Genomic DNA, 121,896 nt, shown 5'->3' with positions numbered 1-121,896 from the left:
ACAAACTTTGCAGCTATAAATATCTTTAATATCATCCAATACTGTGTTCAATTTTCCCTCGTGTAGCAATTATTCTTAAATTATAATACCGTGACTCCAAAATGGGTCACTTGAGAATACTTAGTTCTTAACCTGTTTTTTTTTTTTTGCCTTTTCTAGGGCCGCTTCTTGCAGCATATGGAGGTTCCCAGGCTAGGGGTCTAATCGGAGCTGTAGCCACCAGCCTACGCCAGAGCCACGGCAACACTGGATCCGAGCTGCATCTGTGACTCACACCACAGCTCACGGCAACGCCGGATCCTTACGAGGCCAGGGATCGAACCCGCAACCTCATGGTTCCTAGTCGGATTCGTTAACCACTGCGCCATGACAGGAACTGCTTAAGCTGTTTTTCTTTATTTGGAAAGCTGGAGTGTAATTTTACACAATCAAAAAGTTGTTTTTTAAATGTTACAGTCACACTAAGTCTCCCTGTGACCTTCTTTTCCCAGAGGCATTCACTACTCATTTCCCTGTCTTTTGTTCTAGAAACATTGTACTCTTTTAAAATATAAACCTGCCTAATATCTGTCTTCCAGCTAGCTCTGACTTTCAAATTGGAAAAAACTTTCTAGCTTTCATGGTGTGAATTCTTCTGCTCCTTTCTATCTTTTTAATGATATATTGCTCCCTATGTATTCTTAGAAAATATTACTATGAACTATGTTAAATAGCTGGCTTATGGAAATAACAAATCATTAATTAAAAAAACCTTCAACTCAGGCATACTGGCTTAGCTACCCAGTGGTATGTTCAACCGATGTCCTATATAAAGAATTTTCTTTTGGTCTTGTAGCAAACTCGAATATAAGCCCTAAATAATAAAGAAATAACCATTTAATTAGTAAGAAAAAAGATCTTGAGCTTTTTAAGACTCTTACCTAATCTTTTCCTAGTGATCAGTTCCTACAAATAACACACAGTTGCATATATTTTAGTTTAAATCTTATTTTTTATTCTCTTGTGGAATGCTATGTTTAATGTTACAGTATGGTTGTCAGAGCTACTGAAATGTGACATATGTCCATGTCTAAATGCTGCAGAACAGTATAACTTTAAACAAAAAAGTTATTTTACAGCTGAGGTCTGATGGTTTTTAAACCGATGCCTATGTGTATGGCCAGCCACAAACCTGGGGGATGTTTATTACCTGTACATGTATATACAAATATATTCCATACATATATATGCACACAGGCATGTATTAATTTATGTGTGAAATTTATAAAATTATGTACATACACATACATGCATATCTATATACATATACCCACCCTCACTAATGAACTCGCTTTTCTACTCCTAATCAGCTCCATGCCCAATTATTGCTGCCCAGTATAACTACATGATTTTTAGTGCCAATGCCAAGCACCCTTTTGGATGCAGGACAGGTACCTCTGTGCATATAGATATGTGTATTTATGTATGTTTGTGTATATAAAGGAATTGTGTCTCCCTTTTATGCTTCAGTCATGCATTACTAGAGTAAACAGTCTTTTCACCATAGGTTTTGAAATTCTAAACAGTGTAAAATCTACTTCTGGAAAACTGTATATGTTCATAGTTACAAAAAATATATTATATATATATATGATTGAAACCTATTGAGTACATATGTTCTCTGAATCTGGCTATATCCTAGCCCTTAGATAAATTAAAAAAACACCCTGTTAATAGGATGTTATGATAGGCTTAAATAGAACATTACCTGTATTTAGAATAGTTGATATATTTTAAAAGTTGACAAAATGTTGTTAAAGATTTGAAAAACACTATGCCTCTGCATTAAATATATAAAGGATTCCACCGACGGCCTGGTTTAATTCATTGTCTAAGATTTTCATGTTCCAAGAGTGACCAATATTGTAGTCATTATTCTCAAAATTATGGCTCATTAAGGCTTTTATACAAAAAAAAGCCCTAATTTTAATCATTTATGAAAACAAGTTCTATTTAAAAGAAAAAAATTGTACATGAACACTAAAGTACTCATGGATATTATCCTTTACAAAGTAACTGTATAAAGCTAGGAGGCCTGTTCTCAGCAAGAACACCTCATGGTAGCACATGTAAACCTGGTTTGCTTCCTCTGCTCTGCAGCTGTTCAGCATGTAAAATTTAAACCATTTCACATTAACATTTAAATTTAATACAGTGCAAATGTTTGAGAATAACTTGTTCCCCCCAGTGAAACAAGAACCAGCGTTATGCTGGATATTCTTCAGATCTATTTACACATTGAGCTAAAAGTTCACCATAAACTTTGAAATTTGCTGAATATCAGCAAAAATGTTACTGAACTAGCAGCAATTGCATTTACAATATTTGATCGTTATTTGAGAGAATGCATAAAATTTTCCAGGCTGTACTCTGAATCGTATTGCTCTTGATCCCAAAGGTCACTCAGATTTTCAAGAATTGATTTCATACTCGCTTTTCCAGAAGTAGAAGTGTCAGCTTTTTCTGCTTTGCCATCCTAAAGAAAAATTGGCAGGAAGATAAAATGTAAGATTAATTTCAGAAATCATATTTTCCTGTAAAATATTACACTTGTTACTAACATTGCACTTTTCAACAGAGTTCAAGTGATGGGGAAGTTTACAATCTCCATAAGATAGCCTATTCTATTTTCCCACAGCCCTAATAATGTATCATTTTATGCTTTTAATTTGAGAAGAATTACTGTCTTTGTCATTCTTCTCCCTTGTATATATACATGTGTATATGTTATGTACATATTAAAATATATAGTTAAGGAGTTCCCATCATGGCTCAGTGGTAACAAACCGACTAGCATCCATGAGAACATGGGTTCGATCCCTGGTCTTGCTCAGCGGGTTAAGAATCTGATGCTGCCGTGAGCTGTAGTGTAGATCACAGACGCATCTCAGATCCTGCGTTGCTGTGGCTGTGGCATAGGCTGGCAGCTGCAGCTCCAATTCAACCCCTAGCCTGGGAACTTCCATATGCCTTGGGTGTGGCCCTAAAAAAAAAAAAGTATGTATGTGTGTGTGTGTGTGTGTGTGTGTGTATATATATGTATATATATAATCAAATTATCAGCTTTTTCCCAAAACCATTTGAGAACAAGTTGTAGATAGATATTATGCCCCTTTATCCAAGGAACAAGGACATTCTCTTATATAACTAAAGTACAAAGATCAAAGTAAGGAAACAATATTTTAATATTAAAATGTTCTAATATATAGTCCATAATCAAATTTTGCCCTAAAGATCATGTACGGCAATAGTTCTTGCTTCCATGGAGCACCCCTTCCATCTGGTTTTGCTCACTGAAAGTCACCCATAAGAATATTTTTTTCAAACAGGATAAAATACATTTGAAGCAACCCCTGATTCTTTGAGTCTTTTTTCCAGGTTACTCAGATCTTGTTCTTTCAACCTTACCTTACATGAATGAAGACCCTTTCCCCATTCTGGTCATCTTTTGGGAGACTACTAATTCGTTCCTGTTTAAAATGTAGCACTCAAAACCAGACATAATATTCTAAATGAGACTTAACACACACAGGGTAGAGTGGAACTACTTTCTCTCAAATTTGGACACCGTAATTCTGTTATTACAGCCAGCTTGATGCCATTATATAAGGCCATTTATACTGAGTGTGCAGCTGATTTTCTGAACCTACGTAGGACATTAACTCCAACCCTATTAATTTTACATTATCAGACTGACCAGTATTTCCAGCTGGTACATCCTTTGATTATGGATTGTCATCTTGATGTTAATATGATGATGTTCCATCCTCCACAAAAGCAAAAACAGCTACTATTTATTATCTTTACAACCATGTAGTACTATAGATAACTGTTATCCTGCCAAGGCTGAAGATGCTCAGAGAAGTTAATTTGTCTAAGGTGACCAGTTAATAGGGAGTAGGGCAAGAAACACAGACCCAAGTCTAGCTGATTCCAGACATAACTGTCTTTTAAAAATGGGGACTAAGGAAAGAAAAGTTGGGGGAAGACACTGAAGACATCAATCAGAAAGTCAAAACTTCAAACACCCCCAGTATCCTGGAAAGTCAAAACTTCAAATATCCCCTAGTATCCTGCAGAGTTTTATCACAAATTCCTCAAAAGGCTGTCAAGCTGATAATAAAGTGAATGCCTTTTCTACTCCTTTTAATACTTTCACCAAGGAGTCCCAGGAGTCTATGAACACATTAAAGATAGGACAAATTGTGTAAGTTCTTTACCTTATCAAGAGTAAACAGATCAAGGAGTTGATCTGTCCCCATACTCTGCAAACTTGAATTCTCTTGGCTAATAACAGTATTCGCTATGTTCATCTTGAATTTCTGCAACCCCATTATTTTCTCTTCCAGCGTTCCTCTGGTTATCAGTCGATACACATTAACCACACGTTTCTGAATGAGGAAAAGAAGTTAACCAACTGTAGCACAAATGAATAAGCTTTGAGGTTTATCAAGTCAGAGGGCTTGCGTACTTTACTGCTAAGTACTTAACTACTACTGAATGAGGGTTGGGTTTCTTTATTTATCTGGGCCCATATGCTTAAATTGTTTGCAGACAATCACAGAATATTAGGAATAGGCAGTGTCCCAGGTTTTCTTAGCCTAAGCACCTCATTTAATACATGAGGAAGTGGTGCCACAGAATTAAGTGACTTGCCTAAGGTCATAACACTTATTGACAGAAAAGCAGGAACTTAAACCAAAGCTTCATGTGTTCTGAGGAGAGTGTTTTTTCCAGTGCACAAGGTAACACCTGTGAATGGGACGTTTTACCTGCCCAATGCGATGGGCCCGGTCCATGGCTTGCAGATCACGCATGGGATTCCAGTCATGCTCCACAAATACCACTGTGTCAGCGCCTGTTAAGTTAAGCCCCAGGCCACCAACATGTGTTGTAAGTAAGAGAACATCTATGGATGGATCATTATTAAACCTAAAAACATAGATATTAAAAAATAAAATTAGTACATTTCTTTCTAAAGTTCCAGTAACAGAAACTTAACTGTTTTATCAAAATTAAAGAGCACAAATGAGAACAGAGCTTTATAAATCCATGATATAGATAATTCTGTGACTACCTGAGTTGAGACTATCTTTTTTTAAAATACTAAGGAGTAGTAGAAAGAAGGTATTCTAGAACATGTCATAAATTTTATACATAGCAGTTAAGTCCACTTGGGTTATATTTTAAGGTATCAGAAAAAGAGTAAGTTGTAAAAATGGAACTGACACTAATTATAATGAAGACAACTCAACTATGAACCTTTAACTATGAGCACAGAAGAGTGTGGAAAAAGGCTAGATCAGTCAAGAAAGGTAGATCAGGGTGTTGAGGATTGCTCAAATTGTACTAGCCCTAGAAGATATTGACAAAGGACATCTAGTAGCTTCTAGGAAAAAGAAAAACTAACATTGCTAAGCTACTGTTTAGTACATTCTCACCAAGCAATGGGACTTGTATTTTACATGCTTTATGATACTTTTACAATAGCTCTATAAGGATATTATCATTATCCTTATTTGAGAGAGACTCAGGCTGTGTGGATGAAAAACAGGCCCAAGAGAACACTGCCTTGTTTAGTCAGGTGTCAAATGAGCGTCCAAGGCCCCTTCATGGGTCTCTAACTGTACTGAGTAAAAATCTTAGAGATCTTGCTAAAAATGCTCACGCTTGAGTTCCCACTGTTGCACAGTGGGTTAAGAATCTGACAGCAGTGGCCTGGGTTGCTGTGGAAGCATGGTTTGATCCCTGGCCTGATGCAGTGGTTAAAGGATGTGGCACTGCCACAGCTGTGACGTGGATTCAATCCCTGGCCTGGGAATTTACATATGCTGCAGGTACAGCCATTAAAAAAAAAAAAAAATTTTTTTTTTAAAGTTGCTCACTCTTAAAGTCAGCAAGTTTGGGGAAGAATAGGAATCTGCATTTAAAAACTGGAAGCCTTGGAGTTCCCATTGTGACTCAGCAGGTTAAGAACCCGACATAGTGTCCATGAGGATGCAGGTTCAACCCCTGGCCTTGCTCAGTGGGTTTGGGACCTGGTGTTGCTGCAGGCTGGGGTGTAGGTATAACAGATGTGGCTCAGATCCAATGTTGCCATGGCTGTGGTATAGGCCAGCAGCTGCAGCTCTGATTTGACCTGTAGCCCAGAAACTTCCATATGCTGCAGGTTTGGCCCTTAAAGAAAAAAAAAAAGAAAGAACATACTCCAAACCCCTGAGGTTTCTAAAGCAGAGCATGCAGACTATACATAAGAAACACTGCACTCAGCTAATCTGCTTCCAAGCTAGGCCAGCTTGCAGCTTCCTTTCAGCAGAGACATAGGGATCAGAATAAAGATCTTAGTTTAGCCATTTGTTTGCTTTCTCCCTCCCACTCAAGCCCCCAAAAATAGGTGAGGGGGGAAGTACTCTGTTTTTGTCGATGGCCGTAATTTTTTCATACCCTTACAAGTGCTTTCCAAACACAATCACACTTTCCCCCCTAACTAAACTTATCAGTTTATACTGCAGTTCTAGATTTAAAAAAAAGTAAACACTAAGTTGGGTTGAAATATACAAAATAAAACATATTACAGATATTTAGCCTGAGAGAATACTGCACAAGGCAAACTTCTATGTAAGTAATGATAACACTTTGACTATAATTTGATCTATGAGTTTTAGAAGCCACTTACCGTGAAACAATGGAATGCCTCTGACCAGGAGGTATGCTACCGTCTAATCTCAAGTAAGTGACAGAGGGTAAGTGAGGTTTGAGAAGATCATGTTCTACTATGTCAAGCATGCTTTTTAGCTGACAGAAGATCAGTATCCTGTGCTGGGCTACAATTGACTCTGTGCCACTCTCAGAAGTGCTGCCATTTCCCAAACCACAGTCCAACAGCAACTTGAAAACAAAAACAAGTATTACATGGGTGTTCAATAAAAGTAGGCAACCAATCTCACCAAAATAAGTGTATCTGTTTGTGGTGAGAAAAGGTGTACTTACCTGTGACCTGGAAAGCAGATTAGCACTCTGGGCTGCAGTGTGTCACCCTGCAGCACTTGGAACTAGTTTTGAGGTGCTCAGGCTTAGAATTTCCTGGTCACCTTTTCAGGAGAGTTTCTAACAAGCATTTCTTCCCTTTCTTTAGTTCCTTGAGGCTCATGAGAACCTCAATGAGTGTTTATTGAAAATGGTAACAGTGAAGACACCCAAGCAAAATGGTTCATGAAGGGTTAAGAAAGATTAAAATGTGAAGAAACATAAAGAAGCACCTGAATTTGGCAGAAATCAAAGTCACAAAAATGAAAGAGAACCAAAAGCATCTAGGTAGATTTCCTGGATTCCTGAGCTTACTGCTTTATCTGTAGACATAATCTTTAACAGCAAGAATCACACTGCTATGAATCTTGTTTTGCATTTCCTGATACTTAAGTGATTCAGTGCTTGGCTACATAATCTTTAACAGCAAGAATCACACTGCTATGAATCTTGTTTTGCATTTCCTGATACTTAAGTGATTCAGTGCTTGGCACATAGAAGCTACAATAAATAAATGAACTAAATCCGAGACAATCACGTTTAGATCAGTTTGAAAAACTAACTTACCAAAGTAGTCATCTCCTTCCCTGAGATCTTAGATCCTGAATTCTGTTCAAAATGTAAGACCTTAGGCAGGGTGCTTTCTCCTTTCTATTCATGAAACTTCCTTAGAAAACCAAAAGCTCAGATGGCAAAGATAATAAAAGGCCATCCAAAGCAAACTCCAAATTCAATGTAAATCTCTCTAGGTATTCTACAGAAAAAAAATTAATATAGCAAGCCTGAACTGCTTTTCTTAGAAAGTCCTGCTTGCAAGGTCAGCCCTTGGCTGAAAGAAGTCTGGAACTTGGATTTGGGGATTTTTCCCATCATTCCCTAATTGGTAAGGGTGGCTTACTGTGCTTAAACTGTTATGTAAACAATTTATGCTGCTTTCTTTCTGGGAGTCTAGAATTTTGGTATGAATTAGGTAGAGTGAATCTATGTAATCAGATCCAATAAAAACTTTGGGCACTGAACCTCTGAGGAACTTCCCTAGAAGATAATACTTCCTATATGTTCTTATCCTTTGATACTGGGGAACTAACTATTCTTTCTTTATTACTAACAGCCCTTAAATTTAACATTTTTATTAGCTTGTGGTAGGTTTTTTTCCTTCTCCTAGATAGAATAGGCAAATGATATACTACATGGAACTTCTCCAAATGGAATAAAGAAATCTGATAAATATAATTAGCCCTATCCCTTGCCCCTAAATCTGTAGTAAGATTACTATCCAAGATAAATTTCTTAAAAAAAAAAAAAAATTCCCCTCTAGAGTATTTTAGGTGAGTATGACTGTGTGGTATCCATGATGAGATATCCAGTATAAAGAATGTGCTATCATTGGTGGAACATGCTATAGGACATCTATCAAACAGGAGAATGAGGATTTATCACAATGTCTGTGTCATGCAGATTTAATCATCTCAGTCCCTTAGGTAGCAGTATCACAAAACTCACAGATAACCAGTCATACTAAGCACATCCAACTAAGACTTCTCTCTGAGTCCACGCTCACCAGTCTTCCTAATATAATCTTCCAGTGTAGCTGATTGTATAAACAAATCATCTGACATATGGATTCTTGTCCGGCAGCAGAACTGGCTTTCTGATTTTTCCCAATAATCGCATAACTTGAATCTGCCCTGAGAGACTGATGGACAACAAACATCCTGACAAAATCTAGTTCATGGCCTTCAAAAGTTGATTACCAGACTCCAGGGCATGTTTACCAAGGCCACCTTATATGCCCATCTGAGAGGCCAGGTTCCTCTCTAGACAACAATTTAATCTTGCCCTAACTTCATCTTAGGCTAAATTACCCCAGATTTTTCAAGCTATTCCTCATATTAAATGGTTTCTTTTGATCTTATAGTGCCCAAAACTATAAATGATACTCAAAAAATTTGGTCTGACTGGTATAAAATACAATGAAACTATGATGCTCTCATTTTGGCCATAACACTATTAATCCCACCCAAAATCATATTAGCTTTATTCACTGGCAACTATACAATTTACACAGTAGGGTTAATAGTGAACTTGCCATCACATCAAACAACGTTACCTTTTATGAAATGTCTGCCCAGTCTGACAGAATTTCTATTTACCTAAGTGTTTTATTTTAAAATTGACTGTTTATCTCCATTAAATTTCACCTAGAATTTCAGTGCATCATTCCAGCCTCCTGATGTTTAAAAAATCTGGTTCTGGTAGTATTAGGTACTATTACATGCTAACAAATATTTTTCTGTATTTCTAGGGCTAGATTTTTAAAAAATAAGACTTCTCCCTTACTTCAGAGAATACACTTATTTTACATGAGAGAGAGAACCTTTATTCTGAGTGGATGAAAAGAATTAAGAAAATGGAAAGGAAGGATTCTAAGAAAAGCCTTCCAAGAGTTTGGCCAGAAACAATCTGGGCCTAAATTGCAGAGTTCCTAAGCATCTTAATTTCAGATACTTCAGGGTAATAAGCACGCGAGGAGCTCCCATTGTGGCACAGTGGATTAAAAATCGGACTGTACTGGCTTGAGTCACCGTTCAGGCACAGGTTCGATCCCCGGCCTGGTGCAGTGGGTTAAAGGATCTGGCATTGCCACATCTGTGGCAAAGACTAGCTGCCGCTCAGATTCAATCCCTGTCACAGGAACTTCCATATGCCAAGGGTGCAGCTATTAAGAAAAAGAAAAAAAAAAGAAAAGAATACCCTAAAATGAGAGATCAATTTAAGTAATAATAGCTGGGGGAAAAGATGTATAAAAAGAAAAACTAAAAATAATTTAAAACCTGTAGAATAATTAAAATGTCGATAAAATTTGATTTTTATTTGAAAATAGATCTAATTAGCTGATTTTTTGACAAAGTATATCTTACAGCTTTATGTAATCTATCACTATGTTAAGAAAATCATGAATATTTTACATATCAAGCTTGGTCAAACAAGAAAACTGTGTCATCTATAAGTTATCTAAAGGTAATAGACATTTTTCAATTTTATGTTAAAAGACCATTCTTTTACAATTAGTGATATAAAAAATATACACCTGGATGTCATAAATATCATATATTTCATTATATAACATTTTCTATACTAGTCCGTATGAAATCTAAAATCTTCATTAGTTATTCTCATTAAATTTAAGGCAGAATGACTACAGAAAGCTAAAATAACTAAAGTCCAGATTTTTAATGAGATTGTAATTTTTAAGGCTAGTCAGGACCAAATGGTATTAGCATTAACATTTACATTAACTTGAAACTAACCTGAAATTGGTTCCTTTAATTTAAACTTTTCATATTTTAGAATTTTCTTTTTCTTTTTTTGCTTTTTAGGGACGCACCCACAGCATATGGAGGTTCCCGGGCTAGGGGTCAAATCAGAGCTACAGCCGCCGGCCTGCACCGCAGCCACAGCAACATAGGTTCCGAGTCGCGTCTGCAACCTACACCACAGCTCATGGCAACACTGGATCCTTAACCCACTGAGCAAGGCCAGGGATCAAACCCACAACCTTATGGTTCCTAGTCGGATTCGTTTCCACTGTGTCATGACGGGAACGCCATATTTTAGAATTTTAAAAAATTCCATTTTTAAAAGATCTACCAAAAATGACACAAACAAAATGGTAGAGTAGGCAGTTCCCAGAAAAATAAACTCAATGGCCCACACTGACATACATTACAATGAAACCAGTGAAAGACAGGGACAGAGAAGTGTTGAAAAGGGATCCTCAATGAGATCAACACCTATTTTTCTCATCAGAAACCATGGAGAATACTACCAAGAAAGTGAAAAGATAATCTACAGGAGAAAGTATTTACAAATCATTTATCTGGAGTTCCCGTCATGGTTCAGCAGAAATGAATCTGACTAGTATCCATGAAGATGCAGGTTTGATCCCTGGCCTTACTCAGTGGTTTAAGGACATGGCGTTGCTGTGGCTGTGGTGTAGGCCAGCAGCTACTACTCCGATTCGATCCCTAGCCTGGGAACCTCCATGTGCTGGGGGTACGGCCCTAAAAAGCACAAAAAAACTAAAAACAAATCATTTATCTGATAAAGGTTTAATATAAATTCTAGAATGTAAATTCCTAAAACTCAACCAAAAGGCAAACAATTCAATGAAAAAACAAAGGACTTAAATAGGCATTTCTCCAAAGAAGATATAAAATTGTCCTAATAAGCACATGAAGAAACAATATCATTAGCCATCAGGGATAGCAAATCAAATCAATGATGAGATACCACTTCACACCTACTGTAATGACTATAATTTTAAAAAGGAAAATATGTGGTGAAGATACTGAAATAATGGAACCCTGGCACAGAGGTGGTAGGAACAGAAATGGTGCAGCCACTGTGGAAAACAGTTCGGCAGTTCTTAAAAACGTTAAATGCAGAACTGCTATATGATTTAGCAGTTCCACTCCCAAGTCTATGTCTAAAATAACTGAAAAGAGGGACTCAAGCAAATCCTTATAAGCTAATGTTCACTGGAGCATTATTCGTAATAGGCAAAAGATGGAAACAACCATCAACACATGAATGGATAAACAAAATGTGGTGGTGGTGATAAAATAACAATAATAGAGGAATGCTATTTGGCCATAAAAATGAATGAAGTGCGGACACATGCTGTAACACGAATGAGCCTTGAAAATAAGTGAAATAAGCCAAACATAAAAGGACAAATAATATATGATTCCACTTACATGAAATATTTAGAATAGGCAAATTCATATAGGCAAAAAGGAGATTAGAGGTTCCCAGGGGTTATGGAAAAGAGAGTGGGAAGTTATTGCTTAACTTGTACAGAGTTTCTTCTTCTTCTTCTTCTTTTTTTTTTTTTCTGGCATATGGAGGTTCCCAGGCTAGGCGTCGAAATGGAGCTACAGCTGCCAGCCTACGCCACAGCCACAGCAATGCCAGATCTGAGCCAGGTCTGTGACCTATACCACAGCTCATGACAACACCAGATCCTCAAACCCCCAAGCAAGGCCAGGGATGGAACCTGCAACCTCATGGTTCCTAGTCGGATTGTTTCTGCTGTGCCACAAAGGGAACTCCCAGAGTTTCTATTTGGATGATGGAAAAATCTTGGAAATAAATAGTGGTGATGGTTATATAGCACTGTGAATGTAATTAATGCCACAGAATTCTAACTTCGGTTAAATGGCATATATTATATGTATTTTACTTTTTTTTTTTCCTGGCCATGCCCCATGGCATGTGGAAGTTCCCAGGCCAAAGGACTGAACCTGTGCCACAGCAGTGACAACACCAGATCCTTATGCCTGCTGACCCGCCCAGGAATTCCTACCTCAATTTTTAAAAAGGTCTATCAAAAATTTACAAACCAAACTTAAAAATAAAAGAAACAGTAAATACATCAGTAATCTTGTAAAAAAGCAAATTTAACTAGTGCTACTGATCAGGAGTGTGCAACACACATCTAACACTTGTAAGTCCAACTTACTTGTTTCAAAGCCGAGAGTTTAGGGGCATGTTGAATATCATGGAGAGAAGAATTCTGAACTGCAAGTTTCTCAGTGGTACTCTTGAATTCTGGATGTTGAGGTGTTAAAACTAATGCTGGATGGTTGCACAGTTTTCGTAAGTACTGCAGCGCCTTTAAGGAGGAAAAAGCATACAGAAGTCTCTTTCACATGCCACAAATGTTTGTATCTCAGTATCTTTTCCTATGCTATCCCATCTATCTAGAATGCCCTTCTTCCTCTTCTCACTACTCCTACTCATTCTTTCTTTCTTTCTTTTTTTTTTTTTTTGCCTTTTCTAGGGCCTTTCCTGCAGCATATGGAGATTCCCAGGCAGGGGGTCTAATTGGAGCTGTAGCCACTGGCCTACGCCAGAGCTACAGCAACTTGGGATCCGAGCCGCGTCTGCAACCTACACCACAGCTCACGGCAACACCGGATCCTTAACCCACTGAGCAAAGCCAGGGATCGAACCCGCAACTTCAAGGTTCCTAGTCAGATTGGTTAACCACTGAGCCATGATGGGAACTCCCTACTCATTCTTCAGGAATCAGTTCAAATATCTCATCTGTGATGTCTTCATCTGTGCTTCTTGGGCAAATTGTATTTATTTTTAAGAAGCATTTATAACTCATATAAATTTTACTGTTTCTGTCTGTCTCCTCCAGTAGACAATGAGCTTCTCATGACAGAAAAACTGTCTTATTTATTAGTTCCTATAGCTAACTCTTTCCCACTCAAAGTGCCCAATAATGCTGATACCTGCTTCTGGAACTAGACATCATTTCCTAGAGGGTTTCTCAAACTTCGGTGGATTTAAAAGCTTGAGGACCTTATACATCTGTAAATCTCTTCCCCTCTACAGTATTTTGATTCCCCTTCTCGTCTGTCATTTACTTGGCTTATGATTTGGGTCTCACCCTTGGCACAAGATTTATATTAGTAAGCTCTACCCTGATGCATGATGGTAGAAACTGTGCAGTGGTATAAGCCTTTATCATCACCTTTTCCCACTTCTATCATTTAAAATGCTACAATATTTAATTTACTGATGACAAGGGGATTTGAAAGGTATTCTGTGATAAAATATTTCAAAAGGGAAGAGAAAAAATTGAGTCAACACTTTCCTTTTTTTTTCAAGCACATTCATCCTCTGTCTCAGGACTTCTGTATTTTATGTATCCTTTGCCTGGAATCACCCCACCCTCCACCCCCACATATCTGTATGCCTCAATCTTCCTTCAGATCTTTGCTCAAATGTCACCTTCTCAGTAATATCCCTGATCACTCTATTAAAAACCACAAACTACCCTGACTCCTATACTGTATATGCCCATACTTGCCTTTCTTTTCTTTTACTTGATATGTATTTTACTTACTTATTCATTTTTCACCTCTACAAGGGAAGGGGCCTGTTTTGTCCACTGCTTTAGTTAACTCCTAAGCTTAGAAAAATTACTGCCTTGTGGTCGGTGTTCAAATATTTTTTGAGTAGAAAACAAGATTTTCTATTTTAAAACACTTCTTTTCAGGCAATATACAAACATACTGCATTTTTCCTTTTTTTTTTTTTTTTGACTTTTTTGTTCTTTTAGGGCCGCACCCGTGGCAAATGGAGGTTCCTGGGCAAGGAGTCGATTCAGAGCTGTAGCCATCGGCCTACACCACAGCCACAGCAACGTGCGATCTGAGCTGCGTCTCTGACCTACATCACAACTCGAGGCAACGCCAGATCCTTAACCTACTGAGCGAGGCCAGGGATCCTCATGGATGCTAGTTGGGTTTATTAACCACTGAGCCACGACGGGAACTCCTGCATTTTTTATTTTTAATTTCAATATTAAATTACTATCAATTATTAATTATAACTATGAAAATAAATTATTTTTACCTGTTTTCAAGAATGTATACACAATATTGAAAAAAAATTAAACCCACATTTCAGTGTTCCATGTAAAAATTTTGGCAATGAAGAACATTCTTTGACATTTAAAAAGTAGACTGTAATCTATACCTGGAATACATGGCCTGTAGCTTTAAGCTTTGGTTTTTCAGTTTCTTCAGAAAGTGCAGCTGAAGAAACTGTTTCATCGACATCACACTTGGCACGAGACTTAGCAAAATCCTCATAGAGCTGAACCTGTAAAATTCCCAAAGAAAGCAGTAGGTATATTTGCTTTCAATTGTTCAAAACATAACTAGCCAATAACAGCAATAATTTAAATCAGACCTCATCAAAGAAAATAAATTATGCTACCAATATTTCTGATTAAAATACTGTACTGATTATAGATAATCCACTGCATCTTGATAAATTCCTTTTAAATCATATTTAGAAAAAAGTGGAACACATTGTTTGCCTGCTAAAAGACGAATACCACCACTGGTATTGTCATCACAGGTTTTTTTTTTAATGTGGCACCTTTTCTTTATTGGACTTACTTTAAAAAGTCAGCATCTCATTACCTCTAAAACTTTTCTTTTAAGAAATATTAATCCAAATTTTACAAATGAGAGATGGAGGCTCAGAGACCTAAGTAGGTAATATAAATAATCATAGAGCTCTCAGCATCCAGATTAGTGTCTTGTTCTCTAGAATCAAAGTGTATATAGATAAATACTAAAAGGTTAACTATACACTGGAGAGGAAAGAAGCTAGGTTTCCAGGTATTATCTGTATATCTTTTATTCATTAGATCATACTAAATCAAATGAATACTGAAACAGACTGATGCTTGCTAACCTAGAACATGAAGTTAACATTCAGACAGAAAATTCTGCTTATAGGCTATATCTAAGAGACAGTTTTCCCTTACAAAAATACTACATAAGAAAAGGCATATGATATATTTCTTTGATAATGATCTCCATGTACACAATGAGAACTGTGCAGAAGCCAAAAATTTATTTTAAAAATTTACTGGCAATACAATACTTTAAAAAGGATGAGGGCCCACTTCCCAAGATTTGAAACTCAGCCCTGAGATATGTTAGCTATATAACCTTAAGCAAATTACTTAACTTCTCTGGGCTTCACTTTCTTTATGTGCAAAAACGTGAACTGACAATATCTAAAATACTGCTGTGAGGATATAACGTTATAAGCAGATTTCTGGCCCCTATAACACATTGGCTTATTTCATAATTTTAACTAACTTTTTCAATTAAGTAGATATATAACAAACCAACTATGATAGTGGATTTTGTTTTAATGCTGTATCCAAAATGCACATACCCAAATGTATATCTATATAACCAAACAAATTCATTTAGGTTTTATCTACACCTGCATGAAAAAGAATATTCCTCAAGTCTAGGGGAGTAGAAGCTAGATTTGTGTGATAAAACCAAAGGTTTCAAAGCATTCTACTAATAAATATACCACCAACAATCATAATCACCAGATTCCTAACCTGGAGAGGACTAAGAGTACAGTAATAGTCTTGAATGATTTTGGGTGGTAGATCCTGCAAAACATCTTCTTTCATTCTTCTCAAAAGAAATGGCAGGACTTGGCGGTGCAGTGCATCCATCGCAAGAACACCTGTTAATAATAACAGAAAAGATTTTATTCTTTTACAATTATCACCAATTTTATTATTCTTATTCTCTTATTCATTTCTCTTAATAATAAGATTAAATGGCTTCCAAAAAGTTAGGAATAAATTATATTTACTTCCACAGAGTATCTGTATCTCTTTTTCATACCTGCTTCTTGTTCTCGACTGGAACTTCGAGCATCCCTACTTGCTAATATAGGTTTACCGTATCGAGCAGCAAACTGACGTTCAGTCCCCAAAAATCCTGGCATAAGGAAATCAAATAATGACCACAGCTCCAAAACGTTGTTCTGAAAATAAAGAACACCAGTTACCTTGTGTATTGGGATTATTTCCTTACACTTAAAAATGGAACATTAATAAAAGCCCATTGTGATGACACAGATGGGAGATTATCGCCACATTTCTAGGTATGAGTGTGTGTGTGTGCATGTGTATGTGTGTGTCTGTATTTTTGCTATATCAAACTCTCACCACAGTAGTGACGTGAGCCACAGCAGTGACAATGCCAGATCCTTAACCTGCTGAGCCACCAGGCAACTCCAGGAATGTATATTTTAATGTGTAAAATTTAGAGAAAATACTCTATCCTATTTGGGGGAAACTTTTAAGTTTCTTACACCAGAATAAGCCTTAGTCCATATTTAAATCCTACTGGTGGCATCGATCAAGTAACAAATAGAAAAGCAGAAAGATGAATATATTTCTGACTCTTTTAACTCTGAGACTCAGATTAACAGCACAATTTAAGGAATTTGGTCAACATCATCATGAAAACCTAGAAGAGTCTGGTCACAAGTCACATCTACTCAAAGAATTTATGGGTCATGAATAGGCACAGGTTCTTTCCAATTCTTCTTGTTGGAGTTTCATGAAGTAAATCAACACCTTACCATTTTGGATGCTTTCCCAGTATGTATGGATCCTAAGGCACCATCCCATCTGCTTACCCCTTCCAGAAGCCCTCCTTACCCTGCTCAAGCTCCAGCCCATCATGCTAAGCGATGCTCCTATATCAGAACCCTTCTAATCTTACTTAGGCTCTGCCCCATGACTCATGGCTTTTTGAAACCCACCTTATAGCTTCAGAGCTAAACTGTTCAGGTGAGGGAGTAGGGAAGAACAAGTCTTTAAACAAACAAAAAAACCAAAACAAGTTCTTATGTTGTGAAAGCTACTGTTTAAAAATACTGTGATGTTTCCATATTTCCATATGAGCAAAAAGAAATCTTGATAAATCAAACCTAAAGAATGATTTTTCCCCCCTTTTAAATGGACTTTTTCTTACTGCCATTCAGTTTTCAAATGTTTGTAAGTGTGTTACCTCTTGTGGTTATTAAAATCCATTCACTTCATAATAGTAATACTAAAGTAATCAGTCCATTACCAAGAATAAATTTAAAAGTAACAAATACATAAAGAACCATTATTATTTTAGAGTCAGAAGGAATCTCAGAGGTCACCAGGTGTTTACTCTCCCACCAACTGGAGAATGATGGAAGGTGTCTTCCCATCAGTTAGCTATCTTGTCCAAGCTAGGTGTGAACATTTGCAACAATTCCTCTAGACATAAGAGAACCTCTCAGAAGTATCTAAAGACACTTCCATACTCAGGTATCTTCTTCCTTTTCCAAGGTAAACTTCTACAACCTCTTTTCTTCAACTGCTTCCTAAGCTCAAGTATTCATACCTCTATTATATCATGATTCACCTCTGAACCATCTCTAACTTTTCAATGTTAAATCAGATTTTGATATTACGTTATTGAAGGAGAATGGCCAGCATGGAAGAGAGTAACTAATGTCTCCCATACTCTGCATACAAGACTACGTCTTTATTATTATTATTATTTGTCTTTTTGTCCTTTTAGGGCTGCACCTTCGGCATACGGAGGTTCCCAGGCTAGGGGGTTGAAATGGAGCTACAGCTGCCAGCCTACACCACAGCCACAACAATGTCAGATTTGAGCCGAGACTGTGACCTGCACCACAGCTCACGGCAACACCAGATCCTTAACCCACTGAGCGAGGCCAGGGATCGAACCTGCAACCTCATGGTTCCTAATCAGATTCGTTTCCGCTGTGCCATGACAGGAACTACTTCTTCTTCTCTTTTTAATGATCACACAGGCTAGGGGTTGAATCAGAGCTGCAGCTGCTAACCTACACCACAGCCACAGCAATGCCAGATCTGAGCTGAGTCTATGACCTACACAACAGCTCACAGAAACATAGGATCCTTAACCTGCTGAGCGAGGCCAGGGATGGGACCCACATCCTCATGGATACTAGTCAAGTTCATTACTGCTACGCCACAATGGAAACTCCAAGAATTCTATTTACACAGTCTAAAATTACATTTTAAATATAAGTTTTGAAACCTGGTTTGCTCAGAAACTGCTACATACCAAATAAACCATTATAAAAGCGAGGTAATTACTAGAAATTATCATTCCTAGAAACTAAAAAACCTCTTCAATTCACTGTCAAATGCAAAGCTTTCTCTCCACATGGCACATATTTTTTTAAAAAGTAAATAATTACCTGGATTGGTGTTCCAGAAAGAATAATTCTATAATTAGCAGTCAGTTGTTTTACTGCTTTTGACAATTTTGTTTTTCCATTTTTAATGACATGGCCTTCATCAAGAATACAGTAGTTAAATTTAATATTTCTAAGGAAGAATAAATTTTAAAAAGTTAGCATTTTTTAGTATATGTCAGAAACAATATGAAGAGTCTTTGAGGCAGGAAAATAATAAGTCTCTTTGAATTTGATACTAAGTTTTTTTTGGCCACCCTCAGAGCATGCAGAAGTTCCTGGCCAGGAATTGAACCCAAGCCACAGCAACGACCATGCCAAGCCATTAACCTCTAGGCCACCAAGGAACTCCTAAATTTTTTTAAACTGTAACTTACCTAAAGAAATCTATGTCATTTCTCACAACATCATATGAAGCCACTATCAGATTGTGCCTTTTCACCTGGTGCTGTAACCTGCATTTAAGAATAAATAAGATTAGAAAATGGGGAATCTGCAAAGTTTGTAATATACCTTCAAAAGGGAAACCACAGATGCCACTGTATAAAGTGCTTTCAATCTGCCTACTAAGCCCAGTGTTCCTTTCTGCTTACTCTATACATCCATAACCCTGCAAACCTGAAGGTCATTCTTTTTATGATCTGGCTTTGCTGCCCCAACTTAGTCTGATTAGAAAGGAGATGGACATATGACTGAAAATGTGGTGGACCTGTTAATTTTATTAGCTAACACCTCTTCCTTGGAGGCTCTATTCCTTCACCATTCCATGTTGTGCTGGAGGGTAGAGGAAGAGCTATCAATCACATGTCCCCATAATCAACAAAGAAATGAAGCATTTGAAATCAGGTTAAGCCATTCACAGTATTTATCCCTTGACCACAAAGGCTGGTCTGGGGGTATGATTCTGTTATCTACAGTACTGATATATTTAAAGATGGGAGACACTGTTTACTATAATTGTCAAGGTAGGAGAATGTAAGCCTAATTAAGATTGCCCAGGAATTTCCATTGTGGCACAGCAGAAACGAATCCAACTAGGAACCATGAGGTTGCAGGTTCGATCCCTGGCCTTGCTCAGTGGGTTAAGGATCCAGCGTTGCCATGAGCTGTGGTGTAGGTCACAGATGCAGCTCAGATCTGGTGTGGCTGTGGAGTAGGCTGGCAGCTGTGGCTTCAAATGGACCCCTGGCCTGAGAACCTCCATATGCTGTGGGTGCGGCCCTAAAAAAAAACTAAAAACAAAGCAAAAATAAAGATTGCCCACGGTCATCTTATCCACCAATAGTAGACTCAAGTCCAATAGAGACCAAAACGACAAGTTATACATGGGGAGGAAGAGCAATTTTGATGTACCTGAAGTAAGAATTCATCCCTGAGACTCTCAAATTAATTAATCTGATTAATGAATAAATTTCCTATTTGCTTAAGGTAATTTGAGCTAAGTTTCTACCACTTAAATGGATGAATTCTGGGTTTTTATCTGACTGTGCCTGCAGCATGTGGCAGTTTCAGGGCCAGGGATCCAACCCACAATACAGCAGCAACCCGAGTCACTGCAGTGACAACACCAGATCCTTAATTCGCTGTACCCTCAAGGACCTCCTGGATTAATTCTTTTAAAATAAATTCACGAGTGCAAGCTGTTCAGCTGTCTGTGTTCAAATCGCCACTCTGCCCATTTCATTAGCTGAGTGACCTTCTTCTCAGGCCCCATGTTTTTCATCTGCAAACTGGGAACAATAATAGTAATAATACCCATATGAGGATACACAATAATGCAATTTTACATAAATGTAAAACTGCTTAGAAAAAAATGCCTGGCCAGTAAGTGCTCAATATACATTAGCTATTATTAACAGAAGGGCAGCAAATCTATGGACCAATCAACAAGCTACGACTATCCAAGCTTTAAAAGATGAGCTGAAATCAATGATACACCACTCTTCAATGTTTGTATTTAGGAACATAAGAGATAAACATGAGAGAAAAAAGATAAAGCTAAGGAACTCTAATGTTTCAGTGGTATCGGGGCAGCTGGAGCAAGCCATTGTGGACCAAAAGCATTTTTGGGGAGAGGGAAGAAGGAAGAGAGAAATCTTAGGGAAAGCAAGTAGAGAATAAGGATACCAGAGAAACACTTAGGAGGTGCGATGATCACAAGACTCCCATGAAGGGCATGGAAAATGGCTCTGGTTCCTGACAGTTTCCTAGCTCCAAAACTTAGAAAGCTCAACTGACTGTTAATAATAGCTAAGTCCTTGAATTTTGATGAGTCTCACTGATTACATCTTTATTATAATTCACTCACCTTTCTTACATAAGTTCAAGTAAGTTTCTACATCTGACAACCAAAAAAACTACCTAGAATGCATCTTTAATAAATTTTATTCTTCCCAAACTACTAAAGCAAAAGATAAAACATTTTCTGGCTATATACTTCTTACCTTACTCTTTCAGTGGGAGGTCCAGTATAATGCAATGGATTGAGATATTCTCTGGAGCAAAATTTACCCACTTCATCCACCCAATGGCCGGTTAATGTTGGCGGACAAACCACCAAGGAAGGAAGTGGCATACATTCTGCCAATTTAGATCTTGCATATTCCTGGGCCCTTTACAACAGCAAAGCACAACAAATTCATCAGCTTGTTCATACTTCTGAGCATCTGAAAGCCTTCTTTTAAAATAACATTTAAAACTACCTGTGACAGTGATCTCCTGCTAGAATGCAGATGGATTGTAAAGTTTTTCCTAAACCCATGTCATCACACAGAATTCCGTGAAGCTTATACTTATTAAGAAATGCTAACCAGTTCACACCATCCTGAAAGATTGGGAGAAAGAGAAAAATGATAAATATGAATATATAATAAAAAACTTTCCTGTAAAGAACATGTTTACACAGACCCCCCCCCGCAAATCTGCATTTTTACAGGTAAATGGATGTAAGACACTAAACACGAGAATTTGCTAAAACCATTTAAAAACTCTTCAAGGCACATTTAAAAGGAATAGGTACTATTTATATTTACAAGCCTTACCTGCTGATATTTTCTGAGTTCAGCATTGATTGGTACTGGAATTTCATAATTTTCTAATTTTTTCCCATCTAACAATTGCTCCAAAAAGTGTCGCTCCTTGGCTTTCAACTGGATTAATTCTTCTGACATATTCGGAGGATCTGGAATGCCTGCCTAAAATTATTTTTTTAAAGTATATTAAAACTATTTGCTACTATTTTTCCACCCTCAGATTATGAAATCATTTTAAGTCTTATCAAAATATAATGCAGATGACAATGCTGTAAATCAACTGCACTTCAATTTAAAAAATACTGAAGATTATACACACATACACACACACTGCGAACAGAGAAAAAAGTGACTCAAAAGTAGTATGATTTTAAAGACTAGAAGACAAATATTTAAGAATTTGACAGGTATTAAAGTGCTATAATGAGACTACTAAATGAATACATTTGATGTATTTTAAAGAACACAGCTACAACTTATTTTTTCCCATACCATGCATTACTGGATAAAGAGGCAAATAAAGTTGTATAGCTTAAAGTAAAATAATGTTACTAGACCATCTCAATTTTAGTGTTATAATTCCTTAGGGTATTGGTTCTCAAAATGTAGTTTGCAGACCCCTCATGATTCCTAAACCTTTTCAGTCCTTGATATCAACTATTACATAATAAAAGAAAGACACTATATGCTTTTTTTCACTGTGTTGACATTTGATTTGATGTGTAAAAGCAATAGTGAGCAAAATTGCTTGTGCCTCAGAATCAAGGCAATGTTACCAAGTAGTCACTGTATTCATCATGACCATGTACAAGTTTCACGTAAGAATGTCCTTGAAGCAGTAAAAACAATTTTATTAAACTTCAATCTTGGAAAGGCACATCTTTTTAACATTTTGTGCAATGAAATATGAAGTACACATAAAGGATTTCTGCTGCATATCATGCATATGAGAGCATAATATGTTGAGGAAAAGCATTTACAAGATTGTTTAAAATCGTGAGCTGACCTAGCCATTTTTTTTTCTTTGTCTTTTTGCCTTTTCTTGAGCCGTTCCTGAGGCATATGGAGGGTCCCAGGCTAGGGGTTGAATCGGAGCTATAGCTGCTGGCCTACGCCAGAGCTATAGCAACACAGGATCCGAGCTGCATCTGTGACCCACACCACAGCTCACGGCAACGCTGGATCCTTAACCCACTGAGCAAGGCCAGGGATCGAACCCGCAACCTCATGGTTCCTAGTCAGATTTGTTAACCACTGTACCACAATGGGAACTCCAGACCTAGCCATTTTTTACAAAACAACATTTTACATGAATGGACTGACAAACTATGGTTATTCTGACTTGGGAATTTGGCTGACATTTTCTCAAAAACAAATTTGTCATTTCAAGGAAACAACTGACATAACTTGTTACCAGTGATAAAATTCAAGCTTTCAAAAGAAACAAGTGCTTCCCAATATTTAAAAATAATTTTATTTTTGCCACGACAGTAACCCAAGTTACAATGTTGACAACACCGAGTACTTAACACTAGGCCACCACGGAACACCTAAAAATAATTTTCTTTCGGTGATATTAATGAGTCTGATTTTTTGCTGTGGTATGATGAAATGTTATGAACCTTTAAAAGATTTACAAACATCAGTGAACCAATGATTTCCAAATGACCAATACATGTTACAAAACATATACTGGTAAAAGATCTTTTGTAAGATAAAACAATATTATCATTATTATTATTGCTGCTGCTGCTGTTGTTGTTGTTGCTTTTTAGGGCCACACTCCAGGCACATGGAGGTTCCCAGGCTAGGGATCAAATCTGAACTACAGCTGCCAGCCTACACCACAGCCACAGCAACTCGGGATCTGAGCCGCATCTGCAACCTACACTACAGCTCATGGCAACGCCGGATCCCTGACCCACTGAGCCGAGGCCAGGGATCAAACCTGTACCCTCATGGATACTAGTCTGATTTATTTCCACTGCTCCACGATAGGAACTCCAAGACTATCCATTATTTGAAAAGGCTTCCAAGGTATTGCTCACTTTTTTAACTATCTGTCTCTGAGGCTGGACTTTCTTCATATACCTCAACCCAAGGAACATGCTGCAAGAGACTGAATGCTCAAGCAAATAAAAGAATCCAGCTATCTACTATTAGTCCAGGCATTAAAGAGATTTACGAAAATGTCAAATGTCAGTCTTCTCCCTCATTTTTTAGAAAATAGTTTTCATTTTTAAAATGTTACTTATGGTAATATTAATAGGTTTGTTTTTGGGGTTTTTTTGGGGGGGCGGCTGTGCCTGTGGCATGCGGAAGTTCCAGGGCCAGGGAACTAAACCCACACCACAGTAGTGACACAAGCCACGGCAGTGATGCCAGGTCCTTAATCTGCTGAGCCAGCAGGGAACTCCTGGGCTTATTACTTAAATGAATTAATAAATTTTTTACATTTCTCAGTTTTAATTTCTATTATAGAAAATATGATAAACAGAAGCTCTTTTGGGGGTCAATTTTCAAGAGTATAAAGAGGTCCAGAGAACAAAAAGTTTGAGAACAATTGCTCTATGAAATGTAAAGTTAGGAGTTCTTGTTGTAGCTCAGCAGGTTAAGAACCCAACACAGTTTCCGTGAGGATGTGGGTTCAATCCCTGGCCTCGTTCAGTGGGTTAAGGATTCAGCATTGCTATAAGCTGCAGCTTGGATCCAGCATTGCTGTGGCTATGGTATAGACTACAGCTGCAGCTCTGATTCAGTCCCTAGCCCAGGAACCTCCGTATGCTGCAGGTGCAGCCTTAAAAAGGAGGGGGGAAAATGCAATTAAGTTAAATTAAAAAATATATAATTCTGGGAACAGAATTTCAATTAAATTCAAACGTATGTTCCTTATAATACCAGAAATAGTGTCAGAAGTAATATATACACTGAGTCTTAAGAATGACCATATGTTTTTTTTCAAAGGGTTTTAGAGTTGGAGTTCCCACTGTGCCTCAGTGGGTTAGGAACCTGACTGCAGCAGTTCAAGTCACTGCCAAGGTGCGGGTTTGATCGCTGGCCTGGTGCAGTGGGTTAAAGGATATAACATAGGTCATAACTGTTGCTCAGATTCAATCCCTGGCCTGGGAAATTCCACATGCCACAGGTGGGGCCATTAAAAAAAAAAAAAAGAGTTTTAGAATTAACAACTTTATCAAGTAAGAAAAAAACAAACATTTTAACACATCTAATACCATAATGACAATCATCAAAATGAGGCCTTTCTGCACTATGCTTTACAAGAAAGTAATAAATCTTCAAACATTATCCACATGGATTTTTAAATAAATGACAACCAGATATAAAGACACACACTGAGGTACATCTAACAATAATTAGGATGTATAAATATTCTTCAGCGCCAGGAACACTTCCTTTGAGTAACTTCCTCACTTCAATTCCTATAAAGTTAGCAAGTTACTAAAGGTAGGGAACTAAAGCTTTTGTCAAAACCACTGGTTGATATTCCCTGAATCCTGACAGTATATATTTCAGAAAAGTACATAATTCTTCCTACAACAGAGCAAATCAACATAAAGTAGAAAGGAGTTCCCTGGTGGCCTAGCAGGTTAAGGATCTGGCATTGCCACTGCTGTGGCTTGGGTTCGATCCCTGTCCCTGGAACTTCCACATGCCAAGGGCATGGTCAAAAAAAAAAAAAAAAAAAAAAAAAGATAAAAGTAGAACAGGAATGTACTTGAGTCACTTGTTTCTACCGCTGTTTTCAAACTTAGAGCATCTAATCTTCTATTAATCCTATTCAGTGTGTTTTATTTGTAATTATATTTTTCATCTCAAGATGTTCAATTTGATTGTTCATATATCTTCCATTTTGCCCTCATTAAACTCATGCCTTTCCTCTACCTTCTTGAATATATGGAACCTATTTTAATGTCCTTGTATACTAATTCTATTATCTGGGTCATTTCGGGGTCTGTTTCTATTGACTGACTTTTCTCCTGGTTACTGGACATACTTTCATACTTGTTCATTTTCTGATAGGTGCTAAAAACCCTAAGTCTGAATGTGTTGGGTACTGAACTTTTTGAGGTTAAATATTTTAGGGTTTTTTTTTGGGGGGGGGGATGTAGTTAAGTTACCTGAAAGCAATTTGATCCTTTTAAAGCCTGTTTTTATGCTTTGTTAATGGGGGTTCAAATCAGCCTTTTGTCAAGGCCTAATCTGGCCCCACTACTCAGGTAACATACTTCTAAGGACTATACTTGTACCCTATATGGTAGGTCTTTTGACTCAGCTTGGTGAAAACACCCATTCCTGATGCTGTGTGACCTCTGGGAATTAACTGTTCCACCTACTTCTTTCTATGAATTTGCCCCCCCAATCTCAAACATACATTCTCATTCATATGCCCAGATAAATGAATACTCAGCCTTTGCGTGGACCTCTGGAGCTTCCTTTCTGTGCAGCTACTTCCTCTCAGGCACTCTGCCTTACAAATTCTACCCATCTTGTCCTCCCCACGGTCTGAATCTTCTAGCCTCAGTTTAGGTTTCACTTCCCTGTCATATGTCTGGAAACTCACTCCAGGCAGTAAGCTAGGGGACTTCATTTGTTCCCCTTCTCTCATGTATCACTCTTCTCTGCTGCTTACTGTTTAATGTCCGAAAATCATTGTCTGATTCATTTTGTCTGGTTTTCAAGATAAGGTGGGAGGATAAATCTGTTTTTCTATATTGGCTGGAAACAAAATATGCATCACTTCTTTGTAATTTTCACATCTATCAAAGGGAATCTGGAGTTCCTTTGGTGGCACAACAGATTAAGGATCTGGCATCACCACTGCTGTGGCTCAGGTCGGAGCTGTAATGTGGGTTCAATCCCTGGCCCTGGAAATTCTGCATTCCACAGGCGCAGCCAAAAAAGGGTGGGGGGGACACACTTACAATCTTTTCTCAAACTCTAAAGTTCAAAATCTATTTTCTTTGCTAAAAGAATTCCCTGGTGGTCTAGTGGTTAAGACTTGGTACTTTCATAACTGCAGCTCAGGTTCAATTCTTGGTGTGGGAACTGAGATCCCATACCAAGCTGCTGCAAGCTATGACCAAAAATAGTAATAAGCAAGTTCCCATCATGGCTCAGCAGTAACGAATCCAACTAGCATCCATGAAGATGCGGGTTCAATCCCTGACCTCCCTCAGTGAGTTAAGGATCTGGTGTTGTCGTGAGCTGTGGTGTAGGCTGCAAAAATGGCTCGGATCCCATGTTGCTGTGGCTGTGGTGTAATCTTGCAACTGCAGCTCCGTTTCAACCCCTAGCCTGGGAACTTCTATATGCCGCAAGTGTGGCCCTAAAAAAGCAAAAATTAATAATAATAATAAAAATTTTCAAGTTCCTCTGTGGTGCAACAGGTTGAGGATCTGGTGTTCTCACCCCAAAGGTTAAGGTTGCAGCTGTGGTGTGGGTTCAATCCCTGACCTAGGAACTTCCATATGTCATGGGTGTGACCAAAAATTTTATTTTAATTAAAAAAAAAGGAATTTAGACCCTTTATCACCTCACAGTGGATCTGAGCCCTGTTTAAGGGCACTTCCATTCTAATCCACATCCCAACAGCTATAAACTGATTTTCCTAAAACATCACTTTTATCATCTACTCCTTTGCTCAAAGAACACATGATGGTTTCTCATCACTCACTGATTTCAAAGCTAAAAAGACCAAAGGGACTAAGCATAACCAATTTAGTTTATAGATAAGATGATGCAATAAAAATTAAAGGATGTGAATAAGACCAAGGAAGCAGAGGGTGGGAATCATTTGGGATGTGACACTTGGGTCTTTTGATACAGTAGTCTGGTATTTTTTTAGTTACTGTGGTAATTTTAACATCTTTTATGTGTGGGATAAATATTCACACAGAGAAACATATAAACAAATACAGTTTAATAAATTATAAAACAAACACCTTTCTAACCATTGCCTGATCAAGAAAAATAGCCCTACTATCATTCTACAAGATCCCATAAGTTTCTTCCCAGTGATAATTTCCTCTCCTTTTTTCAAGAGGTAATTATTTTACTGACTTTCATGGCAATTTCTTTCCTACTTTTCTTTATATACTTTCATCACCAAATATGCATCTCATGTAGTTCTGCCTGTTTTTCTTATGTTAAAGATTCACTAATTGTTACATATGTCTATACTTGGTTCATTCTTAGTGCCAACATAATGGTCAACAGTTAACATATCTACTCCACAGATGATGAACATGTGTGAGTGGTTTTGGACTACTATAAATAATGCTGTAATAAACTTTTTTTTGGTCTTTTTGAGGGCCACGCCTGCGGCACATGGAGGTTCCCAGGCTAGGGATCCAATCGGAGCTGTTGCTGCCAGCCTACGCCAGAGCCACAGCAACAGCAGATCTGAGCCACGTCTGCAATGTACACCACAGCTTACAGCAATGCTGGATCCTCAACCCACTGAGTGAGGCCAGGGATCGAACCCGCAACCTCATGGTTCCTAGCAGGATTCATTTCAACTGCACCACAATGGGAACTCCATGTAATAAACATTCTTGAAGATGTGTATGAATTTCTCTAGGACATATACCTAGGATGGATTTGCTGAGCCAATGCAATGGGAATCAAACTTTACCAGATAGAGCCAAACTTTTGTTTTCTTTTTCTTTCTGGCTGTGCTTGTGGGCATGTGGAAGTTCTTGAGCCTAGGATCAAACCCATGCCATAGTAGTTACCGAGGCTGCTGCAGTGACAACGCTGGATCCTTAACCCACTGAGCCACAAAAGAACTCCCCAAACTTTGATGGTAGAAATATAAAATGGTACAGTTACTCTGGGAAAATAATTTGGCAGTTTCTTAAAAAGCTACACATCATTTGACCAGTAATTCCATTCTTAAATATCTGCTCAAAAGAAATAAAAGCATAAATCCACACAAGGACTTCATAAGTGCATGTTCATAGTAGCATTACTCATAATAGCCAAAAGATGGTAATAATCCAACTTCCATCAACTGGTGAATGGAAACAAAATATGGTATCTCCATACCCTAGAGTATTACTTGGCCATATAAAGGAACTACTAAAACATAACACAAATGGATGAAGTGCCTATCTACCTATTACCTGCATTACAAAAAAATCTCTAAAAATAAGTGTTAGGGTCCTATCTCTGCCTTTTGTCCCTATCTATTTCCTATTTGGCCATATGTATTATTTCTGCCACATGAATAGACTCCAAAATTCTCCAGCTTCAGCCTTCTTACCTTTTTTCTCCATAACCCAAAAGAGATTCGTTTGCTTTCTATACTTTTTCTTTTTCTTTTCTTTTTTGTCTTTTTAGGGCCATACCAGTGGCATATGAAAGTTCTCAGGCTAGGGGTTGAATTGGAGCTGTAGCTGCAGACATACACCACAGCCACAGAAATTCCAGATCTGAGCTGCATGCTGGATCCTTAACCTACTGAGCGAGGTCAGGGATCAAACCAATGTCCTTATGAATACTATTTGGGTTCCTTACTGCGAAGCCACAACAGGAACACTGCTTTTTACACTTTTAATTACCATCTCTCGAATTTACCTTCATGTAAATGTCACAACAGAATCTTTTCCTAGATGTTACCAGAGATACTTAGGAACAACTGTATTTCTAGAATAGTTTTCAATGAATTATCTTTCTTTTAAGAACCACAGTTTTTATTTAAAACAGTGTTAAGAACTATTCATTAAATGGAGAAAATATTTCAAATGATGTGACCGACAAGGGCTTAATTTGCAAAATATACAAACAGCTCATACAACTCAACAACAACAACAAAAAATAAAAAATGGGCCGAGAAGTTCCTGCTGTGGCGCAGTGGGTTAAGGATCTGGCACTGTCTCTGCAATGGCACAGGTTCAACCTGGCCTGGCAAAGTGGGTTAAGGATCCAGCGTTGCCACAGCTGCAGCATAGGTCACAGCTCAGATTCTATCCCTTGCCTGGGAATTTTCACATGCTACAGATTGGTGAAGGAAGGAAAGGAAGGGGTGGAGGGAAGGAGGGAGGGCGAGAGGAAGGAAGGAAGGAAGGAAAGAAAAATGGGCAGAAGACCTAAATAGACATTTCTCCAGAGAAGAAATACAAATGGCCAATATGCACATGAAAAAAATGCTCATCACTAATTATTAAAGAAATGCAAATCTGGAGTTCTCATCGTGGCTCAGTGGTTAACAAATCCAACTAGTATCCATGAGGATGCAGGTTCGATCCCTGGCCTTGCTCAGTGGATTAAGGATCTGGCATTGCCCTGAGCTGTGGTGGAAGTCGTAGATGCAGCTTCGATCACACGTTGCTGCGACTGTGGCTGTGGCAAAGGCCAGCAGCTGCAGCTCCGATTTGATCCCTAGCCTGGGAACCTCCATATGCTGAGGGCATGGCCCTATAAAGACAAAAGACAAAAATAAATAAATAAACAAACAAATAAACAAATAAAAATATTAAAGAAGCAAAGTTAAAAAAAAAAGAAATGCAAATCAAAATTACAATGAGGTCCACCTGACACAAGTCAGAATGGCCATCATTAAAAAGTACAAATAACAAATGCTGGAGAGGATGTGGAGAAAAAGGAGTGCTCCTACACTGTTGGTGGGAATGTAAGGTTGGTACAGCCACTATGGAAAACAGTTTGGGGAGTTCCTGTCACGGCTCAGTGGTAACGAACCTGACTAGTGTCCAGGAGGATTCAGGTTCAATTCCTGGCCTCCCTCAGTGGGTTAAGGATCTGGGGTTGCCATGAGGTGTGGTGTAGGTCAAAGACGTGGCTCGGATCCCACGCTGCTGTGGCTGTGGTGTAGGCTGGCAGCTACAGCTCGGATTCGACCCCTAGCGTGGGAACTTCCACATACAGCGGGTGCAGCCCTAAAAAGACAAAAAAAAAAAAAAAAAAGAAAAGAAAAGAAACACAGTTTGGAAGTTCCTCAGGAAACGAAGGGTAGAGTTACCATATGATCCAGCATTTCCACTTCTGGGCATATATCCAGACAAAACTACAATTTAAAAAGATACATGCATCCCTATGTTCAGAGCAGCACTGTTCGCAATAGCGAAGACATGGAAAAAACCTAAATGTCCATCGACAGATGAATGGATAAGAAAGATGTGGTATATATACACAATGGAATACTTCTCAGCCATAAAAAAAGAACAAAATAATGCCATTTGCAGCAAAATTGATGCAACTAGAGATTATCATGCTAAGTGAAGTAAGCCAGAAAGAGAAAGACAAATACCATATGACATCACCATATGTGGAATCTAAAATGTGGCAAAGATGAACCTACCTACAAAACAAAGAGGCTCACAGACATAGAGAATAGACTTGTGGTTGCCAAGGCGGAGGGGCTTAGGGAAGGAATGCAGTGAGAAGTTGGGATTAGCAGATATAAACTATTATACATGGAGGGGATATACAACAAGATCCAACTATACAGCCAGAAAACTATATTCAATGTCCCATGATAAACGACAATGGAAAAGAATATTTAATAAAAAGGACTACATATATAAACATATATATATTTGTATAAATGAAATCACTTTGCTGTATAGCAGAAGTTAATACAACATTGCAGATCAACTATACTTTGATTTAAAAAAAAAGGCAAGTGAAAAACAAGGCAAGAAATAAGAATTACCCAGGAAAGCCTAAAATTCTTAACACTAAGTTACATATTCAAATTTTATTTTAAAACCTGAAGTGTTCTTCCAAAAGGGTTACAATTATTGTGAAATCACAGAAAACACTAAGTCCACAAATCAAGTATCTTCAACTTACCTCAAGTGGCATGAGTCTAATTAATGTTGCAAAGCACTGCGTAGCCATGAATCTTACACTGTCTGTCTGATCACTCATTCTTCCCAACACAGGCACAACTAAAAGGACAATATATGGAACAATACCAACATCCAGTTGTTCCATTACACCTGAGTAAGTTATTAAGGAAATTTCCAATTCGTTCTGAGGTAGATGTTTGTACAAACTGATACACCAAGGCTGTGACTTCTAAAATAGCTCCTCATTTTCTCAACTGTACTATGAGGGAAGAGACTGTTCCTCAAGGTCTATGATTCAATTATAACAGCATCTGCACAATGTTATTCCTTTGTAAACATTATGTAACTTTCTCATGATTAAGAATATAAAATTACGTTTTCCAAACTACACTCAGTATCTTCTAGTAATCTACAAAGGAAAATAATCTGCAAAAGAACACACACATACACACATATATATTCGTATTTAAGTAAATATAAAACTGACTTTGATGTACACTTGAAACTAACACAACACTGTAAATCAACTATACTTCAATTTAAAAAAAAAAAACAAAAAACATGTTTTCTCCTGAAGAAGGTTGGAAGAAATTTTACTAATATTTTTTTTCCATAGAGAAATTCCTATAAGTTTCTAGAATTCTCATACCAAAATAAACTGAGTTATAATGTAAGCAAGGGATCACAACTTAGCATCACTCAAAGATTAATTCCAAATTTCCCACCAGGGTCTTAACAATCCTAAACTGGACATGGCAGGCCCAGTGAGTTCAGTCTTCCTGCAATCATCAGCATTTCTGAACCAGAGTTTCTACTGATTTGATCTCCATCCATCTTTCTTGCTCTTAGAAGTATCTTTCAGGAGTTCCCGTCATGGCCCAGTGGTTAACGAATCCGACTAGGAACCATGAGGTTGTGGGTTCGGTCCCTGCCCTTGCTCAGTGGGTTAACGATCCGGCATTGCCGTGAGCTGTGGTGTAGGCTGCAGATGCGGCTCGGATCCTGCGTTGCTGTGGCTCTGGTGTAGGCCGGTGGCTACAGCTCCGATTGGACCCCTAGCCTGGGAACCTCCATATGCCGCGGGAGCGGCCCAAGAAATAGCAAAAAAAAAAAAAAAAAGAAGTATCTTTCAGGTATTTCGAATTAAAGAATGTCATTGGATGCCATCTCCTTGGTAAAAAGCTTGCCTGTATATTTCTAGTTATTTAGTATCTTTAGTCATTTTCCACCCAATTAATAATCAAAACAAACATAATATGTTCATAATACAAGGACTACCTATATAGTATCTGATTGATATTAATAAAACATTGATTATAAACCAGATAAACAGGGTAGTTACTACGTGGGTAGTTACTACGTATGTAGTTCATGAAATACATAAAATTATTTTTGCCTCTAAAAGGATCTCTTAAAACTAACAGCAATTCTTCAAACTTTCTGTGAAAGTATTTTCATAATAAAACGTAAATATAAAATGTAAATATATTTTTAATATATTATAATCTCATATTAATGCACTTCAAAATAAAAAATAGTTTTCTTTTGGAAACAAGGCAGGTTATTTATGTGCAAATGTGAATAAATTTTACTTTGGTTATCCTTTAATAAAATGAATTTCTGAATAGTTTGTCAAAATAAAAGGATACAGGCAAGTGCTTCAATTGCACCCTCTTGTTTGATATTGTCGTCAATTGCTCCCAGCCACGGAAGAACCTTCTCCAAGAAAATATTCATTGTTTCCATGGTAGCTATCTTGCTCATGACACCTACACAACGAGCAGCCATGTGCCTCACTGCAGTGCTGGGGTACTGAAGGCACATATAAAGATGAGGCAAATGCTGTACCAACTGGAAAAAAAAAAAGTTAAATCAGAATATTCATTAGGGAATCTACTGTTTAAAATATAACTATAATATTGTACACCAGAAGAAATTGTAACAACATTGTAAATCAACTATATGTCAATAAAACTTAAAAAAAAATTAGGAAGTAACAAAATAAAATACAACACAGATGGAACTTTTAAATAAATAAAAAATAAAAATTAATAAAATATAACAGCCTCTACTCAGAGGCTCTCAATATTCTAACTGACTCTAAATCCAAAAATACCTCCAATTACCTGAAAACACTGTCACATCCTCAATAAAAATTTAATCTGAATCTAAACTAAGTTATAATGCTTTTAAAAAGAAAAAAAAGGTGCAGAACTTCTCCCCTGTTCAATATTTGGTTAGGCACCAGGGAACACTCAATCCTTTCCAAAATTGTAGGGACTATATCAAAGGCACTTTGATTCTATTGAGAATGGGAAAATGATACCACACATGATCAGCCCACTCCAGATTTGGCTGAGATTAAGGGTACATTTTATTCACTGGGTTGAACAATCCTGATTTTATTCCAGGTACCTTACCTGGTAGGTATTTTAACTTCCTGACTTACCATAGCCAATATGATCACAAGAGCATGACATATCCCATTATTAAATGTCTGCTGCATGGAAGCCAGGATTAATGCTGATGAGAGCCAGGAACGTGCTCAACAGACTAGCTTACAGCTCAGCTGAATGCAAGCTCTTGATCATAGAGGGTGAGCACATACAGATGGATCCAGCCCCTCTTTACTAATGATAAATCCGTGAAATTTACAAGTAAAAGAATATGCTTTATTACCATATAAATTGAAAAAGTTCACTCTTCTCTGCTCTCCCCTAGATTCTCCCTCTTATTTTAGATATAATTAATTCTCTAGTCTATGTTCCTCCTCTGTTTCAACTTATTGGTAAGAGATATTTTAATAGTAAAAAAACAAACCAGTGTTCTGTTTTTGCCACTGACTAGTTTTATCTCAGAGAGGTAACTTCCCTTTACTATTACACTTATCTTGGGAAGAATTTTTATTACCTGTGCTCTTCCTTTTCTAGAGACCGTATTATTAAGATGGTATAGATGAACAGAGATGCAGCCACCTTTCCTGTCTACACCTGGCTTCCATATCATCAGAGCTCTGTCTCCACTGTCTTGATTCTAAGCTCCCAGACTGGGTTTTCTATCATTCATGGACCCAGCTCTGCCTCAAAGTCCCTAAGATTTGTGCTGTCAGGGAAGAAGGAATCTAGTTATAGCATATAAAAGAAAAGGCAATTAATAGGGATGACATCAAACTTGCATTTTTCAAGCCTTAAGACTTTCTAATAAGATGACTTGTTTTACTAGAAAAAAAAACTACACTTGCATTAGTTAGTTACCAAGGGATGAAGCTCAGAATCCATTGACACAGCTGCTGTTTCAAAAACTTGCAGAGAATTCACCAATTCTTGGGCAGGGCCATCTCCCTTTTCCAGGAGGGACTTTCCATCTATTAAAATATATTGATTTAAGTGCACAGCACCTTACAAGTAATTTTTAAAAATCTAGAGCCCACAAAAAGTTTTAATATTTCCCCAATTACTGTGGGAGAGTCCATTTTGCTTTATAATATAAAATGAAGTACCATGCTTTAATTTAAGTGCTAAGGTTCTACAGTTAAAGTAACTAAAAGAAGTTTAACATAACATAATCTCTCTCTCTAAATATGTAATAGAAAAAGTAAAAAGCATACAAAAATGACATAAAAATAAATTAAAACAAATGTTTTTACCAACATTCCATTTAAAAACTCACCAGCTGGTCTGGGCTAAACAGGTTATAGGCATTGCTATTTTATAAGGACATATGCAATGGATATACACAGAAATTTATTTACAACCTAACTCAGAAAAACATATACACACCAAAATTATTTATGTTGATTGTGTTCCTCAATGGACCAACCATAGCATCCCAGAGATGTGGCAACTTCACTGCCATTTCACCACCAAAATGCTTCACTATAGTTGTCAGGGCAAATTCAGCTCCTCTCCGTTGTACTAGGTAAGGCTTCTGGGCCTAAAATTAAATGTTAGTTGAAAACAATATTTCAAAAAAGTATAATGCATTTGAAATGTTATTAAAAGAACTTAGGAATTCCTGTCGTGGTGCAACAGAAACGAATCTGACTAGGAACCATGAGGTTGTGGGTTCGATCCCTGGCCTCACTCAGTGGGTTAAGGATCCAGCGTTGCTGTGAGCTGTGGTGTAGGTCGCAGACGTGGCTCGGATCTAATGCTACTGTGGCTATGGTACAGGCCAGTAGCTACAGCTCTGATTAGACCCTTAACCTGGGAACTCCCATGAGCCATGGGTGCGGCCCTAAAAAGACAAAAAAAAGAACTTAAAAGTCACCACCTAAGAATTTATGATGTTAACGTTAACCAATTAAGCAATTCCTTGTCATATTTATGACAACTATAAACATTTCTGAATAATTAACATCAACATAAAATCCCGTACTAGATTTTTTTTTTTTTTTTTTTGCTCTTCAGGGCTGCACCCACAGCATACGGAGGTTCCCAGGCTAGGGGTCAAACTGGAGCTGTAGCCGCTGGCCTACACCACAGCCACAGTAACATTAGATCCGAGCCACGTCTGTGACCTACACCACAGCTCACAGCAACACTGGATCCCTAACCCACTGAGCAAGGCCAGGGATCAAACCCACAACCTCATGGTTCCTAGTCAGATTCATTTCTGCTAAACCACAATAGGAAATCTCCGAACTAGATTTTATATCCAAAGTAAATTCTTTTGGGGGCTTAGAAATAAGGAACAGAAGAATATGTATTATTTCTAGAGACAGTTCTAAGTGATATGTTTTCTTCTTCTATCCCAAAGAAACTTACCCATTACTTAGAGAGGAGATAAGATGACCTGCCCTATTTATATTTGCTTGAAGGACAGAATATGAGCATTTGTTTAATCTAACCAAAAATTAACTTACTTAGCAGTAATTTTATAATAGCTAAGTACAAAAAAAACCTGTCCCCCTAGAAAGATACATATATATTTTTAAGTGAAGAAACTATGCAAATCATAGAAATATAAATACTGAAACTACGGTAAATTTTTGATTAACGTTATTATGAGAAAAATATAGTTAGTCAAAAAGCCTTCATTCATAGAATATTTTAAAGAAATATAGGAAGTTCCCAATGTGGCTCAGTGGTAATAAGCCCAACTAGTACCCATGAGGATACCAGTTCCATCCCTGGCCTCACTCAGTGGGTTAAGGGATCCAGCACTGCCATGAGCTGTGTGGTGTAGTTTGCAGATGAGGCCCAGATCTGATGTTCCTGTGGCTGTGGCATAGACCGGCAGCTCCAGCTCCAATTTGATCCCTAGCTTGGGAACTTCCATATGCCACAGGTGCAGCCCTAAAAAAATAAAATAAAATAAAATACAGACAATAAGCTAAGATTCTGATAAAAAAAAAAGAAACTTTAAATAGGCCTATATTTATAGAATGATATTAAACACATGTCTTTTAGCATTGACAGTTTGTTGCTGAACTCGGATAAGTTCCAATGTCTTAAAGCCAAAACAGCTATCTAGAGCATTCATTCCTTTGTTAATATGACTATAAGATTTTCAAAAATCAAACACTTTTTTTTTAGGGCCACATCTGCAGCATATGGACGTTCCCAGGCAAGGGGTCTAAGAAGAGGTACAGCTGCCAACTTACGCCAAAGTCACAACAACGCCAGATCCAAGCCACGTTTGCAAGTAACCACAGCACACGGCAATGATGTATCCTAAAAAGCCAGCAATTGAACCTGCAACCTCAAGGATACCACTCAGGTTTGTAACCCACGGAGCCACAATGGGAATTCCTTCAAACATGTTTTAATAAACAAATAAATTTAGATTTCTACCTCACATCACACCATTAATAAATTGCAAGTTGACTAAAAGATAGGTAACGATTTATTTAACACCTATAAACTTATGCTCTGAAAATCAACAGTAAATCCTAACATTAATAGGACTGAGAAAAGTTAGCTTTCACTCTTACTTAGTAGTAGTTATTGTGATAAGAGTGAATTAGCCTGTATTTATGAATGACTTACATAGCCAGTATTGAGAGGGTTTCTTGCCTAGAAAGTTAAGCTGGTAAAAATATCAAGAGACATGAGAACTTTGAAGAATTTTGCAGTTTTTCTGGATCACATTGCTGGGGTACTCCAAAAAGTTATTAGTCCTGGTTCATTCACTTGAATATAAAAATATAATTCTAGGAGCTGATATGACAATTCAGTGCTCAAACTGTACGAAACTTGTTTAAAAATCAGGATATTCAAAGAAAAAGCTATTTACCTCATCAAGTTCAACAAGGATATTTCCACTACCTCCTGCAGGAAGATCCGCTATTTGAGCTTTTACTGCTTTGGGGGTAGGACCTCGTCTACTTGTGATAGCAAAAGCAGCCTTCTGATGCCTATAGAGTGTAATTATACCCCTGTGCTTGGTGACAGTATGATGCATTCCATCTTTTTCGGAGTTGGATCCTATTAAGGAAAAAAGTTAAAGCATATATAGGTGACCAGATGCTTCTGGCGCCAACACAATTTACAACTGTCTTTTAAGTCTCAATTTTTACAGGCCAGTGATATTTTCTTTAGACAATGAAATGATAGAGAGTAAGTCAAAATTTATAACATTAAGTTAAATGCTTTGGTATTTGCATAGGACCATACTTAATACGACCAAAGTTACAGAATGTTAACAAGAAATATCACATGCAAGGATGACTATACCTTCAGAAGTATATTAATTCTTTAAAAATTAATGACTGCTTCTGGGCATTAAAAGAAACATTAAAAATACTTTAAGTTAGTTCTCTCTTTAAAAAAAAAATTTCCATAATCACTACGAATTCAGAAACATCAACCACTGCAAAATACTGCTGGCCTCACATAGCACTCAGGGAGAGTGATGAGGGAAGTTTAAGACCAAGGCATGTGAAGAAACATTGGTTCTTAAGACAAACCTACAAAGGGCAGTTACTTTCTATATAAATTTTTCAGATGAAAACAGAAAAGCTATTTATGCAATATTTGCTAAAAGTAACAGAGTCCACTTATAAGACATGTACGAAATTACAGAAACCAGAGTTTTATAGGAGAACTTTCATTCACCATTTGATACAATTAAGCTTTCTAGCCCACTTAATGAAAAGGAAGTTAAGGATTAACACCTGTCTCATAGAGATTTCAGTCATATATCAGGTCTTTTATGAATGAACACCTTATTTAAGAGGGTTGTGATTTTATAGCAATAAGTGCAAATTTTCTCAAAATGGGAAAAAGCTTCAACATAAACCAGATTTGTGCTTATATTATACCTATTAAGTAAATCTAAAGAAAATTAAATGGTTAATTATTTCTACCCCAAATGAAGGATTAGCTATATACCTTTAGAATTTTCCTGGCCACTCTGTGTTGGTACTGGACATGTGACAGAAGGAGTTAGATATGGGTCCACACAAAGTGAGCTACAGAGGTTTTTAATAATTTTTGAATTGGGACAGGGCGTCCTTGCGGTGCACTGCTGAAGTAGTTTGGCTATGCACTGAGCTGCATAGTTCTGTACCAGTGTATTCTCTTCTTTTTTAATGGTCTCCATTAATGGTTTTATAATAGGATTTAATTTCTCTGGAAGTTGCTGCAAGCTCACAACTGCACATGCAGCAAAAGTATGCACTCTCAACTGCAACACTTGCCACTCCTGGTTGGTCTCTGTAACTGTCATTTGGACCTGCTGTCGTTTACTATCTAATTGCTGTAACACTGGAGGATTTAAATCAAAAGATGATGTGACTTCATTAAAAACAGTAGTGACCTATCAAAAAGAGAAAACAAAAATCATTAATGACATCAACCCCAGCAGCCTATGAACTCCTAAAGGGTAGTCAGCAAGCTTTCTGTTTCAATTTTAAGTTTCACAATTATCTAGTACTATTTTACTATTCACTAATGTCTAAAACCTTCCAACTGAACGATATTTTATTTATTTATTTTTGTCTTTTTAGGGCTGTACCCACAGCATATGGAGGTTCCCAGGCTAGGGGTCCAATCGGAGCGATAGTCGCCAGCCTACACCACAGCCTCTGCAACATTAGATCCGAGCCGTGTCTACAACCCACACCACAGCTCACGGCAATGCTGGATCCTTAACCCACTGAGTGAGGCCAGGGATAAAACCCTCGTCCTCATGGATGTTAGTCGGGTTCATTAACCACTGAGCCACGGCGGCAACTCCTCCTCAACTATATTTTAATCTGACTTAATTTAACATTAGTGTTACATTCTTTAAGAAAGATGATCTTAGAAATTTATTATGTCTAATAAGTTTCAAAAATCACACTCAATACCCATACAGTACTTTGGTGAAATGAGAAAGCTGTAAGCAAATATAAACTGTTAAAAGAGAATTGTGCAACAGTTATCAATTCTTTACCAAGAGCTGCTTAAAGCTATCAGACTATACAAGCCCCTTAAAAGATTGTTCAAGGAGTTCTCTTGTGGTGCAACAGCTTAAGTCACTGCTGTGGCATGGATTCGATCCCTGACCCAGAAAACTACCACACGCTGCAGGTGCAGCAGTGACAACGCCAAATCCTCAACTGCTAGCTAGGCCATCAGGGAACTCCTCAATACATCTTTTTAAAACAATTTTATAAAATGTAATTCACATACAATACACCCATTTAAAGTGTATAATTTAAAAAAATAAAAAATAAAGTGTACAATTCAATGGTTATTATATTTACAGAGTTGTACAACCATCATCACAATTTTAGAACATTTTCCTCACCCTCAATTTAAAACTAAACACCCATTAGCAATCAGTCCTCATTTCCTCCCAGCCCTAAGTCAGCACTCTATCTACTTTCTATCTTTATAGGTTTGCTTATTCTGGACATTTTACTTGGATGTCATAATATAACGTGTAATCTTTTGTGACTGAATTTTTACTTAGCATAATTCTGTCAAGGTTCACTGATGTTGTATCATCTATAATTACTTCATTCCTATTTTTTTTTTCCCAAATAATATCCCACTATATGGATATACCATATTGCATCCACGCATTCTTTACTTGATGGAATGACTGGGTTGTTTCCACCTTTTAGGTATTACAAATAATGTTGCTATGAACATTAACGTGCAAGTTTTTGCGTGCATACATTTAAAAAAATTATCATTAAAGACTGTGTGATGGCTTACATAACAAAAATTATCCTCTTGTTTGATAGGTAACTGTAAGCATAAAAAGGCTCCATAAAGAGATTCAATCTGATCAATGTTGGTCAAGAAAGCCTGTAACATTAAAGAACCTAACTTTTTTTGTTTTGTTTTTGTTTGGGTTTTTTTTTTTTTTTTTTTTTTTGCTTTCTAGGGCCACACCTGCAGCATATCAAAGTTCCCAGGCTAGGGGTTGAATTGGACCTACAGCTGCTGGCCTACACCACAGCCACAGCAATGCCAGATCTGAGCTGCGTCTGCAACCTACACAGCAGCTCATGGCAATGCCACATCCCCAACCCACTAAGCAAGGCTAGGGATCGAACCCATATCCTCCTGGATAGCAGTCAGATTTGTTTCTGCTGAGCCACGACGGGAACTCCCAGAATGTAACTTTTTTAAAACATGAAAAATTCAATTTTTCAGACTTAGAAATAAGACTGATAATGCTGGTATCTCATTATGAAAAGCAAAACAGGCACACAAATAAGATCTTTTGTCATTATAAAATACCAAAGACTTTAAATGAAGCTGTATCTGCTTGACCTTGATCTGCTCCCTACAAAGGAACACGATCACATACCACTTCTAGCTTATACTCTCTATATTGCTTTGTCTGTCTGCATGTTCAAGCTCTGCATAAGATTATTAGAAACAGGGTTTCACCATTAAAAGTTTAAAATACTGTCTTAAATATACTATGCTTCTTTCAATTTTCAATGAATGATTCCAGGCAGTTTAGAAAAGCTTTTCAATTACCCCAAATTAATTCATTCATTCAATAAATATCTATTCAGTAAAACTGAAAGAAGAGTAAAATCAATGTCTTCATACACAAAAAATGCAGACTAATGCGAGAGACAGATACACAAGTAAACAAGACAACGTAACAAGTAACTGTGGTAAATGCAAATTGCTATGGTAGCACATGGGTAGGTTAACTCTTCATAGGTGACAAAATAATGAGGCTTACCAGAGGAGATTAACACTTATGCTAGGTTTTTAAACACAGAGTAAGTCCAGAGTTATGGGCACATCTTGGCAAACAGTGTGAGGCAGGGAGTAGGAAGTGGGGCACTGTCCAAGAAACTGACAACATTTCATCACAGCTTGAGCACAGGGTGCAGATGAAGAATGTCAAGAGATGAACTTGGGATGAGCACAGAGCATTGAGGTAGGGTATTCCTGGCAAAGGAAAGAGGAACTCAAACACCAAAGTTGAGACTGAGTGAAGCACAGAATGTGGGCAAGGGTGGTGTACTTTTGCAAGAGAAAAGCTAACTAGGCTTAAACGGAGGAAGTTGGAGAAATAACAAGGAGGAAAAAAGATGGGAGATTTAGAGGTGCTGAAAGTAAGAAAGAAAAAAACTAAAATCAAGGAAAAACAAGGGAGGGATGTGTTCAGAGCAGTACCAAGGAAGTTTACTAGTCTGGCAAAGTATGGAGGGTGAAATAAACCAGAGACTGCCTGGAGCCTTAGAGATGAGTCAGGACCTAGTCATAAAGTACTAAGGCCTGTGACTGGGTTGTGGTAATGGAAACAGAGAAAGGATAAACATATGAAATTTGTCTGAAAGGAAATGTTAACCAGATTTGAGACTGGATAAAAAGGGCTATTTTCTGTTAAAAAAATAATAATAATAAATTCCAGTTTTGGTTGTGTTAAGTATGAAGGGACAGTGAGATATCCAAGCAAAAATGCCAAATCAAAGAACATAAAAGACCAAGAGACAAGTAGCACAGCACATGGATAAAAACTCAATTATGAAAATGGTGAGACACAAAGGAGACCTTGTATTTGGCAGGTAAAAGAAAACAGAGATGCAAAGAAAGATACAAAGGGCAGTGGCTCTTAGCTAAGACCACAACTAATCTTTTAAAATTGCTCCTGGAGTTCCCTTGTGGCACAGCAGGTTAAGGATCCTACATTGTCACAGCAGGAGCCCAGGTTCAATCTCTGGCCCGGGAACCTTCCACATGCTGGAGGTGTAACCAAAAAAATAATTAATTAAATAAGGCTGCTCTTCCCTAAAATGTTCTTCTAGAGATTCCGATACACCAATTGAAAACCAATGGCCTAAGGAAGTTGATGACACAGAACATTAGTTTCACTGGGAGTGAGAAGTCTGAATAAGCGAAGTTCCCATTGTGGATCAGTGGGTTAAGAACCCTACACAGTGTCTGTGAGGATGCAGGTTAGATCCCTGGCCTTGTTCAATAGGTTAAGGATCAGGTGTTGCCTCAAGGTGCAGCATAGGTGGCAGATGTGGCTCAGATCTGGAGTTGCTATGGTGTAAGCATGCAGCTGCAGCTCTGATTCAACTCCTAAACCTGGGAACTTACATAAAAAAAAGAAGTATGACGAGTTCCCCGTCGTGGCGCAGTGGTTAATGAATCTGACTAGTAACCCTGAGGTTGCGGGTTCAATCCCCGGCCTTGCTCAGTGGGTTAAGGATCCGGTGTTGCTGTGAGCTGTGGTGCAGGTTGTGGAGGCGGCTCGGATCCCACACTGCTGTGGCTCTGGCATAGGCTAGTGGCTACAGGTCCGATTAGACTCCTAGCCTGGGAACCTCCATATGCCACGGGAGTGGCCCTAGAAAAGACCAAAAAAAGACAAAAAAAAAGTATGAATAAGAAAAGCTTGAAGAGGCCATGTAATAACATTAAAAAAAAATGTTTTCAGAAACAGTAAGAAGGGAACCCAGATTTTGAAGAAACTTCAAGATTTTATTCCAGGAAAGGAAAATATGGGGATGGGAAAGCAAAAAAGAGAAATTACAGAAAAAAAACAATCAGGAAGACAATTCACAACAACAGCGACAACAACAACAAAAAACAACCCTGGAGCAATTTTAGCTTTTTCTCACAGGAGAGAAGAAAAAATTTTCAACTACATCATTTTTTTAAAAATAAGAAAGTGGATAAGAGAAGCATGCTATTTCACGGGGATCAACACAAGCAAAGTGACTGGGTTTCTGATTCTATAACTCAACAAACAAAGACCTCATTTACAACACCTAACCTTAAAACTTACTAAGTATAAAGTTACAGTAATGCTGGCTATGGCAAAAGGAGAGACAGAACTTAACAAAAAGAACCCAACTACAGACCACACTTAACACTTCAAATTATTTTTGACAAAGGTGTCAAAGCAATTCAATGGGGAAAGGAAAATTTTTTCAGTAAATCACAATGGAAAAATTAGATACCTATATATGTAAAACAAAGCACAATATACTTCACACTGTATCTAAATATAAAGTTAATATGGATATTAAATATAAAAACTAAAACTACAATGCTTTATAAGAAAATGTATGTGAATACTTTTGCTGCTTGGAAATAAAAAAAGGTACCTTAGGTCACAGAACACAATAAACATAAAAGAAAAGAACTGATAAACTGGATGGACTTCATCAAACTTAAAAATATCTGTTCATTCAAAGATACCATTAAAAAATGAAAAGGCAAGCTACACAACCGGGAGAAAGTATCTGGAAAGCATCTATATGACAAAGGATTGGTATCAGGATATATAAAGAACTTCTACAACTCAATAATAAAAAGACAACCTAACTAAAAATAGACAAAAGATCTGAACAGACATTTCAGAAAGGAAGATCAACAAATGGACAATAAGACACAAAAAAAAACATTTTAGTCATCCAGGAAATGCAAGTTATAACCACAATGACACTATCACACAATGACCAGAAAGGGCAAAAATTATTGAGTGACCACCACTAAATGTTGGTGAAGATGTGGAGCTGAGAGAATTCTCATACGTTGTTGATTAGAAGGTAAAATGATACAGCCACTTTGGGAAGAATGCAATTTTGTAATAAAACTAAATAAAAAACACCTATCTGATGAACTAGCAATTCCACTCCTATTTACTCAAGAGAAATGAACATAAATGTCTACAAAAAGACTTGTACAAAAATGTTTACAGCAGCTCTGTTTATAACAGCCCAAAACTTGGAAGAGCCCAAGTGTTCAAGAGGAGAAAGGGTAGGAGTTCCCACTGTGGTACAGTTAATCAAGAATCCAGCCAAGGTGGCTCAGGTCACTGCAGAGGTTTGGGTTTGATCCCTGGCTGGGTGCACTGGATTAAAGGATCAGGTGTGGCCATTTTTAAAAAAGGGGGGGAGAAAGGATTACACTAATTGTGGTATATTTATACAATGAAAAAAACCTCAGCAATAAAAAAGAATGGATTACTGACATATAACAACACAGAAGAATTTTAAAAACAGTGCTGGAAAAAAAATCCTTATACCAAACAGCACAGAATTCACTCCATTTAAATGAAATTTTAGAATATGGTAAAGGAAAAATCAGAACAATGGTCATTTGAGGGCAGGGGATTAAGTGAGAAGTGGTAATGGCATTGTCTGTATCCTGATGGGAGTTTGGGGTTTCATAGGTATATTGCTTCCATTAAAATTTATCAAATTGTTCAATTTAAAATTTTTGCAATTCATAACATAAAAATTTTATCTTTAGAAAGAGCAAAACACGTGAAAACTGAATTTTAGTTAATGACACATGTTGAAGTATACAGACATCTGCAGCTCGAATACTTAGAAATGCATCAAAAATTAAGATGGATTAATAATTAAGTAGAGGGGTAGAGAGTTGCATATATGTGTGATAAAGCAAATTTAGTAAAATGTTAATTGGAATCTAGTTGGTGGGTATAAGAGTGTTCACTGTGTAATCTTATCTTTTTTTTGTTTGTTTGAAAATTTTAACATAAGTTGAGAAGGAGGAGGAGACATACTCAGGTACCTACAGAATCATTTTTTCCCTATTTTCTGACAGTTTATTTTTTTGCTTTGTTTTATTTTTTGCTGCACTTGCAGCATGTGGAAGTTCCCTGGGCAAGGACTGAACCTGTGTCACAGCAGTGACCTGAGCTGTTGCAGTGACAACGCCAGATCCTTGACCTGCTTTGCCACGAGGGAATTCCTATACTCTGCCAGTCTTAAGCAAAACTGAGAAAACACCAAAAACAAAAAAAAAAGTAACAGCGTTTTCTAACAAAAGTGTATTGGTTTGTCAGAATCTGAGATTTTAAAAAAAACAAAAAAACTCCTTCCCCATCCTCTTATCTAAAGGATAAGAAAGACAGGCTACCAAGCCACAAACAGATTCAACAAATTAGTATTTTTGTGGAAAATGTGACACGACAAATTTTTTATCTTTATTTCATGTTCTAAAATTAAGAAAGTTACTTCTTTACTCACCAGGTCATTGGCTTGATCTATTGTAAAAACATTACTGTTTACTCTATTACCAACTTCAATATGTGCATCAGCTAATGATGAAATCAGCTGTTTACACTCATTCTGCATTCGTGTGAATGGAACGGCAATTTCATCATAATATAAATGTTCTGAAAGGATATCAAGTAAACGTGGCTGCACAGCTAGGGTAACAGCTCTACACTCCTAAAATATAACAGACAACAAATATTCAGGGCAAACATGTAAACATAATTCTAGAGATGCATAAATCTTCACTTGCAAACTACCAAGTCTAAACTCGATTTTGAATCTATATTCTGTTATCTCCCAGAACATAGTTAGTTGCACAGAGAAAAGGTATCACACCCAAACTACTCTAAAATTTTAATATGAATGACTATAGAACATGCAGCACATGGAACTATTACAATTCTATTAAAATTTCCACCTAATTACTCTTAACTTTATTCTGAATGTATTCAAAGTTTACATATATATTATATAGCACAGATTTTAAAATATACAACTGTAAAAGAAATCAGTCAGAAAAGAACACTTAGCATGCACTAAAAATGTTATTTAAAAACTCATTAGATTTCTTAACAGTTGAATCCATAGCTTCACATGCCATACTGTAGAAATGGATATATAATTCAAAAACTACTTACCTGCCCCCAAATTTAACTAACCCTTCCCACTCTCTCTGGTTGTTGCCTGCCCCAACCAGAGGGGGAATGACCTCAGTGGTGAGCCATGAGGGGTTCTGTGGGATCTGGGTGATCAGCCTGGGCTTCACAGAGTAAGTCCAGAGAAGCTCTGTGAGGGTCCAGAAACCGAACTGTCAACACTTGCTGCTGACTCTGAGAGGCACAAAAACACAGCATCACTGCCTCTCCAGCACACCGAGCCCTGCCTAAAAACAGATGAGCCTTGCTTCTTTCCAGAGGCAAAGCTGGGGTCTCAGTTGCAATAGAGCATGGCTCAATTACTTTTAGACACAGCTTTTACAAACTGCTAAGAGGCAGTAATAAGCAACTCTCACAGCAAGTGCAGACAGTTAAATTTCCAGAATTCCAGTCAATGGAATAAACAAAGCCAGCAGGAAGTTTCTTTGATTTACAGAAGCAAGTCTTATACAAAATCATACATCTTACTAGAAGTTAAAGATTAAATGGGCTGCAAGGGAATGGCTTATTTGGAAACAAAGATTTGGGTTTAAATGTGGAAATTTTATTCTTCCTGTGACCAAAAATCTGCCCTTGCTACTCATATAAATGGATTTCTATTACTCAAAGCCTCTTATCTTTTGTAGTTCTCAGGTACAAGACTGGGGGTTCTATGAAAAAAGTCTAGGGTTAAGGGCAAATGAGAGAGAAACAATGTTTCAACATAATTTAGAACACTTTTCTGTAACTTTGGGATTTTTATACAGAGGAAATTTTCACTTTTCTGTTTGTAAAATACAATGAAAATAATCCTCATCAGCTAATGGAAACTGGTTTAATTTCTCTTCATTATTTTGGGGGCAAAATCTTACCTTCTGTAAAGCAGCCCATTCACAGATTACCAAAGCTACACTAATTCTCTGTAAGGCAGATTTGGAGTTCAAATGGAAGAGTAGTAACTGGCCAAGGGATTCAGCTGGTTTAATTTCTTGGGTTACCACATTTACACCTGGATCACAAATACAGCAACAAAGTGCTCCTAACAACCTAAGAGGGAGGAAAAAAAGTTACTATAGAAATGTGTACATTTCCCCTATTGAAGCTATAACTTTTCCCAAGGAAGACATCCTATCTTTCCTTTATAAGAAAATATAAATCCTATTTTTAAAACTTAAAATGTTTTCATACACTTTAATGTTTTCTTACTCTGTAACTAGTATGACGGAGGAAGGATTGACAGACACTTCAGAGGACTCTCTTAGTTAAATGATCTTTGAATATATGTGTACTCACTTGGCTGCCATCATTCTGGCCCGCATAACCACAAAATCCCTGGTGGCAGGGTCTTCCATAATTGTATCTGCACCTGCAATGTACTCCTGCAGTACTTCTTTACTCTGGCTTTGGCCTTGGCGCACCTTACCACCCGTTTTTTCCTAGAAAGAATTGGGGGGGCGGGGGGGTTGGGTATGATGACAAAACAATAATTAAAGATCAACCATTCAGATTTAATAGACAACATCAAAAATACTCTTATTTGTTATACTTCTAGTAAAATACAGGTTTCTTTTTCCCACAAAAAATTAATGGATAAAAATTTCTATGCATTTTGTCAAGGTCCTAACAGTAATTTTTCCTTATGTTACATCAATGACATTGGACTTATAATAAGGCAATACAGATTTCTTACATGGTTACTGTATTAATAATTATAAGCTGAACATACAAATACATTATGTCCCTCTACACTTACCTTGGCTCTAGCTTTTACTTCCAGCAACATATTTAAATCAATAGGTAAATGAGAAGGCTGCATCATTAAGCAAAGCCAAGCACCCATCCATGGACAAGCAGCTGCTACCACATACTGAACTGAAGCCTTGCTCAACAATTCCATCCAAACCTACGAAAGGAAAAGGGAAGAAGAAAGTAAAAATTTTCTGGCAAGGCCTATTAAAAACCTAATACTTGTTTTTACTTGTTTAATACCTGTTTTACTGAATTGAAAAAAAAATGAAGGAAATAGAATAGAGATTAATTTTATTTTTTGTCTTTTTGCCTTTTCTTGAGCCACTCCCGCGGCATATGCAGGTTCCCAGGCTAGGGGTCAAATCGGAGCTGTGGCTGCCAGCCCAAGCTGCGTCTGTGACCCACACCACAGCTAATGGCAACAACAGATCCTTAACACACTGAGCAAGGCCAGGGACCAAACCCGCAACCTTATGGTTCCTAGTCAGATTCGTTAACCACTGTGCCACGACAGGAACTCCAAGATTCATTTTAAAATTCAATATAGAGGCTTATTATTAAATGCTTTTTGGGTAGGTTTGTATCCTAAAAGAGTAATACAAAAGAAAGTTTTTTTAAAAAAATGAATACAAAGAATTTTCCTTAATATTTTATGAAAATCATTAAAAAAAGATACCCATAAAAGTAAGTTATCAAAATCTCAGTAAGTCTTTGAAGGTACTTACAAAGCTTAACATGCAGTCCTATATTCAACACACATTTCAACACATTAACAGCTCCTGATAAATACCCTTTGCTAAATTTAGAGGTAGTAATATCCTAATATAAATTAAGAACAGTAGGAGTTCCCGTCGTGGCTCAGTGGTTAACAAATCTGACTAGGAACCATGAGGTTGCAGGTTCATTCCTGGCTTTGCTCAGTGGGTTAAGGATCCGGCGTTGCCGTGAGCTGTGGTGTAGGTTGCAGACGTGGCTCGGATCCCATGTTGCTGTGGCTCTGGTGTAGGCTGGAGGCTACAGTTCCAATTAGACCCCTGGCCTGGGAACCTCCATATGCCTCGGGAGTGGCCCTAGAAATGGCAAAAAAAAGATGCCCCCCCCCCAAAAAAAAATTTAAGAACAGTATAAGTCTTACCCCATTGAGGTATCTTCCTTCCTTCCTCCTTCCCTTTCTTTTTATGGCTGCACCCATAGCATATGGAAGTTTCTGGGCTAGGGGTTGAATCAGAGCTGCAGCTGCAGGCCTACACCACAGCCACAGCAACACCAGATCTGAGCTGCATCTTGGCCGACATCACAGTTTGCAACAATGCCAGATCCTTGACCAACTAAAGTCAGGGACCAAACCCACAACCTTGGAGACTATGTTGGGTCCTTATCTGCTGAGCCACAATGGGAACTCCTCCCATGGCACCTTTCTTGATGCCTAACATCAAATGGGCTAGGGCCAGCAGGCAGAAATTCCACCACTGTTAATCCACGGTTGTTAACAATGAACCACCTCAGAGGCCAATAATTCAAGACTAACTGAACAAGTTTTAAAAGCACAGCAGTGGAGTTCCTGTCGTGGCACAGCAGAAACGAATCCGACTAGGAACCACGAGGTTGCAGGTTCCATCCCTGGCCTCGCTCAGTAGGTCCAAGGATCTGGTGTTGTCGAGAGCTGTGGTGTAGGTCACAGACTTGGCTTGGATCCTGCATTGCTGTGGCTGTGGCGTAGGCCGGTAGCTATAGCTCCAACTGGACCCCTAGCCTGGGAACCTCCATATGCCATGGGTGTGGCCCTAAAAAACCAAAAAGACCAAAAAAAAAAAAAAAAAAGTGTACAACAGTCCTATCTCCTTCCATAAGGAGTATTAAATATACCAAGTGGCTCTTCTTTAAAAGGTCCCAATACATATGACCAATCTTGCTAATAAGGAAGGGGAAAGAGTACAAGTCTAAACTATGACAATCAGATTATATATTTATTACCAATAAATCCTAAAAGATACTTTGCTGTGGCTCAGGTTGCTGCTTGGCATGGGTTCAATCCCTGGCCAGGGATCTTCTACTTGCTACAGTGAGTTGCAAAAAAAAAAAAAAGAAAGGGAAAAAAGTGTTTAAAACACATTCCTAGTAGGTCACATAAAATAGCATGGCCAGCCAGGACTTTATATTATATTCTATAAGAAGTCTCTTTCCTTGTCTCATCTTGCATATCTCCAGACTATCTGAATCTCTTGGCTGATTTCTAATTTCTTAAAATCTCTGATCAACAACATAACTACTACTATGAGGAAAAATTTAAATCTACCCATGATATTTGGAAAAGGAGTAGAGATATATTCACCATGTACCTTGTGAATGAGGTCCAGAATTTCCTGGCTGCTTTCTAAAACACAAAACTGAAAAATATGTCGAAGCATATCAGGAAGGATAGGTATAAGCCACGATGAAGAGTTCTAAAAACAAAAACAGAATCAAAACTATAGCATATAATTCTTGGGTGTTAGTTTATTTGAAAAGATATGTCAAGTAACAGAAGTATTAACATGAAAAGACTGTATGTCTTTATCAAAAAGGTTCAACTGGTGATACATTTTGACAAGATTCTGGAGCAACAATATCCTATTTATTATTCCAACAGTTTGGAGAAATTTAATACAATTGCTAGGAAGCTAGAGAAAACCTGATTACAATCAACAACAATGAATTCTGCAATAGACTCAAATCATCCTGTTTACAGAAGCAAGTTCTAACAGGAACATCTCTTTGGTTACATTACATATTATTGCTGTGTCAGGGAAATCTGACAGATGATCAGATTATTGCTACTGTGTTGGCTTCAGTTCTATGGTATTTACCATTAATGCAAGTAATGAACTGCAAGATGAAATCCAACCTAGTAAATTCAACTTTGACATCACTGTAAAATTAAAGCAAAGGTTCTTAATCTATTCTGGGTCAGGGACCCTTTGAAAATCTGATGAAATCTATGCACACTCTTTTCTTAGAAAAGTACACTTACATAAACTTAAGTATAACATTTTGCTTTAAATTCAAAGGGTTCAGGGATTTCCCTAAATCCAGGTTTAGAACCTCAATCTAAGGAATTTATCAATAATTTAAAAGCTCACCCAAATCAAGCAATCAAATAGTGCCTAAGTATCTATTGCGTGCCCATAATTCTAAGAAAAGGAATCTCACGTGTTGTCTATTATAATTATAAGCTCCCTGAGTAAGAGATAAAAATTTTATTAACTAGTTCACAGTTAACATCACCTTCTTCCATAACTGATTTAAGTAAAAAATATGTTGTCTAGAAGAGATTGAAGAGAAATCTGAAAAATTTAACTGAAATTCCAGAAGCCCAGAAGGTCTAGGGATAATGCATAACTTAGAAAGTTACTTACAATTTTCTAGCTAGTGGAAAACTAATAACCCTGGCCCTATTCTTTTATGTTTTTTTTTTTTTTTTTTTTACCTCTTTTGTCTTTTTAGGGCTGTACCCACAGCATATGGAGGTTCCCAGGCTAGGGGTCCAATCAGAGCTGTAGCCGCTGTCCTATACCACAGCCACAGCAACACAGGATCTGAGCCGTGTCTGCAACCTAAACCACAGCTCACGGCAACGCCGGATTCTTAACCCATTGAGCAAGGCCAGGGATCAAATCCTCGTCTTCATGGATGCTAGTCAGGTTTGTTGACTGCTGAGACATGACAGGAACTCCCTTTTTATGTTTCTTGCAATGGTTTGAAGTTTAAAATAGACTGATTGCAAAATCATCAGCTGGGGGAGCCTACTCATTGATTTGCTTTGCCTTAACTACTTTTCATTGAAAGGAAAAGAGAATTGGCAAGTTCTTTCTTTTCTCATTAGAGAGAATTAGGGACAATATTAATAGAATTAGGAAAGCTAATCTGCAACAAGCAAATAATATTACTCTTTCATAATTACTATTATTTCTCATTTCCCCCCCATCCTATTTACCACCTCCAACCCCATCAATGGAAATCCAAATAGTTGCTTGGTGATCCCAATGCTACACTACAGATGAAGTTTTTTCTCCTACGTTTATAAATGAGTGTGATATAAACTATAGCAGTTTTCTCAGGCTATCAACTTTGTTACTCTAGTAAATTCTACTTATAATTATTAAGAACCATCAGGGAAAGGAAGTGATGAATAGATGGCAGTGGAGGGGGGTGGTTTAGGGTAGAAAAATCATTCTGTATGATACAATAATGACAAAGATGTCATTATATATTTGTCAAAATTCACAGAATGAAGAGTGAAGCCTAATATAAGTTATGGACTGGTTGATAATGATGTATCAGTGTTCGTTCACTGACTGTAACAAACGTACCATTCAGGTGTGGGATGTTGATGGTGGGAGAAGCTGTGTTTATGGAAGACTAGAAGGTATATGGATGGGCTCTCTGTGCTTTAATTTTGCTGTGAATCTAGACTTGTTCTAAAAAGTAAAGTCAATAAATAGAGAAAAATAAAATTTTAAAAAATAGATGAAAAACAAAACCCCAAACCTAACCAAACAAAAACCCACCCCAAAATGTGCATGTCAACATCATCACAGGAAGTAGTATTTTCAAAAATGTAGATTCTTCCTAAGCATAACATAAAGTCTGCTTTGTAGATAATATAAGATAAGGCTGGGAAAGCAGCTGTAGGCCAAATTTAGTCCAATTGTGCAAGCATCTCCTTTTAGACATGGTTGCAAAAAGTTATATGCTTTAGCTCACCATTAGCATTTCTTAGAAGATCACTAGGTCTAATTTGGCCCATCCAGAGTCAATCTGCCTCTCACAAATCTGAAAGTTGGTCTACCTGCTTTAATTCTACACCTGTCTTCCAGTAAGCACTGATTTAGGCAGGTAACCCAATGTTGTTGATTTATATTTATAGGTTTATTAAATTGAATTAGTTGGGGAGTGTGGTGCAGTGTGAGGTGTAGTATTTTCAGTCCTTTAGAGATTATCCACTTTAGGATATTCCTTCCCAAATTAAAAAAAAAAAAAAAGTCAACAGATTTCTACTATGCTACTAACTAGGAATCTACTAGTCAAAAATTTCCCTTCAAATCTTAGGCAAAGTCTGGAAAGTTTTGATGACTGTTTAGTATTAGTCTAACAGAATGTAATTGAAAAATACAGAAAAATTTCTACCACAGACTCTTTACTTTTCTAGATTTTTTTTTTTGGTCTTTTTGCCTTTCCTAGGGCCACTCCCGCAGCATATGGGGTTCCCAGGCTAGGGTCTAATCAGAGCTGTAGCCGCCAGCCTACGCCAGAGCCACAGCTATGCGGGATCTGAGCCGCATCTGCGACCTGCACCACAGCTCACGGCAACACCAGATCCTTAACCCACTGAGCAAGGCCAGGGATCAAACCCGCAACCTCATGGTTCTTAGTTGGATTCGTTAACCACTGAGCCATGACAGGAACTCCTTTATTTCTCTAGATTTAAATTAACTATAACCTGAACCTCTACAACTCAAATGATATGTGAATTCATGTTTTAAGAGGGCTTTAAAAAATTATTTTGGTTTGTGTTATATAATTAACACAATAGCTAGCTAGCACTTTATGTTAGTGCTAAACATAGTCCCCAACGTTTTTGTAGAAAGGATCAGACAGGGGGAGGGCATTTATGGGAATTACTCAGGGAAATAAATGACTGACAGTTTAGTGTGACAAGAATGTGGTAGTCTCTTCCCAGATCCTTTATTCAGACTAGTGTTCCCTCCTACGTTCTGCCTTCCTGGAACTCACAATAAGGAAAGCTGATGACAAACAGAGATAAGCCTATCAGACATGTCACTGTACCTGAAAATCAAGGTGCAATTTCTGGTCATCCCTTACTCTCCATCCTTCAGCCACACCAATATCCTTTCACTCCCTCTTTAGTGCCATCATGCACACTCCTGCTCACAGAGTTTCACATGTACTTGTTCCTCTGATTGTTACCCTGCTCTTCACCTGGTTAAATTTCACTCATTCTTCAGGTCTCAACTTATGCTTCACTTTGAACGAGATACCTTCTTGACCTTCACTCACCTCACTAGTAAGGGTCCAGCAGCACTGTCTCCCCCTACCAGATACTTACCTCATTATGTAATGATGGCTTTATGAAATGATCATTATTTTTTTATGAGGGCTTATCTAGTTATCTTCTACTGTCTTGCTTAGTTTCCTGTTTTAAGCTCTATATAGAAGGGCAGAGACCTTATCTCATACCGATTAGTATCTAGAAAATTGTGGCACACGGTAGGCACTAAAATATTTACTGAATAAATCCCCCCTTGAAGCAATGGTCCAAAGTCACAGGGAGTAGTTGGTAATATGCAAAATTTTCCACAACTGCAGCTGGCAATAAATCTCTATCTGGCAAAAGTGGCACCTTTAGGTGGGGGTAAGAGCTTGCCGGCCCCATTCTGCTATGTCCCCTTTTTTATCCTCTCACAAGCACACCCACAAAACAGGTAAATGTGGGGAAAAAAACAGCAATCGATCATTACCATGAACATCTGATTCTTGCCTGTAGGCAAATGCATCATCATTTCTATCTACATATCAAATAATTTGGGCAGGGAAGAAATTCTGGAAAGAAGCTACCACGATGTGACAAATCACACTGAATTCTGAGTTCTTTCACTAATTTGGTCTGAAGTCTTACTTTGGCTCACTGCCAAAAAAACCCCCCAAAAAACCCCATCACCCCAATTCTATATTTGGACAAGCTATGTCTTGTTTTATTACATTTAAACTTTGCTCTCCCTTTTTCATACCTTTATAAAATCTGGCCAATACTTAATTATGCTAATGTTCTCAAACACCAGAGTCTTAGTCAACTCTCTTCTCTTGCTCTTTCTTTCCTTTTCTACATATGCATATGTTAAATTTTCTTACATCCTTGACTGAGTATGCCCCAGACGCCAACTCAATTTCATGTATACCTTCATGCTAAATATGAGTTTCATGCTAATGCCTGCCTTTCAAACAAAAGTCAGTACCGCATGTACTGAAATTTTGGAATGACTCACAAAGGGACTCTGATGCAAACTGAATGGAAAAGTTGACCTAGTCAACAAAACAAGGCTGAACCAGATACTAATGCCCAGAAGCATACCTTCCTAGATCATGAAGTCGAGTTCTGGTTCAGTTAGTGGTTATCAACACTAGTTAATCTAGATATTTCCAGTAAGTAGTTCACCAATAGACATATACCTTCATAGATAGATTCACATGAACAAATACAGTCAGAGGCTAAGAGGACAATATAAAAAAATAAATTCCTTCATTTTCTTTGTCAAGCTCCTAGTTCAGCCAAAAAAGTTACACCTTGATTTGAAGTCATTACCAAAAGAAACTAATCTGGTTTGCCTAAGAGTCCTTATTTCATGCTCCCTAAGAAGCCAGGCTTGCCAATACTTTCAATGTAACATCAGAGAAAAAGGGACAGAGATTAAAAGATTCATTTTCACAAATGCCAAGGTATGTCACAAAAGTCTGAGAGAAATGAGATTTTATAAGTAACTATATTAACTGTGGTTCTATGTAAAAACATTTTAGAGATGTGCATGTCTTCATACATACTTATGATGGGATACATTTTTAAGATTAAGGGTATCTTCTTTATGGGAGTTCCTGTTGTGGTTCAGCAGGTTACGAACCCGACTAGTATCCATGAGGATGTGGGTTCAATCTCCAGCCCTGTTCAATGGGTTAAGGAACCAGAGTTGCCATAAGCTGTGGTGGGCTGCAGACATGGCTCAGATCTGGTGCTGCTGTGGCTGTGGCGCAGGCCGCAGCTGCAGCTCTGATTTGATCCCTAGCTTAGGAACTTCATATGCTGCAAGCGCAGCCCTAAAATGGAAGAAAAAAAAAATCTCCCTTATAAAGTCTTCTAATTTTACAAAGCTAAAGAAAACAAAATTACTAAAGATAACCAGAGGACTTTCAAGGGAACAGAGGTATCAGTCTTAAGTAATGATGCAATGAGCTCTAGTCAGGTTTAGCCTAACCAAATTACCTTGGAATTATCAAGGGGAATGGGCTGAGAAGCTAGAAACTGAAGCCAAAACAGAACTAAGTAGTAAATTAGAAACAAAGGTCATTTTTTCCACTTTGTATTTAAGGTGACTTCATGTTTAGAAATGGCAAAGTAATTCAATGGACACAATTCATTTTGTCTCCATGTAAAACTAGAAGTTGAAAGTAGCCAGAATTAGATCTGAATCTGAGCTGAGTCTCTTACTATGAGATTGGGAAAGTTAGATTTTTGATCATCAGTCCCCTCATCTGCAATAGCCACCCCATTTATAGTACTTACTGCAGTTCACACATAAAGTTAACCTCTTAATATTAGCTTGGATTATTGTTAATAAAATTAAATATCATTCTTACACTCCATAATATAAGATTTCAAAATTATTAGAAAAGAATTCCCAGAAATAGAAGTGTTAATGATTATTATTACTATCGATAATTTATATTTGGGAGTTCCCGTCGTGGCGCAGTGGTTAATGAATCCGACTAAAAACCATGAGGTTGCGGGTTCGGTCCCTGCCCTTGCTGAGTGGGTTAGCGATCCGGCGTTGCCGCGAGCTGTGGTGTAGGTTGCAGATGCGGCTCGGATCCTGCATTGCTGTGGCTCTGGCATAGGCCCGTGGCTACAGCTCCAATTAGACCCCTAGCCTGGGAACCTCCATATGCCCCAGGAGCAACCCAAGAAATAGCAAAAAAAGACCAAAAAAAATAAAATAAAAAAATAATTTATATTTGTGTAGCATTAACATTTTAAAGCATTTTCATACACATTACCTTACTTGGTCAATATATAACTGAGAAAGGCTGAGTAGAGATTGTCACCAGAGGATTAAATAAACTTGATCAGGTCAAAAAGTTAACAAATGGTAGAGCTAAGGTTAGAACCCAGATTCTATGTTTAAGTAAGGGATCGTTTCATTACACCACTGAAGAGGAAACAACAGTGACAGAATGTAACTCAGAAAAAGTAAGGCAAGTTAGTGTGAGGCTAGATCTATTGTCACAACAAGCCTATCATCTCTAGTCCAGATTCCCTGGAGCCAAATATGTTTTAAAAGTCACAATTTTTTGGAGTTCCCGTCGTGGCTCAGTGGTTAAGGAATCCGACTAGGAACCATGAGGTTGTGGGTTCGATTCCTGGCCTGCTCAGTGGGTTAAGGATCCAGCGTTGCCATGAGCTGTGGTGTAGGTTGCAGACGCAGCTCAGATCCCGTGCTGCTGTGGCTCTGGTGTAGGCTGGTGGCTATAGCTCCAATTAAACCCCTAGCCCGGGAATCTCCATATGCTTCAGGAGTGGCCCAAGAAATGGCAAAAAAAAAGACAAAAAATTAAAAAGTAAAAAAAATAAAATTCACAATTTTTTTCAAATTTTAGAACAATAATGAAGTTGTATATATGTATCATGTTAAATATCCTCAACAGAGGTCTGAGGCAGCACCTGAATAAAACACATTAATATTTCTCCAGCAAAATTTGTGAACAGGCACACCAAATAAGATAAAGACTTATATAAATAAATAACCTCTATTCAGAATGGTCAGGTTTTTCTACCAAATGAGTAGTTTTATAACTTAACTTACAAAAGTTCTGGATTTCAAAACTGCAGATAAGAGATCATGCATGGACTTGCATTACAAGAGAGTATGCACATAGCTTTTAATGAATAACAAACATCAGGCAATGCTATGGAGGAGCACAGTAACAGATAAAAGCATTAGGCATTGTTTACTCTGAAATCTTCTCAGAAAGCAAACATTGCCAAAATTACAAGATTAAAAATAACCACTAAATATGGAGTTCCCACTGTGGCACAGAGGGTTAAGAACCCAACTAGTATCCATGAGGATGCGGATTCGATCCCTGGCGTTGTTCAGTGGGATCCGGCACTGCCCCAAGCTGCAGCGTAGGTCACAGGCATAGGTCACACACATGGCTCAGATCTGGTGTTGCTGTGACTGTGGCTGGCAACTGTAGCTCTGATTCTACCCCTCGCCCGGTAACTTCCATATGCAAGTGAGGCCCAAAAAAGAAAGAAAAAAAAGAAAAAACTACTAAATAATAAAATTTTCACTGCATAACGACTTTATTTAAATAAGTTTACTTTTTTTGGGGGGGGGGGCCGCACCTGTGGCATGTGGAAGTTCCCAAGCTAGGTGATGGGTCGGAGCTAGAGTTAATGGCCCACACCACAGCCATAGCAATGTGGAATCCGAGTCATGTCTGAGACCTACACCACGGCTCATAGCAATGCTGGATCCTTAACCCACTAAGCGACGCCAGGGATCAAACACACATCCTCATGGTTCCTAGTAGGATTCGTTAACCACTGAGCCACAAAGGGAACTCCCTAAATAATAGTTGATGTAAAGAAAAAGCATCGTGAGTTTTAAAAGTTGGAGTAGTTTTATGGCCTGGAGATCTGACCTTTTCCCTGAGGAAAGTTAAGTTACAAAGAGGAAGAAAGGGGGCTAATATTTAAGACAGAAGGTATTATTTGGTTGGGGGGGAGTTGGCAGTTTGGTGATAAGCTATAAACAAAGATTCTCTGATCAAAAGAATGTAACGTGGCTACAACTGGGTTACAGGTGTGGCCTTAGAAATTTTTCTTGGCTCTAGGTTATCTGTTAGGAAATTGCAGAGGAAAAGGTTGACAAGAGCCAAATAGGAGAAGCCAAGAAAGACAGGAATTTAATTCTAATGTAGTAGGCAATGACAAATTACTAACCACTCTGCAAGTAAATAAGGCTATGGTAGAATTCCCCCTGTGGCTCAGTGTGTTAAAAACCTGTCATAGTCTCCATGAGGAGGCAGATTCGACCCTGGCCTTGCTCAGTGGGTTATGGTTGCCTCAATCTGTGACACAGGTCACAGACGCAGCTTGGATCTGGCATTGCTGTGGCTGTGGCATAGGCTGGCAGCCGAAGTTACACTTTGACCCCTAGCCTGGGAATTTCCATATGCCACAGGTGCAGCCATAAAAAGAAAAAGAAGAATAAATAAATAAATAAGGCTAGAGTCCCCCAAATTATCCTAAGACTCATTCAAATTCTCCCCTTTTAGAAACACTATGATTGTAAAGAAACTAATTATACAAAGACTGATCTAATTCTTAAGCAAAGTATTAGGGAAAGGAAGATAAGATTTTTTATAAATATACAAAAGAAAGAAAATGAGTAAATTAGAAAACAAGTGATGTTCTAAGGTGGCTACAATTTATTCTTTATATTTTTTATTATGAAAATCTGAAACAAATGAGACAGAACTATAACAGATGCCATATATGGATGGTAGATATATGGATGCTGTTTTATAATACCCTGTTCTTTTTTACTATTTAAGTAATTTCCCAAAATTGAAAAATATGTGGTGGTAGTAAGAAAGGTATTCTAAAAGAGTTTGGCTTTGTACTATTACGGGGGAGGGGGGGGAATGGGACAAAAAAATCAAACAAAAATAGTAAAGGATATATGTGGGGCCCCAAAAGCAGAATATACTGCAAGTGGGTGATCTGGGTCATGGCCAAGTCCCCAATGATGAGGATACTAGTGAGCAAGGATTAGGGCAGTGATGGAGCACAAAATAACCTATATGCAGCAATATTAACTTTCACTGACAGCAAAGCTTCCAGTAAAGAGACACTCTATGAAGATAAAGGCTTGACAGAAACCATGGTAAATTTCATTAGTGACACCAGTAAAAATTTTCTTAAGAAGAGCAAAAGAATTCAGAGGCACAGATAACAAACATAGAAGGATATGGGAAACAACAAACATTAAGACCTAAAAATTAAAAGGATCATGCACTATCTGAATAACTAGAAGATGTGGAAATAGGATATATTTAAAAGTCTAGATGGCCAACAAACACATGAAAAAATGCTCAACATCGCTAATTATAAGAGAAATGCAAATCAAAACTACCATGAGATACCACCTCACACCAGTCAGAATGGCCATCATTAATAAATCCACAAATAACAAGTGCTGGAGAGGGTGTGGAGAAAAGGGAACCCTCCTACACTGTTGGTGGGAATGTAAACTGGTACAGCCACTGTGGAGAACAGTTTGGAGATACCTTAGACATCTATACATAGAACTTCCATATGACCCCGCCATCCCACTCTTGGGCATCTATCCGGACAAGGCTCTACTTAAAAGAGACACGTGCACCCGCATGTTCATTGCAGCACTGTTCACAATAGCCAAGACATGGAAACAACCCAAATGTCCATCGACACATGATTGGATTCGAAAGATGTGGTATATATACACAAAGGAATACTACTCAGCCATAAAAAAGAATGACATAATGCCATTTGCAGCAACAAGGATGGAGCTAGAGAACCTCATACTGAGTGAAATGAGCCAGAAAGACAAAGACAAATACCATATGATATCACTTATAACTGGAATCTAATATCCAGCACAAATGAACATCTCCTTAGAAAAGAGAATCATGGACTTGGAGAAGAGACTTGTGGCTGCCTGATGGGAGGGGGAGGGAGTGGGAGGGATCGGGAGCTTGGGCTTATCAGACACAACTTAGAATAGATTTACAAGGAGATCCTGCTGAATAGCATTGAGAACTTTGTCTAGATACTCATGTTGCAACAGAAGAAAGGCTGGGGGAAAAATGTAATTGTAATGTATACATGTAAGGATAACCTGACCCCCTTGCTGTACAGTGGGAAAATTAAAAATAAATAAATAAATAAATAAAAATAAAAAATAAAAGTCTAAAAGGAGGAGACTGGGAAAAGCTCTTCTGTTCCAAAATACATTTTTTATACTTGCCTAATTTGAAACTGACATATTATTCAGAAAATTACTTCTGAAATACTTCTAAAATTACATAGTGAAGATATTAGATGTTAAATAGGGAGAAGTAAGGGAAGATGAGTTTTTTTAACTTTATCACCCGAATCCCCCTTATTTTACAGTACTTGGTCCACCCTTCAGTGTTGCTTCCTGGTAACTCTCATATCCTGTTCTTCCATTATTTAATTTTTTGCAAAGGTTATTAAACTAATTATATGAGTCTTATCACAATCATACCATAAACTTTTCCAAGGTAAGAACCACATAGGATTTTTTTTCTTAATTTCCCAGAACACCCTGCACTGAATATATGAACTGTGGATATCCATACAATGGAGTATTATTCAGTGATAAAAAGAAATGAATTATCAGAGTTCCTACTGTGGCACAGCAGGTTAAGAAGCTGACTAGTATCCACGAGGATGCAGGTTCGATCCCTGGCCTTGCTCAGTGGGTAAAGGATCTGCCATGAGCTGTGGTGTAGGTCGCAGATATGGCTCAAATCCCACATTGCTGTGGCTACAGCAGAGGCCGACAGCTGCAGCTCCAATTCGACCCCTAGCCTAGGAACTTCCATATGCCACAGATACAGCCCTAAAAAGAAAAAAGAAAGAAAGAAAAAAAAAGAATACTTGTAACAAAAACATTTGGGCATAATTTACAAAACTAGAACAAAAATAAAGTGAAAATTCAGAACCACCCATGCCAGTTTTGTCATATGAAGGTCATGCCTGATCAACTAAGGATTACAAAGCAGACCTAACAGTTTTTTCTTCGAGGAGTCTGATTAGCAAAAAAAGACAATGCAAAACAAAATTCACAAATGTTGATTCACAGAGGTGCAACACAAGATCATGCTGCAGATTAAAGCAGGTCTACATGGAATACTCCTAATTCACATAGAAATGCATGGTTAGTGAACACAAAAGAGACATTTATCCATGCTTTAATCTACTGTCTAAAAAAATTAACCACTGCTTTTTAAAGACCATCAGCTCAAACTGTAATACTTATAACAGCATGATAGAAGAATGAACTCCTTATTACGGTTCCCTAAATTCTAGTATTTTGTTTGACCCTAAGTGTTATTTTATTTATTTGTTTGTTTGTTTTAGGGACACACCCATGACATATGGAGGTTCCCAGGCTAGGGGCTGAATTGGAGCTATAGCCGCTAGCCTAAACCACAGCCACAGCAATGCGGGACCCGAGCCGTGTCTGCAAGCTACACCACAGCTCACGGCAACGCTGGATCCTTAACCCACTGAGCAAGGCCAGGGATCAAACCCACAACCTCATGGTTCTTAGTTGGGTTCGCTGACTGCTGAGCCACGAAAGGAACTCCAAGAGTTATTTTAAAAATAGGAATGTGAAGCCTTTTACAAGGACTTCTTGACTCATAATAGATTCCATTCACACACTGATGTTACCTGAAGGATCTCTGTGGGCATTTCAATGTATTACTCCTGAAGTATACTATCTTTGGAAATACCATGCTCTTAAGTTTAAGTAATCCTTAAGAGGAGACAAGTGCTTAGCAATTTTATTATCAGTCTTTAGGAATCATACTGCAGAGCTTCAAATGTAGCCATCTAATCTGGGATGTGTTTTGCCAACCATCCATTTGTCAACCACAAACAGCAAGCAAAGAATGAATAAGAGGTCTCTGACTACTATAGTTATTAGTTCTTACCTGGTCCTGTGTTGATAATAAAGTGAACAGAGTTTCCAATGCTGCTCTTCGAACTGATGATATAGTATGATGCAAAAAAGGCCAGACACGTGGAACTAAAACTGTGAGTGACTGTTGAATACTAATAAAGAAGACACAAATTAATCTTACTCATTCTCAGTTGAAACTCTTGTTACATTATCTAAGTATTATTTCCTTGTGAACCTAGTATCTTTTTCAATGAATAAATTCTAAAAAAAAAAAAAGTTTACATGAATATTCATTTAACACCCTCATTCAAAATGGTTCTATAACCCCAGAATAGCCAGAGCGAATGCAGTCATAAAGAAGAGTAGAAATATTCACATTAGGTTGTTTTATGGCACTAATGCCATGAATTACCTTTATCAAGTTAGAACTTTCCAATATAACTACCCTTACCCAGTCTGTTCTTACTCAGGAAAATGGGACATGTATCTTAGCTGGCAGTCAGCCTACACAAAATCAGGATTGCTAATCCTTACTTCTTTACCACAGCTAACCCCAATGGGTAACCGAGAGGTATACAAAACTTCCACCCCACTTTGGGGCTATCTGTCACATATCAAAAGAGCAAGAAATGGTATGATAATAGCTTTGAAATCTGTTATCCTGACTTAATACTACTAAGTTAGGAATACTCAAATTATCTTCCTTCTCACAGATTAGATTTTAACCAGGAAAGCAAGCAAAGCCACAAGCCACAAGCAGGCTAACAAATTGGACCATAGGATTCCTATTACATACGTGAGTCATTTATAAAAGTTACCTCAAATTAGGAAACTATATTTAAGTAGCATTTGAAATATATACCTCTGTAGAAAAAGACATGAGGAAAAAAGAAAATGTCAGTGTAACTATTTATCTGCTTTTTGTGGTTCCTTCAGGAAGCCCATCCTTTAATGCTATTTTCATTGCTGGCAAGTTTGTATGAACATCACTGCTTACATTAGTAAGTTTACTTCTAAAATTATAACTTAAACACATGCACACACAACCATAAACATAGACTCAAATACATAAAGCATTATAACAGATCTTGTTAATAGTGTTACTGCTCATGCTACAAATACATGCTGCATTTCTTCTTACATAAGCTGGAAAGTATCTGCCAAATATCACAATATATGAAGTAAATTTTCTAAGGCAATTTTGAAAAAAAATCAAAAACTATATTATTTCACGTTGAAATAACAGGATTTTCATTACATTCTTTCATTTTCTTACACCATCGAGCTTTCCTAACACCATCCACTTGATTTTTTTTAAAAAGTCCAAGTCTTTACTTATTCAGGGCAGTGCCAACTAGGCCCACAGTTCAAATCCATTCCGCTTAGGTTCTCTTTTTTTTTTTCTTGGCAGTCCCACAGTGTGTGGAAGTTCTAGGGCCAGAGACTGAAGCCATGCCACAGCAGTGACCCATAACACTGCAGTGACACCACCAGACCCTTAACTCACTGCACCACAAGAGAACTCCTCCACTTTTGTTAAAAATAAAGTTTTATTGGAACATAGCCATACTCATTCTTTTATGTATTGTCTATGGCTGCTTTTGTGTTGCAATGGCAGAGTTGAGTAGTTTTTACAAAGATTATATGGCCCACAAAGCCAAAACATCACTACCTAGGCCTTCACAAAGCGCCAACCGCTGATATAATTAAAAACATTTGCCTACTGCAGCTGGAGAAGGGCTTTTAAACAGATTAACTCATTTAAGCCCTATATCAATGAACACATCTGAAAATTAGGAAACCCTTTATATACACTACCATGTTGATTTTTCTCTTCGTCTTATGGGCACTAAGTTTGCTATTCCAATTTATGAACTGTCTATGGGTCTAAATTTAACAATGAACCACTACCAGATCAGTATTATCTGAAAACATTGTTTTTCACAAATCTATGATTTTCCTGAGAAACAGACTCACAGAATCAGTAACCATTTATAATCATAACTAAATAAAACACTAATTGAACACCCTCAGTAGGCTAAAAAGAGTAATTTTCTCATCTGCGATTTTCTTAAAGTTGCATACGAAATTTTTTTCTGTATCTCCAAGGATACTATAATTAGAAACAATAATGTTCAGGAACCAGGCTAAAAGGTAAGGAATACACTAATTAGCTGACCTTCACTTCAAATGTCAGGATAGGAAAATAGATGACACTTTAAATTTTTGCTTTGTATTTTGGCCTCACCCAGTGTCTGCTTTTGGATATTATACTACATTATTATGTATTCCTTTTCTCATGATTCAATATTGCAACCAAGAGCAAGAGTTGAAATGAACATTACAAAGTTCAGAGTAGCAAATTTTGAAAAAAGTAATGCTGATGTTCAGTGATAATTTTATTAACTAAATGTTATTAAATCAAGCTAAATTCTATAGTCTGGGGCTAGAGGTGAAAATGACATGCAATAATTATATTTCTAAAGTTAACTCTTATAGGAAGAATAAGACAAAGAATTATATAACAAACATAACCCAAGAATATGACCTTTCTAAGTTCTTGCCCCAAAAGTGCTGGTGACTAAAGAGCAAAGACGCTTCCTAAAAATAATTGCCTTTAGCATCCCCAAATTACAATACTGTTCTAAAAGGTGCCAGGCTATTATATTTTTAGGCTTAATTACCTAGAAATGTATGTAAACATTTTTTACTATTCCACTGACTAGAAATAATTACCTGCATTGCTGAACCTGAGGATAAGTTAACAAGGATGAAAGAAGAGTCATAATACTATTTGTTGAAGCTGTTAGATCATCTAGTTCCAAAAGAGCATCCCATAATGTATTTATAATGAAGGGTACCTATGAGAACAGTTATCAAGAAAGCAGTTATTAATTTCACAAGAAATATTCACAAACCATGTCAAATTTTATCTCAGGAGTCACTACTGATTCAACAACATATACAATTCCAATGACTTTGGATAGTGCTAGTTTGGAGCAAGTTAAGAAAGAGACAGGAATGGAGTTCCCTTAGTGGTTCAGCAGTTAACGAGCCCAATTAGGATCCATAAGGATGCAGGTTTGATCCCTGGACTTGCTCAGTGGGTTAAGGATCTGACGTTGCTGTGAGCTGTGGTGCAGGTCATAGATGTGGCTCGGATCCCAAGTTGCTATGGCTGTGGCGTAGGCCATCAGTTACAGCTCCAATTTGTCCCCTAGCCTGAGAACCTCCATATGCTGCCTATGTGGCCCTAAAAAGCAAGCAAGCAAACAAACAAACAAAAAAATAAAACGAGAGAGACAGGGAGTTCTCTTATGACACAACAGGTTAAGGATCTGGGGCTGTCAGTACAGAGACATGGGTCAAGACTGTGGCATGGGGAGTTCCCGTCGTGGCGCAGTGGTTAACGAATCCGACTAGGAACCATGAGGTTGCAGGTTCGGTCCCTGACCTTGCTCAGTGGGTTAACGATCCGGCGTTGCCGTGAGCTGTGGTGTAGGTTGCAGATGCGGCTCGGATCCCGCATTGCTGTGGCTCTGGCGTAGGCCGGTGGCTACAGCTCTGATTCGACCCCTAGCCTGGGAACCTCCATATGCCGAGGGAGCAGCCCAAGAAATAGCAACAACAACAAAAACGACAAAAGACAAAAAAAAAAAAAAAAGACTGTGGCATGGGTTCAATCACTCGCCTGGCAACTTCCACATGATACAGATGTGATCTCCAAAATTTTTTAAAAATTAAAAATAATTTTTTAAGTTAAAAAAAGAGACATTATTTGTTCTAACAATTCTCTACATCTTTTTTTAATGCCACTCAACTCTAAATTGGCAGTTCCCTTTCATAATAGAATGGAGAACTCAAGAAATAAGATACCAGTACTCTATTTTATGTAAAAAAAACTGAGCTCTGGAAACAATACAGTGTAGACACACAAATCAGAAATCTCTATGTAATTTTAATACATTTAAAACATTCCTAATCATCATGAAAGAACAAATTTAGTTTCTGCATTTTTATTTTCTTTTTCTTTTTTTTTTGACCATGTCCATGGCAATGTGGAGGTTCCCAGGCCAGGGGTTGAACCTATACCACAGCAACAACCCAAGCCACAGAAGTGACAACGACAGATCCTTAACCTATTAAGCCACCAGGGAACTTCCCCTCCACTCTCTCCCCCGCCCTGCCCCATTTCTGAGCTTTTAAAGCAGCACTTCTAAATACAAAGGGAAATCAGATAGACCTTAAAAGAGGCATTTCAAAAATGAGATCAGATTAAAAGACTGATAAAGCCAAAACCCAAATCAAAACAAAATCTTATATGCCTAAAAACCAGGAATAAAAAAGAAGAAATGGTTCCTTTCTTCTCAAGGAAGTTCTCTACATACTTTGTACATGAAAGATAAAAATAAATAGACACAGAGTTCCCGTCATGGCTCAGCAGGTTAAGAACCCGACTAGTACTCATGAGGACTCGGGTTCAATCTCTGGCCTCACTCAGTAGGTTAAGGATCCAGCACTGCTGTGAGTTGTGATGTAGGTTGCAGACGCAGATCAGATCCCACACTGCTACAACTGTGGCGCAGACCAGCAGCTGCAGCTCTGACTGGACCCTTAGCCTGGGAACTTCCATATGCCGCAGGTGCGGCTCTTAAATTAAAAAAAAAGAAAAGAAAAAAGAAAAAAGAAGAAATAGATACAATTCATTCTTCCTAAGGAAAATATATAACCAAGATCCCATGTATTAGAGGGCCGTCTGTCATAAGAAAAACAAAGACTGGTGAAAAAAGAGCTCAATGTTTTTCCTAACACATTACACCTCAAACATAAAAAAGCCCTACAGGAAGAAAATGCAAAACATTTACTTTTGGCGTCTGAAGATACACAAGGCTTTCTACCACAGGTACTAATGATGCTGCAGCAACAGCTCTGACATCATCGTCAAGATCCTGGAGTCCTTCAATTATTCTAGTTAAAACTTTAGGCAATAAAGTATTAATTACATCCTGTAAAAGAGTACATCAAAAAAGATTACTTTTCTATAGTAAAATTATTGTGTTTAAACATCTTTTATTAAATTTACATATGAAAGCATAAATTCCTAAATTTATGTATTACACAAAAATCATATAAACAGAAATGAAAAATACATCAATAGATGCCCATGTAACTAATCTCATTTGAAAAAGTGTAGAATCAAGTACTACACTATTCAATAACATCAGAACATGTTTTCAAGGCAGCACTATGAACTCCCAGTTTGAATACACACACATACATACTCCAGGCTAGAACCTTAACTTCTGTTTCACATTCAACACCACTGATGACCAAGTAGAATATGAGAGAAAAGGGAAGTGGAAAGCTATCCCTTCCTGCTTCTCATTACTCCAAACTACTCTCTTTGAAATTTCCACACTTAAGCCGTCCCTCAGAGACTACTCCTGTGATCCACACACTAAGAATCTCGTTGAGAACTGGTCTTGCTATGGAACAGGAAAAGGTTGTTAAGGCCAGCTATCTTTTTATTTGTACTTAAATTCTTATCAGCATCACCTATTTCTGTGATTCTTCCTCAAGAAGGCAAATCTTAAAGGACTGGCTTATTTGTAACACTAAGAATCTAGGGCCATATCATATAACTAATGAAAAGAACCTAAAAAGAAAAAACTCTCCCATACATGCTTCAAAAACTAAGTGTTTACCTGACGAACTGCCAAAGCGTATTTTATTCCCAGCAGACCACCATGTCTAACTTCCCACTGTTCTTGTGTAAGTAATTTGAGCAGCACATCCACAGTCTTATGAACTCCCGTTTCATTCATGTGTTTTAACACCACACCTAATGTTTGAGCACAAGTTTCACGAACCGGTGCCACAACCTACAAACGAGAAAGGAAGAAAACTTATATTTGAAAAAAAGTTTATTTTGTAGAGTTTGAAATTTGATTGGGTAAAGGCTCCCTTAGGAAATACTTACTTCATCAGAAACAAAGTCGCCAAATCTGTCTAATGCAAACACACAAAGGAGTCTAATAACCAAGTCTTCCAACCACTCCTGATGCTGCTGAATCATCTGTTAAAACAATCATTTTTTTTTCATATTCTTTACCATCACAGGTTTATCACAGGATACTGAATACAGTTACCTGTGCTATACAGTAGGACTTTATTTAAATCAATCATTTTTTAATAACAAAGATCACACTTTGGGGAGTTCCTGTCGTAGCTCAGCAGAAATGAATCTGACTAGTAACCATGGGGATGCAGGTTCGATCCATCCCTGGCCCCACTCAGTGGGTTAGGGATCCAGTGTTAGCGTGGCTGTGGTGTAGGCCAGCAGCTGCAGCTCCGATTCGACCCCTGGCCCAGGGAATTCCATGTGCCATAAGTACGGCCATAAAAAGAAAAAAAAAAGGAGTGGAAACAAATGACTAGTATCCATGAGGACAAAGGTTCGATCCCTGGCCCCACTCAGTGGGTTAACAATCTGGAGTTGCCGTGAGCTGTGGGGTAGGTTGAAGATACGGCTCAGATCTGGTGTTGGTGTGGCTAGTGGCTACAGGTCTGATTCGACCCCTAGCCTGGGAACCTCCTCATACCACGGGGTGCAGCCCTAAAAAGACAAAAAAAAAAAAAAAAAAGAGAGAGAGAAGAAATAAAACAAAAAAAACACTTAACATTGCTCTGATACCAATTATATGTACTATGTATCTTTTATGTAGCCTGTTACCAGTGTTTCCACATTACACCAATCATACTGATCACCAACCTTTAAACTATCCTCTTATTCATCTTACTCTACATTCTAATCCATTATATTCTGCTCAAATATACTTGCTTCTATGTATTTTTCCTCCTAATGTTTCTGGACATATCTTCCCCTGAACTCATTCTTCCTGTCTATAAATAATATAAATAAATTTCTTTCTAAGCTTGTTATCTTTTTCCTTATGTTCAACTCTCCGTATTTCTTATTATTTACTATTTCTCATTTCTTATTATTTCTACCTCTAATTTTTACTTCATGGCAAATGTTATTACTTCCTTGTCTTGGAAAAAGAGGCCAACTACTGAAATTTAGTATAACTGTTTTGATTTACTAAACTAAACTTACACTTACCTCTTCTAAAGTGCTATCTCCCATTTTACCACCACTTTTCCCATGAGCTTTAAGGATTTCCCTAAGTCCAGTGCCTGCTCCATGTCGAACCTAAAAAGAACCAAAGTGCAAATATCAGAGGGCAAATGCTTAAAAAGCAGGGTTTACCTTTTCTTCATTTTTACGAAGAAATTTTCAAGAAATTAGAACAAATTAGGAGTTAGCGTCATGGCGCAATGGAAACGAATCTGACTAGAAAGCATGGGGTTGTAGGTTCGATCCCTGGCCTCGCTCAGTGGGTTAAGGATCTGGTGTTGCCACGAGCTGTGGTGCAGGCTGGTAGCTGTAGCTCCAATTCGACCCCTAGCCTGGGAACCTCCATGTGCTGCGAGTGCGGCCCTAAAAAGCAAGAAAAACCAAAACCAAAACCAAAAAACAAATTAGAACAAACTAAGTCATACTTCACAAGAATATGTTTTTCTTCTATTCAAAGAAATACATATATTAACTTCACAATTCTGATTATGCGGAATTTTTAAAAAATCAAACTAAGAATATTGCTATCCTAAATTCCTTCTGAGATATTAACCCGCTTGGCTGTCAATCCTCTACCCTCCACTTGCATTCAGTATTATCCACAGCAAAGGAGAGAAAAGAAAGTATTACATATTGTTCTTCATAGCCCAAACAGCAGTATTTTAGAAACATACACATCAAAACTAAGTTTCAAAGCTACCAGTGTTAAGTGTCAAAGGAGGACATTTCAAATAAAATGTCTCATGACTAATACTCGATTGCAACCCTGCAGCCTTCTACATTGTCATCTGGAAGGAAAGAAACAGGCCGCTGACACTGAACCCACTTATTTAAGACCCCGTTTAAGACTTGAATAGCTTTAAATAGAAGTATATCAAGGAGTTCCCATTGTGGCTCAGCAGTTGACGAATCCGACTAGGAACCATGAGGTTGCAGGTTCAATCCCTGGCCTTGCTCAGTGGATTAAAGATCTGGCATTGCTGTGAGCTGTGGCGTAGGCTGCAGACGTGGCTCGGATCCTGCGTTGCTATGGCTCTGGCGTAGGCCAGCAGCTACAGCTCCGATTCAACCCCTAGCCTGGGAGCTGTCCCAGAAAAAGGCAAAAAGACAAAAAAAAAAAAAGAAAAAAAAAATGTATATCAAGGAGCAGAAAGGTACTAAAAGGTATTTCAAAACAGTTTAAAAATTACTCAGAGGCCAATGACTCAGAGGTGGGACAGAATCATTTGAGACTACCAACCCTCAACTTCAACTAGTGGAATTTCACTTTCTGTCTGGGAAAGATAAGCAAGTCTTTGTATTATAGCTAAATCTGAAGGCAAAGAAAATGAACAATTCACTAAATAAATATGACAAGCATGAAAGGTCAAAATCAGTTTTCTATTTAGGAGGTGAGTGATATGAAGTGCCTCGACTAATGGTTCTGAGAGCAAAGGGGAAGAATGGGGACTCTAACACTTGACATGATTCCCATCATTAGCCAAGAAAAAAAAAGAGCAGAGAGAAACTGTAGTGAAGAAATCTTACCTCCCAGGAGGGATTAAAAAGATCATTGCAAAGTTCTTCACAAAAGCTTTCCAAAGGCCATTCGTTTGTCTGAATGAGAAAAACAGAATTACCAATAATTCAAAATATCTATTTTACACTCGTAATCTAAATAATAAGGTCTATTTGTAGGACTAGTGTAATAGTCAGGCTTCTAAAATTTTAAATAGGGTGCTCCTGCCATAGTGCAGTGGGTTAAGAATCCAACTTAAGTGGCTCCATTTGCTGCAGTGGTGAGGGTTGGATCCCTGGCCCAGTGCAGTGGGTTAAAAGATCTAACACTGCCACAGCTGCAGCGTAGGTTACAGCTGTGGCTCAGATTCAATTCCTGGCCTGGGAACTTCCATACGCCATGGGGATGGAGGGGTACAGCCATGAAAAATAATAAAAAATAAAGGTCTTTAGTTTTAATTTTTTTAAATAATTTAAAATTTTTACTAATGAAGTTAGAGATACCAAGCTTTTTAACATCAAAAGTTCTCTCATGGAGTTCCCATCGTGGCTCAGTGGTTAACGAATCTGACTAGGAACCATGAGGTTGCAGGTTTGATCCATGGCCTCGCTCAGGGTTAAGCAAGGGTTATGGAGCCGGCGTTGCCGTAAGCTGTGGTGTAGGTAGCAGACGCGGCTCGGATCCCACGTTGCTGTGGCTGTGGTGTAGGCCTACGGCTACAGCTCCAATTAGACCACTAGCCAGGGAAACTCCATATGCCGTGGGTGCAGCCCTAGAAAAATACAAAAAAACACCAAAAAAATAAAAAAGTTCTCTCAATTGACAGATTATTAAATACCATCTACTGACACATTAGTATGAATAAGTTATAAATAATTTCAAAGGACACTTTAGGGCATTTCAATAGTACCTCTTCAATTAAAGGAGAACTGTCTGGAATATTATCAATCAGGACTTTGGAATCATTTGCAGACTGATTTATAACAACATTTGCTATTTTCCGTCTCTTTTCTTCTGGTTCCCCATCAGTGCTATCATTACTTAAAAAAAAAAAAAAAAAAAAGTCACCATTTAAAATAAATGAATAAAGAATAATGTGAACCACAGTGAGTATAAGACAATTCATCACCTGAACAAATGATTTGACATTTTCTACTTACACAGTCTACTTAAAATTTCATGTCTCAAATAACTAAGATTAACTGCTTAAAAATGTTTGAGTGAAATATATCCTAGTACTCTTACTGATAAATGTAAAACAGATCAATAAATTCTTGCTTTCAAACTGGTCTCAAATTTAACAAGTCTTTTTTTTTTCCTCTCTACAGCCAGCTCTTTTTATTTTTTATAATGATTTTTTTTTCATAATAGCTGGTTTACAGTGTTCTGTCAATTGTCTACTGCACAGCAAGGTGACCCAGTTACACATACATGAATACATTCTTTTTTCTCACATTATCATGCTCCATCAGAAGTGACCAGACATAGTTCCCAGTGCTATACAGCAGGATCCCATTGCTTATCCATTCCAAAGGCAATAGTTTGCATCTATTAACCCCAAATTCCCAGTCCATTCCACTCCCTCCTCCTACCCCTTGACAACCACAAATCTGTTCTCCATGTCCATAAGTTTCTTTTCTGTGGAAAGGTTCATTTGTGCCATATATTAGATTCCAGATATAACTGATATCATATGGTATTTGTCTTTCTCTTTCTGACTTACTTCACTCAGTATGAGAGTCTCTAGTTCCACCCATGTTGCTGCAAATGGCATTATTTCGTTCATTTTTATGGCTGAGTAGTATTCCATTATGTATATATACCACATCTTAATCCATTCATCTGACTATTGACATTTAGATTGTTTCCAGGTCTTGCCTATTGTGAACAATGCTGCAATGAACATGCGGGTGCATTTGTCTTTTTCAAAGGAAGGTTTTGTCCGGATATATGCCCAAGAGTGGGATTGCTGGGTCACATGGTAGTTCTATGTATAGTTTTCTAAGGTACCTCCATACTATTTTCCATAGTGGCTGTACCAGTTTACATTCCCACCAACAGTGCAAGAGGGTTCCCTTTTCTCCACACCCTCTCCAGCATGTGTTATTTGTAGACTTACTAATGATGGCCATTCTGACTGGTGTAAGGTGGTACCTCATAGTAGTTTTGATTTGCATTTATCTAATACTCAGTGATGTTGAGCATTTTTTTTCATGTGCCTGTTGGCCATCTGGAGCAACGTCTATTCATGTGTCTATTCATGTCTGTTGCCCATTTTTCAATTGGGTTGTTGGCTTTTTTGCTGTTGAGTTGTATAAGTTGTTCATATAGAGATTAAGCCCTTGTCATTTGCATCATTTGACACTATCTTCTCCCATTCTCTAAGTCTTTCTTTCTTTCTTTTTTTTTTTTCTTTTTATGGTTTCCTTTGCTGTGCAAAAGCTTTTCAGTTTGATTAGGTCCCATTGGTTTATTTTTGCTTTCATTTCTGCTGCCTTAGGAGACTGACTTGAGAAAACACTTGTAAGGCTGATGTCAGAGACTGTTTTGCCTACGTTTTCTTCTAGAGTTTGATGGTGTCTTATCTCATGTTTAAGTCTTTAAGCCATTTTGAGTTTATTTTGGTGTCTGGTGTGAGGATGTGTTCCATTTTCACTGATTTACATGCAGCTGCCCAGTTTTTCCCAGTACCACTTGATGAAAAGACTGTCTTTTTCCCACTTTATAGTCTTGCCTCCTTTGTTGAAGATTAATTGACCACAGGTGTATGGGTTTATTTCTGGGTTCTCTATTCTGTTCCATTGGTCTGTATGTCTGTTTTGGTACCAGTACCACACTGTCTTGTTTACTGTGGCTTTGTAATATTGCCTGAAGTCTGGGAGAGTTAGGCCTCCTGCTTGGTTTTGTTCCTCAGCATTGCTTTTGCAATTTTGCATCTTCTGTAGTTCCATATAAATTTCTGGATTGTTTGTTCTATTTTGTAAAAAATGTCCTGGGTAATTTGATAGGGATTGCAGTGAATCTGCAGACTGCTTTGGGTAGTATGGCCATTTTTACAATCTTTTTTATTTTAAACTTTCTTGGTTTAACAACCTAAACCTGGCCCAGCATAACTTTCTTAGGCCTTTGTACCCTGGAGAAAATGAACATACTTAGTAACACAGTATAATCTTACTAGTTCTTGAAAAATACAGAAATAAGACAACTGGCCAATGAAAAATATGAGAGAAAATCTGAGAGAAATTTTATGACTAAAAGCACAAAAATAGAGGCTAGCCTACTAACAAAATATTACAGAAGGGAAAGACAAGTACAACTGCTTTACTTAATATTAACAGAAAGAAAAAATTAGTATTATTAAGGTATATACAGCATTAATTTCTATAAAACCACCTGTTCCCACCTTTCGTCTTAAGAGAGTAATTTTGGCCATTTTTTCTATAAGGTAATGAAAGAAATGTGAGACTTTCTATTATTATTCCCCTAATTCTTTCAAATTCAATCTAGTCACACTGGTTGGTCATTTAATGTCTCTGAACTTGTTATGCATGTTTTTACTACAGGATTTTGTCTTTACTATTCCCTCCATTTGGAATGTCTTTTGAAGATATTCACAGGGCTAGCCTCCTCACTTCTTTCATATCTTTACTGAAAAGTAACTTCTGTAAATCTCTCCCTGACCGTTTTACCTAAAACATCAAACTCTCCAGAGTTCCCGCCGTGGCACAATAAGATTGGTGACATCTTGGAAGCACTGGGACACAGGTTCAATCCCTGGCCCAGCACAGTGGGTTAAGGATCTGGCGTTGCCACAAGCTGAGGTATAGGTCACAGATGAGGCTCAGATACAGTACAGCAGTGGCTGTGGCGCAGGTGGTAGCTGCAGTTCCAATTCAACCCCTAGCCCAAGAACTTCCATATGCCACAGGTGTGGCCATAAAAAGAAAAAAAAATTTTGTTCAAACTCTCTCCCCCCAAAACATTTCACATGTTCCTTTCTAGCTTTATCTCTTACGCCCTTACCACTAATATTCATATTTATCTTGTTCCTCATCTGTCTTTCCCTCTAGAATGTAAGCTCCACAAAGATAGGAATTCTTCTCTATTTTATTCACTACTATATCATGAGAGCCTAGAAGAGTATCTGGCACATAGAGGGTATTTAATAAATATTTGTGGAATGAATAAGTCATGAAATCTGAAAAAACAAGTTCTCCCATTTCCAATATTCAAATATCTATGTAAAAATCTTACATGAATAAAAGCCAGCAGAAATGCTTACTAGGTTACTACAAGATTCCTAATGAGCTGTTAACCTGAAAAACCCTGTGGTTAACAAAATCAATAAATATCTTATGCTTAAGAAAAACAACTCTAGGAGTTCCTATTGTGGCTCATGAGAACCTGGGTTCAATCCCTGGCCTCACTTAGTGGGCTAAGGATCCAGCGTTGCCGTGAGCTGTGGTGTAGGTTGCAGATGTGGCTCAGATCTCAGGTTGCTGTGGCTGTGCTGTAGGCCAGAGGCCACAGCTCCAATTCAACCCCTAGCCTGGGAACTTCCATACACTAAGAGTGTAGCCCTAAAAAAAACAAACAAAAAAAGAACTCCAGGAGCTCCTGTTGTGGCTCAGTGGCAATGAACCCGACTAGTATCCATGAGGTTTCGGGTTCAATTCCTGGCCTTGCTCAGTGGGTTAAGGATCCAGCGCTGCTGTGAGCTGTGGTGTAGGCTACAGACACGGCTTGGATCCTGCATTGCTGTGGCTGTTGGCGTAGGCTAGCAGCTGCAGCTCTGATTCCACCCCTAGCCTGCGAGCTTCCATATGTCACAGATGAGATCCTAAGAATAAAATAATAAAATTTTAAAAACTCCACATAAAAACTTATACCAAGTAGATTCTTATTATTTACCCCCCCCACACTGTAAACATTTTAACTTTTTAGCTTTATGTGAATGGGAAGAACAACAAAAAGTACTGTTATCTGCAACAAAACCTTATTTTCATAGGCTCTCACATGTTCATTAATTTACCATTTACTCAAACATTTCTTGGATTCCCCACTATAGATTCTGATTTAAAAGCTGAGTAGGGCCCAAGAGTCTACATTTTATTTTTTTTTAATTTAATGATTTTTACTTTTTTTTCATTATAGCTGGTTTAGAGTCTACATTTTAATAAACCTCTCAAAGTGCTTATGAAAGGGCTTATTTTAAACCACTCTGAAAAATACTGCTCCAGGCCATACACAGATACTACTTTTATGAACTCATTAAGAAAGTGAGAGACTTCCCTTGTGACTCAGTGGGTTAAGGATCCAGCATTGTCACTGTAATGACATGGGTTCAAGCCCTGGCCCAGAAACTTCTGCATGCCACAGGCATGGCCAAAGAAACCAAAACCAAAAACAAAAAAGAAAAGAAGGAGTTCTCGTCGTGGCTCAGAGGTTAACGAATCCGACTAGGAACCATGAGGCTGCGGGTTCGATCCCTGGCCTTGCTCAGTGGGTTAAGGATCTGGCATTGCCGTGAGCTGTGGTGTAGGTCTCAGACGCGGCTCAGATCCTGCATTGCTGTGGCTGTGGTGTAGGCCAGTGGCTACAGCTCTGATTTGACCCCTAGCCTGGGAACCTCCACATGCCGCGGGTGCGGCCCTAGAAATGGCAAAAAGACAAAAAAAAGAAAAGAGAAGAAAGAAAAGAGGACAGTGATATTGCCCAGAGTTTTTTCCTACAACAGGATTAGGTAAACAAGCTTGGATGATTACCCACTACCTGGCTCAGCCCCCAGTAAGGGAACAGGTGTTATAATACTGGGACAATTCTTGTTCTTCGAGTGTAGTATTCTTAACTTGTAGCCCTCAAGCCATCCCTCCAACTTCAATCTCTACTACTTGGACTTCTTCCTCTCTTCACAGCCGTACTGTCTTTCTTTCTGTTTCCTGAATATTCCATGATTAAGGCATTTACACTTGTTCCCTCTACCTGGAATGCACTCCCCTTGAAGGATCTTCAATCCTCATTCAGAGGTCATAATTATTAAGGAAAAAATATGTGCAAATATGGATCTTCCTGGGGAAGTTGTCCTAGTCCCTAATGATAAATACTCTCTGACAATAGAGCAAAACAATCCAAATAGTACGCCACAGCTAAAGACAATGTTGGAAAATGTTTTTGGAAATCAAGCAGATATAGATTTAAGCTAATCAGCATTACTGTTTAAATAAGCAAAAAAAAATAAAAAATAAAAAAAAATTACTACCTCTTCTCATTAGTTTCCACTGCATCCCTGGATCTCTGTTTTGCAAATAACTTGGCCATTCTCTTGGCTTTGTTCTTTTGTCTATTGCTCATTCCTGTTCGGAACTCTGAGTCAATCAATTCAGCTGCCTGGAGAGTCTAAAAGAATAAAAGAATACTGAGTTTGAACTTTTGAATTTAAAATAAATACCCATAGTCCCATAGTCTTGTTCTCAGAAGAGAACTAAAGTTTATAAATTTCACTATATACAAATTGACCACGTTCTTTTTTGTCAGCTTCATGCTATTCTGTTGTATGACTATACCATAATTTCACTCTTCATTCTTCCAATTGCCAGGAAATGCTGCTCATGTATTTCTTAACTTTACGTAACATATGTGGCACAAATGTATGATCCTGACTCCCCAGTGAGGGCTGTGAAGAGGAGAGGCTTCAAAATAACCATAATACCATCCAAAACTTATAAGAATAAAGAATGTCAAGTTTTTAAAAAAACTGATAATCATCTGCTGAAAAAAATAAAAATAATTACAGCCATAACTGACTGGTCCAGTGTTCTATAGTTAACTTAGCCTATGTGCTCTTTCCCTTTTAATAACTCACTGTATATTATTTTTGTTCTCTTTTCCATTCATGGGAGGAATTAAGGCTATGAATAAAAATGCTTTGAGCCCAACCCTAAAAATCCTTTTTGTCTTTAACTGATTAAGATTAAAATGAAATTTACACTTCTACAGAAAATTAGGTCACTGATGGGACTGCCCTGCTACAGACTTGGTCCAGGGACCACAGGCACATATACAAGCAATGATAACCCTATGGCAACAACCAACTTCTCAAACAACTCTGCCCAAAGATCCGTCACAACATCTAGGGGAAACCAAATTTGGATCTTGCAAATCTCAAACTAGCTGTTGCCCATCCCATGTCCACTATTCTGTTCAAAACCCATTATCTCTAATACACCTGCCCATTCTTTCCCTATACCATATCCAATTACCACATTGCAATCATATTACCACATTTTTGTTTCCTTTATTATACTCTATTTTCTTCTTTATTTTTATTTACATCTTATGCTTCCCCTTATACCCTGTTTCTTTCTGTTTCTTCCTGGTTGTTGTATTTTCTGCCTTTTTATACTGTTCTCCTTTTCCCCTTTAGGATCTGCCTTTTTCCTCCTTGTCTGTAAAAGTTCTTTACCACCATCACTCCCCAATGCTAAAAAATTCAATTTACAAATTCTAATGGTTTACAGGGCAACTAGTATAAAGGTAAATAGAACCATTCTCCACTTAAGCAAAAGGAAAGGCCAAGGGAATGAGAAGATATGGGTTTCGTGTAAAGCAGATATTCTTAATGGAACCCATGAATCCCTAAAAGATACCTGAAAGGTAATATTTCACATGTATGTGAATTTTTCTGAGGAGAGAGCGACTGCTTTTATTGGAGCTAAAAAGAGTCTAAAGTATAAAAGCAGTTTCCATTGTGGATCAGCAGGTTAAAAACCTGATAGTGTCCAGGAAGATGCAGGTTCAATCCCTGGCCTCGATCCATGAGTTAAGGATCTGGCATTGCTACAAACTGTAGTGTAGGTCACAGATGTGCCTCAGATCCAGCATTGCTATGGCTGTGGTGTGAGCCTCAGCTGCAGCTCCAATTCAACCTCTAGCCTTGGAACTTCTACATGCAAGAGTGCCTTTAAAAAGAAAAAAATTAAAAATTAAATTAAAAAAGCAGCTCACTGGCATCTGTTGGGAACTGGAAAAAGAAACAGGAGAAATACAAAGAAAAGTTATGGTACAGCCGTGTAAATAACATAAAGCTGTCAAATAATAACATGATCAATCTGCATAAACTAATATACTACGTTAGATGAAGTGGGAAAAGGTAGATATAGCTGGCTTAAAAGGACTTGTGTATATGCAGAAAATTTCAGGAAGGATGCACAAATAACTTAATAGGGGTCGCCATGATGTGCAGGGACATGGGTGCCCATCAATTATTGGAAAGAAACTTCTTTCTTTTATGTCAGATGATATGTCTTTTTGCATTATTTAAAAGTTTTCATCACATTTGTTACTTTTTCAAATAAAAGAATCATAGCTCTAGAGATTCTAGTATCATCATATCTGATTATGATACCCCATAGTACCTCTCATCCTCTAAAATATTTACTTTTTTTCCCTTCATTTAAGAACAAATGAGGAGTTCCTGTTGTGGCTCAGCAGGTTAAGAACCAATTAGTGTCCTTGAGGATGCAGGTTAGATCCGTGGCCTTGATCAGTGGGTTAAAGATCTGGCGCTGCCGTGACCTGCGGTTACAGACATGGCTTGGATCTGGTGCCGGGGACTGTGGCTGTTGCCTAGGCCAGCAACTGCAGCTCTAATTTGACCCCCTAACCTGGGAACGTCCATATGCCACAGGTATAGTCCTAAAAAGACCCCAAAAAAAGAATAAATGAAAGAGCAATTGGTGCACCTCGGATTTCTCAATACCAGTGGCTCCTAAAGGTTCAGCACAGCTTTTATCTAACAGTCCAGTGCCCAAGAGGTAGGTTCAACTTGTGTCTTTACAATCTATCCCTAGAAATTCAATTTGTGATGATACTAAATTATTGAGGCATTAAGCAACAATGAGCAGAATTAAGGAACACATTTTTTAAAAACTGTAATTACAACGCAAAATAAAGCAAACTCCTTGTATTATTATTTTCAAACAACCAAAGATTTTACCTACAGGTTGTTTGTTTACAAGGGCTGCTGATGTTGGAGTATAATCCAAATCTTCATCATTGAAGAGTTCTTCAGTGCTCATTCCAATGGCTTCTCCCATATTAAGGCCAAGTTTCTTCTGCAATAGTTTTCGTTGGCGTGCTATCCTCTCCTTAGGATCCACTTCACCTTTAAACAAAAAAAAAAGAGAAATACATTTACTCTACATCAATTAAGAAGTTTCCTAATACATGAGGATCAGACTTGATTTAAAAAAAAATATTAAAAAAAAAGTATTTTAACTATGAGAACAACTCTCTTAACAATAATACCACACTCAAGAGCTCTGAACATGCCATAAACTTTATTACCTAATAGAGTAAATATTTTAGTGGATCTTGGAAAACAGTGTTCTAGCTAACAAAACACTCTAGGAGGTTTCACTGAGATTCCTTCATTGGCCTACTGTCAATTATCAAGTGTATGTAAAATGAGATCCATTCCTATGAAAATAAACCAATCTTATTTTATAGCTACACCTTGTACATTCTCTGAAAGACCTAACCAGGCTTTAAAAAAAAAAAAAAAATCTAGATTTCATTGGACAGAAAAGCATCTCAACAAATACCTGCTTGTTCCAAGTGTGGGCTTTATGTATTTTGAGATGACAGTCCTTAGAAGCCCAAATAAGAAAGACAAAGGCATAAAAGTAGGTTTTGAATGTCCCAAGTAAAACCTTTGATATTTCAGTGGAAAATAGAAAAGGCATCATTTTAAAAATAAAAATTTGAACTAAAAATAACTAAATTGCAAGAGATAGCTCTAAACTACTGGAAAAAATTTTTGAAAACAATAATGATCAACTACCTTTCTTTTCTTTTTTTTTTTTTTGCCTTTTTAGGGCCGCACCCACAGCATATGGAGGTTCCCAGGCTAGGGGTCCAATTGGAGCTACAGCTGCCAGCCTAGGCCACAGATACAGCAAAGCCAGATCCAAGCCGCCTATGAGACCTACACCATAGCTCATGACAATGCCAGATCCTTTAACCCACTGAGCTAGGCCAGGGATTGAATCTGCAACCTCATGGTTCCTAGTCAGATTCATTTCTGCTGTGCCACGATGGGAACTCCCAATAATGATCAACTTCTAATTACGGCTGATTAAGTTCTTACTGAATTACCCCTCCATAGATAACAAACTCTAGCTAAAATATAAAAAAACAACTACTTGAGAGTACTGAGTAAAAAGAGAAGTAGGCAATTACTTGGGGGAGTTATCAATACTTGGGGAGAAGGGCATGGCACTAGTTGAGTTTCCCATTTTTGAAGCTGTTTAGCCTGAAGGTAGACCCAGTCCATGGTATGCAGGGCAGCCATGTCCTATATTTAAAGAAGTTCCCGTTGTGGCTCAGTGGTAACTAACCTGACTAGTACCCATGAGGATGTGGGCTCAATCCCAGAGGGTTAAGGATCCGAGGTTGGTGGGAGCTGTGGTATGGGTCACAAACGTGACTCAGATCCCATGTTGCTGTGGCTGTGGTGTAGGCAGGTAGCCTGGCTGTGGTGTAGGCAGGTAGCTGCAGCTCCAATTCAAACCCTAGCCTGGAAACTTCCATATGCTGTGGGTGCAGCCCTCAAAAGACAAAAAAAAAGCCAAAAAGAAAAGAGAAATGTTTGGGGTAACATAAAGTAGGTGTGCCCCTAAAAAAAAAAAGGCCAGATAAAAACCCAGTCTGACCAGCTTGAAGAACTAGAGGAAAGTCAGGAACTACTATAGCCACTGTCAGGAAGAGAGAGAACCCAAAAAGAAAGAACCAAGAGAAAGCCCAAATTCTATGAACTCAGCCAAATCTCTGGCTGACCTCTGAACTATGCATGAACAGTGCAGACTCTAAACAATCCAACTAAGCTAAAAACTGAAGTTTGAGTTGTTACTCACTGCAAAGAATACTGCTTGAAATTTGAGTTTCACCAAATCAAATACCTATTAAGACAACAAGCATGCAAAAACCACCAACTAAACCAAACAAATCAAATATAACGGAGTCCAACCTGCACAATATAAACACCTAAAATGTAAGGAATACAATCTAAAATTAACTGACATACAAAGAATCAAGAAAAATATAACCCATTCTCAAAAGAAATAGAGATCAACTCTTACATGACCCAGATGTTGGAATTAGAAGACAAGGTTTTTAAATAGCTAATATAACAATGTTCAATGTAAAGGAAGATATTGTCACAATGATGAAAAACAGGATAACTAAATAGAGAAATAGAAACTATTAAAAAAAAGAGAGAGTGAATCATAAGCTTGAAAAAGGTGACTTACATGTGCAAAATATGCCAATAGTTACTAAAACAGAAGAAGAAGAAGAAGAAGGGGAGTTTCCTGTTGGTTTACTGGGTTAAGAATCCAGTATTGTCACTACAGCTGCTCAGATCATTGCTGTGGCAAGGGTTCAGTCTCTGGCCTGGAAACTTCCTCCTGCTATGGGTGCAGCCAAAAAAAAGAGCCTAAAACAAATAAACAACCCCCCCCACCATAAACAAAAAAAAGAAGTAGGTCTAGAACTGATACTATACAATATCTGAAATTTTTTAAATCAACAAATGTGCTTAACAGGTGAATGAAGACAATAGAACAAAATATAAGTAAATTCAAAGATAAAGCTATACAAAGTCCATCTAAAGAACAGAGATGGGAAAAAAAGTTTAAAAAAACAACTTGAATATGAAATTAAAATAATTATACTAACAATAACATCAAAAATAAAATTTAAAACTTATACTCTGAAAAATATGGTGAAAGAAATTATCAATCTAAATAAAACATTCCATGTTCATGGATCATAAGATCTAATAGTAAAACAGTAACACTTCTCGAATCAATATACAGATTCAACACTGTTCCTATCAAAGTACCAGCTGGTTTTCTGTAGACATTGACAAACTAACCCTAAAATTTACAGGTAAGGGACCAAGAAGATTCAAAATAATCCTGAAAAAGAGCAATAAAGTTGGAGGCTCATGCTTCTTGATTATTATCAGAAACCAACTGTGATCAAGACATTAAGGTACTGGCATAAAGACAGACATTAATGGAACAGAATTAAGGGTCCAAAAATAAAACTATACGTCTACAGCCAACTGGTTTTCGACAAGGGTGCAAAGACAATTCAGGGGGGAAAGAAGAGTTTTTTCAACAAATGGTGTTGAGACAACAGGATGGCCGTATGTACTGAATGATGCTAGACCCTTAACCTCACAGCAAATACAAAAATGAACTCAAAGCAGATCAAATACCTAATAGTAAGAGTTAAAGCTATAAAACTCTCAGAGAAAACAGAGGTAAATGACCTTAGATTTGGTGACAGCTTTTTATACATGACATCAAAAAGCTTGAGAAACAAAAGAAAAGGATAAATTGGACTTCACCAAAATTAAAAACTTTCAGATTTTCAAAGGTTACCATCAGAAAGGTGAAAAGACAATGCACAGAATGGGAAGAAAGATTTATAAACTATATGTCAAATAAGAGGTTTATATAGAGAGTATATTAAGAAATCTTACACCTCATTAATAAAAGAACAAATATCCCACTTAAAAATGGGCAAAGAGGAGTTCCCATTGTGGCTCTGGGTTAAGAACCCAACATAGTGTCTGTGAGGATGTGGGTTCAAACCGTGGTCTCACTCAGTGGGTTAAGCTGTGGCACAGGTCACAGATGAGGCTCAGATTCGACTCCTGACCTGGGAACTTCCATACGCCACAGGCTGCAAAAAGAAAAAAAAAATGGGGAAAGGATCTGAATAGACGGGTTTCCAAAGAAGATATAGAAATGGTCAATAAACATATGAAAAAAAGGTTTAACATTATTAGTCACTAGGAAAATGCAAATCAAAACTGCAATAAGATATCACTTCATAGTCACTGATACAGACATAGTCAAAGTCAGTTAATAACAAGCATTGGCGGAGTTCCTGTCGTGGCGCAGTGGAAACAAATCCAACATGAGGTTGCGGGTTCAATCCCTGGCCTTGCTCAATGGGTTAAGGATCTGGCACTGCCGTGAGCTGTGGTGTAGGTCACAGACATGGCTCAGATCCTGCATTGCTGTGGCTGTGGAGAAGGCCAGTAGCTGTAGCTCTGATTCAACCCCTAGCCTGGGAACCTCTGTATGTCACAGGTGCGACCCTAAAAAGCAAAAAAAATTAAAATAAAAAATAATAATAATAATAACAACAATAACAACAAGCATTGGCAAGTAGGTGGAAAAATCGGAACCCTTGTATCCTGCTGGAGGGGTGTAAAATGATGAAGCCAGTTTGGAGAACAATCTGGCAGTTCCTTAAACGGTAAAACATAGTTACCATATGACCTGGCAATTCTGCTCCTAACCTATCCACCTAAGAGAAATGAAAACATACATCCACACAAAAATTTGTACGTAAAGTTTATTACCACATTATTCATAACAGTGAAATATCCATACAATGGAATATTTTTTGACCAGAATATGAAATAAGATAACTTCACGCCTATCAGTACAGCTACTATCAAAAAACCAGAAAATAAAAAGCATCGACAAGGATGTGGAGAAATTGGAAACCTCAAACATCGTTGGTGAAAATATGGTACAGCCACCATGGAAAACAGTGTGGCGTTTCTAAAAAAAGAAAAAATTAAAGGAGTTCCAGCTATGGCACAATGGGATCAGTGGGGTCTCTACAGTGCCAGGACACAGGTTCAATGCCCGGACCCTGTATGGTAGGTTAAAGGATCCGAGCACTGCTGCAGCTGCAGTGTTGGCTGCAAATGTGGCTTGGATCTGATCCCTGGCCTGGGAACTCCAGATGCTGAGGGTCAACCAAAAAAAAAAATTAATTAATTAAAAAAAAAATAGAATTACCATATGATCCTGTAATTCCACTTCTGGGCATAGACCTAAAAGAACTGGCTGCAAGAATTTGAATAGATGTTTGTACACCCATGTACAAAGCAGCACTAGTCACAATAATCAAAAGGTAGAAGCTGCCTAAATGTCCACTGATGGATGAAAGGATAAACAATATGTTGTATAAACATACACTGGAATGTTATTCAGCCTTGAAAAGGAAGGAAATTCTGACACAACATGAAAGGAAATTATGTTAAGTGAAATAAATTGGTCACAAAAGGACAATTACTGTATGGTTCCACTTATGAAGGGCCTAGAGTAGTCAAATTCATAGAGACAGAAAGTCAACCAGCGGTTGTCAGAGAGTAAGAGGAGAAACGAATGGGAATTGTTGTTTAATAGGTATGAAGTTTTGCAAGGTGAAAGAGTTCTGGAGATTGGCTGCACAACAATGTGAATATACTTAATACTACTAAACTGTACACTTAAAATGATTAAGATGGTACATTTTATGTTATCTCTATCATGATTTAAAAAACTGATACATCCTATAACAGTAATAAATACTATTTAGAAAAAAACGGAAAAAATACTGATATATAAACTACAATATAAACCTTGGAAACATTCTATTAGGTAAAAAGAAGCCAGTCACAAAAGACCACATATTGTATAACTGCACTTATGAAATGGCCATAATAGGCAAATCTAGAGACGACAAGTAAACTAATGGTTCTCCAGGGCTAGAAAGAGAAGAGAAGGATGTACGGAGAAGTAGGGTCATTGCTACAGGACATGGGTTTCTTCCACAGGTAAGGACAATGTTCTAAAATTGACTAAACGTAATTGTGAATATATTAAAACCCACTGAATCATACACTTTTAAAATGGGTGACTTGTATGGTATGTGAATTCTATCTCTCTAAAGCTACATTTTTTTTTTTTTTTAATTAAAGCTACTCTAACCAGAGGGAAAAATACTAAACATCAAAATGAAGACTAATGGTCACAAGTCTAGAACAAAGTGCCCCAAATTGGCAAAACTGATCCTCTCATTCCAGGCAAAGTCCTACTGGAGAAAACAACCAACACAACTGCAAAGGAAACTCAGACCAGTACCTAAGCTAATCATTTTAAGTGTCATTCATAAATATGTAGAGACCAACAGAGATGAGCAGACATTTAAAGAAAACCTAATTAGAGGGGTTTGATGAGCACTCTTCAGCATGCTATGATTTATAAGCATTAAAAACTGAGTTCCCCCAAAACTGGGGTTCCCAATCCTGCTTACATGTCACAGTCATCTATGGAGTTTTTTATTTTAGTATACAATTTCCCAGACCTCTCCACAGATCTACTAAATCAGAATCTCTAAGATATGACCTAAGCAAGCACATACTTTTTTAAAATGACAAAAGTGACACTGACTTTTATCTCTGGATAAGGGCCAATGATTTCTCATGATGTCCATGGATACACCAGCAAGATTAGTAAAATTACTATTTAGAAATAAGTTTTTTTTTTTCAAATTGGCAAGTTTCTGAAGACTTCTATCTCCCTTATTAGAAAAAATAACACTTTTCTAGAACTAAGCAAATACTCTTCTGAAATCTCTCCATAAATATACCAGATCTTTCAATAGATATATTAGGCAAGAGGAAACAGGTATCTGACATTTTTTTTTAAGATGAACAAATTGAAGATAATTTCATTAACTAGACAGATGTGCTTTCACTAATGATTAATTAGCAACAAAACAAAACACTGCTCTGTTTTGGGTTTTAGTCAAAAAAGCAACTTATTTACTTACAGAAATCCATTAAAACCATCAAGGTTTTTTCCACTCAAGGCATCAATCTTGAATGGCCAAAACATTTATTTTATATCCAGATGGATTCTGTAAGTTTAAAGATAATGGGACAATTACCCATCTAAGATTTACTTTTCATTTTAGTTTTTGCTTTGGTCATCAGCATAAGTAGATCCAATTATATAAATATTTAAAACACATGATAAAAGAAAACTAGCATAGCCTCTTAAATTTCCAGAATTATGAAAATATTACCACAATCTGTACTAATCCTGGATTTTAAAATCTAATCAACTGAACCTCTTGGGTACCACTTTACAATGTCTATATTGAAATACTGAAATATCAGTACATATCTATTACTGATCCATACATACAGTATATATTTAATTAAGGGGAAAAACTATTCATATGGTAACTTAGTGCACCTGGTTACCCTTCCCCAAATGCTCCCCTCTCCAACTGCAAACTTGAGTCAATTTATATTTTATGACATTTGTTAGATTTACATGACTAATAATTATAGCACACCAAGTGACAAACTGGTTTGAACACATATTTCAGACTGTTTCCTAGAGGACTACTCCATACCTGATTTTTCATCTTGTACTTCAAACTCTGCACCAGCAGATCCCAAAAGTGATGCCCCATGTTGTAACAATCTACATATATCAAATCTGTCAAAATTCAATCGATCTGTAGTTGATGAATCTTCCATAGCACTTTCTGAAGTAGTTTCTAGATGAGGTTTAAAAACATTTCATTTGATTATATAGCCAAAGTACAGAATAAAAAAAAAATAGCATTACTTCAGATGGGTGGGTAATATCTTAAGAAAATTAAAAGGTGGAGGAAGTAGAAAAGCTATTGTGGATTTTTATTTATGATCCGCTCTTATTTACGAAAAAACCACTTAATAGGCGGCTCCCTTTCCACAAACTATCAGAATGTTAGTGGGTGTGTGCGTAACTTTCTGACTATGAAAGTACGATGTTTATGAAAAAAATTCATCTCCCTGTTAAAATATGTACGTTAAACATCACGCTGTCTCCACTTACTGTTAAGTGGTTTAAAAATATCAAGGTAGTTTATTATAGTGATAAATTGGAAAATAAACATTCACAAAATAGATTCATAAATAAGACTAGTTAGTGAGCCTCTTCTCTCCTTATACTTGAGGAATATCTAGGACACAAAGCAACTACTCAATCAACAGGATTTGTTTCTCATAAGCAAATTATAATTTCCTGGCAAATTGTTAAAACTATATATCCTTCTGGGGCCTAAGACTATCTATAAAATGTTTATATTCCTCCTGAAATAGGTTATGCCATTGTAAATTTTTAAATATAGTGTAACTCTCCACTGACCTAAAAGTTTGTTTAGCTGGCATTTGCATACAATTCACCTGTAAACTAAAGTACAATTCCTAAACTGAAAGGGAACAGCTATGAGAATCTTAAAGTTTTCTCATGGTAAGTAACATTACTGTAAGTTTTAATGCTAGTATAACTAATGTAAAGTTTTTTAAAAAAAACCCATCCAAGTCAAATGTCTCTATAAACCAAAAGAAACAGAAGTAATAAGCCGGAAAAGAAAAGGCTCTTTTTTAAAACCAGTTATAACTTCTGCTCATATATTTCTTTTTTTTTTTTTGTCATTTCTTGGGCCGCTCCTGAGGCATATGGAAGTTCCCAGGCTAGGGGTCCAATTGGAGCTGTAGCCACCCGCCTACGCCAGAGCCACAGCAACGTGGGATCCGAGCTGTGTCTGCAACCTACACCACAGCTCAAGGCAACGCCAGATCCTTTAACCCACTGAGCAAGGGCAGGGACTGAACCCGCAACCTCATGGTTCTTAGTCGGATTCATTAACCACTATGCCACAACGGGAACTCCTCATATATTTCTTTTGATGACAGAGGCAAATGAACACAATCACTCAAAATAATAGGTGCCAGCAAATTAAAGCAAAAATTTTAGGTGATGTAAGACGTATGATAAAAGTGAGGTTACCGAAGTGACTGGAAATGAAATGCAGTTGCACCAATAATTAAATTCTCAATTAAATGTACACCTTTGTAAAAGCATACATTCATTTTTAAATATCGTCAATAGCTGGCAGTCACAAAACAAGTAATTTCCACCAGAAGATATCTAAAAGACACATTAAAAAACTAAAGACTGGGAGTTCCCACTATGGTGTTGTCTCTGCAGTGGCACAGGTTCAATCCCCAGCCTCCCCAGTCCGGCAACACAGGGTTAAGGAACCAGCACTGACACAACTGTGACATAGGCAGAAGTTGCAGCTCATATTTGATCCCAGGCCTGGAACTTCCATACGCCGAAGATGTGGCCAAAAAAAGGAAAAACAAAAGCAAACTAAAGACTTACCCCTCCAAATATCTGCACATAATTGTGCTTAAAATTTAGTAAACAATTACACTATTTTCCCAGCAACAAGAAAAAATAGACCATTTGAAGTATTTACACTGCATTCATTTTTTTTTTTAGGACATAAATCCTTGAGGGAGGTCATATTCTCTGTAAATCAAACATACTGCAGAATTAATAATTTAAAATACATGAGAAAACATTTTGTCTAGTATTTTTTAAAAAAACATAGTGGAAAATCACCTTATTCAATGTCATTTCCTGAAAAGACTGTACCTAAAGTGTGAAAATTAAGTCTTTAAATTTAAAGTACAAGTACTAAGATATAAAATGTATAGAACAATTATTCTATAGTTAGGTTTTTACTGCAAACTACTTTTTCCACTTAAAAGCACCTTGTTTGGTTCTTGGCACCGGATTCCATTCAGGTACATTTTTCACTATAGCTTCAACAGCTTGTCCTGCTGCAATCCGAGTATCCCAATTTGTACTCCTTAAATATATCAACACCTTAAAAAATTACAAAATAAAATAGTTATATACCAAAAAATATTGTTTGTTCAAGATGGCCAAAACAGAGAAACACAGGTTTACTTGTTAAAAATTTCTAATTTAGCAGCCCTGAAATCATTTGCAAAATTCTATCAGTCACAAGGAATATTACTACATTTGAAAGAAAGGAAAGAAACTGTAAAGGAATTCTTAACTGCATTTAAAAAATAACATAGCTTTTGACATACTTAAAAAACAAAGTGTATACTATGCATTAAGTCCCATTACCTAATGCAAGGAGTTCTAAAAACTAGTATAATTTTGAGTTCAGCAACACTGCAAGATTAACATCAATATGTAAAAATCAACTGTATTTCTAAATACTTTCAACAATTTGAAAGTGAAATTAAGACAACAATCCCATTTATAATATCAAAAAGTATAACATACTTAAGAATAAATTTAACAAAAAAAGTGCAAGATTTATATACTGAAGAATACAAAAAAATCAAATTACTATTGGAAGAAATTAAATAATGACCTAAATAAATAGAAAGACATCTCATCTTCATGGACTGGAAGACTTACTATTATTAAGACAGTAATAGCCCTAAATTGAATACAGATTCAGCATAATTTATATCGAAATCTCGGCTTTTTTTTTTTGCAGAAATGAACAAGTTGATCCTCCAAATTCGTATGGAAATGTAAGGGGCCCACAATCACCAAAACAACCCTTTTATTTTTTTTTGGTCATGCCCACAGTATGTGAAAGTTTCCAGGCCAGGGATCAAACCCACGCCACAGCAGCAAGGCAAGCCACTGCAATGACACTGGATTCTTAACCCATTGTGCCACAGCAGGAACTCCTCATCAAAACAATCTTGAAAAGAATAATAAAGTTGGGAGACTCACACTCTTTGACTTCAAAAGTTAATACACTGCAACAATAATCAAGACAATGTGATACTGGCAGAAGGACAGATACATAGATCAATGCAATAAAATTTAAGAGTCCCAAAATAATACTATGTGTCTATGGTCAACCTCAACAATGGCACCAAGACAATTCAATGGGGAAATAAGGTTTTTTTTCCAACAAATGGTGCTGGAGCAACAAAATAATGATATAAAACCCCATCTCAACCATACACAAAAATTAACTCAAAATAGACCAGAATCCTAAAAATAAAAGCTAAAACTATAATTTATTTTATTTGTCTTTTTGCCATTTCTTGGGCCTCTCTTGTGGCATATGGAGATTCCCAGGCTAGGGGTCTAATCGGAGCTGTAGCCACCGGTCTACACCAGAGCCACAGCAACTCGGGATCCAAGCCCCATCTGCAACCTACACCACAGCTCACGGCAACGCCGGATCCTTGACCCACTGAGCAAGGCCAGGGATTGAACCCGCAACCTCATGGTTCCTAGTCAGATTCATTACCCACTGAGCCACGACAGGAACTCCTAAAACTATAATTTTTTCTATGAAGGTAGACTGACTAAATTGAAGTCTATCTTTTTTTTTTCTTTTTAGGGCTGCACCTGAGGAATATGAAAATTCCCAGTCTAGGGGTCAAATCTGAGCTATAACTGCCAGCCTATGCCACAGCCACAGCGATGCAGAATCTGAGCCATGTCTGTGATCTACACCACAGCTCACAGCAATGCCAGATCCTTAACTCACTGAGCAAGGGCAGGGATCGAACCTCCATCCTCATGGATACTGGTCGGGTTTGTTATTATTGAGCCACAGCAGGAACTCCTAAAACTATAAAATTGTTAGAAGAAAACATTGGTATAAATCTTTGTAATTTTGGGTTAGGCAAGGGTTTCTTAGATATTATCTTGAGCACAAGTGATGTGTTTAAAAGAAAAGATAAATTTGACTTCATCAAAATTAATAACTTTTACACTTCAAAGGCCACCATCAAGGAAGTGAAAAGACAACCCAAACACTAGAAGAACATATTTGCAAACCCCATACCTGATAAGGGGCTTTTATGTAAAATATATAAAGAACTCACACATCTTATTAATAAAAGAACAAATATTTTGCTTAAAAATGGGCAAAGGATCTGGATAGGTCTCCAAAGAAGATACAGAAATGGTCGATAAACACATGTAAAGATGTTCAGTATCATTAGTTATCAGGTAAATGCAAACAAAACTACTGTATCACTTCATACTCACTAGTACAGATATAAAGCAGTTAATGACAAGTGTTGGCAAGGATGTGGAGGAATCAGATCTCATACATGTTGTTGGGAACGTAACATGGTATAGCCAGTTTGGAAAGCAGTCTTGCAGTTCTTGATAAATTAAACAGTTACCATATGACCCAGCAATGCTATCCCTGGTATATACCCATGTGTGAAAATACATACACACACACAAAAACTTGTACACAAATTTTCAGAGCAGCATTATTCATAATAGTCCAAAAAGTGGAAACAACCAAAATGTCCATCAACTGACGAAGAGATAAGATGTGGTATATCCATACAGCATACCTCTATCCATATAATGGAATAATATTTGGCAATAAAAAAGAACGAAAAATGAAACATGCTACAGCATAAGAGAACCTTGAAAATAATATTTTAAGGGAAAAAGACAAGCACAAAAGGTCATACATTTATATAAACTGTTCACAATAGGCAAATCTATAAACAAAGAGTAGATTAGTGGTTACCTAGAACTGGATAGAGAAGAGGGAGTGATGGAGAGTGACTGCTAATAGGCATGAAGATTCTTTTTGGGGAGACAATGTTTTAAAATTAGACTGTGGTGACGGTTGCACAAATCTGTGAATATACTAAAAATCAACGAATTGTACCCTTTACCTAGGTGACTGCGTGGTATGTAAATGTTCCAATAAATCTATTTTTTAAAAAATAAAACCAAAGGCAACAGGAAGACACCGAGGGCAGAGAGGGGACAGGAGGTGAGAAGATGCTAAAAATAAACTTTGCCTCTTTTAGAATTATTTGATGGTAGTCATATGCTGGGATTTGAGTTAAGAAGACCAGAATGCACTTAAAAGGCTAGAAACTTTTCTCAGTTCAGCACAGGTTAGTCTTGTTCATTGTTTTCAGTTTCAGTTCATTCAGTCCTCCATCTGAAGGATGAGAAGAAATGGGAATGCCTCTATCCCCACACCTTACACATTATAGTGCTGCCTAATATGCATTCCTTTCCATTCAGAAAACATAGAGCTTATAGATGTCAAATCACTGTCTCCTCTCTATTTATATCTTGGTTAGAAAGTTCTGATAGTATCTAAGCAGGGAGGATGTTGGAAAGAGAGTCACTGTCGGCCCTTATGGCAGGAAGTAAAATGCAAATTTGTATGTGCTGACAAAGTGCTTAGAACTCCTACTCATAGGAATCAGGAAGGGACAAATTAGAATGAAAGGAGATAAGACTGGTGGGAAGAGAGGTATCCTGAGTCCTCCAATATGTGGGCTATCATAGTGCCCTATTCATCCTCTATCTACCTTCCCCCTACCCGCTGGCTCCAAACACACATACAAAGCACTCCTGTTTTTATTTTGCATGCCAGAGAATTAAATACATGGAATTTTCTGCTTACTATTATGCAGTCACACTTCTACAAGCCCACAGAGCCAGTAAAAATAAAGCCATTGCTTAGGGAAAGAACACTAGGATTATGAAAACACTGATCCGCCAAAGCAGAAAGCCTCCACTTTCAAAGAGCTGATAGCTAAGAATATAATGACAACTAGCTTCTCACACATTCCCACCACTGCCCATGAGAACTCATCCATTTGAAGACTGCCAACTGATACAATTATTGGCCCCTAAGAACACGTCAGACTACTAACAACCTAGATTAACAACTTAGTTCATTACCAAATTGGTCCTGATTCAAATTTGTGCCACAGGCCAAAGGTCTATATTCTTAAATCCCTTAAATGATTAAACTTGACACAAAAAAACCAAACTATTTTAAACCTTGTGACAAACAAAAATTAAAAGAGGCAAAAATTCTTAAATATTTGGAGAAATACTGAGATATTTAATGGAATTTAAAGACCATAAACTCACTAATAAGACAATTTTTTTCTCTACTTTTATAGTTCTTATCCGTGGACAAATTTCTACAACTGTATTATGCTAAAAGAAAAAAAAAAAAGAGTTCTTACTTTAGATAAGAGATTATTTAGTTCATGGGGATGAAGCTTCACCACTTCTCCAAGTTGCTGTGCAGCGGCTTTTCTTGTAACTGGAGTTGTGCCAGTATCCAATAAGATAAAAAGACGGTCAAGCCTAAAAAAACAAAAACATAATGATTATTCTGAAATGCGTTTCCTCATATGTGTAAGTCTGAGTCAGTACGTGTACATATTCAGCATTTATGGAGAAAGATTTATGTAAGGGTTGCAAGAGATAATTTCTACTCTTAAGGAATTTGCTATGGGGTGGAGTAAGTGGATAAGGCAAGTACACAAATAATTAAAATACAGGGTATTGTACATGCATACACATGTATGCTAAGACATATGTCAGAAAAGAAGTGCAAAGTACTTTGAGGAGTGGGGATGGAGGCAACAAATACAACCCCAATTTATAATACTGAAAAGACTTAGTAAAAGAAATGGTGTATGAGCTGGACCTTAACGGTAAGAAAAGATTTCAATACTGGTAGAGATAAAGTAGGAAAAGGGGGAGAAACACCTGGAAGAGTGAATAAGAGAACATGGGTTTGATCCCTGGCCTCGCTCAGTGGGTTAAGGATCCAGCATTGCCATGAGCTATGGTGTAGGTCTCAGACACGGTTCGGATCCCAAGTTGCCATGGCTGGGGTGTAGGCCAGCAGCTGTAGCTCAGATTAGACCCCTAGCCTGGGAACCCACGTATGCTGTAGGTGTGGACCTAAAACAACCAAAAAAAAAAAAAAAAGAAAAAAAAAGGAAACTATACTTAGGGAGGTGAGTAAGTAACATAGTCTGGTTGTAATTCAGATACACTTAAGAGAACTGTGGAAGATAACAGCTACAAAAGTAGCCAAAGCCCTATTGTGGAGACCTTAGAATTACAGTTCGGCCATGAAGGTCTTGAATGGAGAAAGTGATGGGACTGGTGCTATGCTTTAGGGATATTAGTCTGGCAGCGGTGTGAAGCATGCAGTAGAATGGAAAGAAACTTTTAGAGAACTCTGTGACCTGAACTACAACCATGGCAATAAAAGAAGTTGGGGGAAATGCTGCAGAAGTGAAACACTATGGTACAGTAATTAAATGAAATGTCAAGGAAATGAAAGGATTCTGAGACCCTGAATCTTAGAAAATGAAGATGTCTTTAAAAGAAATGGGGAGAATTAGTGGAGGAAATGTTACTGGGGAAAAATGACAAGTTTATCAGTGGCAGGGACAGAAAAGCTGGAAGAAACCAAAAAAAGACAGTCTCGGAGTTCCCGTCATGGCGCAGTGGTTAACGAATCCGACTAGGAACCATGAGGTTGCGGGTTCGGTCCCTGCCCTTGCTCAGTGGGTTAACGATCCGGTGTTGCCGTGAGCTGTGGTGTAGGTTGCAGATGCGGCTCGGATCCCACATTGCTGTGGCTGTGGCGTAGGCCGGTGGCTACAGCTCCGATTGGACCCCTAGCCTGGGAACCTCCATATGCCGTGGGAGCGGCCCAAGAAATAGCAACAACAACAACAACAAAAAGACAAAAAAAAATAAAAAAATTAAAAAAAAAAGATAGTCGCAATAGAGATCTGACATTCTGGAGAAAGTCAAGACTAAAGGTATAGATACATGAGTCATTTGTACAGAAGTGACAGATACGGCAATAAGATCTCCGAGGAAAGGATTCATAAAAGCAAGTAAAACAATGGGACAAATTCCAGAGCCACAGCACCACGATTCATATTCCAGTTCTGCCACTTATCCAACAAATAGTCAAGAATATAATCACAATGCCTTATACCTAGAGTAAGTGGGGAGCAATGGAAAACTATCACTTTGTTTCTGGGATACAGGAAAATCCTAAGATTTTTAAAAGGCAAAGAAACAAGTAACTACCACCAGCTATCCACTTATCATATAGGTCTAGCCCTTTCACCACACTACTAATCAGGCTCAATGAGGCAAATGGATGCCACAGGTACTGAAAAGAAGGTGGCTTCATATATGGAATAAATGAGTACTTTAAACAAGATGAAAGGTGAAAAGGGGCAAGGTTATATTGTGTGCAATCCTATACAAGGGGATATTTAGAGAATCACTTTCAAATCTCATCTAATGAGGATGAGAAAGCATGCAAGGCCTCAAAGTTAAACATAACTATTAAGTATTAATAAACTGCGAAGAGGCTCATATTTTACTTCTAGGATTTTTTTTCTTTCACAAAGAGCTAAAAAATTAAAAAGCAAAGCTCTAAAAGGCTTTTATGAGAAATTATAAAGCTATAAGGGGCAAACAAAATTAGGAAGGTTTTTTCTTTCTTTTTTGAGGGGGGCGGGGGCAGGTAGTATTTAGCAAACTAGCCAGTCACTAATAGGCACAAAATCATTTTAAGGGTAAAAAAACATAACTAATATAGATCTCTTTCAGTCAAGAAGGATAAGGGTACTATGAAAACTTTTCAACTGCTTCAGGACAATATACTAAGAGATGAGGTTCAAATTTTATAGTTGACAGTATATAAGGCCATACTTCAAGAAAAATATTTGAGGTAAGTAAAGCCAGTAACATAAAGAAAAAAAAAAAAAAAAGCTGGACTTCCCATCATGGCACAGCGAAAACGAATCCGACTAGGAACCATGAGGTTGTCGGTTCCATCCCTGGCCTTGCTCAATGGGTTAAGGATCTGGCGTTGCCGTGAACTATGGTGTAGGTCCAAGACACGGCTCAGAACCCAAGCTGCTGTGGCTGTAGTGTAGGCCAGCAGCTGTAGCTCGGATTGGACCTCTAGCCTGGGAACCTCCATATAACTGTGGGTGTGGCCCTAAAAAGAAAAAAAAAAAAGTAATACAACTGTTTTCACTTACAATATACTGAATGGCACACAGAGTGATCATAACGAAATTAATAATTAATTTGTATAAAACATAAAAATTTATTTTATAAAATATGTATAGACACATCCCACCTTTTGACACAATATTCATCCTTACCCATTCAAGGCTATCTAAATGTTTGCCTTTACCTATTCAAGCTTTGCTACTGGATTTGGTGTAGATAATGGGAAAAAAGAAAGGGAGGAAAAAATTTTTTTCTGATAGTTGATGTTCTTAAAGCTCTAAAATTCAGTTAGACCCCAAATCCCTTCCCCATAAAATGACTTCCCTCACCCATTTCATACATAATTCTCAGAATGCTCTTTGGCTTACTTGTATCTTTAAAACTGATTGTGATCTTAAAGTTCCTAAAAAACTCTCTGAACCTTCACAACAACTATATGCATTTTGCCACAACTCTGATTTTTAATGCCTCAGTTCAATGAAAATAAATTTGCAAAAAGAAAATATAAATATCTATTAAGTTTCTCAAGTATCAAGACAAATTTTTTTTCTTTTTAGGGCAGCACCTGTGGCATATGGACATTCTAAAGGTAGGGGTCGAATCAGAGCTACAGCTGCCGGCCCATGTGTGATCCAAGCCACGTCTACAACCTACACCACAGCTCATGGCAATGTTGGATGCCCAACCCACCGAACAAGGCCAGAGAGGGAACCCACAGCCTCATGGATACTAGTCAGATTCATTTCTGCTGCGCCACAGCAGGAACTCCCCATTTTAAATCTATATTTTCTGCCAGGCAAAATTAACCAAAATTAAATATTTTACTATAAAAATTATGTCTTAGGTCTAATGTATGGAACAGTGGACTTCTATTTGTATATAATGCATGCATTCTTTATAACAATAATGGGCTCTCTTGTATGTGCACAGTTTACATAAATTCAAGACTTTCCTAAGGGAAAACAGTTGTAAAATGGTAAAACAAACTAGTCTGGAAGTCAGGAGACCTTCAAAAATACTACTTCTATCACTTGTTAGAGGACGTAGAGAAGCTGGCTTTGCCTACTTGTAGGGTAAAACTAGATAATTTAGCCATATTTGCACATCATGTTTTTTTCCCCTTATTTGATACAAAGTTCCTTAGACTGCACCTTTGGAAAGATTTGAACTACTTCATAATTCCTTTTCAATGACTGAGTTTCTGTTTTTTTGTGACTAAAAGCAAAGCTAGTTGCAAAAACACTCTAAGGAAGTGGCAATACTAACCTGTTTATAAATCCATATGTAATAAGTTAAAATTGACAGTTTTCCAAGTTTCCCTAATCATCTCCAGTTTCCTGAAGCTCCATTGCCATTCCCGTTTCCTTAAAAAGGCATAAACTGAGTAGATATCTAAGTTATGGAATATAAGCTACCTCATTCTCTCCTTATTACCTCTAAATGTCTTCACACTCATCCTCTCTTTCAATTTCAGATGATGAAAAGACAGTCCTCGCTCTTCTTCAAGTCTTACATAGTATCCCACTTTTTTCCCCCTTTTTTGGCCACCCTATGGAGTTCCCAGGTCAGGGATCAGCTGCAAGCCATAGTTGCAACCTAAGCCACAGCTGCGGCAGCATTGAATCCTTAACCCACCCTGCAGGCGGGGGATCAAACCTGTGGCCCAGCACTCCCAAAATGCCGATGATCCTGTTGTGCCACAGTGGGAACTCCTGTCCCACTATTTTCTTTCTCTTTTTTGTCTGTCTTTCAAGGGCCGCACCCGCAGCACATGGAGGTTCCCAGACCAGGGGTCTAATCGGAGCTGTAGCTGCCGGCCCACACCACAACCACAGCAACGCCAGATCCGAACCGTGTCTGTCACCTACACCACAGCTCATGGCAACGCTGGATCCTTAACCCACCGAGCAAGGCCAGGGATCGAACCTGCAATCTCATGGTTCCTAGTCGGATTCATTGACCACTGAGCCATGACGGGAACTCCCCACCATTTTCTTAATACCATCCCCTTTTACCCTCATTCAATTATCCTTTCTCCAATATCTTCAATCACTGCTTTATTAATATATTCCCTTATATCTTCAAATATGCAGAGGTCTGTCTTTAATGAGAACATAAAATGCTTGACCTCCATCTTCTAGAAAACTTTCTTTTTGCTGCCAAGCATCTTGAACAAGTATTTAAAATCACATCTTTAATTTCCTCATCATACACAATTTAATCCCTATAAATCAAGTTTCTATTCTTCTCTACTACTGAAAATAGCATACCTGAAGGTCACTAATGAACTCCTAAGCTCCAAATCTAATGGTTTTTCTATTTTTGTCTTTTTAGGGCCACACCCGTAGCAATTGGGCAAGTTCCCAGACTAGGGGTCCAATCAGAGCTGTAGTTGCCAGTCACAGCCACAGCCACAGCCACAGCCACAGTAATGCCAGATCTGAGCCACATCTGCGACCTACACCACAGCTCAAGGCAACGCCAGATCCTGAACCCACTAAGTGAAGCCAGGGATCGAACCTGCATCATCAGGATACTGGTCAAGCTCATTACAGCTAAGCCACAAAAAGAACTCCCAATGTTGTTGTTATTTTTTTTTTAATCCAATTTTCTTGATTCATCTTGACATCGGATTTCAGCAAGTAGCCCATTCTTAAAAATACTTTCCTTCTTTTTTTTTTGTCTTTTTGCCTTTTCTAGGGCCGCTCCTGCGACATATGGAAGTTCCCAGGCTAGGGGTCTAATCGGAGCCATAGCCACCAGCCTACGCCAGAGCCACAGCAACACAGGATCCGAGCCACGTCTGCAACCTACACCACAGCTCACAGCAATGCTGGATCCTTTATCCACTGAGCAAGGCCAGGGATCGAACCCGCAACCTCATGGTTCCTAGTCGGATTCATTAACCACTGAGCCACGACGGGAACTCCTCCTTCTAAGTTTTTACAACACTGTATTACTCTGCTCTTCTCTGAACTCTTCTTTCCTTCTTTTCCCTACTCTTACCACTTTTAATATGAACATTCTCCCAGACTCAATCCTTGCCTGCCCATCTCTCACCAGTTTCTCCTGTAGGAAACCGTAATTTATAGTGTAATAACAGACAAATCTAGCCTATCTGGGAGCTCTAGTGCCACACTTTCAACTGCTGATGAGCATAACCCCATACTAATACAATCTCATTGCTAAATTTACTTCCTAAAGCAATCTCTGATCAAATTATTGCCTTACTCTAAAACTGTCAATGGCTACCAGATAGTAAACAAAACAAAAATGTATCTCCCAAACATGAACCGTTTTCCACAATTTTGTCTACACTGTTTCCTCTACTAGAAATGTCTTTTCTTGGTCCAATTCTTCATCTAGCTCCCATCTATCAAGATTCAGTTCGAGTCCTTTACCTTCTTGAAGCCATCTGGGACTACTACACAATTACTTCCTCTTCTAAAGTCCACATGAATGCTCATCCTGCATTTATTACACATTTTTGTGGCACCCTTTCAATTTGTCACATAATGTCTTATGCTCCTCATTAGGCTTCACCATCTTCAACAATTCTTTTTTTTTTTTTTTCACAGTTTGTTCTTTTTATTTTTATTTTTTTTAATTTTCCCACTGTACAGCAAGGGGGTCAGGTTATCCTTACATGTATACATTACAATTACATTTTTCCCCCAGCCTTTCTTCTGTTGCAACATGAGTATCTAGACAAAGTTCTCAATGCTATTCAGCAGGATCTCCTTGTAAATCTATTCTAAGTTGTGTCTGATAAGCCCAAGCTCCCGATCCCTCCCACTCCCTCCCCCTCCCATCAGGCAGCCACAAGTCTCTTCTCCAAGTCCATGATTCTCTTTTCTAAGGAGATGTTCATTTGTGCTGGATATTAGATTCCAGTTATAAGTGATATCATATGGTATTTGTCTTTGTCTTTCTGGCTCATTTCACTCAGTATGAGGTTCTCTAGCTCCATCCTTGTTGCTGCAAATGGCATTATGTCATTCTTTTTTATGGCTGAGTAGTATTCCTTTGTGTATATATACCACATCTTTCGAATCCAATCATGTGTCGATGGACATTTGGGTTGTTTCCATGTCTTGGCTATTGTGAACAGTGCTGCAATGAACATGCGGGTGCACGTGTCTCTTTTAAGTAGAGCCTTGTCCGGATAGATGCCCAAGAGTGGGATGGCGGGGTCATATGGAAGTTCTATGTATAGATGTCTAAGGTATCTCCAAACTGTTCTCCACAGTGGCTGTACCAGTTTACATTCCCACCAACAGTGTAGGAGGGTTCCCTTTTCTCCACACCCCCTCCAGCACTTGTTATTTGTGGATTTATTAATGATGGCCATTCTGACTGGTGTGAGGTGGTATCTCATGGTAGTTTTGATTTGCATTTCTCTTATAACCAGCGATGTTGAGCATTTTTTCATGTGTTTGTTGGCCATCTGTCTATCTTCTTTGGAGAAATGTCTATTCAGGTCTTTTGCCCATTTCTCCATTGATTGATTGGCTTTTTTGCTGTTGGGTTGTATAAGTTGTTTCTATATTCTAGAGATTAAGCCCTTGTCGGTTGCATCATTTGACACTATTTTCTCCCATTCTGTAAGTTGTCTTTTTGTGTTCTTTTGGGTTTCCTTTGCTGTGCAAAAGCTTTTCAGTTTGATTAGGTCCCATGCGTTTATTTTTGCTCTAATTTCGATTGCTTTGGGAGACTGACCTGAGAAAATATTCATGATGTTGATGTCAGAGAAGTGTTTTGCCTATGTTTTCTTCTAGGAGTTTGATGGTGTCCTGTCGTATATTTAAGTCTTTCAGCCATTTGGAGTTTATTTGTGTGCATGGTGTGAGGGTGTGTTCTAGTTTCATTGCTTTGCATGCAGCTGTCTAGGTTTCCCAGCAATGCTTGCTGAATAGACTTTCTTTTTCCCATTTGATGTTCTTGCCTCCCTTGTCAAAGATTAATTGACCATAGGTGTCAGGGTTTATTTCCAGATTCTCTATTCTGTTCCATTGGTCTGTCTGTCTGTTTTGATACCAGTACCACACTGTTTTGATGACTGTGGCTTTGTAGTATTTCTTGAAGTCTGGGAGAGTTATGCCTCCTGCTTGGTTTTTGTTTCGCAGGATTGCTTTGGCGATTCTGGGTCTTTTGTTGTTCCATATAAATGTTTGGATTGTTTGTTCTACTTCTGTGAAAAATGTCATGGGTAATTTGATAGGGGTTGCATTGAATCTGTAGATTGCTTTGGGTAGTATGGCCATTTTTACAATATTGATTTTCCCAATCTAGGAACATGGAATATCTTTCCATTTCTTTACATCTTCTTTGATTTCTTTGATTAAAGTTTTATAGTTCTCGGCATAGAGGTCCTTTACCTCCTTGGTCAGGTGTATTCCGAGGTATTTGATTTTGTGAGGTGCAATTTTAAAAGGTATTATATTTTTGTATTCCTTTTCTAATATTTCATTGCTGGTATATAGAAATGCAACTGACTTCTGAATGTTAATCTTATATCCTGCTACTTTGCTGAATTTATTAATCAGTTCAAGTAGTTTTGGGGTTGAGTCCTTAGGGTTTTCTATGTATAGTATCATGTCATCTGCATACAATGACAGTTTTATCTCTTCTCTTCCTATATGGATGCCTTTTATTTCTTTTGTTTGTCTAATTGCTGAGGCTAGGACTTCCAAAACTATGTTGAAGAGCAGTGGTGAGAGTGGGCATCCCTGTCTTGTTCCAGATTTGAGTGAGAAGGTTTTCAGTTTTTCCCCATTGAGTATTATATTTGCTGTGGGTTTATCATAAATGGTTTTGATTATGTTCAGGAATGTTCCCTCTATACCCACTTTGGCAAGGGTCTTGATCATGAATGGATGTTGGACTTTGTCAAATGCTTTTTCTGCGTCTATTGAGATGATCATATGATTTTTGACTTTTTTTTTGGTTAATGTGGTGTATGATGCTGATTGATTTGCGTATGTTGAACCAACAATTCTTTTTGTCTCCCACAATACTTTGCACAGTGTCTTTCAGTGTCTCTGCACAGCATTCAAACATTTGTTGAGTACTTGGCATTTACTGTAATTAAAATTACACATAAAGAAAAGTTCAAGTTTCTTGGGGACAAGTGTAAGCACCATTTTTAAGCAAAAAAGAGTGTGATATATTGCAAATTTTTTGCTTCCTTCAAGAAATATCCTTAATATGTCACAGTCGCATTAAATAAGTTATAAAAATAACAGAAGTGATGCTAAGGCAATGTTTTCAATAAATGAAAAGCAGTACTTTAGCAATTTGAACATCAGAGCAGTTATGTTTTCTCCAAAGAGCAAGCTGAAAAAAACCATGCAGGCAATGATGCAATATTTTCTACGCTGCCTTAACTTTCCTTTAGTCCTCTGCTATGCAGCTTCATTAGAAGCATACTCCTGCTCAGACCTTTCACTCCTCTTTAACCTAATGCTGACCCGGCCTCACAACCATACAGTTCCCCCCGCCTCTCCTGTCTTCAAAGCCTTTTATCCCAATGCCATGTCACATCACCTCTGCTCCCTCACCACCCAAATGCCCTCAGGGCAGCAGATCAGCTCACTCTCTCATTCAATTCCAGGCCTGTTTATTCTTAAATCTCTCACCTTTGATAGCCCAATGTGTCTCCCTGAATAGAGAGAAATGGGGACACAAGAATGTTTCTTTGGTCCTCTGACTCAAAGCCCCTTTTGGAGTTTTCCATTCCTCTCTCCAGGACAGCAGATTAGATGCCACACAAAAGGAAGAACAAAGGGATGAGCAAACCAAGATCTCGCAAGAGGGCAGCCTGACCTATTACCACTGGATAGCCAGCTATGAGGCAAGCAAGGCAAGCATCAGGACAAGGCCACAGTGGAAAAGGCTGGTATAATGAACTGCTGAGGGAGGGGTAGAGGACATGACACAGAGTCAGTATTATACTAAAGCGCAGACAGGGCCCTTGGTAAGGGAGAGGTCTGAAAGAAGCCAGATGATCAGAAGAGAAAGGAAGAGAAGGGCTGAGGGAACACAGTACGTACCACAATACTTCTCTTGCACAACAGCTAATAGAAAAAAAAAACGCCATTCTTTATTCTCCAAAAGATAGACAGATGGAGGAGAAAGAGGTAACAGATGTCAAGCTGAATGAAAGGTACCAAAGACTGTAGAAGAATAACTAAATAAAACATAAGCCAAGCCAATTACATTTGACAATATTCACTGGTTATGAATCCACTGATGATGATAATCTTGCCCATTTTCAATTTGGATTTTAAATAAGAGAAATAACTATAAAAGACATGATTCATATTTATTTTATCAATCTGTGATTTCAGAAAACTGCTCTAAAGACAGCTTAGAAAAAGGAAGATACCTGGGAGTTCATAGAGGTTATACTGGTAGCTGTGATCTAACTCCTCCTCAGCTGTTTGCATTATGATAATTCAAAAAGTAAAAAAAAAAACAAAAAAAAACATATGAACTTTTAACTATATAACACATCCAATTACTACTTCATTATTAATGAATAAGTAGGTATTTCATTTCCACTCATAAGCCATTTGAGAATTTTTTTTAAAAAAGTATTACTTTATCAGAGTTCCCGTTGTGGCTCAGTGGTTAATGAATCCGACTAGGAACTATGAGGTTGCAGGTTCGATCCCTGACCCTGCTCAGTGGGTTAATGATCCAGCGTTGCCGTGAGCTGTGGTGTGGGTCGCAGACATGGCTCGGATCCCGTGTTGGCTGTGGCTCTGGTGTAGGCCAGGGGCTACAGCTCCGATTAGACCCCTAGACTGGGAACTTCCATATGCCGTGGGAGCGGCCCTAGAAAAGGCAAAAAGACCAAAAAAAAAAAAAAAAAAGTATTATTTTATCAATCTACTTCCAATCTCAATATTCTCAAAATAATTTAATCACTGAAAAATTACGGAAGGTCAACTGAGCAAATACTTCACAAGGATGGCTTTGTAATCTTACCTAAAAGGGAATAGTCACATTTGTCCATTTTGTCATACATTCGTTTACACTTACTATTTGAAGTTTTACTTTTCTGTGTTACTTATGGAATAAGGAAAGAAAATAAATATCTAACACTGTACTTAGTCCTACATATTATCATTAAGCATGGAAGTTATGGTCAAAAGAAACAATGTCCAAAAAATTGTCTAGACTGATGTTTTAAAATCTGTGTCTTCTAGTTCCTACTGTGGGTCATTTTGTTTTAAGGGCCACACCTGCAGCATATGGAGGTTTCCTAGCTAGAGGTCGAATCAGAGCTGCAGCTGCAGGCCCTCGCCACAGCAACACCAGATCGAAGCCACATTCGCAACCTACAATGCAGCTCGAGGCAATGACAGATCCTTTAACCCACTGAGCGAGGCCAGGGATCGAACCCACATCCTCATGGATACTACTTGGATCCTAATTCGCTGAGCCACAACGAGAACTCCCTGTGGGTCATTTAAAGTTCTATTATTGTTATTTTTTTAAACAAGAAAGTAGATTAACTTAAAATACCACATAGAACACTAAGAAAAAATATGAAGATGTGAAACTACACCAAAGCCAGGTGCAAGGGCAGACACATGTTAGATAATTTATATTTCCCTCACTTCCACCTTAAAATATAAACTCCACTGAGAATGGGGACTCCATTTTTGTTCTCTGCTCTATCTCCAGTACCTAAAACAGAAATCACTCTGTAAAATGCTGAAAAACGACAACCAAATTGCATTACTTCCTTCAGGACATTTTTTTCTAACATCTGTCTCTTGTATGACTTCAAGTATCTTAAACATAAAATCTAGGTTCTTTGGGGAAAATGACTATGATTTTAAAACTTAATTGGAAATTGTACACTTTAAAATGGTTAAAACGGGAGTTCCTGTCGTGGCTCAGTGGTTAATGCACCCGACTAGTAACCATGAGGTTGTGGGTTCAATCCCCGGCCTTGCTCAGTGGGTTAAGGATCCAGTGTAGCCATGAGCTGTGGTATAGGTTGCAGACGTGGCTCGGATCCTGCATTGCTTTGGCTCTGGCATAGGCTGGCAGCTACAGCTCTGATTCGACCCCTAGCCTGGGAACCTCCATATGCTGTAGGTGCGGCCCTAAAAAGACTAAAATAAAATGGTTAAAGTGGGTAGGTTCCTCTGTGGTTCAGCTATGGCACAGGTCACAGCTGTGGTGCAGGTGGCAACTGCAGTATGGCTTCGATCCCTGACCCAGGAAATTTAACATGCTAAGAATGAGGCCAAATAAATAAATGAAATGGTTAAATGGTGAATTTTATGTTATTTAGTACTTTGCGAAACCAAACTAAAGAAACAGGGAAGAATTTACCATAGGGATTAAAATGGACACAGTTACATAATGCCTCCTCTACCTTCCCCAGCTTTTTCCCTTAAAATTTTCCCAAGTATAAAATATTTGATGTTATCATTTACAATAGTGCCTTCTGTCAATCTTATAATGGATAGAAATTAGAAATAATGGAGGAATAAGCCCAGCACACATAAGAAACCTATGTTGTCCTACAGGTAAGATAATTTTAGCATTTTTCCCCAGTCAAGAGGAAGGACCCACTGGAACTTCCTTCACAATAAGAAACTTCCTTTTTTTGGGGGGGGGGGGTTCCTTGGGCTGCACCCAAGGCATATGGAGGTTCCCAGGCTAGGGGTAGAATTGGAGCTGTAGCCACAGGCCTACACCACAGCTCACAGCAATGCCGGATCCTTAACCCACTGAGCGAGGCCAGGGATCAAACCTACGTCCTCATGGATGCTAGCCAGACTCTTTAACCACTGAGCCAAGATGGGAACTCCAAGAAACTTCCTATTATTTGGCAGAATTGGCCTGCTGAAACAATGTTTCTCTGAAGTATCAGGAGTGCAGAGAGAACTAACAAAAATGAGCAAAATTCTGCTCACATGTAGCAATTTGTTTCTTTCATAAGAGGGTATGTTCCACCCCCCAATCTTTTCTGAACACTGTATCACTTTTAAATGCAAAGATATATGTCAAAGACTTAAGGTATGGCTTCTAAAACAGCTTATAATTATTGTCTAGACATTTTATTTTTTTTAATTGAAATATAGGTGATTTACAGTGTTGTGTTAAAGATATACAGTAAAGTGATTCCATTATACATATATATATTCTTTTTATCAGATTTTTTTCATATAGGTATTACAAAATATTGAGTATAATTCCCTCTCCTATGCGTTAGATTCTTATTTATCTGTTATGTATAGTAGTGTACTACTCCCAAATTCCTAACTTATCCCTAATTAGAGGATTTATCCCTCATTTATCTGCCTAGACACTCCAGACATGACCTTTATAGTAGAGATCATTGAGGAAAAATTCTCTAAATTATATTTCTACATTTTCTCTATATGATCAAGGAAAAACTATGTTCATAATAGCTAATCAGTATATAACAGCAGTCAATCAATTGTAGCATAAAAAGGAAAAGGTATCAAAAACAATCTTTAAAAAGAACCTGTATGGGGAGCTCCTGCTATGGCGCAACAGCATTAGCAGTATCTTGGGAGCACTGGGACTGCAGGATCAATCCCCAGCCCAGCAGTCAGTTAAGGATCCAGCATTGCTGCAGCCGCAGCATACACAGGTCACAGCTATGGCTCAGATCTGACCCCTGGCCCAGGAACTCCATATGCCACCAGGAGTCTGAAAATCAGGGGTGGGGGGGATCTGTATTGGAATTCCTGTTGTGGCTCAGCAAGTTAAGGATCGGACATTGTCTCTGTGAGGATGTGGGTTTGATCCCTGGCCTCACTCAATGGGTTAAGGATCTGGCATTGCCACAAGCTGCTACATAGATGCTACAAAGATGTGGCTCAGATCTGGTATTGCTGTGGCTATGGCATAGGTAGGCTGAAGCTGCAGCAACCAATCTGACCCCTGGCCTGGGAATGTGCATATGCCATAGGTGTGGCCATAAGAAACCAAAAAACAAAAACCTAGGTCTTCATAAAACTTTTAAGCAGGGTCTAAAAAATTTTGATTACACAAACTGCAGGTTATATGATATCCAATTTGCATTATTCAAGACCACACATCATTGAGTTGCATTAGTTTATAGGGCATAAAAATAATTCTGACAATATTTACTATGTTTTTAAAATTGTAATTCTGGAGTTCCCATCATGGCGCAGTGGTTAACGAATCTGACTAGGAACCATGAAGTTGCAGGTTCGATCCCTGGCCTTGCTCAGTGGGGTAAGGATCTGGCGTTGCTGTGAGCTGTGATGTAGGTCACAGACACGGCTCAGATCCTGTGTTGCTGTGGCTCTGGCGTAGGCTGGTGGTTACAGCTCCAATTTGACCCCTAGCCTGGGAACCTCCATATGCTGTGGGAAGCAGACCTAGAAAAGGCAAAAAGACAAAAATAAATAAATAAAAATAAAATTGTAATTCTGACCAATATACAAAGCTATAATGAAAGTTTTTCTCCCTAAGGGAAAACTATAAAACTCAGAAGCACCTACCAGGAAACACTGGAAATACTCTCTATACATAAATTACAGGAAAATTATGACAGACATTAAAACAAAATCACTCATTTATTCACTTTTTAGAAACATAATAAGGCCGCACTAGGAACCAAGCACTCTCCTTGGGATAGAAAGATCAAAGACATTCCCTTCTCTCACAGAGTTTATGTCAACTCAAGCAGAGGAGAGAACAATTAAACAATCACTTACAAAGTACAATAAATATGAATGACAGGAGTACACATTGGTGCAAATAGTTCAGATGAAATAAAAGCAAAAAAGGCTTCCCCCCAAAAGTGATATATGTATAGGATTAGGGCTTAGACCTAAAAACTAAGGTTGGAATTAGCCAGACTTGAGAGCAAGGTTAGGGTGGAGGGGGAAGCAGGAAAAATGTTACTGGGATAAAGATTGGGAGGTGAGAACACAGATTTGGAATGAAGGGGAGGGGTAGGAGAAGAGGGACACAGAGATGCAGGGAACCTGACACTATATGAAGCTAAAAAGGTAAAACAGAAACCCAATCACAAATGATATGTAAGATGTGTTTGTTATGAAAATGACAAAATAATCCCATTTGCAGCAACATGGATGAAACTAGAGACTCTCATCCTAAGTGAAGTAAGTCAGAAAGAGACAAATACCATACGCTATCACCTATGTCACAAATGAACTGTTCCACAGAAAAGAAACTCATGAACTTGGAGAACAAACTGTGGTACCAAGAGGGAGGGGGAGGAAGTGGAAAGTACTGGGAGTCTGGGGTTAAGAGACGCAAATTATTGCATTTAGAGTGGGTAAGCAATGAGATCCTGCTGTATAGCACAGGATCTATATCTAGTCACTTGTGATGGAACATGATAGAGGATAATATGATAAAAAGAATATATATAAATATATTTATATATGCATGTGTGACTGGGTCACTTTGCTGTACAGCAGAAAATTGACAGGAGTTCTCTTCGTGACTCAGCGGTTAGTGAACCCGACTAGCATCCACGAGGACGTGGGTTCAATCCCTGGCCTCAATCAGTCAGTTAAGGATGTGGTGTTGCCATGGGCTGTGGTGTAGGCTACAGACAAAGCTTGGATCCTGAGTTGCTGTGGCTGTGGCATAGGCCAGCAGCTATAGCTCTGATTGGACCCCTAGCCTGGGAACCTCCATATGCCTCAGGTGCAGCCCTAAAAAAAGACAAAAAGACAAAAACAAACAAACAAACAAACAAAACCCCAAAACTGACAGAACACTGTAAACCAACTATAACAGAAAAAATAAAAATCATTAAAATAAAAAAAAAGATGTGTTTTTTTACAGAATCTGGGCTTTATCCTAAAGCAACAGAAAACAATTAGAGGATTTTAAGCAGAAAAAAAGGCCACATTAAAATTTGCATGTTAACAAATAATAAAGAGAAGAATAAACTAAAAAAGAGATGCATGGGAGGCAGGAAGAGTGGATTGGTCACTGTCACAGATACTTTGGATTAGAGAAGAGGGTGGTATGGAGTAGGACTGTAGTAACTGGTAGGGAAAGAAAAAATGTTGGCCAGAGAAAGATTAGAAAGGTAGAACCAGGAGCTCCCATCTTTGCTCAGCGGAAACAAATCCAACTAGCATCCAGGAGGACGCAGGATCAATTCCTGGCCTCCCTTAGCGGGTTAAGGATCCAGCATTGCCATGAACTGTGGTGTAGGTCGCAGATGCAGCTCAAATCCGGTGTTGCTGTGGCTGCAGTGTAGGCCAGTGGCTACATCTCCAACTGGACCCCTAGCCTGGGAACCTCCATATGCTGCGAGTGAAGCCATTAAAAAAAAAAAAAAAAAAAAAGGGTAGAACTAGCAGGATTAGATTTAAGGAATGGCTAGACTGAAGGGAAGGAACAGAAGGAGTCAAGTATTATTTCTAGATTTCAGAATCTGACAATCCAAACTTACTATTTCCCTTCTATCAGAAATATTTACAAGGTTCTAAAAATAGCAGTTTCTTTTCAGTTATGCATGCACACCAAAATAAACAGTGCAAAAAATACTTTAGATTTGATTCAAGCAAATCTGATACTTATCTCTTAAACCATCTTCCATCTGTTATGTAATAAAATATTAAAATGAGTCTGTATTCCACACCAACAGGAGAAAGGAAATTTAGCTAATAAAGACATGTGCTCAGTGCATGGAGAAGGCCTGCTTAAAATTAAAGTTTGCTATTCAAAGTGAATCTTCAGATGAAAAAGTCAAGGCCTGGCAGTTATCCCCAAACCAGAAAGTGTCTCAGAAGTGTTTTCCTTGAACCTATTATATTACCAAAATAAGCACAGGACCAGCTCTTTTATAAAACCATGACAGGCTTTCTTTTTAAGGTAGAATTTAATATAATTTTGGCAAGCTAAATAAAAAAGATCTACAGAAAAAAGAGTACTACCCTTTGAAATCCAACGTCACGAATATAAAGCAGCTGCTTTCAAAACCCACTCATTCATTCAGTTATTCAGGTTTCTAAACTGCAAATAGAAGCAGAAGCAGCTTAGGCACTCTTTAAACTCTTTTTTTTTTTTGGCTTTTTTTTTTTTAGGGCTGCACCTGTGGCATATGGAGGTTCCAAGCTAGTGGTCCAATTGCAGCTGTAGCCGCTGGCCTACACCACAGACGCAGCAATGCCAGATTCAAGCCACGTCTATGACCTACACCACAGCTCACACCAGCGCCGGATCCTTTACCCACTGATCGAGGCCAGCGATCGAACCTGTGTCCTCATGGATCCTAGTCAGATTCATTTCCCATGAGCCATGACGGGAACTCCTAAACTTTCATTTTGTTGCTATAAAACTTTCATTTTGTCACTACATCTAGTACTATGAAAATATTCAATCTGCACAAGAAAGAAATTTCAAGAGCTGCTCATTCCTTTAAACACTGTATCATCTTATAAACAGAATTCCATATTATGTATCAATGTGTTTATAACATATATATCTATATATTCACATTATAGGCAACCAATTAAAATATACACCTTCCTGTATTTGCAAAAACTGAAAACATTACTTGTATTCTCTCAAGGTATTTTTATAAATCACAAAATAAGAACCTCTTCACATTAATGAATTCAACTAATCTATGAAATAAAACTTGGATGCCCCTGCTACAGTTATCTTGCAACCCAATTCTCATGTGTTTCTCCCACACGTTCTTTCATAATTTATCTGGAGAGTATGCAAGGGATGGGTTATCTTTTCACTTGCAAAATAGGAATGTGCTCAACTACGAAAAATGAATAAAAACGATGTTTTCTGAACTGTCATCATTTCCCCCTTCAGTCTATGTGGTAGAAAACTACTCATGAAAACTAACAATAAACTTGCTCAATCTTTCTGACTGCTCTGAGAAAGACTATCCCCTATTTACACGTCCATATGTCCACGAACATCGAGCCTCTGACAAAATGTATTCCCACCATTCTTTAATACTGGAGGAAAGAAGTTCCTCCTATAGCTATACAAATAAATGTCTTGCTGGTTTTCCTGCAGTTTTCCTAGACTTTGCTACTGATGGGCATCACTTTAAAATAATTTAAGATTTGCGATCCATCATCTTTCGCGCCTTGGTTAAGATGATGCCGATCCAATAATTGGCTACAGATTACAACGTTGACGATCGAATAGGTGCTGCCAAACAAAAGGAAGAATTATTTTGTATTGTAAAAAAAAGTCCCAAGGAAAGAACATATCCCTAAAGACGTAAAGAAAAATTTTTCACATAATTAGAAGGTCATTTGGATAACAGTAACTCCAACCTCCCCGACGTCGACAGTTACTACCAAGTTTTCCCGTGAAATGGAGGTTAGGGATCGGCCTTAGAATACTATGAAAGAGAAGAGACTCTCCTAGAACTGAAAGAGGGAAGAGAAACCACAGATGAGAAACATGGTGAGGAAGGAGAAAAACTAGCTCTAACGTGCCAAAGGCTGTATTCAACAAGAAAGAGACGTTTTTTTAACCGATTTACGAGAAGTAACCAGAGCCAAAACCCTCCCAGACCGAGGGAAGAACTCCTGAGTCTGGGGAGGAAGGCGCCCGAGCCCAGTGACAATGGGAACCGCTCCTTTCTAGGAGTGGGTGCACCGAGAGGAGACTGTGCCTCGGCCGGACCGATTTACCATCGGCTCGGGAAGAGCTAGACTTACCTGGAGACCGCCATGGCCGGGCGCCGGCGGTTCGGAGCTCGCCGCGAGCGACCCGCGGCGCCGCGGAGGCGCTAGTTTCCAGAGAGCAGAGCGGCGCAGGCCCAGGCCCCGAAGCAAAAGGGAGCGGCCAGTGCGGCGAGGGGCGTCCTGGCGCGGGCCCTCGGGCATCTGCCCCGCCGCCTACCCGAGCTCGTACCCACCGCGGCCGGGGCGCAAAGGTCTGAGACCGAGTCGGAGGCGGCAGTCCTCCGACCCGCACGACTTCAAACCGGGTGCCCCCAGCCCCGCTCTTTGCTTACGTAGGCGTCGGCACGCCGGACTGAGCGTCAGCGCGCCGGAAGTGACGTCAGCCCCCGCGAGGGTTTCCGCTTGGCCGCTGAGCCAAAGGAGTGCGAGAGGCTTCCCCCGGCAGCGCGCACCTCCAAACTGGCTCGTGGTGCCCATCAGAAGGGGTTGTTAGTCTTCAGAGGAGGCAGGAGAGGAGAAATAAGAGTCCCCTTAATTTTCTAAAAAAGGAAAAAAGACTCTGTAGCCCGGGTTCTGGAAGTTCAAAACCTTTGTTTCTGATTCCTCCAGCCCCATTTTTGTCCCACCGGATTTTCCTAGAGAAAGCAGGATCCGAAGGACCAGAGAACTCTCTAGTCCGGGTGGCAGTGCCAGAGGGAAGGGTGAAATCCAGAAAGATCTGCGACGGTACTTCTGAAGACACGGCCCAAATGTTTGCCATATTCCTGCCATATGTTCTGCATGGGCACTGGAGGAAAGGTCTTCTGCCAGCCATTTTGCCAAGTTTGGTTTCCTAATTGTTTCTCTTATTGGTCCCGTCATTTTCTCATCAGATTTGAAAATTCTCAGATATTTATGTTTGTATTTATTTGCTTATGCATCTATTCAATTGCTTAACTTATTAGTCTTTTCAACATTTTTCTGTCACCTGGTGCAGGCCCTTATCTTAAACCTGATTTTTATAATAATTGTCAAACGGTTATTTTTCCAACTTCTTCAATTGAGCTAATCTTCAGGCCTCCAACAGATTAGTCTTCAAGAAACACTGCTTTTATCGTGTCATAAAATTTGTCCATTGACTACTCATTACCTGAAGAGGCTATGCCTCAATCCCTGAGTCTTTCTCATCTGTAAAATGAAGCTAATGAGAATTACTATAGGAATAAAATGATGTCATGTATTTACAAGAGTTTATAGACCATAAAGGGAAAGAAACTAACTTAAGAACCTACTGTGTGCTAGTCATTTGGCATGCGTTATCTCACATAATTTGTAGGCCAATCCTGTAAAGAAAGTATTAATGTTCACTTTATAGGTGGGAAAACTAAGTTGGTAATTTGCCTGACATCCAAGCTAGTAGTAATATTTACTGTTCATTCACTCAGCAAATATTAGTTTGGTCCCTGCTCTATACCAGACACTCTGTTAGGCACTGTTTATGCAATTAGACAAAAATCTGATTAAGCTGATGTTCTTTTTTCTTTTTTTCTTTTTCTCCTTTTTAGGGCCACACCCGCGACATATGGAGGTTCCCAGGCTAGGGGTCGAATTGGAGCCACAGCTGCCAGCCTCAGCAACACAAGATCTGAGCCACGTCTGTGACCTACACCACAGCTCACGGCAACACCGATCCGAATCTGTGAGCAATGCCAGATTCTTAACCCACTGAGCGAGGCCAGGGATCAAACCTGCAACCTCATGATTCCTAGTCAGATTAGTTTCCACTATGCCACAGTGGGAACTCCAAACTGATGTTCTAATATCTTGGCATATCACAGCCTCCTCCCACCTGCCTTCTCAGTTCATCTACCACCACTGATACTAACAAGCAGGTACATTTACTGATTACACACTATATTCATTTATTCAGCCAAAATTAAGTACCCACCACACGCTAAACACCTCATACTAGAAATGAGGGCTTCAGAATAAACCAGGAGTTTCCGTTGTGGTACAGTGAAAAGGAACCTGACTAGTATCCCACTTTGCTGTGGCTGTGGTGTAGGCTGGCAGCTGTAGCTCTGATTCAGTCCTAGCCTGGAAACTGGGTGTGGCCCTAAAAAGTTAAAAAAAAAAAAGAAAAGAAAAAAGAAACTGAAACAGAAAAGTTACTCCAATTGAAATTACATTCTTTTTTTTTTGTGCTTTTTAGGGTGGCACCCACGGCATATGGGGTTCCCAGGTCAAATAGGAGCTGTGGCTGCAGGCCTATGCCACAGCCACAGCAATGCGGGATCTGAGCCATGTCTGTGACCTACACCACAGCCCACGTTGCTGTGACTGTGGTGCAGGTCAGCAGCTACAGCTCCAATTCTGCCCCTAGCCTGGGAACCTCCATATGCCTTGACTTTGGCCCTAAAAAGACAATAAATGAATAAATAAATAAACTAACTAAATAAATAAATACATAAAATAAAATTCCTTGCCTGGAAACTTCTATGTGCCTCCAGTGAAGCCATAAAAAATTTTAAAAAAATACGCTGGAGTTTCTGCTGTGGCACAACAGATCAGTGGTGTCACTGTGGCACCAGGATGTGGGTTTGATTCCTGGTCTAGCATGGTGGGTTAAAGGATCCTTTGTGGCCACTGCTTCAGCTCAGGTGGCAACTGTGGCTCAGATCTGATCCCTGCCCTGGGAATTCCATGTGCCATGTGGCAGCCAAAAAGAGGGGGGGATACTGTAATATCCAGGAGATAATCAGATATATAGTTCTAAATGACATATAGAATAGAGGTAAGGTATGGTATAATAATCAAATATATTGAAGTCAGAATGACTTTGGGTTATTTGGGGGGGGAGGGGCATTTGTTGTTTTGTTTTGTTTTGGTTTTGGCCGCACCCACAGCATGTGCAAGTTCCTAGGCCAGGGATCAAACCCACTCCCCAGCAATGACCCCAGCTGCTGCAGTGGCAATGCTGGATCCTTAGCACACTGCATCACAAGGGAACTCCAAGAATGACTTGTTTTTAAATCCTTCCTCACCGCGCTTAAAAGTTGTGTGTCCAGGGAGAGTTGTGTAACCTTTCTAAGCTTCAGTTCCTTTTGAGAAATGAGGACAATAACAGTACCTCATAGTTGTGGTAAGGATTAAATAAGGTGATGAACTTAAAGCATTTAACCAAATGACTACAAAAACAAGCACTCAAAAAACATTATTAGCTACATTGTGTTCTTTTTTTTAACTATGTAACCTTAAGCAAATCACTTCTACATTTCCATGTCCTCATCAATGAAAGGGGGATAATAATAGTACTGGTACACAACCCTTATCTGAGACCCTGGTTGGATGATTTTCTGAATTTAGCTTTCTTTAGATTTGGAAAGTAATCCCATTCAGATACCTTGTATTATGTTTCACCCCAACATCTTCTAGGGCAGCACCCCATAATCAAATACATTTATTGTTCTGTAGCAAAATGTATGATTAGTCATTCTAAGGGAACTAAATAAGAGACTGTAAATAGCTGCATGGCAGCTTAGGTTGAATTTCTAAAAATTCAACCTAATTGAATGAATTTCTAAATTGAATTTCTAAATTTCTAAATTTCTAAAATGAATTTCTAAATTGAATGAATTTCTAAAAATTCTTATTTTCAGACCTTTTAAGATTCTGCAAATAGGGGATTATGAACCTGTCTTTACAAAGTTGTTTAAGAATCAAATGTGTTTATACACAATACACTTTAAAAATACTAAATGCTGGAGTTCCCATCATGGCGCAGTGGTTAACGAATCCGACTAGGAGCCATGAGGTTGCGGGTTCGATCCCTGGCCTTGACCAGTGGGTTAACGATCCTGGTGTTGCCGTGAGCTGTGGTGTAAGTTGCAGACGCGGCTCAGATCCAGCGTTGCTGTGGCTCTGGCGTAGGCTGGCAGCTACAGCTCCGGTTAGACCCCTAGCCTGGGGACCTCCATATACCGTGGGAGTGGCCCAAGAAATGGCAAAAAGACCAAAAAAAAAAAAAAAAACGAAAGGAAACAAACAGACAAAAAACCTAAATGCTAAATAAATTTTAGCTTTTTTTTTTCTTTTTTCTTTTTTTTCTTTTTAGGGCTGCACCTGTGACATATGGAAGTTCCCAGGCTAGGGGTGGAATCCAAGCTGCAGATGCCAGCCTACACCGCAGCCACAGCAACGTGGGATCCCAGTTGCATCTGCAACCTACACAGCAGCTCATGGCAATGCCAAATCCCTAACCCGCTGAGCAAGGCCAGGGATCAAACTCACATCCTCATGGATACTGGTCGGATTCTTAACCCACTGAGCCACAGCGGGAACTCCTAGCTATTATTTTTATCACCAGAAGCATGGCTTCGAAAACCAATGGCAAAAGAAATAACGATTAAACAAAGACTATAGGACAATTGGCTCTCTATGCGGAGGGGAAAATCAAATCCCTACCTCATATTGTATCCCAAAATAAATCTCAGGTGGCCCGAAGTTCTAAAATTGAAAACCCAACACTAAAACTATTAGGAGACTATATTGAAAAATATTTTTATCTCATAGTAGAAAAGGATTTCTTAATGCACAAAAAACATTTACTGTTGAGGAAAAATTAGATAAACATGAACCCATTAAACTGTAAAACTTCTATATTACAAAATGAAACATCCAAGAGAAGGGGATTAGGTAAGACTGGCTTTCCCTGAGTCTCCTTTAAGAGCAGGGAAGAACTTTCCCAGAAGGTGATAGCAAACTTCACCAAGTGTACAGAATTGGTTCATACTCATAACTAAACCAAACTTTGGCAATGGGAACGGGATTATCCAGAAGATGAGAATGGGGTCAGCTTCCTCTAAGACACAAATTTTACTGGGAGAGTTAGATGCCTCCTTCACCTCCAGGCATCATACATCCAAAAGAAGGAGAAAGAGGAGTTTCCATTATGGCTCAGCTGGTTAAGAACCCAATATAGTGTCTGAGAGGATGCAGGTTTGAACTCTGGCCTTGATCAGTGGGTTAAGGATCTGCCATTGCTGCAAGTTGTGGTATAGGTGTGGCTGTGGTGTAGGCCACAGCTGCAGCTCCAACACCTCACCTAGGAACTTCCATATGGTGCAGGTGTGGCTGTAAAGAGAAAAAGAAACAAACAAAACCAAAACCAAACAAACAAAAATCAAAAAGAAGGAAAAGGAAGAGGAGTAGTGCTTGTCTCAAGAAAGCAAAAATCTTCCCACTAATTCTTAACAGACTTATATCTCATGGCCAGAACTGTGGCAGATGGCCACCATAACTGCAAGGGATTCTAAGAAATAGTAGAATGATACTTCCAATAACTTTATACTCATATGATCAAAGAGATTTGATATGAATATAAAAGTATAGGCTGTCCAGTTATATTATTTAGACTTTTATATCAAAGTCACTAGATCTACAATTACATTGTTGCCTCATGCTAAACACAAAGCAAATTTTAGATGGATTAACAGATTAAATTTTAAAAATGAAAAGTTAATATAAAATGCATATATGTTCAATTTTATATATAAAATCTCAAATGGAATTTGATATGCATGAGAATGGTGAGTTTCTATAGTCAGGTGAGAGAACAATTGTGAAAGGATGAGGAAAAGGAGAACCAGCATAGAACCCCGACCACAGGTTCATACCCAGGGCTGTAGTTGAGATAAACATATGGAGAAAAACATGTACATGGAGGTTGAGGATCTTGAAATTGAATTGTTTTCTTTTTTAAAAAAAATATTTTAAAGTAACCACTAAGCTGTTTTCCACTAGTGGCTTTATCATTTTATATTTCTACCAACAGTGCATAAGGGTTCTGATTTCTCTGCCAACATTTGTTATTTTATTTCCTGTTTTTTGTTTGATAGTAGCCATTGAATGGGTGTGAAGTGATCACTTGTTTGTTTGTTTGTTTTGTTTTTTTGGCCATGCCCCCAGCATGTGGACATTCCCGGGCCAGGGATAGAACCTGTATCACAGCAGCAACCTGAGCCACCAAAGTGACAATACTGGATGATTAATCTGCTGTGCCACAAGGGAATTCTAGAGTATTGTTTTGTTTAAATTAACTTAGGCCTAAACACTTAAAAAGTTTTTGGTATTCTCAGAGGCATGTTTACTCCAGTTTAAAGACCACTGCTCTAGGAAGAATTCCTGTACACAAGGAGATCTCTACCAGGGTGTCCATTGCAGCACTATTCACCATCTCGAAAACCTGTAAAATGACCTGAATGTCCATCATAGAGTGATGGACAAATTAAATGTAATAGAGTCATATGATCAGGTTCCAAGAGCAGTGAAGTAAACTAACAGATCAGCATGTCCCAATATGGATGAAGCCCAAAACCATAAATTGAATTTTAAAAGTATGATGGAGAACAATATTTACAGGATCATACAATTTCTATAAATTCCAAATACCATATTCATAAAGCAAAACTATATGTATTTTGAAATTATGAATTATTTCCAACATACAGAAAAAAATAGAGAATAAAATCAATGTATGTACTCCCCACTCAGGTTTAACAAATGTTACCATATTTGCTTCGAATAAATTTTCAAAAAATTAAGAGTGTAACCAAGGTCTTTTATTCCTTTCTTTCTCTTTTTTCTTTTTTTGGCCTTGCTCATGGCATGCGGAAGTTCCAGGGCTGGGATCAAACCTGTGCCACAGCAGCGACCAGAGCCGCAGCAGTGACAGCACAGGATTCTTAATTTGCTGAGCCACAGCAGAACTCCTTTTACTCCTTTATAATCCCATTTCCCTCCCTATCTTCCCAGAAATCAATGTTATTTTGAAGTTTGTGGGTATACTTCCTGTCCATGTTTTTTTTTTATCATTTATCATCACACACACAATACATTAATGTGTATCCATAAACAATAAAAAGTATAACTTATAAGCTTGTTTTTAATTAATTAACATACTTTCCAAGATCTATTTCATCGTATAAAAATTTATAACTTTTTCATTTTCTTTGTTTTTCCAGTGTTTTCATTATTATAAATGAAGCTACAATGATTGTACTTGACATTAGTTTTACCTACATATGCACAAGTATAAAATTACTACAAGTGGGTTGAAAGGATACACTCCAAACTAATGATAAAATGATGATTCCCGCTGGGTGGGAGTGGGATAGGGAGGAAAATGGGATTTGAGATATACAATCAAATGGAAAAGGTATTTTATTTTTTCTTAAAAACATTGTGGAATACAGGAGTTCCCGTTGTGGCGCAGTGGTTAACGAATCTGACTAGGAACCATGAGGTTGCGGGTTCGATCCCTTGCCTTGCTCAGTGGGTTAAGGATCCGGCATTGCCGTGAGCTGTGGTGTAGGTCGCAGATGCGGCTCAGATCCTGTGTTGCTGTGGCTCAGGCGTAGGCCGGTGGCTACAGCTCCGATTCGACCCCTAACCTGGGAACCTCCACATGCCACGGGAGTGGCCCTAGAAAAGGCAAAAGACCAAAAAAAATTGTGGAATACAAATATGGTATTATTATTTATTAATTCTGAATAATAGTAATATAATTTTAAAAGTTTATTTTCCATTTGTTCTCATATTCACTATGAAAAAATTTTGATAATGTGAGAAAAAAGAATGTATACATGTATGTGTAACTGGGGCACCTTGCTGTACAGTAGAAAATTGACAGAACACTGTAAACCAGTTATAATAGAAAAGATAAAAAAGATTAAAAAATCATTATTGAAAAAAAAGATGGCACAATAAAAAAATCAAAAATACAGAAAAGTTGAAGAAACTTATGCAGTGAACACTCACCTAGATTCTACGATTAGTATTTTACTATGCTTGCTTTATCACATAACTCTACTATTCATTTCCTCCTATTTATAGCACTCATATTAATTTTTTAGCATATTTCAGAATAAGTTATAAATATTAGTGCATTTCACCCCTAAACACTTCAGAATGGATATCATTAACTTGGGTTTAATCATTGTTTACAGGTTTGGGATTTTTTTTTTTTTTTTTTAAGGGCTATACCTGTGGGATATGGAAATTCCCAGGCTAGATGTGGAATCAGAGCTGCAGCTGCCAGCCTACACCCTAGCCACAGCAACTCTGGATCTGAGCCACATCTGCAACCTACAACACATCTCACTGCAACGCCAGATCCTTAACCGACTGAGCAGGGCCAAGGATTGAACCCGTGTCCTCATGGATACTAGTCAGGTTGTTACAGTTGAGCCACAAAAAGAACTCCAGATTTTGGGATTTGGGGGATAAAGTTTTCCTACAGTGAAATACACAAATCTTAAGTCTAACCCAAGGCTCTACCAAGATATAGTATATTGCCATAACCCTAGAAAGTTTTCTTCTATCTCCTCTTGGTTAATAAAAGCCCCAATCATAGCCCAGAGGCAGCCTTGTTCTGATTTTTTTTCCACTATTGATTAATTTTGTTTGCTCCAGGACTTTACATAGATGCAGAACTTTCCTCCAATTTTGTATAAACTTGTTTTTCTACAAATACAATATGGGCTCTTTTGTGTCTGGCTTCATTTGCTCAACATTATGATTTTGAGGTTAATGTACATTGTTGCACGTTGCAGTAGTTATTCCTTTTTATTGGAATAAAAGACGGATCATATCACAACTTGTATGCTGATTCACTTGATGAATAATTGAGTTGTTTTCATTTTGGAACTACTATGAATAAAATGTTATGAACATTCTTTTTGTGGTCATATATTTTCCTTTACATTGGATAAATATTGAGGAGCTGAATACTTGGATCACAGAGTAGGTGTATACTGACTTAATAATAAAATGTTGGAGTTCACATCATGGTGCAGCAGAAATGAATCTGACTAGGAACCATGAGGTTTTGGGTTCGATCCCTGGCCTTGCTCAGTGGGTTAAGGATCCGGCGTTGCCATGAGTGCTGGTGTAGGTCACAGATGTGGCTTGGATCTGGCACTGCTGTGGCTGTGGTGTAGGCCAGCAGCTACAGCTCCGATTAGACTCCTAGCCTGAGAACTTCCATATGCCATGGGTGCAGCCCTAAAAAGACAAAAAAAAAAAAAAAAGTCAAATAGTTTTCTAAAA

The 121,896-nt window shown here is 38.1% G+C and overlaps 1 protein-coding gene across 3 annotated transcripts; it reads right to left on the bottom strand.

Annotated features, from left to right (window-relative positions):
- Positions 1-971: 971 nt before the first annotated feature.
- On the bottom strand, positions 972-113,162 carry BTAF1 (B-TFIID TATA-box binding protein associated factor 1). Of its 3 annotated transcripts, XM_047762809.1 has the most exons (38): positions 112,843-113,162; positions 94,309-94,432; positions 90,043-90,157; positions 87,846-87,992; positions 80,567-80,730; positions 77,827-77,963; positions 72,478-72,607; positions 71,597-71,665; positions 70,055-70,144; positions 68,912-69,007; positions 68,637-68,813; positions 67,797-67,937; positions 65,668-65,792; positions 62,963-63,083; positions 50,743-50,847; positions 48,408-48,557; positions 47,948-48,090; positions 47,527-47,701; positions 45,990-46,193; positions 38,908-39,334; positions 37,811-38,001; positions 35,353-35,506; positions 34,828-34,937; positions 33,223-33,424; positions 31,575-31,723; positions 21,750-21,902; positions 21,411-21,532; positions 21,153-21,320; positions 19,086-19,163; positions 18,712-18,841; positions 16,317-16,458; positions 16,022-16,152; positions 14,623-14,748; positions 12,590-12,742; positions 6,716-6,927; positions 4,812-4,971; positions 4,260-4,430; positions 972-2,515 (listed from the first exon to the last, which is right to left on the bottom strand). In XM_047762809.1, exons 1-38 carry the CDS (start codon positions 112,854-112,856, stop codon positions 2,372-2,374), a joined length of 5,550 nt encoding a protein of 1,849 aa, XP_047618765.1. In that variant the 5' UTR covers positions 112,857-113,162; the 3' UTR covers positions 972-2,371. The 3 variants fall into 3 exon arrangements, with proteins under 3 accessions (XP_047618765.1, XP_047618766.1, XP_047618768.1); XM_047762810.1 differs by lacking the exon at positions 68,912-69,007; XM_047762812.1 differs by lacking the exons at positions 90,043-90,157; positions 94,309-94,432; positions 112,843-113,162 and adding an exon at positions 87,255-87,341 and having other exon boundaries at positions 87,846-87,976.
- Positions 113,163-121,896: the final 8,734 nt, after the last annotated feature.

This window comes from Phacochoerus africanus, chromosome 15 (genome assembly GCF_016906955.1).
Source record: "Phacochoerus africanus isolate WHEZ1 chromosome 15, ROS_Pafr_v1, whole genome shotgun sequence".
Classification (NCBI taxonomy): Eukaryota; Metazoa; Chordata; class Mammalia; order Artiodactyla; family Suidae; genus Phacochoerus; species Phacochoerus africanus.
The sequence above is the reverse complement of the archived record's forward strand: the minus strand, read 5'-3'. Positions and strand labels throughout refer to the sequence as shown.

Coding starts and splice junctions, on each gene's coding strand:
- BTAF1 (XM_047762809.1), bottom strand. Junction 34,938..35,352: donor AATCAACATAAATAATTTTG/GTGTGTATATGT, acceptor ATATTTTAATAG/ATGGAAAGTCCCTCCTGGAA. Junction 21,533..21,749: donor AACTCAGAAAATATCAGCAG/GTAAGGCTTGTA, acceptor CCAATCTTTCAG/GATGGTGTGAACTGGTTAGC.